This window comes from Ochotona princeps, chromosome 6 (assembly GCF_030435755.1).
Source record: "Ochotona princeps isolate mOchPri1 chromosome 6, mOchPri1.hap1, whole genome shotgun sequence".
Lineage (NCBI taxonomy): Eukaryota > Metazoa > Chordata > Mammalia > Lagomorpha > Ochotonidae > Ochotona > Ochotona princeps.
Window position 1 is genome coordinate 17615721 of NC_080837.1, and position 143129 is coordinate 17758849.

Sequence of the window (143129 nt, forward strand, 5' to 3'; positions counted from 1 at the left end):
GGACTGGTAAATTAGGATGGCAGTGCAAAGTGGGAGCTGCAGTGAGGTCTGCACGCTGGTGCTTGCAGTGGCGCTCCCATCTCTTCTGCCCAAAAAATTCTGACACAGACAGCCCAAGGGGTTTGGAAAGAGTCATTTGTCATCACAGCATTTGGATGATTATCATAAAACTCTCATGCCTTCAAGTGTATGTTTCTATTGTGTTTTCCATCCCTTTTTGTTGCTACCTCAAATTTCTCTGTTGGTTAAGGGATTCTGGGCCACGTCTTCCTTCTATAGCTTTGTACATAGAGCTGGGACTAAGTAGCTGGCAGATTAAAGTGAAGAATGGAACTACTAACCTAGACCTGTTTTGCTGGCTGTACCACCCAGACTGACCTTCCAGCTTTTCGTAGTCTTATTCTAACTACTCTTAACCTCCCCCTGCCCCGCAAAGATTTATTTTATTTATTTGAAAGGCAGAGTTACAGAGGGAGAGATAGATAGATATAGATAGAGCTTCCATCTGCTAGTTCACGTCCCCAAAGGCTACAAGGGTCAGGACTGAGTCAAGCTGAAGCCAGGTGCCAGGAGCTTCATCTAGGTCGCCCACGTGGATACAGTGGCCCAGATACTTGGGCCATCTTGCAAGTAGCAACATTTTCACTGATGCCCTGCTCACATGACCGTCTTTGTTTCCTTGCCTGGAGGGGGCAAGCCAAGTATACAGAGCCGCTTCACATTCTAGCAGATGTGCATTATGCTTATGTGCCAGGATCGTTCCCCATCCCAGCATCTTCCTTTGTCTGGCGAGGGCCTGTGTCCCCAATGTGCTTCTGGTTCCACAGGAAGATCCTAAGCTTGGTTCTGTGAAGCCAGCTGGAGGCCTTTGGCCATGGAGAGGAGGTGCCAGGGCTTTCCCCTTGTGGTTGGCACCTGCTGCCGCCTGAGGAAGCGGAGGAAGGGAAGTCATGTTAGCTTGAAAGTTTCCAATCAAGGTTGTGGCTTTCTTGGGACCGTTTCAGTTTTACAGCAGTAGAAGCACTTGTGTGTGGCTTCAGCAGTGGACTTGGAGTCAAAAACTTGCTTCCAGTCCCACTCTGTTGATTATTCTGTTGTGTGTCCTTGAGCAAGGTGCTTGCCCTTTCTGGGTCCTGGGACATTTTTGGTGGTAGAAGTGGAACCTAAATGAATGTCTCCTCATCCCAGGTCTTTTGCTCTTTCCATTACTCTACAGAAACACTACAGGCATTTGATGTCATTCCAAGTCACCTCTCCATGCCCTTTAGACTCATTCGTTTTAACACTTGAGGTGCTCTGTCTTTTCGGAAGTCTGCAGTCAGAGGACTACCACGAAAAGCGGTTCTTCTACCTTCCCTTTCTTACAGGAAAAAGCCTCAGATTTCCTTGGAACATCAAGAAAATTGATAACTACAAACCCTTCTCAGGAGAAGGGGGCAGAGTGGTGCTGCTTTGGTGAGGCCAGTAATAATGACCAACTTCCCATAGTTAGTACTTAATAAGACATCGGCATTTGAAAAAATGAGTGAATGGACGCCAATGAGAGATGCGCGAGCAGATGATTCCATGGTAGTAGTGTCTTAATCATTAGTACAAGAAGCCAGGCCACTCTGAGGAAAGCTGCTCTGAGGAATGGACCATCTCAGAGGAGCCCTGGCCCTCTGTGTTCTGTCACCCCCCAGGAGTTCTCCAGGTGAATGGTCTCAAAGAAACAGCACGAGAGAGAGAGAGAGAGAAAGAGAGAGAGAGAGAGAGAGAGAGAGAGAGAGAGAATGCACTGGTGACCAAAGGGGTCAAGATGTGCATAGATCCAGTCCTGTCCATCACTAGGGCCTTGGTTTGCCCATCTCTGACATTTCAGTGTCTTCCAGCATGTTCTAATTCTGAAACTTTGTTGGTGGCATGGAACATCCTTGCTGGACCAGAGGCTGCCTGGTCTGTGAGAGCTGTGGCACTGGGGCCCTTGGTGCTGTGGCCTGTGGCCCAGAAAAACCTGTGGGTGCCACTGAGACTGCCGCTACCTCCTGTGGACAAGGTGGCCTGGCACTGTGTCTGGGCCCAGTGCCTGTGTTAGCAACCCAGCCGGTAAATATTGACTCTGTGGCATGAAAGTGGAAAGCAGAGACGACGACATTAACTCACTCGGGGGTAGAAGTTCACCAACCTCTGATAAGACATGATTGTGCAATGTGTTGGTGTCTAACTAACAAGTCAGTTGTTTAGGGGTGGGATGGATGGAATCCAGGAGAAGGAAACTGTCCCTGGGCAGTCACTGGCTGCTTTCCTTTTGCACCAGCTGACTGGCTGATATGCTCTCTTGTCAATGTGTGAACGCATCACGCACACAAAGGCATGTATAAAAACATCTGTACAAACACACAGAGAAACATTTACTGTGGCCTTCTTCCTGTACAGTGAGATAGCCAAAAGGGAGAGAGGAGAATGAGAGAGAATGAGAGAGAGTGAGAGAACAAGAGAGCAAGAGCAAGAGCGAGAGCGAGAAAGAGAGATCCTCCATTCACTGTTAACTCCCAAAATGACAGCAAGGATCTCACTGCTAACTTCCTTTTTTTTTTTATTGATTACATTGCATTATGTGACAGCTTTATAGGCAGTGGTATTCCCCCCCACCCCTCCCCAAACCGCCTGCCATGGTGGATTCCTCCACCTTGTTGCATTACCACAGTTCAAATTCAGTTGAAATTCTTTCATTGCAAGTATCTACCAAGCATAAAGTCCAGCATCCTATTGTCCAGATAAGTTCAACGGTTTCTTGGGGAGACCATCTCTGGTCTGAAGGTAGAGCTGGCAGAGTATCATCCTGATCAATTAAAAAATTAAAAGCCCCGACATTATATCAGTAACAATTTATAACGTTATGGCATTGGTTGACATGGTATTGAGTAACCAATATGTTAAAAGAGAAAAAAAAAATAAAGGATGCAAGTTCTGAACCACATCCTGTGACTTCTACATTGACATTTCAATTATTAGTTTATATACAACCGGGTTCTGCACACCTTAAAATGGCTATAGATTACTATTCAGCTGTCTCATGTCTATTTTAATTTTAGTATTTAGCAGTTCATAGCATTGAAGCATGATTTTGCTGAACCTGGCTGTTTTTCAGGTAGTCTAACTCTGTAACTCTAACAAGACATATGGCAACAGTTTTGCTGAACAGTTTTAGGAGGGGTGTGCAGAGAAATCTTCAATACCCCAGTGAGGAGTGACTAATCTTTTTTTTTTTTTAAAGATTTATTTATTTTATTACAAAGTCAGATATACAGAGAGGAGGAGAGACAGAGAGGAAGATCTTCCGTGCGATGATTCACTCCCCAAGTGAGCCGCAACGGCCGGTGCTGTGCCGATCCGAAGCCGGGAACCAGGAACCTCTTCCAGGTCTCCCACGCAGGTGCAGGGTCCCAATGCATTGGGCCGTCCTCTCCTGCTTTCCCAGGCCACAAGCAGAGAGCTGGATGGGAAGTGGAGCTGCCGGGATTAGAACCGGCGTCCATATGGGATCCCGGGGCGTTCAAGGCGAGGACTTTAGCCGCTAGGCCACGCTGCCGGGCCTGGAGTGACTAATCTTTGTGTCCCACCCAGTGAGTTATAAGTGCATCCCCACTGACCGTTTCCTGTCTGTTTCTAAGCTTTCCTTGTTGTTTTCTGTCTATCTATTCTAGTTGTTTGTTTGTTTGTTTGTTTGTTTTGAGCGATCCTGATGGTCGTTATGAGAGAGGGTGGGGACCCAAAGTCGGAACCAGGCAAGGACCAGAGAAAGCTCCTCTCCCTAGTCCCGAAGGAAATTTACTGTTCTTCTGTTTCTGTGGACCGCTCAGTGCTCCTGGTTGTCGTTCCGATGACCTTGGATCCTGCAAGGCAGGATTTGGGCTTCTTCCATCCCGTGTGGTAGACCCAAATGGCGGGGCACTCCATTTCCCCGTGGTCTCCTTGGCAGTTGGGATGTGGTCCTCGGTGCTCATACTGATAGTCCTTGGTGAGGATCTGGGAGTCTTCAGGGTTGGGATACAAGCCTCCTCCTGTCCGCCTGCTCCACTCTGGGGTCACCCCCCCCCCGGCTCTATGCATATGACCTCCTGTTAAGAGGTTGTTAGGATTGCTCCTGATTTCCCCCATATGCCTTTGTAGTTTTGCTATTGTCTAATGCTGATTCGAGTTTGTTGTCTATGAGTTACCGTTATGATCCTAATAGGTTATACTTCCCGTCTTCCTCACACCTTCTAGGGTGATGTAAGATTTATCTGCTCTCCCTCCCCATTTCCAAGTAGCATAGGGCCTTACAAGTATATTAGGTTTTACAATTCTTTGATGTAGATCATAAGCAATCTGACTCATATCGATTGTTGGTTCATTGGTTACTGCATGATATCTTATTGCATGAGATACAGGCTGTTTGGGGTTGAAATAATATTACTGTTTTTTGGATTGACATCATTTCATAACAGCCACGTCAGTAACAACAACAACAACAACAACAACAACATCAACAGCAAATTATAGCACCCTGAAAAAACAACGCGCCAGTGAGTAACCAAAACATGCGTGACAAAAAGGAAACACAGAAATCTCTTGGGAAAAATGATGCCATCGTATGCTTCATGAGCATGTGATAAATTCCACTAGGGAAAAGAGATTATTTGGAAGCAATCAAATTGAGGTAAAAACATCAAAACACATGGGATACAGCCAAAAAAGCAAACAGACAATCAAAAAAACAGCATAGATTGGACTGTTGGAGTTACACTTTCCATGTTGGCTTCCTTATATGAGAGAGAATATATGGTATTTGTTCTTTTGTGATTGACTCATTTCACTGAGCATAATGGTTTCTAGTTGGGACCACCTGGTTTTAAATAGAATAATTTCATTCTTCTTAATAGCTGAATAATATTCCATGGAGTAGATGTACCACAGTTTCTTTAACCACTCTTCCTTGGACGCACATCTGGTTTGTTTCCATGTCTTTGCTATTGTAGATTGTGCTGCTGTAGATATAGGATTACAGATCCCCTTCTCACATGCAGATTTCACTCCTTTTGGGTATATTCCTAGGAGCGGGATAGCTGGGTCATATGCCAGGTTTATTTGCAATTTTCCAAGCACTCTCCCTACTGATTTCCACAGTGGTTGTACTAGCCTACACTCCCACCAGCAGTGAAGGAGGGTGCCTTTCTCCCCACATCCACGCCAGCAGATGTTGTTATTCAAGTTCTGAATGTAGGCCAGTCTCACTGGGGTTAGGTGGTACCTCAAGGTGGTTTTCATTTGTATCTCTCTGATGGCTAGGGAGCCTGAGCATCTTTTCATATGTCTGTTCACCTTTTGAACCTGTTCTTTTGAGAAATGTCTGTTCATTTCTTTTGCCCATTTTGTTATAGGTTTTTTTTTTTTTTTTGCTGTCCCTGGGTTTCTGAAGCTCTTTGTAGATCCTGGATATTAGTCCCCTATCACTTGTGTAGTATGCAAAATTTTTCTCCCATTCTGTTGGTTGCTTCTTCACTTTGTTAATTGTTTGCTGTACAGAAGCTTTTTAGTTTGATGTAGTCCCATTTGTTCATTTTGGATTTGATTGCCTTTGCTTTAGGCGTCTTTTCTAAGAAGTCTTTCCCTGTTCCTATATCTTGGAGTGTGTTTCCTATGTTTTCCTTTAATAGTTTGATGGTTTCTGGGTGTAGATTTAGGTCCTTGAGCCAGTTAGAGCTGATTTTTGTATATTGTGACAGGTGCTGGTCTTGCTTCTTTATTCTGCAGGCTGCTATCCAGTTATCCCAACAGCATTTGTTGAATAGACCAGGTTTTTTACCTGGATTGTTTTCAGTTTTCTTGTCAAAAATCAGTTGACTATACATGTGTGGATTCCCTTCTGGTGTTTCTATTCAGTTCCACTATCTTCTCTGTTTCTGTACCAGTACCAGACTGTTTTGATAACCACTGCTCCGTAGTATGTCTTGAGGTCTGGAATTGTGATTCCTCCAGTTTGATTTCTATTTTTCCTCACTGCTAACTTCCTAAATAACAACCAGGGTCTCCCACATGGTTGCATGGGCACAAACACCTGAGCCATCCTCTGCTGCTTTTTGCAGGTGCATTAGCAGGGAGCTGGGTCTGAAGTAGAGCAGCCAGGAGATGCATCAGGGCCCATATGGGATATTGCCATTGTGGGTGGCAGCTTAATCCCCTGTGCCACAACACTGGCCCTGGGTTGGGTGTTACGCTTAGTGGTTAAGATACTAGTAAACATGCAGTCCCACACTGGAGTACCTGTGTTCTTTTTCCCAGCACCAGCTCCCATTCCAGCTTCCTGCTGATGTAGACCCTGGGAGACAGCCATGCTGACTCAAGTAACTGGGCTCCTGCCACCCACGTGGGATGTGTGGATTTCACTCCCCACTCCTGAATTTGTGGCCCTGGACCACCCTAGCCCATGTAGGCATTTGATGAGTGAACTAGTAGATGAGAGATTCTCTGTCCCTGCTTCTCAAACTAATTAACTAATTAATTAAGATAAAGAGGCTTGCAGAGCAATGCAATTAAAAGATTTTTTCCAAAAAACATCCTTTGAAATCCTTGCATAGGTTTTTTCAAAAACATTTTCCACGAACTGTTTTTTAAAGATTTATTTATTCTTATTGGGAAGGCAGATTTAAAGAGAGAAAAAGAGTTAGAAAGAAAGGTTTTCCATTCTTTGGTTCACTTCCCAGATGGCCACAATGGCTGGAGCTGAGTTGATCCAAAGCCAAGAGCTAGGAGCCTGGAGCCTCTTCCAGATCTCATATGTTGGTGCAGGAGCCCAAGGACATGAGCCTTCCTCTGCTGCTTTCCCAAGTTATAAGCAGGGAGCTGGATAGAAAGTGGAGCGGCTGGGACTAGAACTGGCACCCATATGGAATGCCAGCATTACAAGGTGGAAGATTAGCCTTTTGAGCCACCATGGAGGCCCTTTCCATGAACTTTCTAAAGATCCCTTATATTTGTTACTAACCTTACACCAGTTTATGCCAAAGGCATAAACGACCTTTTAGGGACAAGGAGACTGGGGTCAGACAAGCATGTGGAGAGTGAAATAGCATAGATCAGGGCTCTTCCTGTCTGTCTCTCTTGAAGCGCCCAAGCCAGGCAGCTGCCTACCGTGGATCTGAATCTGACTGTGAAGCATTTGCTCATTCGGCCATAGGGCCACCTCCCCAGTGGCCCAGGGCTTTGTGTAAAGAAAGCCTGGTGCTAGTGAATAAGTTAGCACTATCTGCATCTAGCACCAAGCCTTTACAGGAACAGGCTGCCCCAAGTGTAATGCACAAACACAGAGGTGCAGCCAGGGTCCTGGCTGTGTCAGCCCTAAGCCCGGGACTGGATATGACTGCCCGTCCTAGCCCTGGATCAACCCCACGGGCCCACTTGGCCTGGGTTGTAGGACCATGAGAACCATGGGACAGGTGGCCTTCTTGGGGGTTCCTGATGGCTTATCTGGGAGGGCTTTCTATCTGCTGACTGCTAGAGACTATTGTTGGGGAGCAAGGGGTTGGAGTGTCAAGGCTTAGGAATGACAGCACTGTTTACATTTTAAAAAATCATCCATTTGGCGCCAGTGCAGTGGCACATCAAACTAATCCTCACACCCAAAGTGTGAATTTCATCAAAATGCTATATTGGAGATGGGGTTGGAGCCCAGGTTCACTGATTGCAATGAACCCAACCACTGCCTCTAGTGACCTGGTTGAGGAAAACAGCTGCTCAGAGCTTCTTAAGGTGGGTGGCTGGATTGGCGGAGTTGATTTCTGCATGTGGGGCAGCGGTTGTCTCTCTGGACTCCCAGACCCTGTCCTTGCAAGCCCCTGGACCTGACCAGGAGTTCCTCTCCCCTCCCATATCCACTGCCAATCTCTCTCTGCTAACCATGCTTTCTTTGGGGAAAGGATGTGTGCTTTGTGGGAGGGGCTGGCTTGTGGCATTTGGTGTTTTGTTTTGTGTTTTTCGCAAGAAACTGGTGTTTTGGCCTGAGCAGCTATGTTGATTGAAGTGCAGCAAGTAGCTGTGATGAACATGGCTTGTCTTAGAATATTCTTGAGTTGTGGCTAGGATGTTTGGGTTTCCTGGCAAAGGCATATGGAATTTTATTTTTATTTTCTCTTTTGGGTTTTTGCTAGTTGATGGAGAAGTTGTAAAAGCTGGAAGGAGCAGTGGAATTTATTGTCTCCTCCTTCTGGCCCCAGAATCTGTGTTGCTGTGAAGTTCACACGTGTGTGTGTGTTGTGTATGTGCACATTTACATGCATGTGTGTGCAGGGACATAATATTGGTCACTGCCTTGAAAAGCTGCATCCATGGAGACCTTGACCAGGCACATCCACAGTCATTTCCATGTCCACCCAACCAGGTCTAATTGACCCCTTTTACGGAAGAGAAAACTGAGGCTCAGAGACAAGGGTAACCTGGTCCCAAGGCTAGGATGAGGCAACCTCAGAGCTGAGCCAAACTTTTTTAACTCCAGACTTGGAAGAGCAGAGAGGTTAGCACCTAGTTGAAAGCCTGGTGGACTTACTTCTGTCCTGGCATGTGATTCTCTGGGCATAAGCAGATATATATCTCATTCTTCTTTAATAAGTTTAAAAAAATATGTGGGGTCAGTGTTGTGGCATAGTGAGTAAAGCCACTATTTGCAAAGTTGGCAAGTGCCAAGTTGTGTCTAGGCTGCTCCATTTCTGATCCCTGGGAAAAAGCAGCCGGACATGGACTAAGTGATGAGTCCCTGCCATTCATGTGGGGGACCACATGGGTTGAAGCTTCTGGCTGTTAGCTTCAGTCTGGTCCAGCCCTGGTCATTGTGTCCAGATGGGAAATAAACCAGCAGATGGATAATATCTCTTTGTAATTCTGACTTGCAAATAAATAAAATAAATCCTAAAAAGCAAAACAGTTTTTTTGAAAGGCAGAAAGACTGACAGACACAGGCCTTGTATCTGTAGGTTCATTTCTCAAATGCCAAGAGCTAGGAGCTCAAGCTAGATCTCCCAAGTGAGAGGCAAGGACCCAAATATTTGTGGATTTAAAAAAAAAGATTTATTTATTTTTATTGCAAAGTCAGATATACACAGAGGAGGAGAGACAGAGAGGAAGATCTTCCGTCCAATGGTTCACTCCCCAAGTGGCTGCAATGGCCTGAGCTGAGCCGATCTGAAGCCAGGAGCCAGGAGTCTCTTCTGGGTCTCCCACACAGGTGCAGGGTCCCAAAGCTTTGGACCGTCCTTGACTGCTTTCCCAGGCCACAAGCAGGGAGTTGGATGGGAAGCAGGGCCACCAGGATTAAAACCAGTGCCCATATGGGATCCTGGCGTGTGCAAGGCAAGGATTTTAGTCGCTAGGCTACCATGCCTGGCCCAACAACCCAAATATTTGAACCAGCATCTTGCTGCCTCCCAGGGTACATGTTATCAGGAAGCTAGATGGAAAGTAAAGCTAGTACTTGAATCCAGGACTCTGATACGGAATGTGGGAGTCCCAAGTGGCATCCTAATGGCTTTGTCAAATGCCCATCCCTATTCCTTACTCTTATGATATCTATTGTTGATGTTAGAGTCCCCGTAAGTAATATAGGATAATCTCATCTCAAGGTCCTAAGTTAATATCTGCGAGGATCCTTTTCCCATCTAGAATGGGGAGCTATCCTTTTGGGAGCCACTGTTTAACGCATTGGAAGTTCCCACCCCTATTCTTGGAGTTCCCTAGAACTTTTAGGGTCAGTGCTGTCATTGCAGGTTGGGCCCATGCCCATAACAGCTGCCTGCCCTGCCCCCAGCAGTGTTCTGAGCCTTACGGTTTAAGTGGGTCAAGACAAGCAATGGGAAGGTTTCCTATGAAGCATACACAGAGCCCTGGGATTAACTGCTTTGGAGCTCCAGAGTGGTAATTCCCTCCTGGAACATTCTGCCCTTGTCCTGTGTGCCACAGGCAGGCGAGTGGGTGTCCTTGGCATGGACAGGGCTCCATGGGTCAGCCAGGCTGTTTGTTCTCTTGCGAGTTTATGGCTGGCACAGGGCCCTGACCACACAGTACTCTTTCCTATTGCCTGATTCTCATTTCCCATCGTGCGAAAGTTCACTGCCTTGTCTTGTGTTTCCATCTCACCATCCCTCCCTCCCCACCACCTCTTAAGAGTCTTCACGACTCCCTGCCCCTTGGGTGGCATGTGCTAGGTGCCTGGTAATTTGCCTCTCCAGACTCAGCTATGTTTTGCCTTACGTAAAATGAAATGGTTTTAGCTTTTCTAACAGGGTCTCGGGTCTTGTGTTTCCCTTGGGAGCTAAGATCCCCATGGTACCTTGCGGCATGTGGTATTTAGTCGAGACCTGTGGATGCCCCCTTGGTTAGTCATCTGGCAGAAAAAAGTATCCCCCTCTCTTCCTAAATTGTCATGTGACTGAACAAATTGCGGACTTCTTGCATTTTCATTTCTTGCTTTGGGCTGTTAGATTCTCTTCAAAGGCCCCTTTTGTGCTGTGTGTTGATTGTTAACCTGGACTCCCCTCCCAACAGCTGTTGGGACTCTGAAGGTGCATGTCCGGTCCTGGCAGGACCTGGATATAATGTGAATGTTCTCCCTGTGGCTGAGGAATGGTTGCAGGTGCGGGTCCCTCACTCACAGCACCTGCAGTGCTGACTCCATAGGCACGAATCTGCAGGAAGGGCTGAATTTTTCTCTGCACAGCTGTCTTGATGATAACTCCACTTCCAAAGGCCAGGTTTCCTGGGGGTGGGCAGAGGCCATCTTGGAACCTGGCTGGAGGAGGACCAGGTGAATGAACACTCATTGAGCCTCATCAAGGACGTGGGCAGCAGAGCCTCCTCCTGGCCCAGAACCCTAGCTGGAAGGTGTTTCTTTCTGGTACAGCAGTGGGCCACACCCAGAAGAGGCCAGGGTGGCTCCCATTTGCTGAGAGAGGTGACTCATGAGTCCTGAGATGGGAGATTTTCATCTGTTCACAATGGCATCGTGATTTATTTATGTGAGCTTGGGCCACTTACAGGGGCTGGCCCCTTGTTGTCTGTGGCTCCCTTAGGGCTGATGCGTACAGCCAAGTGTTTTCCCAGAATCTTCTCCCAGTCGCCCCTCCCAGAAAACCGCTAACTCTGGGCACTTACAGCTTGTGCTCCCCAAGGCTGTGGTCGTGTTAGAAGGAATGCATTCCTCTCTGGGTAGGGGCTGCTTTTCTGTCCAGGGCTGGTCGATCTACGTGGCATTGAAGTCCTGGCCAGCCTTCTAGATTGTTCACTTCAATCCTTACCCTGTCTCCCAGCTCAAGTGATGTTTTATTAAGGTATCTGCTTCCAGAGGCAGACATGCAAGGAAATCAAAGCCATCTCAGCTGAGGGGAGGGCTCTTGCTTGGTGTCACTTTGCTGCTTGGTCATTGTGTCTTAAGGGGCACCTAGTATTGTTTAAGATGTAGTCCCTTGGGCCCGGCGGCGTGGCCTAGCGGCTAAAGTCCTCACCTTGAAAGCCCCGGGATCCCATATGGGCACCGGTTCTAATCCTGGTAGCTCCACTTCCCATCCAGCTTCCTGCTTGTGGCCTGGGAAAGCAGGAGAGGACGGCCCAATGCATTGGGACACTGCACCCGTGTGGGAGACCTGAAGAGGTTCCTGGTTCCCGGCATCGAATCGGCGCGCATTGGCCCGTTGCGGCTCACTTGGGGAGTGAATCATCGGACGGAAGATCTTCCTCTCTGTCTCTCCTCCTCTCTGTATATCTGGCTGTAATAAAAATTGAATAAATCTTTAAAAAAAAAAAAAGGTGTAGTCCCTTAAGACAGCACAGATTCCCTCAGTGTTTTCCTACTTACAGCCTCCTGGCCCCAGTCGCTTCTCAGCCACCAAAAACCATGTGTTGGCTCTGGTTGGGAGGTGCTGGTAGCAATCCCCCAACCCCAGCTTTGTATCCCCTGTCTTACCTTGCAGAGCCCTGGAAAGGTGGATTATCTAGGGGATTGGGATGCCAGGGGTTTTAGGCCTGCCTACAGGGACTAGGCTGGAAGGGGCTGTCTTGGTTTTGTTCCCTGTGTTCCTTTTGGTCTGACGTAACGATCCTTTCTCAGACATGTAACCTGTTTGTCTGATGATGTTGCAGGGCAAACATTTTTGTCTGTCATCCCTTCTATAAATGTTTTTCCACCGTGCAGTGTTCCAAATGAAATTTTTGCCAAGATCCTGCTTAACTTTGGCCGTTGATAAGGAAGATGGATTAAACAGAAATCAAATAGTCTCTTTCAAGTGGGCTTTCACTATCCCCCTGAAAGTCTCTAGGACCAGTTCTCAGAAGTGACCATTAAGGTTTTTTCCAGAAAGTATGTGTGCATATACAAGCTGTATTTGTTTATTTTTACTTTTTATTTATTTAATTGAGAGGCAGACACAGAGATCTCCTGTCTGCTACTTCACTCCCCAAGTGCCCAACCACTGTGGCTGGGCTGGGGCAGGCTGAAGCTGGGAACCAGGAACTCAATCCAGGTCTGCCATGTAGACAGCAGGAACCCAGTTACTTTGAGCCATCACCACTGTCCCCCAGAGTGTGTGTTAGCAGGAAGTTGGAGTCTGGAGCAGAATGCATATTGAACTCAGGTACACTGATAGGGATATAGACTTCTTAACTAGCATTTAAACCACTAAGCCAAGCACCTATACTTGCAACCTGGCTTTTAATCTTGTGAATTTTTCAGGTGTGTGTGTGTATGTGTATATGTGTGTGGGGGGGAAGAGAAGTAGTTTTTATTTTTATTTTATTTTATTTATTTATTTATTTTTTAAAGATTTATTCGTTTTATTACAGCCAGATATACACAGAGGAGGAGAGACAGAGAGGAAGATCTTCCGTCCGATGATTCACTCCCCAAGTGAGCCGCAACGGGCCGGTGCGCGCCGATCCGATGCCGGGAACCAGGAACCTCTTCCAGGTCTCCCACACGGGTGCAGGGTCCCAATGCATTGGGCCGTCCTCTCCTGCTTTCCCAGGCCACAAGCAGGGAGCTGGATGGGAAGTGGAGCTTCCGGGATTAGAACCGGCGCCCATATGGGATCCCGGGGCTTTCAAGGCGAGGACTTTAGCCGCTAGGCCACGGCCGCCGGGCCCGAGAAGTAGTTTTTAACAGCTGCATAGGCCTGTTATTAATGGACCATAATTAATTTAACCAATGCCTTGTTGATAGGTATTTAAGTTGTTACTGAAATTAGCATCTTTTTACCCACCTACTGTCTGCCAGATATGGTTTTAGACACTGTGGGCTCAATGATAAACAAAGACGCTGTGGGCTCAAGACAAACTTTTCTGTCACCCTTGTATAATTGTCAGGTAAGTAAGTAAGTTCTGGAAAGTAGAATTGTTGCCAGATTGACTTGTTGCACTTGCTGAGTGGGTACTGTATGTAAGCCCCTCACTTTCTTGGATGTATGGTAAGTCAGTGGATGCCTGAGACTTTCTTCCCTCCTCTTACCCTTGGCCATAGCCTTGTTACCCAGCCTCCCATGGGGTGAAGGTCTCCATGTTCTGAGGTCTCTAGAAAGCTGCTCCAGCTGGGATAGGTGGCAACCATAATGTGTTTGCTAGTGATCTCAAGGTTCCCTAGGGCTCAGCTTTGTGGTGTGTCCCTGTAACTTTGCAAAGAAGTCAGAGTGGCTGATTTGTCCTTTACAGGAGGCACCCACACTGGAGGGGCCAAGGTCAGTCGAGGCAAGAAGGGACTACCAAATGGGAAAAATATGACGGGGGAATCCCAGCCTATACAAAATTGTGCCACATAATTCAAAAATCATATATATATATACATATATATATACGTATATATATGTATATATATGTGTGTATATATATATATATATATATATATATATATATATATATATATATATATATATGGGACTCCCAGCTCCCCATGAGGGTAGCTGGTGGCTAAGTTGGCTTGATGCCTTACCATGGTGGGGACATGTTTCCTGGAATGGCTTCGCCATTTAGATGAAAGCTTCTGCAGACTGGAAGAGCTGTGAAGTGTTTAGTCTGCCAGGACTTTTCATTTCATGAATTCTCTTAGAGCTGCTATGTGCCCATACGGCTGTCTATGCTTACTGGCAAAGTAATTAAAAAGACATGAAACAGCCAATGAGTTAGATGGTCCTGCTCTCACGTTTCAGGTGCTTGGTCCAGCAGCTCCTGTCATGGAGGCCCCAACCCTAGAACAGTTCCACTGGCTTTGGGCATGGGTAAAGCCATAACATTATTTCTTCTTTATACCTGCATGTTGATGGGAGTGTCATCTTTTTTTAGATCATCTTTTTTATTTTCTTGAAACTTTATTTATTTTTATTGGAAAGACAGATTTACAGACAGAAGAAGAGATAGAGAAAGATCTTCCATCCACTGGTTCACTCCCTGATTGAACACAATGGCCTAAGCTGAGCTGATCTAAAGCCAGGAGCTGGGAGCTTCCTCCTGGTCTCCCATGTGGGTGAAAGGTCTCAAGGCTTTAGGCCATGCTTACCTGCTTTCCCAGGCCACAAGCAGGGAGCTGGACAGGAAGTGAAACAGCTGGGACACGAACCGGTGCCCATATGGGATGCTGGCACTTGCAGTCAGAGGATTACTCAATTAAGCCATTGTGCCACCCCCTTTGAGGTTATCTTTATTTGATACATTTTAGGAAAAAATCCTGCCTGCAGCCATGCAGTTCGGGGTGCAAGACTCCATCAGAGTCAGCACTCTCTTTGTGGTGTGTTTTCTGGGGACCTCTCTACATACCCTTGCTTTGTCCACTTCCTCATCCAGAGGGTTGTGAATGAGAGCCTGCTGTGAACAGAGCTCTCTGCCGAATAGCTCTGGGTCTGTGTTCCTGCTGTGTGCCCAGCAATGAAAGGCCAAAGAGAGGGGATTCTCCACCCTGCTTGCAGGCTGCCCCTTATGGGGTCGGGAGAAACTTCCACAACCGGTATATGAACTCCTAGGAAGCTGGGCCGCCTCTCAGGAGACATGTGGATTGTCTGCACAGATGGGATCACAGTGGAGATGCTGGCAGACAGACCCAAGGCTTTCAAAACTGGGGGTGGGTGAACAATTTAGAGATCAGGACAATTAAAATGCACACTGGGAAAGTCAAGCTGATTGTGAAGGCAGGTAGGGCTTGCCTGGTGAGGTCGTCTGGCATTAAGAGAATGATGCAAAACTGATGAGAGATTATCAGGGACCTCATGGAAAGGGCTTAGAAAATGCCCAAATTTGCTTTCCAGATTCTGTCACAATCTCTCACTCTTGAAAGCTGTTCTTAGGAAAATTGACAAAGAGTACCAGATAGTTGACTAGTGTCTCTGTTAGAGTTAGGATTAGTAGTAAACAGAAGGCATGAGTTAAAAATTATACCCATAGACCATATTTAGAGGTGGAAGAACTCCCTTCTGGTATATCTGGATGTCTCTGTTGTATTTTACATTACTGGTTCTCAAATGTTAGTCTACCCTGGGACTAGCCCCCACCTTTCGAATTCTATAGGGCTGAAGTGGGGAACTTGCATTTCTGACAAGTTCCCGGATGTTCCTGGCATTGCTGGTGAGGAAGCCATACTTCATACCATCAGGTGCCAAAGAGAATTCAGTGTACATGTCAGAGGCACGTATTTCTTACGAATGTATTTATATGAGAGGCAGGTAGACAGAGGAAGAGATGTCCCACTCATTGGTTTATGTCCCCAGTGCTCACAATGAGGAAGGATGGGATAGATCCAATGCTGGGCGCTGGAGACTCAATCCAGGTCTCCCAAGTGGATAACAGGGACCCAAGGACTTTGGTCATCATTGTTGCCTCTTACCTTTCTGTGTATGGGGAACGAGGCAGGAACTGAAGCCAGGACTTGATCCCAGGCATTGTGATGGGCAACATTGGCATCTTTACTGGCATCTTAATGGCCAGGCCAAAGGCCCTAGTTTTAAATTATTACCCCCTACCCCCATGCCTCAATCACACTGTCTGGATCAAGCCTCTAGATCACCTGGGAACCAATTTCGTCCTTACTAATCATGACTGAGATTTTCAGTGCCAACCACCTCTCCGTCTTGAGCTCCTACTGTATGCTTTTCTTATAATGGGTGTGGTGGATCACACAGATGAAGTGAAAGACACTGCCCTGCCCTTAAGCGGATTAAATCTAGCTTGGGGATGGGGAGAGACAAACAGAAGAAAAGCACAGGACTCAAGATCATTAAGTGTGCTCAACTGCAAGAGCTGACACATCAGAGGTGAGGAGTACGGGAGGGGGGAAGGAATTGGTGTGATCTGGGAGGACTTCCAGTAGGAGCTGAAACTTGGGCTAGGCTTTAGGTAAGCAGAAAGGATAGGGAAAAGAAAAAAAAAAGTTCAGGGATGAGAATGATTGCATTGGGCTGTGCCTGCTGGGAAGTCAGAACACAATTGGGCGATGGCCAGGCAGCTCAAGATGCATGGGAAGGCCACACACATCTTGATCAGAGGAGAATGTGATGACCTTGGCTTTTGCGGAGGATGATCTGGGGGATGCGCGGGGTGGACTGGGAGTGTGGGTGGGACTAAGGATAGCAGCACCTGTGGTCAGCAGGTGGTCCCAAGTGCATGGCTCTGTGAAAGGTCTGCTCGAGAGGGTGGAGGTGATAATAGAAGTCATGCCCAATTCAAGTCAGTAAGTGTGCACTGCAGACCTATAGTGTGGCCAGCCTGGTAGGGAGAGGGTGCCTGGAGGAGCAAAGATGAGTCGTTATAGGCTCTGCCTGAAGACTTTAGTGTGTGAGGAAGAGGAATCTGTTGAGAGACTGCATTTTACTGTGTGCCCTGATGGAAGTGCTGGTGGGAGAGGAAGGTAGAGGAGGATCGTGTGTCTAGGAACACAAAGATTTGTAACGGGGCCCAGTGCAGTGGCCTAGCTGCTAAAGTCCTCGCCTTGAACGTGCTGGGATCCCATATGGGCATCGGTTCTAATCCCGGCAGCTCCACTTCTCATCCAGCTCCCTGCTTGTGGCCTGGGAAAGCAGTTGAGCACAGTCCAATGCCTTAGGGTCCAATGCCTTAGCACCCTGCACCCGCACAGGAGACCTGGAAAGAAGTTCCTGCTTCCGGCTTTGGATAGGCGCAGCACCGGCTGTTGTGGTCACTTGGGGAGTGAATCATTGGATAGAAGATCTTTCTTTCTGTCTCTTCTGCTCTCTGTATATCTGACTTTGCAATAAAAATACATAAATCTTAAAAAAAAAAAAGATTTCTAACAGAAAGATCAGTGGTGGCTGAACAACCTCTGGTTGACTTGCCTGGGATCCTGTTGTTAGAGGGGAGGTCATACATTTGCAGCACGAAAGGGGATGCCTCCTATTGCTGCCGTGTTGACTGAGAGGGCGTCAGTGACCCTGCAGCCCACAGGTACGCTGCCTCTGTTTTGAGTTCACGCTTAATTGGATAATGACAGTGTGCTGCTGTGCTGGTTAGGGGTCTGGGTCCAAGTATTCTTTCTCTTCCCTTCCCTCCTGTTCCAACAGTGCAGGAAGTTTTGAAAGGGAAAGTTTCAACCCTTCATCATCCTTGCCCCGTGTTATATCTGTGTTCTTGACTATTTATTTAAAACAAGACCACAATGTAATCAAACCGGTATGTCTCATTTGTGTGTGCTTGTTAATTCTTTTATGAACACGTCTCTCCTGCTATTCAGTTATTGTTGTAATGTTTGCATAATTGACATCTCATTGTAACAGTTCCTTAATGAAACACATTTGCTTCCCTCCGGCATTCTTGAGTGTGTGGAACGGGGTTTTTTTTGTTTTGAAGTCTCCCTTGTTAGGCTAAATTCTCCAAGAATACTGCACTTGAACTCATATAACCTGATGTCTGGTTTCAGATCTGTGGCTCATTAGTTCTGTGACCTTAACTGTGAGCAACAACTTCCTGGTCTACAGGAGGAGGATAATGCTGACTGTGTGAGGTACTGATACGGCTTCAGGCCAATATTTGTAAAAGTACTTTATAAAACAAACCTGAATGTTAAGGTACATTTGAAATCACCTGGAAAATGCATGTGAATATTTTTATAATTTTTTAGAAAATCGGATATAATTCACATGTCATATAATTCAGCTATTTATATTATGTAAGGGCACTTTGAAAAAATCATGAAAAATTATAGGATAAGTGTATTGGAGCAGGTACATTGTGGTATACTGGGCTAAGTCAATGCTTGGGACATCTGCATCCATATTAAGGTGCCTGGGATCAAGTCCTAGCTTGCTTCTGATCCAGTTTCCTGCCAAGGCATGTCTTGGGAGGCAAGAGATGATGGCCCCGGTACTTTGGTCCCTGCTGCCTATGCAGGAGACTTGGGTGAAATTCCTGGCCTGGACCAACTTTGGCTGTTGTGTGCTTTGGGAAATTAATCGACAGATTGAAGATTCTCTTTTTTTCTTTCTCTCTTCTGTCTCTTGAATTACTTTTCTAATAAAAATAACAAAGGATTAGTTTACTTTGGTCACCCCTGCCAAGCTGTTTCATAATACACATATTCCATTTGGTAAACTCTTGCATACTTCAGTGACGTAGTGTATTTAGAGTTGTATGGCAATTATCATAATCGATTTTAGGATCGTTCACCATACCTCCCAAAAAACTCTTAAGCCCATTGGCAAATCACTCTCCACTTCCCCCAACTCTTGACCCTTGGCAGTTGTTAATCTACCTCTGTCTCTATGCATTTGCCTTTGCTATACATTTTATAGTTACAAATAAAATCATGAAATATGTATAATTAGAATGTATTGTAATTATCCAGTACAATCCTTTGTGACTGCTTTCCCTTAGTTTATTTCCTCCAACCCCTGCCCCCTCCCCCCTTTAATTTACTTTCTTTAGAAAGGCAGCATTACAGAGAGAGAGAAGGAGAGACAAAGAGAGACTTCCATCTGCTAGTTCACTCTCCAAATGGCTGCAGTGGCCAGAGCTGGGATGATCTGAAACCAGGAGTCAGGAGCCAGGAGCTTCATTGGGATCTCCCACATGGGTTCAGGGACCTAAGAACTTGGACCAGGCTCTGTTGTCTTTCCCAGGCTATAAGCAAGGAACTGGATAGGAAGTAGAACAACTGATAAATTGCCCATATGGGATGCTAGTGCTGCAGGTGGAGGCTTAAACTGCTATGCTACTGCACCAGTCCAAATATTTTCCTTTTTCGAAAAATTTTATTTCAAAGTCAGAATTGCAGAGAGTAGGAGAGGCAGAGAGATCTTCCATCTGCTAGTTCACTCCCTAGATGGCTGCTGTTGCAGGGTTGGGTCAGGTCAGGCCAAAGCTCAGGAGCCAGGAGTTTTGTCCTAGTCTCCCATGTGGGTGGCAGGGACCCAAATAGTTGAATCATCTGCTGCTGCTTTCCCCAGAAAGGTGGATTGAAAGTGGAGCATCCAGTATGTGAGCCAATACCCATAGGGGATGTTGGAGTCACCAGCAGTAGTTTTACCTGCTATACCACAATGCCGGCCCCTATCATAATATTTCCAAGGCTGACCCATGGTGTAGCATGTATTGACTTCATTCCTTTTACTCTCCATTCCTTTTACTCTTCATTCCTTTTACTCCACTTATGGATAGAACACACAATGCTTGCATGTTCACTGTGATGGACCTTTGAGCTCTTTAGGCCTGGGTATGTTGTACTAAATGGCATCTTTGAAAAACTAGGCCTGGGTATGTTGTACTAAATGGCATCTTTCAAAAACCATTGCATGCCTCACACTGTTTGATGAATCAAAAGTAGAAGGACTTTCTGTGGCTCTGCAATGTTTAATATTAAAACCAAGTCCTTGTGAGAAGTACCATGGAACTACCCAAGGGGAGAATGAAAAATCCCAATGCAGAGTTAATGCGTATCAGCCAGAGGGGGACCTCTGACTTCCTTGCGGTGCTAACCTTCTCTGGAGCTGGGAAACTGGAGGAAGAGCTTTGGGACCAGAGCTTTGGAAGACATGGAGGGCTGCCAGTTAGCCACAGAAAGTAACAATTGCAGGTAGGTTAGGAGAAGGTATCTTAGAGGTAGACCAGTTGCCTTGAATGTGTAGCGGGAGAATTAAAGGGTACCTTCACTTGCTGTTCTTTTAGGGGTCATGTGAGGGTGGCTCTGTGATCATATCATTTGGCTTGCCCCCTGCCCTATAGCTAGTAGAGGGTGCCCTGGGTGAGCTGTGAGTTCCCCTGCCTTTCAGGGGTTTCCCAGAGTCAGGCTGCTGGGGGGCGGGAGGACAGCAGTCTCCACTTCCTCCTTGGCTACCTGCTGGATTGATGTAATCTCTCCTTGGCCCTGTTGCCTTGCAGCCACCTTCCCTGTGTGGCTGCCAGGTTGGAGTTGACTGAAGCTTGAGGCAGGGTGGGGATGGGGCTGCTGGCCAGAAGACATGGCTGGTCCTGGATCTGTCACTGCCTGCCTGGAAGGGTGGGAGCTGGGCACATTCCTGCCTTTTCTGGGCTTTGGTTTCTCTTCCTGCAAGGTGAGGGTGATGGTGAGCTGTTTACTTTATGTCCAGGTACCATGAAGGCTGCAAAGCTAGAACACTTGCTGTGGTTAGTTCTGTCCTGCTCTGGCTAGGGTGGAAAATTTGTTGCTTCTCTTGGGAGTCCTTCAATAGGTAATGAGTTTATCTGTCCTTGGCTGGGGCTTGCCAAGATTTGACGTTGACTGTACAGACTAGGCCATGGGAGGAGGAGAAAAGGTCATGCCCTTTTTTTTTTTAAGATTTATTTATTTTATTACAAAGTCAGATATACAGAGAGGAGGAGAGACAGAGAGGAAGATCATCCGTCCGATGATTCACTCCCCAAGTGAGCCGCAACGGGCCGGTGCTGCGCCAATCCGGAGCCGGGAACCAGGAACCCCTTCTGGGTCTCCCACACGGGTGCAGGGTCCCAAAGCATTGGGCCGTCCTCGACTGCTTTCCCAGGCCACAAGCAGGGAGCTGGATGGGAAGTGGAGCTGCCGGGATTAGAACCGGTGCCCATATGCGATCCCGGGGTGTTCAAGGTGAGGATTTTCACAGCTAGGCCACACCGCCGGGCCCAAGGTCATGCCTTCTTATGCATCCTGCCCTGACGGCTACTGCTGGCTGACCCTTTGGTTCTGGGCTGTTTTGGTAAACTGACAAAAGCTACTCATGGCAGGGCCTACATTGTGGTGTACTCTTTAAGCCTTCATTTGCATTTCATATGGTTGAAGTTCTTGTTGCTCCACTTCTGATACAGCTCCCTACTAATGGCCTGGGAAATCAGTGGAAGATGGTCCAAGTCCTTGGGTCCCTGCACCCATGTGGAGACCCAGAAGAGAGGCTCCTGGTTCTCAGTTTTGGCCTGGTTCAGCCCTGGCCATCGAAGCCATTTGGGAAGTGAACCAACAGATGGAAGATTTTTCTGTCTCTCCCCCTCTCTCTCTGTAACTGCCTATCAAATAAATAATTCTTTTTTTTTTTTTTAAGGCTAGCTGTCTCAGAGATCTGGGATCTATTAGGAGCAGATGGTGCTGTGGTGGTAGAGGGCCCAATCTGGCCTGGGAGAGCTGGAAGGAGCAGTGTGATGGGAAGGACCACTCCATGCAGTTGGTACTGAAGCCCTCAGGATGATGGGGTGCAAGGAGGGTACACCGAGAGAGCTGCACCAGACAGGCTGTTTTTGTCCATGTTGTAGTTTTACATGGACCGAGTCTGGTTCTACTCCTGGGTTTACTGTTTGTATTCACTGCCTGTCCTCACCTTTGACGTCTGTCTTCTAGTGTGTGCACAGATGGTTACAAGCTGTTCCCTGTGGTGGAAGGACTCTTGGCCATCCTTCCACCTTCTGGATGATGCAGGCATCTCTTTGCACTTCTGCTGCTGTACATGCCTGTCTTCCCTGACCTGCCTGGGCTGGCTTTTGGGATTAGGTCAAGGGGGATGAAGCTTCTGCTCTGGTTTCTCGTGTCTTTGGTTCTGTATGTGTTCACCCCTGTTCAAACACAGAGCCTGAAAGTGAAGCGATGCCTGAACATGGCTGCTACTCTCTGGTAAAGTATAGATAGGATGATTTTTTTTCCCCTCTTAGCTAAGTGGACTTAAGTGGCTCCCCTGACACCACTGGAGAGGCCTTGAAGGGCTGGGTATTTGGACTTGCTCAGAAGTCACATCTTTGTCTTGTCAGATTTGAGGCCAGAGTGAGGCATCAGCTGTCCCAGCTCAGCCTTTGGGCACAGTGATTGCCTGGGAAATGTGGGCTGCTCAGATACTCAATGTTGCTTGCTTGCTTATGTGCTGGGTAGATGAAGCAACAGAAAGTTTTTGAAAGCTAACAGAATCCTCACCTGCAAGGAGCTACAGCAGCATGAGAAATTAACATTTCAAAGGAAAGAAAAGGAGAAGTCATCACTGATTTTGGCACTAAAGCTAAGAGTGAGGTCAGAGAACAACCTGTGGCTGCCTCGGGGAGGGTGTGACTCTCAGAGTCCCGGAGTTCTGTGTCTCAGGCAGTCGTGCAAGTGTACAGGGCCAAGCCAAGCCTTTCCCCCTACCAGAGGATGGCCCTAAGGACAGCTAAGGAGGGAGGAGCCACTAGAATAATCACCAGGCTCTATAGCCTAGCAGAGACGCCCACATCCACCTCTTGCAAATGGTGCAATCAAATCTTTAGAAGTCCACATCCCACCAAGGGGCTCAGACCCCTCAGAACAGTCTTTACATCTAAACAGAGTCACACCTTCAAGGCAAAGACCTCTTGGGAGACCAGTCTTGTAAATGACAGTGATGACTCTCCTTCTGAATTAATGGACCTACACCTAGGGCGTCAGAAACCACTAGTGTTATGAAGAGAAAGACAACTGACTTGATGTGCCTGCTGATGGAAACTCACAGCACCAGTGATGGAGGAGTCTGATGAATATTCCACTTAGTCATTCATCTGCCCGTTAATTAAGCTAAGATAGTTATGGACCATCATGTGCAAATTGCTGTGAGAGATACAGGGAAGATGTGGGGACTGATAGAAGAAACTGGAAAATCTTGAAAGCTGTCTATCTTCATACAGTGTTTTATCAAAAGACATTTGCAGGATATGATTTATGAGTAGAGTGTGGAAAGCTGATTTCATGTTTCCAGCAAGAAGACCAAAAGAAAAGAAAAAAGAATTTCTGGGGCTGGTCTTATGGTGTAAAGAGGGTAAAATTGTTGCCAGTAATGCTAGCATCCCATATAGGCACCAGTTTGTGTACCAACTATTCCACTTGCCATCTGGTTCCCTGCTAGTGGCCTAGGAAGGCAGAGGAAGATGGCCCAGGATCTTGGGCCCCTGTCATCCATATGGGAGATGCAGATGAAGTTCTTGGCTCTGACTGGGCCCAGTCAAGGCCATTGCTGCCATCTGGGGAATGAATAGGCAGATGGAAGATTTCTCTCTCTGTGTCTCTCCCTCTCTCTCCCTGTAACTCTCCCTTCCAGATAGGTAAATATATTTTTTTAAAGATTCATCTTTTTTTTTTTTTTTTTTTTTTTTTAGTTTGAAAGGCAGATTTTGAGAGAGAAGGAAATACAGAGAGAAAGCTCCTCCACCACTGGTTCACTCCCTAAGTGGCTGCACGGCTGGAGCTGAGCTGATCGGAAGCCAGGAGCTGCCCTGCCCTACCCCTCAAATGTGGGTGCAGGGTCCCAAGGCCCTAGGCCATCCTCCACCACTTTCCCAGGCCACAAGCAAGGAGCTAGATGGGAATTGAGCAGCAAAGACACCAACTGGCACCCACATGGAATCCTGGCAGTTGCAAGATGAGAATTTAGCCACTAGGCCATCTTGGCTGATCTAGTAAATATTTTGTTTAAAAAGCAAAGAAACGGGCCCGGCGGCGTGGCCTAGCGGCTAAAGTCCTCGCCTTGAAAGCCCCGGGATCCCATATGAGCGCCGGTTCTAATCCCGGCAGCTCCACTTCCCATCCAGCTCCCTGCTTGTGGCCTGGGGAAGCAGTCAAGGACGGCTCAAAGCTTTGGGACACTGCACCTGCGTGGGAGACCCGGAAGAGGTTCCTGGTTCCCGGCTTCGGATTGGCGCGTACCGGCCCGTTGCGGCTCACTTGGGGAGTGAATCATTGGATGGAAGATCTTCCTCTCTGTCTCTCCTCCTCTCTGTATATCCGGCTTTCCAATAATAATAAAATCTTGGAAAAAAAAAGCAAAGAAACACACAAAATAATTTCTGAAGGGTGAGCATTATTTGACCTAACCTGTGTTCAGAGTCCTGCAATAGAACTGGGCTGGGGTCTGTCCCTTGGGAGAAACCACAGAGTGCAAGAGCAACAAGGAGGTCTGTGAAGGCTGCTGCAAGCCCTCACACTGCCCCACGGCATTCCTTCCCACCGTCACCAGGAGGAAGAGACTGTTGTCTTCCGAGGCTGTGTACGTGCATGCTTGCTCTGAAGTTTGGAGGGTGTGCTCTGAGTATATTTTCCTGCCTTGGTGGGGAGGAGGCGGTGGGAGGAAGGAGAGAAGCAGATCACACCATCATATATGGCAATGTGTAGGGGCACTGCCTTTCTCCATGTTGGACAGTGATCTAAAGATAGTAGAACGAGCCTGTTTCTGCCACCAGCATGTCAGCGTGCAGCACCACAGAACCCAGTTCAGACTGGAGTATTTCTGGTGGAGATGATTCCAGAGTGTTAGCTGAGGAGGGAGGAGGAAGCAATCAGAAAGTGTCCCACTCCCTTGCTACTGCATTCATGCTACAGCCTTTGTGTTATCCGTTCCCGGCTAGTTAGGCTCTTGGGTGCCTTCAGGCTGCAGCACCCCAGGACTCCCAGTGCAGAGCCCATCTCATTCTGTGTGCTCCCCAAGTACTACCTTCTCCCCTGACATCAGATCACCCCCAGTTTCCCAAAGCATATCTGAATTCTGCCAGGACAGTGACCTATCCTGAGTGCATTTGCCTTAGGGACCACGTGACTGCGGATCCACTGGGTCTCCCAGAGCCATGCCACACTGGATTCTTCCCTGCTTCTCTGCTCCCAGCCAGGGCCTAAGCCACAGAGAAACCTGAGGTTTAGAGGTGGTCTCTTTTGCTGTAGGTGGTGATGCCTAAGGGACCTGCTGGTGGGGGGAGCTGTGACAAAATCCAGATGTGGCTAGTGCAGGTGTGTCTGATCAGGGAGAAGGGATTTCTGTGTGTTCCCAGGTCCCCAGCAGGAGATGAGGATGTCAGGGGAAGTTTGCAGTGTGATGTGGTTTTCACACTAATCCCACAGTGCAGATGTAGGAGCGTGTGTGTGTAGGTGGGCGGGAGACATGCTGGGCAGACAGGTGTCAAACAAGTGCTCTTTACAAATTTTATTTTTGCTTTGATCTTTTTTGTATATTAAACTTTTGTTTAAAGATTTATTTATTTATTTATGTGAAAGAGAAAGAGGGAGAGACAAAGATGTTTTATTCACTGGTTCGCTCTCCTGAGGGCTGGAACAACTGGGGTGGGCAAGCAGGAACTTCATCCGGGTCTTCCATGAGGGTAGCAGGGGGCCAAGCACTTAGGTCATCTTCCACTGATTTTTGCAGTTTATTAGAAGGGAGCTGGATGGGAAGAAGAGCAGCTAGGACATGAGCTGGTGCCTGTATGGGATTCTGGTGCCAAAAGCAGCGGCTTTACCTGTTGTGCTATCAAACTAGCGTTAAATTTCTATGTAAGGTTTGTAAGGGGGAAAGGACTCCGAATGAAACTGTTAAGTACACCTTGACAACTTAATACTAGATTTTCTTCCACTGCTTATACTTACAATGGCATGATACATGAAAATAGCAGAATGTTGGAATTGGGATTGTACCTGAAGGATTATATTGTTGTAATAATTTGGTGGAATAGGGTAAGGAGTGGGGAGGGAGGAAAGGAAGGGAAAGGGTGGAAGCCCTATACCTACAAAACTGCATCATGGAAAATAATAGTAACAATTTAAAAAAACATACTTAAAATATCTACATTAAAAAAAGACTTATAAGGGGACTTCAAACTATAGGAAAACAGAATTAAAAGAATTTATTTTGGTATATACTTTTTCCTAACACATTTCTTTGATCTCCTCCTCTGCATGGATTTTAATTTCTTTTTGACTCTAAAATAAACTTCTCTTTTAATTACATTTTCTGTGAACTTTTGACATCCTCTGGCATTTGAAAAAAGCTTTTTTAAATACAAGGAGGATTATAAGTGGTTGCCTCTGGTGAGTAGAGCTTGGCAGAAGAAGAATGAGGCTGGAGGATCTGGTTTCCATCAGAAAGCCTTCTGTATTTTGCCTTAGTGGTATTCTTGCATATTACTTTGCTAAACACATAAATTAAAGGGACCAGTGTTGTGGTGTGATAAATTAAGCCACTACTTGCCACACCAGTATTCTGTATCAGAGTGCTGCCTCCAGTCTTGGTTACTCTGCCTCTCGTCTAGCTCCCTGCTTGGGAAGATAGCAAATCATGGTTCAAGTGCTTGGTCTTCCGCACACCCGCATGGCAGACCCAGCTGGAGATTTTGGCTTCTGGCTTCAGTCTGACCCAGCCCTTGCTGCTGTAATCATATATGGGGTTAATTAGTGGATAGAAGACCGATCACTCTCTTCCTTTCTTTTTCACTCTGCTTTTCAAATACATATATATTTTTCCAAATATATATATGACAGAAAACAGACCTCTGATGCTGCAGGCATCTGGACACCTTTGCTGCCACAAAACAAAAGCAGGAACAGGTGTGGAGAGACCCCGGGTCTCAGGTGTTTGGCCGTGAACTTCTCTGCAGCTCTGGGCAGGCTGCTGAATGTTTCTTAGACTGCAGCATGGGTCAAGGATAGGTTTTTCCCCTCCTTTACAGTTTGGCAGGAACAGCTGGGAGGACAGAGCTGTCCTCCCAGTCCCCGCTCTGCCCCGGAAGGGGACAGCTGTAGCTAGCCCTTACCATGTGGGTGGTCCTTACGCACACTCACAGTCTGGCGGGGGACCTCCTGGGCTGGAGATGAGGGAGGATTTTGACTGAATTTGTTTGCTTCTTACTGGCCTTGGACATCTGTGGGAAGAGCTGATGGGTAGGGCACATGTGTCACACCTACACTGAGCATGGTCTGTGTCAAGGTGCCTATTTGAACTTGGCATGAGCTAGGATATCCTAAGGATTAAAAAGAAACTTTGCGAGATTGTTCTACCCCTCAGAGTGGATACCTGGAATACCTGGTTCAGCAAAGACAAAAGGAAGTGAGGGTGGGACAGGATTGCAAGCCTCTTCCCAGATTTGGTGGCCACTGCATCATCCTCATCTTTGTGTACCCAGTGCCTTCCTGCAAGACTGATTTGCTCACCTTGGACTCACTGCATACTTTGAGATACTGACATTTCTAGCACTCGGTGGGATCCAGGTGAGCCAACAGGTGACAACTGTCCAGGTTTGTGGACAACAGCAGGAAGAACATGCAGCCATCCAGCACAGAACCATGGTTATGGCCATGGCGATCTCAGCTGTTCCTGCCAGGACTTCCTACCGATGCCCTGGGGTCTTTTGGGTGATAAGACCCCACTAGGCTGAGAGGGAAAACACTTCTTTCCTTCGTGCCTTGGGAGCCTTGGCTGGCCAGGCCCAGACTGGGCCAGAAGACCTGGACCTGTAGGAAATGGGACGAGAGTAGGCGACCCGAGTGGGATAATCTGTCCCATAGCTCTTCTGGGCCCTGATGTGTTGCGAATGCAACCTGGCTTCCCTCCCGTGCTCTGGAGGGAAGCCAGGGCCTGCCAGCTGTCAAGATAAGACAGGAATGTGCCTGGCTGGCTGGCCTGGGCTGCGTGCAAGTCAGGGACTGCCCAGTGGGCCTCTGGGAGGCAATTTTGTTTGTTCTTGGGATATTGAGGAGCAGTGCCGGCAGGGCAGCCTGTAACCATGGGTGCAAGTGTCCACTCTGAACCATGATGTTTGTTGTCCTGTTGCTTCATCCTTCCATCAGAAACTGTTCTATGACACTCAGGATGTGCCAGGCTCTGGAATAAGCATTCTCATATTTCTCAAATAAATTTTCTCTATCAGCCTGTAAGATAAATGGATTAACTTCATCTTATAGGCAAGGAAAGTGAGGTTGAGAAAGCTAAAAATAAAATCACAGGTGTTGGCATTTGCCTGGTTGCATGCTATCCCCTACAGTTAATCCTCACCCTGCAGTGGCTATGGTCCTTGTCTTGGTGACAGAGCCTGAGTGATCCTGGGGTCCTTCCCACTCCATGCTCTGAAAGTGCTGCTGGATCACTCTGCCCCTCTGAAACTCCAGTGTAGGTCATGGAATGAAGACATGGACCCCTAGAGACAGCTCATGGGGGAGGCTCGATGGCTGGGTTAAGTGTGCAGTGGCCTTCTAGATGCCCATCTGGGCAGATGGAGGAAAAGGAAATCGAGTTGGAGGTGGTGTGTAGTTTTTCTGGGTCCTGACAATTGGACTTGAAGACAAGCTGTGGGGCAGTGTGCCAAAGCCTTAACAACTTAGTGCAGAGTTAGAGGATCGGGCAGGAGCGGCAGCCCTGAAGGCGCCTGGTTGCTGCTAATTGGAGGTGGTGTTGACAGAGGCGATGACACAGCTGAGTTCTGAGCTGGCCCAGCAGGGATTCTGGCTTTTGCTGGGGAGCTGGGGCTGGCTGGGAGGAGACCAGGGAGGGAGAGAAGAGCTTCCAAGAGGGCTTGGACTGGCTTCTTCCACCCCTCCCTGCCCGCCAGGCCCCTGGGCACTCAGAGGCTGAGCTAAATCTCTTTGAGGGTGTGGATGAGGGAATGGGCCACCTGCAAGCCTGGAGGCAGAAGGAGGTGGAGGTGGCTCTGTTCTGTTCTGGTGGGAAATGCTTCCTTGTGGTCACTTTGGCTGTTGAGAGCAATGATGGTTGGAGTGGGCAGTTTCACTCTTCTCCTGAGCTTGTGTTCTGGGTCCATGGGTGCTGCAGTGAGGTAGCCCTGCTTCACCTGTAACTCCTGATGATGAATGACAAGGTAACTTACCATGAGAGGCACAGAGATCCCTGGAATCAGAAAACATAGATGAAAGGAAGATGCAACACCACCACATGCACGCTAAAAAAGTTTTGATTTGGTTAAGCCCACAAAGGACCTGGATAAGTGCATTATTAGCAGGCTTCCCAGGCTGTTCTGACATACCACCAAAGTTTGACAACTACAGGTGCAAAGGAAGGAGGATGGAAGTACAGCCCTGACCCGGGCTGCTGCTGTCATCATTGAGCACCAAGACAGCAAAGAGGAAGTAGGGTGGACTGTGGAAGGTTCATGGTTGGCAATGAGGAAGAGGATGAGCTTCTCAGGGTCAACAAATGTTTTTGTGACAGTCATTTTGGGAAGCAGAGCATCCTGGGAGCCCTGTTGCAAAGGGCACCACATGACCTCATGGGTAATGAAGGATGGGAAGGAGAGAGGCTTTTCATTCTAGAGGAGTTTGCTGTGCTGGTTGCCCTGTTAGATGAGGTGCACCCTGGGGGAATACAAGACCCCATGCAACAGAGCACGTTCACCCGTGGCTGTGTTCTATCCAGCCCTTGAAGTCAGCTAGGAAGGGGGACACTGTCAGGAGCAGGATCACAGTGTCTGAAGAAAGGACAGGGGGCAAGGGGCTAGGGACGCTGGTAGACGTTCCAGTCCTATGCAGCAGGGTCAACGTGTCACCTGGTGGGAGTGTTTGGGTGACCCAGGCTGTTAGGAGTCTCCTAAGGCATAGGATCACTCCCTCTGAGCATCCCTAGGACAGGAAAGGACAGGCAGGAGAGAGAGGTGAAGGCCAAACTGGCTGCCCCCATCAGATGCCGACAAGAGCCCCAAGCGCCTGTCTAGACAACAGACCCATCATGACTCAGCCATGAGATAGCTAGTCCGGGGAGACATGTGGAACACACTCAACAAGGGGTTAAACATGTGAAGAGCTTTATTTATAAATGGAAAAACTAGCAAAGCATCCATGACCCTTAACACAAGATAAGAGGTGTGTTCTTACTAATAATCAACTCCCACTGAATTTCGTTTCGGTTAAACATCATCTTTTGAGTTTCAAAGAAGGCAATGTTGGAAAAAAGACCAAAAAAAGGCACCAAGCCGGTGTTTAGTGAGATGTAGGGGAAGCCTGGCTGGGGGCAGCTGGCGTGGGCTGAGGTTGTTTGTTGCCATTGGCACCGTTGGTCGATCTTTCAGGATGATGATTAGTTAAGCATTAAAAACCTTATAACTAAGCATATCATTAGGGATTTTACTTTTTTGTATGTTTCTTAAGTAATACAGGGATATACATAGTCTATATATTAGACTTATTTATTATGATATAAAAATGGCGATTGGCATTTGTGATTTAATGATATTCAAAGCTGTTTGACCTAATGGTTAACTCAGAGCTGGGACACCTGTGTCCCACCTTGGAGTATCTGGGTTCCACACTTGGCAGCAGCTCCTGCTTCCAGCTCAGTGCTAATGCAGACCCTGGGAGGCAGCAGTGACGGCTCAAGTGGTTGTGTTCCCACCATCTGTAGGAGACTTGGACTGCATTCCAGGTTCCCAGCTTCAGCCTGACCCAGTTACCACTGTTGTGAACATTAGGGGAGTACACCAGTAGATGGGGGCTTACTCACATCTCTCAAAAAAATGTATTTTTAAATTACAAATGCAAGCCCAACATTGAAAATCTGCCTTATAAATCACAGTTTATCTGAAAGACCGCCCCTCATGCAGCTGTTAAAAAACTAGGTATTGAGAGACTTTTTAATTATGTGGGAAATGTTTATGCTTTATTATTAAGTGGAGGATTTAAATAAAAGGCTGTAAAATAGTAAAACCAGTGTACATCCCTCTTATATTAAAAAAAAAAAAGTGAGCAGAGATGGGCCTGTGGGCTCATGGTTCATTCAGTTACAATGCTTGTAGTCCACATTGGAATGCTTGCTTAGACTCCAGCTTCCTGCTATTGTAGACCCTTGGAGGCGGCAGTGAGGGCTCAAGGACTTGAGCTTCTGCCACCCACATGAAGCCCTGGCTTTCTGTCTAGACTCCTGGCTTTGACTCCAACCAGGACCATGGGAGGCAGGGAATGAATCAGAGTTCCGGAGCTTGCTCTTTCTCCTCTTGCCTCTCAACAACAACAAAAACAATTTAAACACAAAACAAAATGACTATGGAATGCACTGAAAATAATCTAAGAGAGCAAACTGGCAAGGATGTGACAGGTATTAGGAAGGTGGGAGCAAACAAAACTTTTTAGCTTCCTCTTTGCGCTGTTCTGTTTTCTTTCTTTTTAAAAACAGTGAGCATGCTTCTTTCATAACGAAAACCAATCGATCAAGAATGTTTTGGTTTTGAAGTGAATCTTCCAAGGCTGTGCTCCTGCTACGCTGGCGGGAGGGGCAGGGGAACTATTGCAGGTGACAAGGCTGTCCCACCCTTCCTTGCCTCTTCAGTGTGGGTCAGCATTTCTATAAACCCTGGCTGAGCACTGGGGCTGAGCTAGGCCCTGCAATGGTGATCAAGGTGACAGTTCTTCCTCTGCTGGTTCCTCTAGGCTGCAGGGTATTTGACACTAAGATGACTCCCCAGGTTATTTGTACTTGAAATACCTCTGTGGTGCTTGCGTGTTTCTAGTTGTGTTGGCTGTGAAGATGGTGTGGGACCTCTTATTGGCTGCCCAAGATCTGCTCTCCTTAACTGAAGTTCTGGCCACTCTCTGTCTCTGGAAATCGAATTGGCAGCACATAACCAATACATCTCAAGAGCCTGTGGTTATTCTAATAGCAAGGGACCAGGTAGTGTGCAGTGGAAATCCAGAAATTGCTCTGTGCATCTCTGGGCTGTGTCTCATGCTGATGCATGCATGTGACATGCTCATCTGTGATGTACAGTCCCAGCAAGGAAAGTCCAGTTAGGTCACAGAGACCCAGAAGGAAGTACACCTCCTCTGTTGTCATGTTCAATATGCTTCTATGGCCAAATGTAGAAGGCTACAGGAAAAAAAAAACCCACAAACCAAAATGCTTCTCCTGGTTCTCTTATGCAACTGTCTACAACATCTCTGACACCCTACCACCACCAACAGATGTGGCAATTTTTTTTCCAACAGCAATGGATCAGTTCTGCAGTAGATGCTGGCTTGTCCTCCGATTGTCACTTCAATGTTGATGTTGTCTGGGGGTAGAGTCATATTTCACAGGTTGAGGGCTCAGTCCCACCTTCAGGACCAATTCCAAGTCACAGGTTGTCACCAATACCTCTGACCTATCAATTCTGGCCATAAATTGGTCTGACTAATTTGCTAGAGTAGCTCACAAGGACTCGTTGTAAAAGATCTTACCAAGGAGACTGATGAAGAAACACATAGGGGATAAGAGCTTCCCACCAGAAAGGTGCGCAGAGCAGCCACCCACCAGGAATCCACACAAGTTCAGCTGTCTGGAAGCTCTCCAAACCTTAACCCTTAGGGGTTTTATGGAGGCTTCGTTATATAGGTGAGGCTGATTAGATCATTGGGAAATGGTGATTGGTTGAACTGAGGTTGAAAGGTTGGAAGGTCCCAATGCTGTAACCAGCCTCAGTCTCTTCTATTCTGTTCCCGTTCTGAAGCTACCCAGAGGCTGCCAGCCACTAGTCAGTTCATTAGCACAGGGAAAGACCCTTATGACCAGAGGGCATCTCAAAGATTTTAGGAGTTGCATGCCAGGAAATGGGGAAGGAGCCAAAGTAGGTATTTCATCATGTTATTACTGTGATTACTCTCTCAAAGGAGAAGGAGTTTGGAAACTAGTGATGGAGCCAGGACTGCTAATCTCTACTCTGGCACAGACTCACCATGTGTGGTCTTCCTGCCCCACATCCCTGAGTGTTTAGTGAGAGGCAGTCCTGGGCACTGCTAAGGAATGATCAGGAAGCCCATATCAGAATAAAAGTTTCACAGAAGTCAAAAAGCACACACGTGTATACACAAAACACATTCCTCTGCAGAGCCAGTGGTTCAGTATGAATTTTAGGAAAGCAGAAATATTGTCTATCTTCATGTGATTTTTTTGCCATCTGTCCAACATGTGCCTAAACCTGCCACTACTATACCTCTTCTTGGTCAAATATACGCTATGCATTGGGAACATGTCATTTTGGAGAGAAGTCAACCTTTGGTGATGCTTTGTCACCATATGTGAATTATGGGAAGGATCACAGGGGAGTGGGACCAGGCAGACAGAGTTCATGGAACTCTGGATGCTAAAGGGGAAGAAGGGTTTCAAGAAGATAAGATGTTTATTTTACTATTTGATAAGGGTGATCCTGTACCCCACAGTAAGAGCAGAACCTCCACCTGGGTTTTCCCATGTCCTCCCTGTGGTCCTTTCCTTGTACCTGTTTGAGGTCTTATCCTTTATAGCTCTTCCCTGAGGCTTTACCCAATCTGGTCCTGGCTGCTGTCTCTAACAGTGAACAAGAACCTCAGGCTGTTGTAGTTCTTTCCCAAATAAAATGAACATCTGATTGTCAGGAACTTGAGTGGTGGGCTGGACCCCACTGGGCACTGTCAGCCACTTGAGTTTGTTTTCCCCTTCCTGTCATTCCCTCAGGGGAGATAGGAAAGGGTAAGTTCAGATTCCTGGTATATTTCTGCAAGAAAAGAACCTCCTTAATAGGCAGGAAGTGGGGCAGAGAAGTGGGGAGGTGGGGCCACCACTGAATAGCTTGGATATGGTTTCCTGCCTCTTCAATTATTGCAGATATTTCTTTCACATTCATCTTGTATTTAATTTTCTTTGTGTTTCTCTGATCTCTGTTATAGACGGGAAATTCTTCCAATTGTGAGATTTCTCTTACCATTTAGGACAGTGATAAGTAAACAAGAGAATGTGGGCAGCTGTTTAGCACAGTTGCCCTTTCGGATCCTACATTGGAGCCCAGTATGTAGTCCTGGTTCTAATCTAGCCTCCTGCTAATGTGCATCCTGCAAGGCAGCAGGTGATGGTTCAAGTGCTTGGGTCCTGTGTCCCTGTGTGGGAGACAAAAACTGAATTCTGGACTCCTGGCTTCAATCTGACCCACCCCAACCCCCCTTTGGCTATTGTATTTGGTAAGTGACAGCAGCTGGAGGATCGCTCTCCATCTTTGTTTTTATGCCTTTCAAGTCAAATGAAAATGAACAAATGAAATTTTTTTAAGTAAGTGAAGGATGGAGGTATAGACTAGGGAAGGGAGAAGTGGACTTGTATGAATGGATGGATGGATGGGTGGACATATGTTGAGCAAACAGACGGGCAGGTTAGTGAAGGTAGCCCTCCAGCCCAACACTGCTACAGTAGCTTACATCAGGTCAGTGTCCAGAATCAAGACTCTATAGACTACTAAGAGAAGTAGCAGAACACCAAGCTGTTGTTACTGGAAGCATCTGGATATTGCGAAGTCCAATTTACACGAAGCCTAATTTATTAAGCTTACATTAATTTGACAGCAGCATTCAGTGTGCCTCTACTTAGAATAGTTGCCAAAGAGGATTCTTCCCCAGCCTGACTTGGCTTTGCACAGCAATTCCTTCCTTTTCTGTGTGTGTTAAGTATTTTTCTGACAACAACAACAGCAAAAAAAAAAAAAAAAAAAAAAAAAAAAAGCCAGAGGAAGGAAGTTAGTCTGCAGGCAAAGGAATTAGATGAGCAAACCTGTGAAAGCAGTGGCCGCAGGCCAGCACAGAGCAGCCACCTGTGATTCTGTGAACAGGGGCCATTTATAGGTCAGGCTTCAGCTCTCTGAGACTTCTGACTCCTGATGCTTATCCCCCATGTGTTCTCTACTGTTGACCCTAAGTTTGACTTAGAGTAACTTCTTCAAAGGCCAGATGATCATTTTCAGAATGTGTATTCTGTTTTTATTTTTAAAATTTAAAATTTTTAATTTATTTGAAAGTCAGAGGGAGAGAGAGAGAATCCTTCATTTGCTGGTTCACTTCCCAGATGGCCTCAATGATACGAGTTGGGCCAAGGCAAAGGAAGCTTCTTCTGGGTCTCTGATGTAGATGGGAAGGTCCAAACATTTGAGCCATCTTCTGCTGCTTTCCCAGGTGCATTAGCAGGGAACTGGGTCAGAAGGAGAGCAGTGGGGCTCAAACCAGTGGCCATATAGGATGCTGGTGTGGCAGGCAATAGTTTCATGTGCAATGCCACAACATTGACTCCTTTTTTCTTAGTTATAATTTCAAATGCCTTTGGAATCATCCAAGGGCCTATTTTCCCTACTAGAGAGCTATGCTTCTCAAATTGTGTTCCCTAGAGTTTTTGGGGAACACTCCCTCAACATGAGTTATGGTAGGTGGGCGCCTTTAGAAGGTCTCTCCTCAGACAGAAATGCTGCTTCACATATGTTTTGTTGTTATAATTGTTTTCTTCTTCTTCTTTTTAACTTAACAGATTTCTGTGCAAGGTTTCTTGGAGAGAAGCTTCCATACCTCAAATTTCAAAGCTATTATCAAGAGATTAGTCAGTGGCAAGGTGGTCAGGGTTATTCAGTGCTGAGCTTGGTTCACTGGCTGGGAGAAGAGTCCTGCTGAATGGCCCTGCACCGTCTTCTGTTTGCAGGTTCTGGCCAATGTCACCGCTGCTCAGGACCCCTACACCTGCTGCAGGTTCTTCTGCCACTTCCTGCCTGCTTCTCACCTCTTCCCTTGCCTGCCTAGTTCCTGACATGCTGCCTCCCTGGCTTTTGGTAAATTTTTGTCCCTTACCGTCATCTTTGTGGCCTGAAATGCTGACTCTTCTTCCTGCTCTTGCTTCTGACCATATTACGTGTTAAATTTTTTTTTTAACTCAACTTTGTCTTCCTGGATGTCTGGTCTCTTCTTTGCTGTGACTGTGGGTGATCATGTCCTGCAGTGCTATTTACCGCCTTAGATCCTGACTCTCCCTGGGGACCCTTCCTTTTCATTGCCATGGTACTCTACCCTCAGCCTCCTACCCCAGAACTGTCTTTAAACTGGGATCGGAGGATAGAGCTGAGTCAAGTTCGAGACTATGTGGTGATGGGAAGCTGGAGGCTAAGGATCAGTGAGGGTGACCCAGTGGATAGAAAGAGAAAAAAATCACATTTGTTGAAACCATGTGGTTTCCATGGGGTTCTCACGCTCTTGCCTTGTTTCCAACCTGGTGTGGTGAGGCTGGGGCAGCCTGGTGTCTGCTTTACACAGGGGCCTGAGGCTGAGCCTCCTTGTTCTTACTGCAGGAATCAGCACTTGACTTTACAATCTGAATTTAGGTGACACCAACACTGTGCACATGCTCACTGGGGGCCCAGAAGCAGGTCAGGTGCTCCAGCCCTGGGAAGAAGATTTTGTTTGTAGGAGTTAGGAATGGACTGGCTGGAACCTGGCTGTGTTAGGAAGGCAGAGGAGCAGAGAGAGAGCTCAGAGACACCATCCCAAGATAGACTGTGGGTTTGGCATCGAAGACTGGGCCTTTTACATCAGGCTAATCTGCTTCTGCCTTTGAGCCCTGGTAGCTGAAGGGTTGCATCTGCAGCTGTGGTCTTGGCTGGAGATGTCTAAGTGTTATCTCTCGCCCTCTGGCCCCAAAAGAGTCAGGGTAATTCCAGAGGAATTGAGGCTAATTGTCCTGCAGGGTGGGGAGAGGAACTGTGCTGACCACATGCGGAAGCAGGAGAAGGAACCCCATCTCTGCATCCCTCTGCCTGGAACACTTCCTGCCTGATTCCCTCTTGATCTACATGACATCGCGTGCCTGGGTGGGGTCCTCGTGTTCTGTGCAGCTCTGCATCAGTTGGCCTGGGCTGGGCTAGCTGGTGACATGCACACCCGTGAGCAGACAGGGACTGGAAATGGGAGGCAACCCCACCCTTCACACAGACTTTTCCAGCCTCCAGCGAGGGTCCTTGGTCATCAACAGGACAGGTCTGATCAGCCAGGGCTGGGGCCAGGTGCGATGAAGGTAGTCTGCCCTGTCCAGGCCATGAGGGTGTCACTTTGTGAGAATTGAAAAGCAGGAGTTAAAAACTGTAAGAAGCAAGTCTGCTTTTTATTAGCACCATGTGCTGAGGATTCCAGTGCTATAGGACTGCTCCATTCTGCCCCGTACTGGTTGACTTAGTAGAGCAAGTTGATTGCCTCTGGATTTGTATCCCAGCCCTGCTGCTTGTCCTAGCTTCCCATGCTCTTAGGAGTTAGCTAATGGCTCAGATCAGGAAGAGCCCCACATCTGGCTGTGCCCTGGAATCATCAGGGTGCCTCCAAACTTTCCCTGCTTCCCTGCCACATGCCGCAGACTGTCAGAATCCATGACTTCTGTCTCTTGGTGCCTCTTGCTGGGCCTTCCCACAAGCCATTCCTTGGTCTTGACTCTCAACCCACGGCACAGCTGCTTCTAACTTTCACTTGTTTTCTAGCAGGGAGTCATTTTTCCATTTTACATATGGGGAGACTAATGGCCAGAGCAGGTCTAGGCTTGCTCCAGCTGATGGCAAAGGTCCTTGAGACCAGGCCTGTTTCTCCTTGGAGCCTACCAATTGTGCTGTCCACAGGCTGAAACTTGGGGGTGAGGGGTGTGAGTGTTCTCCTCTCTTGTAAGCACCTGAGGTCAGGTAGAATCTGGCTAGGGACCTTGGCCTTCATGGGGGCTCCTCCTGTACTGACTGAGTGAAGGCCAGGTGAGTGGTGTTGCCTGGTACTTGGCTCCTTTGGGAAGGAGGAAGAACAGCCGTGCCCACCTCTCTCACAAGGAGAAAGTTCAGGCAGAAAAGCAAACACTTGATGTTATGAGAGCAGGAGGAATTTTTCAAATGCCTGTTTCCCATGTAAGACCATGGACTGGCTGTATCAGCGTGGCCCAATCAACTTAGCAGGACTTTGCAAGAGCCCTCCTGCCCTTTCTTGATCCTTATCCAAGCAGCAGAGGGCAGGGCTGGGATCTAGGCCACTGGGGTGCCAGGCCCATCCCAGCTACCTGTGTGCTGTGGGAATGGAATCTCACCACTTCAAACCTTTCAACTCCACCTTCCCCAGCTGCCAAGTGCACACTCAGGCAGCCGTCAAGACACTCGCCAGGCTCTGCCACCAGCCCTCTGTGCTGTTGGAGGGAGAGGAGAGGGGTGTGGCTCTCCTGACACGGAGACCCATGACCACCTGGGGCTGGAGGCTTTGTCCAGGGTTTGCTGGCACCTGTGAAGGGACATGGTGTCCTCAAGGCCTCAAGTATCTGTAAGTGGCCACTTGTGTCAGAGGTCATTCTGCATGTGTTCACTTTGGCTTGAGAGGCTTCACTTCAGGCAACTTGCATCAACCCCTTGTGTGTGGACAGCTCCAAGTCAGTATTTTTTTAAAGATTCATTTACTATTGGAAAGGCGGATCAGATTTATGGAGAGAAGGAAAGGAGAAATATCCTCCATCCACTAGTTCACTCTAAAATGGCTTCAATGACCAGGACTGAGTTGATCCAAAGCCAGGAGCCAGGAACTTCTCCTGGGTCTCCCATGTAGATGCGGAGTCTCAAGGCTTTGGACCATCCTCTACTGCTTTCCCAGGCTATAAACAGGGAGATAGATAGGGAAAGTGGAGAAACTGGGACATGAACTGATATCCATATGGGATTCCAGTGCTTGCAAGTTGAGGTTTAAGCCAATTGAGCCATAGGGCTGGGCTCTATTTTCAGCCTTAGTAGCTGAGATGTGAGGGCCAGTGCCACCCAGACTTCCCTTGCCTAGTGCAGCCTCCAGGGAACAGCAGTCTCCCCAGAGGTTCATCTGGAGCTGCCATCTGTCCCTCTGGTCGCTGCCCCTTTACTGCCCAGCCCAGAGTAGATGCTCAGATGGGTCTGGGTGCATAGAGGAGGAGAGAGACATGAGTTTAGGTTTGGTGACATCTCAAAAAGAGCTGTCATGAAATCTTGTGTCAGCAGATCTAGGTGTTATCTTCAGCAATTTGTGGAAAAGACATCTTAGGAAAAAACTCTATATGGATTTCAATTATTGCTGCCCCCATAGGAAATTCATCTATGAACTCCATTTCCATGAGCATTTTAAGTGTCCTCATATTCTTTGCTCCATTTGACTTTCTTATTGCTGTCACTCAAGTCCTTTGGGACTGTCTCACTAAAGATTATTCTGATAACAACCTGGTGATGAGGCAGGGCTATTTGCTGAGATTGGGGCAGATGCTCAGAGCACTGACTGGCGAGTCACTTTTACCCCAGGTTGCTCAAAGTGCATCCTTAGCCTGGACTCTGGTGGACCGTTAGGAGGGCTTTACACTGAACCATAGCATTCTGAGTTATCCAAGAAGTGGAAATTTGGGCATAGGAGGTGGAATTAAATGGAAGACAAGGTGTAAATGGTGGAAAGAGCATGGGAGGATTCCCAGGAGAGGTGGCCACTGGCCATCTCCAGGGGGCTTACATCTGTCCTGCCGATTACCTGAACTGTGATGGAGAAGCACTTGGGGGACTGCCAGCCCTGCGGGTGGGAAGACCTTGGAACACCCAAGGGTGCTGGCTCAGGGCTCTATGGATATCTGCACTGAAGGGTTCCCAAGGCCCAGCCCTGGGTGCCAGTGCTCAGTCTTGATTCCTCTTAACTCTCCTGGAGGTTTGTGGACAGTGGACTGGGCTGGCTTTGAGGCCTGGGTTTGCTGTTAACTCTATGATGACCTCAGACACATCATTTGACCTCTCCTTGGTCATCAGTTGTCTGTTTTTACAGCCGCAGGCTCACACTAGTGCTCTTGCTGGGATGATCTGGGATGACCAACTTTGTAAGGCTGCCTCCAGTATAGCCATGCTGACCCAGGCTGCTGCTGGACATGGCACGGTCATCTGGGAGATACTCAACTTCAGGTCTGGCTAAGGCTTTGTCAGCACAAGGCTATGTCATCCTGACCAAGTCCACCTCTTTCTAGGGCGCTAGCAAAGGCTTCAAGGCAAGGAGAGGAGATGCAGCACCTAACCCATCCCAGTTACTGTTCATCAGTCATAGGCAGATGCTGGAAGGTGACATGATTCAAAGGACCTTGCATTGGCCTTTTCCCCAATGGCCGCTGTGATGTTCTCACTGTGTGTGTCTGTGTGTCCACAGTGGTCAATTTGCCATCGTGAAGAAGTGCCGTGAGAAAAGCACAGGCCTAGAGTACGCAGCCAAATTCATCAAGAAGCGGCAGAGCCGGGCCAGCCGGCGGGGCGTGTGCCGGGAGGAGATCGAGCGGGAAGTGAGCATCCTGCGGCAGGTGCTGCATCCCAACATCATCACTCTGCACGATGTCTACGAGAACCGCACTGATGTTGTACTCATCCTTGAGCTGTGAGTGGGGTGCTGAGGGCCCACAGTGGGCAGTGGGGATGGGGAGGGCTGGCAGGATAGGGGAGGGTGGGTCCCGGTGGGCCCCATGCCTGGGGAGGGTAACAGCAAGCGGACCCAAGCAGGAGAGAGAAAGAGAAAGAGAGAGAGAGAGAGAGAGAGAGAGAGAGAGAGAGAGAGAGAGAGAGAGGAAGAGGAAGAGGAAGAGGAAGAGGAAGAGGAAGAGGATAGAGGAGAGGAGAGGAGAGGAGAGGAGAGGAGAGGACAGGAGAGGAGGATGTCAGATGATGGACAGTTTCCCTCTGCCATGGAGGCTCCCATTCGCTTTGTGGACCTGGGCCAAGGGAGAGGGGGCTTGCTGAACCACAGTGGGACACGGGGCAGTGGTCTGAGTAAGGCTTCCACTGCATCCTGGGGGCAAAGAGACACGGAGCCATCTGCCTTTATCATCTCGTTCTGACCATATGAGACCAGGCTGAGGGAGGCATATGGGACACTTGACACTTATGTCCCATATCAGAGCTCCTGGGTTCAAGTCCCCATTCCTCTTCAGTAGTCTCTGCATGAGGCTGAGTCCCTCAGTGTTCTCATCTGTAGAATGGGGCTAAGAAGAGCAGCAGCACCATTAAGAGGATTGACTAACCCAAGAAGAGCTCTTCACAGTGAAGAGCAGAGAAAGACTTAGTCACTTTTCGGTGCTAGCAAGATGCTACCCAGAGATTGGGGGGGCGTGGTAAGAGATAATCTGATGTTTGAGGTCATTCTAAATTGACAGCTGTCCTAGGCTTGGCAGGGTGCAGCCTGGAGTAGCAAACAGAAATCTGTGTACTCCTGTATATGATTCCTCACATCATCCACACCAGGATTCCAGTGTATAAGACTGTCCGCCCTCTCCCCTCCCCCCATCGCAGCCCCTATCATGTCCTCCATGTCCCTCCCATGAACCTCTTGAGCCATTGAGCTAGTTTGCACCCACACCTGTCCAACCCAGCCAGTGAGTCCCCCAGGTGCGGCCAGCCCTAGGTGTGGCCTGCTCTGAGGCTGAGGATTGGCAGTGACAAAGCCCCCACTTTGATGGAAGGGCCACACCCCTTCTTTGAAGTCTAGTATTTTAAAGAAGAAACCAGATGAAAAAAATATATGACTTTATGGAGACTAAAAGAAATTACGTCAATAATGCAAAACCCAAACACAGCAATCTCATTTTTCCATGGGTTCTCCCATCTTTATCTATTTTATACAACCATGGTCCAACTCCTTGCTTTCCTTTTTCTCTCCAGGTAATATAATTCCGTAAACAGTCTTTTTACTTTTGCCTGAGTGGTTTGTCTACCACTGTGTCCCTACTGTTGAACATTTGGTTTGTGTTACCTAGTCTTTAACCATTCCAGAATCTACTAAAGATCAGCTGTCATCCCACCAGTTTCTCCTTCTCTTTGTAATTCTTTTACCTAAATTTCCAGGAGTGACTAAGTGAAGGGATGCTGGTTTGAGGGCTCTTGATACTTTCAAAGGCTGGTGTTGGTTAACCAGTACCACTTGTAGCATAGGTGTGTTTCTGTTTGCCATCATTTGTGCCAGTCTTGGGTCATTGACTTTAAAACATGTCTCATTATTTACCGATCGTTATAGCTATACCCTGATCGTGTGCTGTCATTTTAATTACTGGCGAGACTGCCTGCTTCTCCTGTTTGTGGTTGCTCAGTAGTTGAGTCTGGACTGTTCAGAAGATATGTACACACTTCTCAGGAGTGGAGCTGCACCTTCCTTAACATCTGTCCTCATCCTGGGGCTCCTGGCTTGCGGATTCTGTCTGTTCATGGTTTCTTTTTCTTTTGTTGAAAAAAGCATTTATCTTATTTATCTGAAAGGCTGTGCACCAGAAGATCTTCCATCAACTGGTTCACTCCCCAAATGGTTGCCATAGCCAGATCTGGACCAGACCAAAGGTAGGAGCCAGGAACTCCGTCTGGGTCTGCGACCTGGATGGCAGGGGTCCCAGCTCTTGGCCCATCCTCCACTGCTTTCCTGGGTGCATTACCCTCAGGGGAAGTGGAGCAGCTAGAACTCAAACCTGCATTCCCGTACAGCATGCTGGCATTACAAATGATGGCTTAACGCACTGTGCCATGATGCTGCTCATGTTCAGTTTTTCTGTCTCCTTTTTCCCATCCAAGCCAGCTCACTGTCCTCAGAGTACTAAGGATATATGAGATTAGAAAAGACCCCAGCAAGACTCTGCTTCAACACCTGTGGTCAGGGTCTGAGGGCAGAGGGCTCTTCCAGGACAGGTGTCAATAAATAACCTTTTGTGTTCAGATTTGGTGACTTGTGTTGAGTGACCAGAATTCTTTGGCCTCTTGGTCCTCCCTGTGCCCTAATCTGTTGGTGGGTGGCCCAAACTTGAATCTGGGTGTTTGTGGATACCTACTCAACTATTCAGCTTCAGGTTTTATGGCAGAGTGTACAATGAGGTCCTACCTCCCCAGCCCAGCTGTTGTTCTGCTTTCTGCTGGGCAGTCCCAGGAGCACATGCTGAGCCCTGAGTGAAGTCCCTCTCAGCTGTTTTTGTCTCATCTGTGACATCCTTGAAGCAGCTGCCTTTGGCAGTGGCTGTTAAAGGGATGAGCAGCATTGAGTTGTTCAGATAAGTTGACTCCTATATAGTAGAAAGAATGTGTTCAAAATCCCAATAGAAGCCCAGTGCTGTGGCCTAGTGGCTAAAGTCCTCACTTTGAATGCACCAGGATCCCATATGAGCACCGGTTCTAATCCCAGCAGCTCCACTTCCCATCCAGCTCCCTGCTTGTGGCCCGGGAAAGCAGTCGAGGACGGCCCAAAGCTTTGGTACCCTGCACCCACGTGGGAGACCTGGAAGAGGTTCCTGGTTCCTGGCTTCGGATCGGCTCAGCTCAGGCCATTGCAGCCACTTGGGGAGTGAACCATTGGATGGAAGATCTTCCTCTCTGTTTCTCCTCCTCTCTGTATATCTGACTTTGTAATAAAAATAAATAAATCTTTAACAAAAACAAAAAATAAAAAAAGAACAAAAAAAATCCCAATAGAGGTGTCAGTGCTGTGGTACAGTGAGTTAAGCCGCCACCCGCAGTGCCAGCATCCCTAATGGGTGCCACCTTGACTCCTGACCACTTTATTCCCAATCCAGCTCCCTGCCAGTGTTTCTTGGAAAGCAGTGAAGGATGGTCTAAATGCTTGGGTCCCTGCTGCCCTCCTGAAATACCTGGATGAAGTACCTGGCTCCTGGCTTTGGCCTGTCCCAGCTCTGGCCATTGCAGCCACTTGGGGAGTAAATCAGTGGACAGAAAATCTCTCTCTGCATCTCCTTTTCTCTTTACAACTCTGCCTTTCAAGTGAACAATAACAAAAAAAAAGTTTCTTTAAAATGAGTTTATTGGACCCTCTCAAAAACAAAACAAAAAACCTAAAAAAATCAGAAGCTCAGTAGATCAACTTGTGCTATGTGTGAACATCGCCCTGAATTGTGCGTGTCTGTCCTGCATGTTGCAGGCCCCTGACTGCTTTGGGCCCATGAAAGTAAGACCCTGGCAGGTGGCAGAGCAGGAGGATGTAGGACATCAGCTGCATCCTCCCTGCCATCAACCAGATCGTGGGCACCCTCATCCCCAGGGAGTCCCAGCAGGCAGACCTGACTGGAAGGATAGCAGAAGCCACACTAAAGAGTCGTTCAGAGGTGGTACTCCTGGGACCCTCTGGGAAGAGAGGAAGCTGCTCTCTCAGGTTGGGCTTTTTCACCTATAAGCCGAAGAGATTGGGGAAGTGAGAGGGTAGGAGACAGGATGATCCTAGCCTTGGGTTTTTGCACTGGGAAGGTCTTGGAGGGAAGTATGTTGTGGGAAAAAAACAAACAAAACCCAGCCTCCTCTGCTGAGCTTTGTAAAGAGGTACTCTTCTTTGGTTTGGATGTCCTGGGACTGATGGACAGGGTTCTGAGCTTTCTGGGTCTGTGCAGGAGCATAAGCCATGGCTGCAGTGGCTGGCCCTTTTGTCCAGGTCTCCCGTAGGCCTGTGGCCCCAGGTGATAGAATGCATCTCCAGTGATAACATATATTTTACTTACAGTAGGAATTATAGGCTTGTTCTTTTAGTTATAGGATTTGCCCTGGCTCAGAGAGGAGCAGGGCTGGGATCTGAGTGTTGTAGCAGGAGGCCCTGTGAGTTAGGAAATTCACGAAGGATTCTGTACGGGTCTCTTGCACTGCCAAAGTTTTTCTGTCTGTGATGTAGAGCATTCTTTATCGTATTGATCTTCTGAACCCTTTATCTCTTCCCTGTGTTCTTCTGGTCCACAGCGACTTCTACTAAATTTGTTTTTTGTACTAAATACTATGGGAGTTAAAATTGGGAAGAGAGACAGATGACAAAGTACAGGGCAATGAGGCTATGGTGGCTGCAGCTAAGAAGGACTGCCAGAGTGACTTTGAGTGCTCCTCTTTGTGTGAACAACTCAGGCTTTGCAGCTTGGAAGGAGCAGGGCAGAAGGACATGTCATGGCCTGGCAGGAGATCTGGGTTGCAAGCCTAGCTCTGCTGCTCCCTGGCTGTATGACCTCAGGCAAGCCATTTGCTCTCTTGGCACCTGCTGCTTTATCTGACCAGTGGGAACTTCTTCTTTTGGTGAGTGAGTGTTTTTGGGAAAGCACCTTGCACAGCTGGCAAACTTGAACCCTAAGTCAAACCCTTGTCCACCTCTGCCACCCCAGCAAGGGCAGGTGCCTGGCCTTGTCATCAGGGCCTTTATTGAGGGCCTCAGAGCACTCATCCAGCATTGATATCAAGATCCCTCCCACTCCCAGCTCCACCTGCAAGGTGCCGTGAGAAGGTTTCTCTCTCCAACTTCGCAGGAAGAAAACCTGAACTCCCACACACTCCACCCCAAGGTATAAGTTGAGTCTTTGTTTCTGAAAAATTGAGGCCACTGTCCTGGCCCTTTGACCCCCAACTACAGAGTCTACTCAAGGTCACTCCTTCCACAGTGTCGGGTGCTCCAGGTTCCAAGCCCTGCCTTCAGTGGGGACAGCCGTGGGTCTGGGGCATGGGATTCACTCACCAAGCAGACAGAGAGTAAGCTGTGCAGCAGCCACTTCAGGCCACATCTGGCCGTCGGAAAGGTTCTCAGATATCTCCAAGATATCTCACTCTCTGCACCCTTTCCTCTCCCCCTTCTCGCTTTTATTGCCGTTCTCTTTGATTTGTTGGAGAAACGAATTTAACTTGTTGTGTTGTATATCATACCAGTCTGGATTAACTTATTCCTTCCTCTTGGTGGTATGTTTTTAAGGCTTATTTATTTGAAGGGGGAAGGCGATATGGAGGAAGAGAGGAAGGGAGGCAGGGAGGGAGGAAAAGAGAGGGAAGGAGAGAGGAAGGGAGGGAGAGACAGAGAGAGAGAAAGGAGAAAGGTTCCATCTGCTGCTGGTTTATTCCCCAAATAGCTGCAAAAACAAGGACTGGACCATCCTAAAGCCAAGAATAGGAACTCAATCCTGGTCTCCCACATGAGTGACAGGAACCCAATACTTGGGCCATCTTCTGTTGCCTTCCCAGGCACGTTAGCAGGATACTGGATTGAAAGCAGAGAAGCTGAGATTTGAATCAGTGGGTGTTGTAAGTAGTGGGTTAATATACTGCTCCACAACACCAACCCCTTACAGTATTATTTAACTTGTTCCTCCATCCCCTATATTTCCTGCAAACTAGGAGCTAATTTTAAAGAATTCCTCCTTATTGGTGCTGAACAACAGAAATGTAATTTGTATTGCATACATAAAAAACAATGTGAATTAGTTAAAATAAGTGCAAATTAACTTTAACAATAATTTAATCAAAATAGACAAAGTATTATTTAACATGTCATCAATATAAAAAGTATTCAGATATTTTACTTTCATTTTTGCACACTAAGCCTTCACAGACTGGTATGCGTTTTGCATTGCAGCCCATCTCAGCTTGTATGCAATGCCATGATGAGAGCAAAGTGCAATCTTACCAAACCCATCAAGTAATATTTGTTTAATGAAAAATTATTTTTAGCACTTCAGTCTTTAAACTTACATTAATTAAAGCTAAAATGTGAAAACATTTCCTTTTGGCAGAGAGAAAGCACTCCTGTCTGCTGATTTTCTTTCTCTGAATGGCTGCAACAGCTAAGGATGAGTTGAGCCAAAGCTGGGAGTTGGATATTCCATCTGGGTCTCCCACATGGGCAGTAGGAACTACTGAAGCCATTGCTACTGCCACCTACATTAACAGGATCTACATTAGCAGGAAGCTGGAATCAGGAACTAGACATCAGGATTAGATCTAGATTCACAGATGTGGGACACAGGCATCCTATCTGGTATAATAATTATTAGGCTAAGTGTACATCCATAAACAACGTGTAAAATTCAGTTTCTGGGGTCCAGCATTATGATTCAGCAGGTTAAGTTGCTGCCTGTGATGCTGACATTGCATATCGGAGTGCCAATAGGAGTCCTGTCTGCTCTGCTTCTGATCCAGCTCCTGCTAATGCGCTTGGGAAAGCAGTGAAAGATGGCCCAAATGCTTGGACCTCTGCCACCCATGTGGGAGAAAAGAATGGAGCCTCAGGGGCCTGGCTTTAGCCTGGCCCAGCCCTGAGTTTTGTAGCCGTTGGGGGAGTGAACCAGCAGATGGAAGAGCTGTCTCTGGCATTCTCTCTGTGTCACTCTAATTTTAAAATAACTAAATCTTTTAAAAATAAAATTCAATTCTCAGTGTACTAGCCATTTTTTTTCAGGTACCCAGAAGCCACTTGGGCTCATTGCCACTCTGTGGGCAGCCTGTGTATGGGACATGCCCCTCACTGTGGGAAGTTCTGGTGACAGGCTTAGGCTGATTCAGTACCAGCTTTTTAGGTCACGATACTTGGCTGGTGCTGCTGAGTCCGTCGTGTCTGATTGTTCTTCTCATGATGCTCAGGTTCTGAGTCTGTCTGGGTGTGTTCCTGGACATTTTTGAACAAAGGTGAAAAGCAGGTTGTGATGCTCTATATTTAGGGTGGACTGGGGGTCAGGGAGCAAGTCCCCAAAGTGAAATAGAACCATGTGGCCATGTAAAAGTGTTCAAAGTGTGAGCCAGGGCTTGAGATCACTCTGTCCAAATTTGAATGCTAGCTGTTCTGCTTACTGACTGCGTGATTGTGGGCAAATTGTTTAACCTCTTTGAGATGCTGTTTCCTTAACCATGAAACAGGAAAATAATAGTCCTTAGCCCCTAGATTATTGCATGGTTAAATAATATCATGTGCATAAATCATGTAATAGAGTAAATGTTCAATGAATATGCATGATGATAATAAATATTACTCACATGTCATTATTTATTGTAAATGTTACCCATTTCAAGGCCTCACTGCTGGAGAATCTGATTGGGTAGGGTCTATGGTGGGATCCAGGAATCCTTGTGATAAATAAGCTCACCAGATTATCCTGGGGTCCTGGATGCACTGGCCCAGTCTCTCCCTGGGGTCCTCTCTCCCAGCCTCACGCTGGCTGCCTATCCCAGTGTCTGTGATAGAATCAACAAGCCCAGCTGTATTGGCCGGAGTCAGCAAGCCAAAGTCCATGGTAGAGACTGCTTTTGCCCTGTTTGTCTGTATTCCTGTCACAGCAAACATAGTATGTCAGAATGTAGGATGTAAAAAAAATAGTAGCTGAACATGATATTCTAGAGCCTTCAGAGATTAGTATAATTAATGGAGCCACCTTTTATGAAATCAGAAAAAGGAGACTTGAGAGGCCATCTTGCCCAATCTGCCCATTGTGTAGGTGAGAAAATTTGGACCTAACTAGAGAAGGGGAGTGTGTTGACTTGGTCAGTGACAACACTGGAGTGGAATCTAAGTTTTCAGTTTCAGTTTGCCCCGCTGTGTTGTCTGCCATTTAGACTAGAGCATTCTATCCGTGTGTCCTTCCTGCCTCTAGAACTTATGTCCTTCTCGAATATGAGGAGAATTTATTCCAACTGAGTAGATCCAACATTCTGAACTCACTCCTGCATTAACTCTGAGGCTGAAAGCTCAGTGTCTTGTCTACAGGGTCTCTAAATCACTTATGGGTCAAAGTCAAGATCAGACTCGTACCAAGGCAGGATGTTCTGCAGCTGTGACCCTGTGCCGTCTGATGTGGATGCATCTCTAGGGTGCAGTGGTGGCACAGGCATAGGAGAGAGATGTTCCCATTCTTTTCTTTTTTTTTTTAAGATTTATTTATTTTTATTGCAAAGCCAGATATACAGAGAGGAGGAGAGACAGAGAGGAAGATCTTCCGTCCGTTGATTCACTCCCCATGCAGCTGCAACAGCTGGAGCTGAGCCAATCCGAAGCCAGGATCCAGGAACTTCTTTCCAGGTCTCCTACACACAGGTGCAGGGTCTCAAAGCTTTGGGCTGTCCTCGACTGCTTTGCCAAGCCATAAGCAGGGAGCTGGATGGGAAGTGGAGCTGCTGGGATTAGAACCGGCACCCATATGGGATCTCAGGTGTGCAAGGCAAGGACCTTAACCACTACGCTATGGCACCAGGCCCAGATATTCCCATTCTAAAAGGGACAACTAGAACAGAAGACAGCAGTGACGGGTCCCACGCCAGTCTAACACTCTGCCCCCTCAGCCCACTGGGACAGCTTGTGTTTCTTGCCACTTCGTGTAGCTCAGTTCCTGTGGCTTTGTTGGGTAAGACAGCCCTGCCGTGGCTGTCTGTGAGTTGGAGTTTCTAGTTGGTGTTCTCCTGGATGGAATGCAAGTGCAAAAGCTCTGCTGGTCTGGAGTCTTGAGGGCAGCCTCACCCCACAGCCCCACTGGGTGCTGTCCCAATGGGTGCTCTTCATGTTGGCTTCTTCCCCAAGGCAGTTCTCTGCCCAGGGCTCCCCAGCTCTCAGGGACATCCAGGTGCAGGCAGCCATGCCTCCACAGTTTTACTTGACACAGGGCACGCCACACCAGGGCCTTCTGGGAGTTGCGCCTGCTGTGACTGAGGAATGTGGCAACAGGATCTGAGGAGTCGAGTCCATAGAGCAGGTGCCTGGGTAGGGGAGGCTTTTCCTTTGATGTTGTTCTAGCTCCTGGACCCTAGTAGCATGAACCTGTGGGAGGAGCAGCAGTTACCTTCAGCCCAGGTCCTTCAAGATGACTTCCTGGGTCATCATTCTATTGTCTTGGACAATGGGTCCCAGTTTCTGGTGGTGACTCGTTTTCATAGTCCTGCTAACACGCCCCTCCCTTCCTGAAATCACCTCATTCCCTGGAAATGGTTGATTCATAGTAATCTCCTTATCAAATGATACTTAGCCACACCTTTGCTCTCTAGCTAACCCATGATCTTATTTTTGCCAAGAGGCTTAGAATTGCTTTCTCTCTCAAACGCTAGACTCTGTTCCCCTGAGCTCAGAGGGCGGAGTGCTGAGCCGGCGGTTAAGGTTATTCTCATCCAGACTGGCTTGGGGCTTGTCCCTGCTGTCTCCTTTCCCACCTCTCACTTTTCGAAGGGAATGTTTATCCTACACCTGTTCCACCATTGTCTCCTGGAAGTACTTCACATTTTTCTTCTCTTTGGATGAACATTTTTTGTCCTTAAATAATTTTGCTCTTTTTGAATATTACTCCGATCAACAGGAACCAGAAATCAGGCCATTCCTTCAACATCTTCCCTACAAATTTCCTCTGCCAAATATCCCATTGCATTAGTTACCAGGTCCCACCTCCCACAAGACACAGTCTAAGTTCTCTGCTACTTTCTAACAAAGGTGGCCCTTTCTCCCCCTGTCTACAATGTGTTCCTCATTTCCACCACAATGGCCTCTGTCACCATATTTTTGCCAACGTTCTATTTATAACCACTTAGGTTTCTCACACACACACACAAAATTCAGAATCTGGGTCCAGCATTGTGGCACAGTAAATAAGCCACTATAGCAGCAACAGTCCATTTTAGAGTGCCAGTCTGAGTCTTGGCTGTTCCACTTTCGATCCATTTCCCTACTTATGTGCCTGGGCAGGCAGCAGAAAATGACCACCACATGAGAGATCTGGTTTGAGCTCTTGGCTTTGTCCTGGGCCAGCCCTGACCATTGCAGTCATTTGGGGAGTGAACTATTAGGTTAAGAAAGTGATTGAGGGCCCGGCGGCGTGGTCTAGCGGCTAAAGTCCTCACCTAGAATGCGCCGGGATCCCATATGGGCGCTGGTTCTAATCCCTGCAGCTCCACTTCCCATCCAGCTCCTTGCTTGTGGCCTGGGAAAGCAGTGGAGGACGGCCCAATGCATTGGGACCCTGCACCCGTGTGGGAGATCCGGAAGAGGTTCCTGGTTCCCGGATTCGGATTGGCGCGTATCGGCCTGTTGCAGCTCACTTGGGGAGTGAATCTTTGGACGGAAGATTTTCCTCTCTGTCTCTCCTCCTCTCTGTATATCTGACTTTGTAATAAAAATAAATCTTTACAAAAAAAAAAAAAGTGATTGAGAGAGAGAGACTTTTAGTTCAGGCAGTTTTTTTTGTTGTTGTTTTTCTATTTTTATGTTGATTTTTTTGAATTTTGTAGTATAATTTCATCTAGACTAGAATTCCTCCCCAAACTCCCCCCCCCGACAGATGTTCCCCATATTGCTACAATAGTATAGCCCTTCATAAGGAGTCATAATTCCTTCAGTCTCTTATTTAAGTGTGCAGAGTTTCATTATCAAGGGATAGAGTCTAACGAACTGCTCCCTGACAGGAGATAGCCCAAGACCACTTCCACATGGCCGGATGACCACGTGAGGGAAATGGCCACTCAGGATATACAGCACTGAGCTTTTACACATCTTAAGCACAGGGGTTGAAAGAAGTTAGTTGCAGTTCAGGTTGCACATGTGTGTGACGGTGTAGCAAGTGACCTGTAGCTCAGGGTACTCATCGGTGGGCTGAGACAAGGCCTGAGTGGTTCCTGTAGGGCATTCCAGACATTCCCGAGGAAATAAGGGCCAGGATTATCCATTGTGACCCATTCCTGTGGCAAGGAAAGAGCAGCGCACCCAGAGGCCCATTCAACCCCTGCTGCTGTCTGGATGCATCCCCAAGATGCAGGCCAGGGGGATGTTGCCCTCCCGGATGCCTGGAGGAGGGCAGGTTCAACACCCTCCCCCCACCCCATAGCAGCCTGGCCTCCTGCTGCGCAGAGCTGACTGGGCATGGTCCTCCCCCACCGATGTCTTGCAGAGTGTCTGGAGGAGAGCTCTTTGATTTCCTGGCCCAGAAGGAGTCGCTGAGTGAGGAGGAGGCCACCAGCTTCATTAAGCAGATCCTGGACGGGGTGCACTACCTGCACACAAAGAAAATTGCCCACTTTGATCTCAAGGTCAGTAAGGGGAAGCGGGGGACCAGAACTGGAGCCTAAGGGAGCCAGGAGAAGCCTGGAGCCCACTTGGCCTTCCTTGTCTTACCCTTGCAAACCCTGAGCTCCTGGCAGAGAAGTGATGCCAGGGAGAGTCCTTTGTTGCATCAGGCTTTCTGCACATATAGGCTGCTCCTTGCTTAAGCCAGAGGCACCTGATGTCTGTCCTGGAACAGGTGGGATGTAATTTTTAAACAAATAGACTAGTAGACTGGAGACTTGGGATCTGACACATTTTACACCCTGGAGTATCTCAGGAGTCACAAACAGTCCAGGCTGGGCACCATCAGAAGGGATAGTTGAAGTTGATGGGCTGCCCAGAACTCCCCTAAGGCCCAGCCTCTCTTGACCTGAACCTGCAGCCCAGCAGAGACTCCTGGCTGCCCTCACTGACTCTGACCCACACTGTAGCCAGAAAACTGCTGCCGGGCCAGTGATCATTTGTGGTAACTGATAGTCAGGGTCAAGAAAGTTCATTGTGACCACATGGGATGTCATAAAGCAAGAGTGTGGGCAACAGTAGAAAGAACAGTTCCCTTAGTCACCGAGTTCAACTTCAGCCTGAGGAGCCTTTGCAAGACCCAGGATACACGAAGCCCCCCTGCTTGGGTCTGTGACAAGTTTACATGGAAAAACGCATTCACTTTCCTCTCCAGAAATGCCTGTGGTTTTTCAAGCACTGTGCTTGGTGCCTGAGGGTTGTTGTAGGTACAAAATCAACGGTGGTTCTATCTGGGTTTAGTTCCTCTTTCCAAAAGGGAACTTGGTGCAGAAGATAGAAAAGAAAGATTTGCAGCTCTTAGTTCTGTGATGATGGAAGCATGGGGTGGGGAAGCAGGGAGCAGGGAAGACCCCAAAGAGGGGACATCTAAGTCAGATTGGCTCTCAGGGCTTGCTAGAAGAGGTGTTATAGGAGTTGAATCCTGAAGGACCTGCAGGAGTTAGCAGAGAGGAAGAGAGGACACGCAGTAGTGTGTATGATTACTAAAAGGATGTAGCTTTCAGGGGAAGTGCAAGCAGAGAGAGGGTGTCTGGGACAGGTTGCAGACAGCAGGGGAGGAAGCTGAGCCAGGGAGCTGTGCTGGTCCTGAGAATCACAGGCTACAGGTGCACAGGGAGGTGAGAGAAGCAGGTGTGGGCCTCAGGACACTGCCTCTGGCTGGAAGGATGGACAGAATGGGGCCAGCCTGGAGGCAGGGCACTCAGCTCAAAGGCCAGCCTAGGCAGGATGGAGGGCTGGTGAAGGCTCCGATACAGCAGTCAGTTGGAGTGCCGTTAGTGCCCACATGGGTGTGGAGGTGAAAAGCGGGCAGAACCCATATGGACACCTACCTTCTGGCCTGTAGGTCTGGGTCAGAGTGGGCATGGTGGGCCTCACGGTAGTTGTGCCAGGGTGCAAACTCCATTAATATGATGGCATCCTCCCCACACCTCTCACTCTGGTGGAGCGATCTGCTGTGTGCTTGCTTAGCATGGCCCTTCTCCCATGCACAGGGTCATGACATCCTAGATCTCTTCTAACACAAGATATCTTTTTAAAAATTTTTACTTCTTTTTATTATTACCATTGTATGATGCAGTTCCATAGGTCCTAGTACTTCTCTTATGCCTTACCCAATTCCCTTCCCCCTCACTGAGTCCCTATATCATTACTATAGTTTTTTCATACACAGTCATATGTCCATCATTGCGGGCATGGACAATGGCAGAGTCCAGTATCCTATTGTCAAGATATCTTGCCAAGTTCTGCCCCCGGAGTCCCAGGGTAAAAGTTGGGTTCACCCAGACAGGCCTGCCTAGGTTGCACCCAGTTCTCCCTCCTAGTGACATGATAGGTGCTTGTGTTCTCAGGTCTTCCCTGGCTCTAGGGACCAGCCTTGAACAGACTTCTTGTCTCTGTTGGGGCTGGTAGAGGTAGGGGGAGCTGCTTCATGATACATCTATGGTGGCTTGCTGTGGAGAGGGGAGGGTTGGTCTGCCCTCAGCTAGATTGGGGGTTGCGCCCCCCTCTACCCCATTCCAAGTTATGTGGGGTCCCTGATGTTTCAGTTTTGATGCTGATCTGCCTGGCAGAGCAGTTCTAAGAGCTTTAGAGACATTTGGTACTGGATATGGCATGGGTGCCCTAATCATAGCTATTTCCCTTTGCAGAAGGCAGGAACAGACAGCTCTAGGCATGATGTGCTGGGTGCCCATAGCCTAAGGGAACAAGCCCAGCCAGTGTGGTCCTCAATTGGCAGCCAGATGGGAACGGTCAGTGAGGTTTCGTCTGCACATCTTCCTTGACCTGGAGGCAGTGTGAGCGGCAGACAGGAGTTGTCTTCCACTCATGGTCACATAACTGCAGTTTTCTGACTCTCCCAGCTGTGTGTTCTCTGGCCCACTCCCAACTGGGCAACTTCAGGAAGGAAGAGGGAACTGGAACTTAGAAGAATGACCTCATGGTGGGGGATACACTTCCTGGAGCAGTCTTAAGAAAGACAGGTCATGGCCTGTTCTTGCCCAGTGGCCTGGGCATTGTACATATGATAAACATCGTAGGATAAACATTGTCCTGGCCTGCAGGAGTTTCTTGCCATGCCTTCTCCCTGCCTCAGGCCTCAGCCATCCTCCCTCCTACACAGGGCTGGCCCCGGGGCCACAAGACGCCAGCTCTGTGCTCTGGCCTCTTCCCATCCTGGTTCAGGATGCTGCTGCTGGTCCTCCTCACTTCCGCCCAGGACTTCCTGCTCACCCTCAGAGACCCTGGAGAAAGGCCATTTCCTCCGGATAGCCTCAGCCATCCTTACCACTTCCCAACAGAGTAACTACGATTGGATTTCACCTTTTTGCTTCTGTTACTCTTTGTACAGACTTCTGCTGCTGCGAACATTTATCACCACGAATCCCTGTCTGCTGCACATCGTTAATGGAATGGGTGTGTGAATGAATGAATGAGTGCCTGGGTAGGAGTCCAGTGCATGCGTGATACTCAAGGACTCTTTCCTATTTCACCTGGAGATTGAAAACAAGGTGGCAGGCAGATTTCAAGTCACTGATGTGAGCATTTGTTGAAGGCCTATTGTGTACCAGAGGGTAGCAGATCAAGCAACAAAGGACATGATTGACTGCCTTCAGGGACTTCCAGGGGACTGGCTGGGGAGGCTGCCTGGAATCAGAGCTCGCCAGTTCTCACCAACAAATGCCCACCTCTTTCCCAGTGTGTGCTCCCTGCTGCAGCAGAGTGGGGACTGTCCTGGCGTGTGCTGGGAAGTCACTGCAGGGAGGCCCTGAGATGTGGGTGAGGTGTTGAGCATGGGTGGTGCTGCCCAGTGATTACCTGCATGGAAGCGACGCTGAGCTGAGTGCCCCTCAGGACCAAGTAGCACCCACCTGCAAATCACAAGGAAATGGGGCTCAGTACCTCAGAGGAACTGCACCTGGGTACATAATCCCAGTACAAACCAAACGCCTAGAAGGCGTTCTATGTGGCTTTGGGTTTATTTTGGACTGGGGGGTTTTCACCTTTGGCGTGTGTCTGGCTCTCCTTTCTCCAACATTTACCTTTATCTTTGCTCCAGGCTGATCCAACTTGAGAACTGAGAAATAAAAGGAAGGTCTTGAGTCTGAAGGGATGTTATTGATTTTGTTATATAAAAAATTGTATTCTTTTAAAAATCATTTATTTTGATTTGAAAGATAGATTTACAGAGAGAGGAGAGAAAAAGAGAAATCTTTCATCCGTTGGTTTACTCCCTAGATGACTACAATGGCTAGAGCTGAGTTGAGCCAATCCAAAGCCAGGGGCCAGGAGCCTCCTCTGGGCCTCCCATGTGGGTACAGGCCCAAGGACTTGGGCCATCCTCTGCTGCTTTCCTAGGCCGTAGGCAGGGAGCTGGAACAGAAGTGCAGCAGCCTGGACTCAAACTGGTGCCCATGTGGAGTGCTAACAGCACAGGTAGAGGATTAGCCTACTATGCCACTATGCTTGCCCCCCACATCTGTTTTCTCTTAAGTAGTAGGTAACATGGCTTTATTTTGTGTACAAAGCAGTTGAAAGTCAGAGAGGTTAAGTAACTTGCCCAGATTCACACGGGTGATGGGACTTGAATTTAGCCAGAGATGAAACCCTGTCAACAGAGTTGGGAATCACCAGATTTCCTTTCACAAGATGGTAACGCTCCAGATTCCTTACTTCTTTAGGTCCTACCTTTAGTAAAAGTAACATGTGTAACTGATTTTATTTGAAAGGTTGAAGCCAGGAGCGTGCTACCCTATTGGTTTCTCCCATCCAGGTAGCAGGGCCCCAGGTACTTGCTGCCTCCCAGGGCGTGCATGTTAGCTGGAAGCTGGAATCAGAAGCAGAGCTAAGATTGCAAACCCAGGTACCCAATATTGCCTGCGGGTGTTCGATGCAGGGCCTTTACCACTGCACCAAATGCCCTCTTCCTGTAACACTGCCTGTCATCAGCTCCATCCAGCCAACTGATTCTCAGGGGGCACTTTCTTTGGTTTTTGCCACACCTTGTATCAGTGGCTACCCCAGAGTAACAGTTACCGGATGGAGGTAGTTCTCACTACAATACTGGTAACACTTTTGTTCACATTAACAAGGAGGGCAACAATGATAGCCCATGAATGTCTCTAGTGCTTTCTTTGCTGAATCAGATTGTGGCTACTAGAAGTGTATTTCCTCCATTTTCTCTGTTGTTCACAAGATGTAAGCTACAAACATAACACTTAATCTGTGTTAAGAGATCTCCTCCATCACTCTCTTAAGTGTCAAGAAGACAGTAAATCCAGCCCTGATTGATGCTACTTGCTAATACCCAGGGTATAGCTGGATCTGCTATGGCCCCAACGTGACGCCACATGTTGGAGCTGGGCAGAGGTATGCAGGAGCACCTTCTGTAGTACTGACACCTGATGATGCAGCTCCAAAAGGCGACAGTGACAAAAAGAGCACAGAAAACACGCAGTTGTAGTCTTGCAAAAAAAAAAAAAAGTCATGCGTTTTCAGTATTTATACTTTTTGACATAATGTGTTTCAATTTATATAATGCCATTCTTGCTTATGTGAAAGGCACAGATTCACACACACACACACACACACACACACACACACACACACACACACACACTTGTGGAGACAGAGATCTCAGAGATCTTCCACTGGTTCACTGCCTCCTCCCACCTCTCCCTCCCCCTCCTTCCCCTAGTACCTGCAATAACAGGAGCCAGGACTGGACCAGGGCTGCTCCTTGTTTTGAAGAACAGCTGTTTCACAACTAGTCCCAGAATTCCTGCACGTGGAGTAATTCCTGCAAATCTGCTCCCAGGACCCCTGGCTCTGTGAGGCTCCATGGACAGAAAGCCTCCTGTCCACAGGGCAGTGCTGTCCTCAGGCTGAAATGTGGGGTTATAGCAGCTGTCATGATGGTGGCAGCCAAAGTTCATGAGCAGTTACTGGAAGCTGGCTGTGCTCCACTTTCTCTTTGTATATTTAACAGCTCAGATACATGAGGGGCTGGCACAATGACTCCGCAGGCTAATCCTCCACCTGCAAGTACCAGCATCCCATAGCATGCAGTTTGTGTCCCAGCTGCTCCACTTCCCTGCTTGTGGCCTGGAAAAACACTGGAGGATGGTTCAAATCCTTGGGATCTTGCACCTAAGTGGGAGAGCTGGAAGAGGCTCCTAGCTCCTGACTTCAGATTATCTCAGCTCTGGTCACTGTGAACTTTTCAGGAGTGACCCAGTGGATCATTCCTCTTCTCTGTAAATCTGCTTTTCCAATAAAAATAGTTAAACAACAACAACAACAACTCAGACACATGAGAACCCCACAAAGAGGATTCGGGTTATGCCCATGGTACAGAAAGGGGAGATATCTCTTCTGAACCTCTAATCCTATTCGTGGTTCCAATTTGCAATCAAGGGTCCCAAGACTGGGAGAAGTAGGTCATGTCCCAAGATCTCACAGCTGGCCTGGGGCAGGAATCGACCTCAGACCCTGGGCTGTGGATGCTAGGACACAAGGGTCCCACTTCCTAACAGAATTTGTTTTCCAGGACCTGTGCTGGTGATGGAACTTAGATGCTCTTGGTGTTTCCCTGGGTTCCCAGACATTCCAGTTGGTGAGGAGCACAGCCTGGTTTCAGGGGTTGGGGGAGTGGGAGGGAGGAGAATGCTCAGGAGGTCACTAGCCAGGCCCAGGTTCCTCGCTGGCTAGGAGGGGCTCCAGCCATCCTGTCCTCACCCAGCAGTGTCGTGAGTCCAAGGAAGGAGGTTGCACTTATCATGGGAGCACAGACCAGAGGGCTTGTGCATTGACTGGCCCTGGCATTGAAGACTGTTGGTCTTGTAATGGTCTTGAAAGTGTCGTTGCCCAAAGGTAGTGCAGTGAAGGTCAGGGCCAGGCCATGGCCTTCCCAAAGGGAGGATGCCATGAGTGGGTGACCAGAGGCTGTGGTTGAAGAAAATGCAAGTGCAGCTGAGTTCAGGCTGCTCCCTAATCTGCACTTGTGGGTTTTCTGGGAAGAACCTGGAGCTAGAGCAGCCAATAAATGAGGCTTCCCAGCTGGATTGGAGAGGATCACATGGCCAGCAGAGCCTGGGGTACTCCTAAGGACTCCCTTCCTCCTCTCCCCAGCATTGTCTAGAGCAGGGGTGGGACACCTTTATTCTGCCAAGAATCATTTGGATATTTATAGTATCACTCACTGGACATCCAAAATGACCAACTTCAGAATCAGCCTGCTGTATGGATGGGTTGAATTTTGAGTCACACCTGTGGTTTCCCAGGCTTTAAATAGCCCGTGGACTGGATGTTCCCTATGCTTGGTCTAGAGGAACGGAGGCACCCACTGGGTCTAGAGTGGGGGAGCTGGGGTCAGCCTGTGCTTGACCCTGAGCTGCTCTCCCCTGCTGTCTGAGCGTGGTGGGCCAGCACTCGCCCTCCAGTGTCCTGGGTTTTGTCCTACCATCTGCCTGACTAGGTGCTGGGAGGAACACAGGAGAGCCCACCTTCAGGAGGAATTCCATCCAGAGCACTTAGCCATAGCAGGAGCTTCATGTGGTGATGGCAGCATGGCTGGGGGCCTGCAGGGAGAAAGAGGGCTGGTCTGGCCTGCAAGTTTTCTCTTCCCTTCCCTTCCCTCCTTCTTTCTTTCTTTACTATTTTTTTTTGTTTAAGATTTATTTATTTTCATTGTAGGGCCGACAGATTTATGGAGAGAAGGAGAGACAGAGAAAAAGATCTTCCGTTTGCTGGTTCACTCCCCAAATGACCTCAATGACCAGAGCTGAGCCAATCCAAAGCCAGGAGCTAGGAGCTTCTTCCAAGTCTCCCATGTGGGTACAGGGTCCCAAGGCTTTGGACCATTCTCTGCTGCTTTCCCAGGCCACAAGCAGGGAGCTGGAAGGGAAGTGGAGCATCTGGGACTTGAATTGGTGCCCATATGGGATCCTGACATTTGCAAAGTGAGGACAAGCCCTCTAGTGACACATTATAGAAGGCTTATATATGTGTGTGTGGGTGGGGTGGGAGCAGGGATTCAGGTTAAACATGAGCAGACAGAGGATGAAGGGTCTCATTGTGACAGGCAGGGGCAACCTTAAGCAAGCCAACCCAGGGAGGACAATGGCTTCAGGACATCGGGTGGACCCTTCTGGTGACCCCCTTGAGGAATATTTGTTATTATTCTTAACTCAGAGATGAGAGGCCTGGGGAGAGAGAAGTTTAAGTAACCTGCCTGGAGTCAGATTGCTGGCCAAGATTCAACCCCCTGACCCTTGCTGCTCCCAGAATGTCTGCAGGTGCAAATGGACTGCTCCTTTGCTTGTTTATCTAGCAGGTGATGACTGAATACCCAGCACGATGCCAGCCACCTGAGGGGACTGGGGATAGAAACAGGAGGGTTGGGCCCATGCTTGGCCAGGGCCTGTGCTAAGCCAGGGGCTTTGTAAAGTGGCAAGGGTGGTGGGAGGAGGGATGTGTAAGGGGTGAGTGCAGTGTCGTTGGCCAGACCCCTGGGTGGGAGGAATTACTGTGTGTGCCAGGTAGACGTGCTTGCAGGAGACTTCACTGGGTTGGAGCAGAAGGAGCTTGTGGGCAGGGGCCTTGCAGGAAGAAACTGCAGCTTGGGGCAGGGGAGTGGCTGGGGGAGCATGGGGTGTAGCAGAGGTGAGCAGAGTTGGCAGGAGAGGAGGGCCTTGCGTTTTTGAGACTGGGCAGGAGCCACAGAGGAGGCTTGTGGGTGGGACTGGCTACCTGTAGTCTGGCCTGTACTATGCCAGGAGTGTCTTAGAACCCCAGTGGGGTCTGGCAGCAAGCAGCCTTGTGTCCCACAGCTGCTGTTCACTGTCTGAAGGACTTGGAGCATGTTTGATGGGACTGGCAAAGGCAGGTTCATCCACAGGCACCTTCCTGTCTCCATAGCAGCGGCCTAGGTCATGCCCCTGCTCTACAGAGCTATTCTGCCTTGTCCAGCAGCAGGTGGGCCACACATGGACATTGGCTAGGGAGTCTGCTGGTCAGCTTGGACTCTACTCCCTTGCTCGGCGACCCATGAGGACCCTTGCAGTCCTGACACTGCCAGTCTGGGCTGGAATGGGGGTGGGCGAGCCTCTAGCTGAGAGCAGGTGGCTTATCAGGGACTCGGTCTGCCTCCAGGGATGACTCTTCCAGCTGCCTCCTAGAAAGCTTGAGCAGACACAGCCACTGCTCTTAGGTTTTTACCTGGGCTTTACCCCTGGAGTAGACCGTCTGAATCCTCAGAATAGCCTATGCCTTGGTAGGTGTCATCCCCATTTTATTAATGGGAAAACTCCAATAGACCCTACAACTTTGCCAGGCTTTGTATACTCTAAGTGGCAGAGCTGGAATTTGAACTCAGACCTGCCTGACTCCAGACCCATGTCCTTTTTTAAAATATCCATTTTTTTTATTTGAAAGGCAGATTTACAGAGAAAGGAGAGACACAGAGAGAGGGATCTTCAATCTGCTGGTTTGCTTTCTCAGTGGTTTCAACAGCTGTAGCTGGACCAGTCAGAAGCCAGGGGCTTCTGGGTCTCCCATGTAGGTGCAGGGTTCAGACACTCAGGCCTTCTACTGCTGCTTTCCTAGGTGCATTAGTAGGGAACTGGATTGGAAGTGGAGCAGCTGAGCAGGTGGTGGCTTTACTCACTATGCCGCAGCACTGGCCCTGGCCATTGTCTTTTGTACCTGGGGCTGCTTTATCCTGCTGAGGCTCCTAGATATGTCCTGCTGGGCATGTGGGGCCCATGTCTTCCCCCTCTTACCAGATGACTGGCTGCCTAATGGCACTAGGGTAGGCACCTGCTGTCAGAAACAGAGCACAGAGGGGCTTGCAGGCCTCTCCTATGGGTGCCTGCCAGGCAGGCTGAGCTGTTGGATTTGTTTGGACAGGCAGGGGCTGTTGGCACCCACGGGGGCAGCTCCATAGACACTGGGCTGGGCAACACCTTCTGCAATGCGATCTCTTCCTCCAGCCGTGCTTTCAAAGTGATGTCAGGGGTGTGGGTGAGGTGTTTTGTGCAAGTCAGTCTTGCTGGAGAGAGTGGTAGAAGCGGGGGCAGAGGGACAGGATCATGCTACCCTTGAGGGTGTCTGGCCAAGGCCCAGCACAACAGCTCGTCCTTCCTTTTTCCTTCCTGACCCCAGGCTGGCCTAGCCTTTGCATGTCCTGCCTCAGGGCAGTGGAGAATTGCCCCACTAGTGTGGGAGGTGGTGCCACCTTGGAATTACTGAGCCTCAAGCTTCAAGGAGCCTTGGATGGCATCCAGTGTTTAGCTCAGTGCTGGAGGAGGGGAGAAGCAGGGCCCAGGAGACAGGAAGTGATTTTGCTGAAGTTCATACACCCTTGGGGGTGGAGCAATTTCCCCATCTTCAGGGGGAAGTAGAGGCGCTTAGCCCAAGCCTTGGGGGACCACCACTTTGCCCGCCTCCTGCAGCCTGTCTGACCCTTGCTCCTTGCCAACCTCACTTGTAGGGTGGTGTGCTCTCTGGCGCCCCTAGTGGCAGTGGTGAATTTTCTGTTAATTTCCACAAATTTTCCCGAAGTGCAGCATCCCAGGTACCAAGGAGGAACCTTGAACTTCCCTAGGGGCAAAAGGCCAGCAGCAGCTAGAAAAGTGGCTCACAAGCTCCAGTTTAGAGTGACCAGCATGCTTGTTAGCATTGAGGGGAGGCAAGGAAAAAGTGAGGGAGCTGAAAGGGGGCAGGGTCATGGGAGAACAGGCTATGCAAGGGTGGCGAAGGTTGGAAAGGTTTTCCTAGCTAGAAGAACGGCCTGAGTGAAGGTTGGAGGTGAGGTGGTGCGTTGGGGGATGGCAATGTCCACCCAACCTGGAAGGTGTGAGGCAGGTGCAGGCAAGCAGTGAGTGGTGAGTCTGGAAAGATAGCAGCAGGTAGCCTGGGACAGCAGGTGCAGAGGGACTATAGCAATGCCTCGACTGTCAGGAAGGCTGGGCTTTCCCTGGTGGTCAGTGGGAACAGCCAGGGTATTTAACCAGGCCGAGGTAGTCAGTGAGAAAACAGCTAACAAAGAACCAGTGAACAAGGGAAAGGTACCAGAAGTCATCATCAGGAGGGAATTCAGACCCTCATGAAGGGGCAGGTTCACTCCTGGTGAAAATAGGTAGGTAAGAGCCACAGGGCTGAGAAGGAAAGTCTTCAAGGACAGGTGGGTTAAGCCCACCTGGGATCTCTGTGGGCAGAGACCGAGCAGAAGGTATGCAGGTTGAGCCAAGAGCGTGAGCAGAGGTGCAAGGGGGGGAGTTGTTCAGGCACCAGTCCTTGGTTTCCTTGAACAGGAGTGATTAAGAGCTGCCTGGAGAGACCATTCACATTCCACGTTCCACACAGTTCACCCAGTTATGTAAACACCACCACGACCATCAATAGAACAATCTTGGAATCAACTTGAGCCCATTTCCACCAAGTATCCGCTGCAGTCACTCCCCACATCCCCAGCCTTGGGCCACTCCTAACCCACTTTGAATTTCTATAGGCCAGCCTGTTCTAAATGGAATCATGTAATGTGGTCTTTTTTACTGACTCAACACAATGTTTTCAAGATTCACTAATGTTATCGTATTGTCTGAGTCAGCCTTTTGTTCCTATAATGAAATATCTGAGGCAGCCTACCTTTATAAGGAGAAAAGGGTCAGTGTTAACTCATAGTTCCAGAGATTCAAGTCCAAGATCCAGTGGTCCCTGTTGGGTTGACCCCTAGGTTCTTACTGTTCTTGCTGGTGGATTTGCAAGGTGGTGCAAGAGCAAGACATGGCCAGAGGTTGGAAGCAAGCATGTCTGAATCACTGTGGTCTTGTACAAGGCCACCAGGATTTAGTCACGGGGCCTGTAAGCTCCCTAACTTAGTAACTGTCTACTCTCTTCATACTGTTAACTTAAGATTAAGGTTTAAGGTTCTAACCAAATTTTAGGGGCCAAACCAGTAGCAATCATGTGAATACTTCATGCCTCCTGTCTTTTGTCTGCACTGAACGCTAAGCCCATATAAAGATCATGATGTGCCGTTTCATGGAGCCACTTACTCTACAGTCAACAGCCCCATCGGCTGTGAACGTCTGGGTCCTGTGTATTCAGGACAATGCATTTTGAATGGAGTCCAGATGAAGCCACAGCACTTGCTCACCCACCATGTGGTCTCAGAGGGTGGAAGTAAGAGAGGTGAAGCGTAGCATCTTGGTCTAGCCATTCTCAGGACCCAGCATTTGTGAGAGTTAAGGCAGGGATGCCCTCAACGGCTCTAGTTCTTAGCAGCTGCCTACCAGAAGCAAAGGCTCTGTTTCCGCCCTATTGTTCCTATAGATCAGCTCTGTTCCTGAGTTCCCCTGAGGGCCAGAAGCCATTAAACTGAGCACAGAGAAGCATGAGCTGCCCAGTAAGCCCAGAGAGGAGGGGAAGAAGCTTGCTGATCCAGAGAAAAAAAGGAGGCCCAGGAAAGACCCAGTTGAATGAGCAGGGCTGAGCCAGGATGTCCTTATCCCATCAAGCTATGGCAGAGGTGGGAGCTGTGCTTGCAGCAAATGTTGCTAGGGTCTCATGGGCTCCATTAGACAGATGAGGAAATCAAGGCATGCCATGAAAGGGCCCCACCGTTTAGAGCCAGAGCCGACATGAGCCAAGATGAAAGCTGCAGGCTCTAGCAGTAGGTCTAGCAAGACCCGGGCCTGGCACTTGAACTCGGGCCTGTTTCTGAGTTCGCAGAAGACCACGGACACGAAAGCAAGAGTTTGTGCTGTTTTTGTATCCGAAAAAAGAACACCAACCCCGAAGCGGAAACACAGCAGAGCAGAGCTGTAATTACCATCTTTTCTCTCTTCCTTTGTTTTTGTTTTTGTTCTCCAGCCAGAAAACATTATGTTGTTAGACAAGAATATCCCCATTCCACACATCAAGCTGATCGACTTTGGCCTGGCTCATGAAATAGAAGACGGAGTGGAATTTAAGAACATTTTCGGGACGCCGGAATTTGTTGGTGAGTTTTAGGCCTGTTCGACTCCTAGTGAAGAATTTGGTGTCAACAGGTGGTGAAAAACCAGGCAAAAACCCTGTGGTCAGGGCTGGACCCTCTGCACCTATCAAGGAGGGAAGGAAGTGTCTCTTTTTGGATTAATTTTTCGTTTTATTTTAACATTTCTTACAACAGTGAAGGGGTTGCAGATCCATGTGGGGTTCTGATTAGGGTGGAGTGGGTCGGGATGTTGGTGGGGGGAAGGTGGGTAAGATAAGGTTTCAGCTTCCGTTCTGTATCCGTGGGGGCAGGCTAGGGGAAGGGCTGGAAGTGCGCTCTGTTCCTTGATGTCACACTGCATCAGCACCTAGGGACAGAGATGGTCATTTGATGTTGCCTTTGAGGTCTTGATATGGGGTGTTACTTGAGTGGTCTTGATTATTCTGAATTGTCAGATTTGTTATACCAGAGGGAAGGGACTCTTTCTAAGGCCTGTTGGCTCTCCTTGTCTACCTCAGAATGCCCACAGACCCTTAGGTGCCTGTTGTAGAGCCTGGTCTGGAATGTTTTTTTTTGTTGTTGTTTTGTTTTGTTTTGTTTTTAAAGATTTATTTATTTTATTACACAGAGGAGGAGAGACAGAGAGGAAGATCTTCCATCCGATGATTCACTCCCCAAGTGAGCCGCCATGGCTGGTGCTGCGCCGATCCAAAGCCGGGAACCTGGAACCTCTTCCAGGTCTCCCACGCGGGTGCAGGGTCCCAGGCCACAAGCAGGGAGCTGGATGGGAAGTGGAGCTGCTGGGATTAGAACCGGCACCCTTATGGGATCCTGGGGCGTTCAAGGCGAGGACTTTAGGTGCTAGGCCATTGCACCAGGCCCTGGAATGTTGTTTTTGTCTTTTGAAGAGGTACTTGAAGTCCTCTGTTAACTTAGATGAGCTGGCTGGCTTGTGTTTTGTGTGTGTCTGGGTATGCTCACCATTGTTGCATCAAGGGTCAGCAACTGAGGTGACCCAGGTCTGCAACATGTGCTCTGGGGTTGGACCATGTATCCTTGTGATTTTCCCTGTGCTCAAGGATCAAACACAGCAATATAGTTGGGGAACCCCTTAAGAAACCTCACCTGAGGAGTCCTTAGATTATCCTCTAGTGCATGCCAGTGGATGCAGGATTGGACCAGTGGGTGCAGCTGCCTAGCCAGTCCCCCAGTCCAGGCTCTCACTCAAACCGATGAGTGTTGCAGCCCAGCCCAGATCAGCCTGCCCGTAGGTGGATGGTGTAGCCCAGCCAGGGTACTCTGAAGAACTCCTTCATGGCCCACCACCAGGACTAATTTTCACATATGTGTGAAGGTGGCCTAACCCAACTCAGTCCAACCCAGCCCCAGTTCTTGAGTGCACTGTTGGGTACTGCACCTTAGAGCAACCTCTAGAAACTCCTACTATGCCTGCCCCCTAGCCTTGACACTCATCAGTGGTTACTGTGGTTGCTACCACCTGGCCCGGCCCTGCCTGGCTGTATCCCTAGCTTTCATATGCTCTGATGGGTACTGCAACCCTACCAGAAAGAACCCCCGAAGAATGCCTACCAGACCCACCCCCAAACACAAGCACTGGCAGGTGCTGTGACCTAGTCTGTCCCAGCTCTTATGCAGATGGGTGAGTGCTTTAGTCTTACCCAGAAAGACCCTCAGATTTCCCCTTCTGATTCATCTCGTCTCAGCTGCCTCAATTACCTGCGAGTGCAGTGGCCTGGTCTATGGAAGTTCCCAGAAATGATTTTATGCATATCAAAGAAGCCCTCAGTGGGCCCCTATCTGACCCATTCTCCTATTCCTTGGCCCCTGACAATGCATGCACCCCCACCAGGAATGCATGGCAGTGGGATGGACCTGGCCAGTGTGCCCCAATGGTGATACCATGGACACTCTGCCTACCTCCCTCCAGATCTTGAAAAAAAAATGGAATAGAGAACTATGCTGGCACATTGGTATAGTTAACACAGAGTTGGCATTAACCAGGCCCAGAATGCCAACCAGCTGTTGGCTGCTTTTCTCCCAGCAATGTAATACTTGCCTGGGTACAAGGCAATCTAGGCAGCTGCCTACAGTTAGACAGAAATGGCTCTATAAAAAATATTTTTGTTTGTATGTATGTATACGTATATGCATTTGAAAGGCAGAGTTAGAGGCAGAGACAGAAATGCCTTCTATCTGCTGGTTCACTTCCAAATTACTGCAGTGACTGGGGCTGGGCCAGGCCAAAGCCAAGAGCCTGGAACGTCATCCAGGTCTCCCATGTGGGTTGGCAGGGGCCCAAGCACTTGGACCATCCTCTGCTTCTTTCTTAGCCCACTAGCAGGGAGCTGTATCAGAAGCAGAGCAGCCAGGAGGACTTGAACTGTGGATCTAACATGGGATGTCAGTGCTGTAGGTAATGGCAACTTAACCCACAGAACCATAGTGATGGCCCCGAGGAGCTGTCTGTGCAGGCTCTGAGCCCCGAGCAGGGCAGACGTGGCCAGGTGGAGCCAGCACCTCTTCCCAGAACTGGTTCCAGCATCTGCCCTTAGCAGAGTTTAGTGTGAAGATTTGAACTCACCCTGCCCCTTACAATCACACAAACCCATCCTTCTCTGAAGGAGCTTGATTTCTTGCAAAGAAACAGGAAATCATCTGCTGGTGCCAGACCTGCCCACTTGCCTTTCCTGGGTGCCTAGCTGTTGTTTCCCTGGGTGCTTGGTTCCCACAAGGCCTGGCTGCTCCCTCTGGGTCTCTCACCCTAAATTCAAGCCCCCACCCACCTGTCCTGTACCCCAGAAGCTTTTCACTGATGCTCATGACTGAGGTTGAGATGTTGGGGAAATGGTCCCCCAGAAGGGAGAGGACCGAGAACGCTGATGGATTTGCAGGTTGTGCTAGCTCTATAGTCACTGTGAACTGTGCTACCCCGACTGTACACACCCCAGAGCAGAGAGCTCCAGTCATAGGCCAGGCATCATGCCTTGTGCTCTACAGGCACGATTAAACTCTGATAATACTCAGCGAGGAGCTGGCACCATGGTGCAGTGCATTCAACTACTGCCTGCAATGCTGGTATCCCACATCAGAGCACTGGTTCAAATCCTGTATCCTTCACTCCCAATTCACCTCCCTCAGTAGTTGATGGCATAAGTAGTTAGTCCCTGCCACCCACATGGAAGACCCAGATGGAGTTCCTGTCTCCTGGCTTTGATCTAGCCTAGCCCTGGCTACCATGACCATTTGGGGAATGAATCAACAGATAGGAACTTTCCTTCTCCCTCCCATCTTCCCTCCCAAATAACTTTTTTTTTGAATGTGCATGTTGAAATAAAACTAATGCTTTAAAAAAGAAAAAACATTTGCAGAATGAAAAACTAACTTTATTGTATGGTGCAGAAAATTTTCAAATTTGCACATTGGTTTTTCACAATATGCATTTTCCATAAACTACTTTTAAAATTCATTTTTTGAGAAATGGAGTGTCCATCCACTGTTCCCTCCCCAAAGGCCCACAGTGACAGCTAGGCTGGAGCCAGGAACCAAGAACTCTAGGCTTCCAACATGTGCGGCAGGGACCCAAGGCTTGAGCCGTCCCCTGATGCCTCCCATTAGTAGGAAACTGGAATCAGGGGCAGAGCCCACACCTCCCAGTGTGGGATGTGGGTGTCTAACATTAGGCCAAACACCTGCTGCAGGTGCTGTGGTTTTAGTATTGTCCTAGATAAGTGGTTGTGAGCTTTCTCACTCCCCACTCCCATGAAGGGTTGAATAGGTCTGTTTGTTCCTCCTCTCCAGCTACCACCCTTTCTCTCCCACCTCCAGTTGTTCACCCCTGCTGGAGTCTCCACCTCCTGTTGTCGGGCCCTAGAAATGCTGCAGTGCCTGTATGTTTTAGCATTCACTCCGCAGGGCGTCTCTGGGCAGCAGAGACTGTTCCTTTTCTCTCCCTAGTCATGCCCCTCCCCTGGCCTCCTCTCCTCCCCTGGTCACCACATCATTAACCCAGTTCCTATTTCCATCTGGCCAGTCCCTTACAGCCAGCTGCCTGGACACCTCATTGTCATCATGTTAGTGGTCCGCAGCACCCCTGCGAGGCAGGTGGATGACCCCCTCTGCTTGCTTTTTTTCCCTCTCAGTCTAGCTTCAGAGCAGCATTCATCAGCCCCATTTCTCTTCTTACACCTGCCTCTTGGGTATCCTAGTGGACTTTTCCTCTCTTCTCTGTCAAAGCATGCACATGGAAGGCTTCTTTCTACCAGGACAGCAGGCAGTTCCTGCCCTGGCTCTCCCAGAAGCACTCACCAAATGTCTGAGACTGGTTATTCTGTTCACAATAGAGCATTACTGTTCAAAGTTCTAGAGGCTGGCAAGTCCAAGATCAAGGTGCCAATGGATGGCCTGGTGTCTGGTGAGGGTCTATGCTCTGCTTTATACAGAGATGGTAACTACTTGCTGAGTCTTCGCATGGCTAGGCAAGGTCTGGGCTTTCTTGGAACTCTCTTGTAGGAAATCCCCTTCTGTGTGGGGTCATGTTGTAGAGCTGCTACCTGTCCTCTGGGTGCCTGTTCAGTTCCTGCTTGTTCCACTTCCAGTCCAGCTCCCTGCTAATACACCTGACAAAGCAGAGGAAGATGAAGCAAGTACGTGGGCACCTGCCTCTCATGTGGGAGATCTGATAGAGTTCAGGCTGCTAGCTTCAGCCTGGTTCAGCCCCAGCCATTGGCCATTTGGAGAATGAACCAGCATATGGAAAATATTCTCTCTGTGTGTGTGTGTGTGTGTGTGTGTGTGTGTGTGTGTGTATCTGTCTTTCTCTCCAATCCCACCTACCTGCATCTCTGCCTTTCAAATAAATTAAAAAATCTCTATAACAAAAAAAGCAATTCCCTTCCTGAGGATTCTGTCCTCATGACATAATCATCTCTAGGCTGTTGCCCATAATATAGTTACATTGGGAATTAGGGTTCACCCCAAGAACATGGCAGATGGGGAAGCACCAATGTTCAGGTCCAGGGAAGCCCTTTCTGCAGGATTCTCGGGTCCTCACTGGGGACTCAACATAAAGACATTTGCCACCAAACTTCCCCACATTTCCTATAGCTGTCCACTCTCCCAAACCCTTCTTGAGTCTCTCACATGACTTTTTTTTTTTTTAGCTCCAGAAATTGTGAACTATGAACCTCTTGGCCTGGAAGCTGACATGTGGTGAGTCCAGCTGGCTTGCTGCATGCCTAGGACTCCTGGCAAGGGCAGGGGGCCTTGGATCCTGCCCCAGGTGACAGCCCCCGGCCAATGAATACTCCATTCCCCATACGCACCTTTCAGAGCCTCTGCTTGCTTCAGCTGTACTGGGCCTATATCTGGGTACACCTGTAGGTAGAGAGATCGCCAGAGGGGGCCAGGTCAGCAGTGAGGGGTGGGGCAGGGAGAGGCAGGGCCTGCCCCAGCTAGGAGAAGGAGCAGTTACAACAGCTCAGTCCATCGCCTGGAGAGCCTTGTACATTCTGGACACTGTGTGGCTTGGGGATGCCGCAGTAATTGAGTCTGCTGCTGTGGGAGTCCTTCCATCTGGTCAAGTGCCTTCATTAGCGGTGTTCACATATCCAGCCATGCATGGGTCAATTGGCAAGGTGCTTGTCACTGTCTTCATCTTCCAAGGAGAAAGAGGCTTAAAGCCTGCGGGTGTAGGAATCTGCTCTTGAACTTGGCGCCAAATGCATCTCAAGCTGCCACTGAAGGGTGGGGTTGGAATGGGGTGTGGGCGGGGGTCAGAGGGGCCTATCTGACCGCTGTTTGTTCTGCAGGAGCATCGGCGTCATCACCTACATCCTGTGAGTGTTGCTGACCCTCGCGCCATACCCCTGCTTAGCTCTGTGGGAACCAGGAGGCACAAGGGCGGGCCAAGCAGATGGACACTTGCCCAAAGCTGGATGTATCCAGTCCACAGTGCAAGCCTGAGGATGAGCTCCCTGAGCTCTATCTCACATGTCTGTCCCTGTGGTTGGGGTGGACCAATAGGACCAATAGTCCTGGAGAGCAGCCCCCAGCTTTCACACAGGGACCACACCCTGCCTAGCCTCCCACACTTGGTATGAGCTTTCAGGCAGGAGCTTCAAACAGCCCCAAGGTTGCCACGCCCCACTGGATCCTGCCTTCTCTTCCTCATTCCTTTCTACTCCCCACTGGCTCACATGCCTTTACCTTCCTTTCTTTCCTGTCCCTGAGTGTTTGATTGTTGCAGCAAAGATTGCCTGCCCAGGTCCTTGGTGTCCTGGCAGTGGCTGAGGCTGGAAGTCCTTTACCACCTCTGTGGCCTTGGGCACATTCTTAACTTCTGGACTTCTTTTGCCCCTCAGAAAAATGAGCACAGACCTCCCTCCAGGGCCGTGGTGAGGAGCCCAGAGAAGCCACACAGGCACATTTCCTAGCCCCAGCTCCAGTACCTCCGACCATTAGTAGGAGACCATCCAGTACTTCCCCTCCCAGCACTCGGGGGAAGTGCCATTTTTCTGGCACACTGGGGCAGCGGTTGGCCTGCAGACAGCAGAGCCCAGCGGCCAGTGCTCCCCCCACGACAGCTGAGAGCCTATTCCCACCTCACTGCCACCTCTTACAAACTGGCCCTGATGCTATGCCTGTCCCCGAGGTGTGGCTGAGGCTCTGTGCCCAGAGCTTCTAATGCTCACCAGGCCCCAGGCACTGCCTGTCTCTGAAGTCCTAATTTCCAGGAGGGGGCATGCCTTCCGAGCCTTTTGTTAACACCCCCACCCCGACTCTGACATTGGTGTTTACAAACCTTGATTTCTGGGGACCTCTGGTCTTCAGATTGAACTGCTGAGGAATTCCAGCACATAGAGTACATGGTCTTCGTGTGGCTCCTTTGAACTCAGCCTGCTTGCTGGAGGGCATTATGCCAGGAATTGACACGAGGAGAACTTTCCCTGCAGACTAGAGGCTTCCTGCCTCAGAGAGATGCCACATGGCTCACCCTCCCCACTGGCATGCATTCAGAGCGTGGCATTGGCTGGTGCATGGCGCTGGGCCACTGCCTTCTCGCCACAGCATCACTCAGCCAAGAGCCTTGCACCGTGAGCCATAGCAGGTGTGTTAGCTCACAACTCTTCATCTTGTAAAGCTGCCAGGGCCCTCTGGTGGCTCATGACTTCACCTGTGCGCCTCCTTTCCCAAAGACCCCTACCATTAGAGCACAAATTTAAAGGTTCAGTTTCCAACATGTAAACCATCCAACCATCACAGGCTCTGAAGAGCTGTGGGTTTGCTAGGTGCTGCCAAAGGTTGAGGAAGAAGAGCTGTGGGTTTGCTAGGTGCTGCCAAAGGTCGAGGAAGAGAAGGCAGGAGAGACAGAGAACTGGGTTGTTGGGAATGAAAGTTTTACCACAGTTAGGGGGTAAGGTAGATGATGTGTGGGCTGAGAAAATGCGAGAAAAGGCACAGAGAACAGGTGTAGCGTGGCTGCAATATCCTGAGCATGGGCTGGGGACCAACTTCCGAGGCCTGGCCTAAGACTAAACATGATCTGATAGAACATACAGGGTCATAGAAAGTTCTTTTGATTCTAAACATGACGATGATCACAGCCATTGATTCCATAGCCTTTAATATGAGCTAGAATCACATGAGGCACTTGATATTCCTTTGTTCTTCACAACTGTTGTATGAAGTGGGGGAAGGGGCGTATTTTTCTACTTTACAGATGGGGAAACCACAGCCCAGAGAGGTTGAGTAACTTGCCCAGGGTCACACAGCTAAGAGTGGCAGAACTGGGGTTCAGGTCCGGGATTAAAATCTCACAATCTAAACATCAAAATAGTGACCATTAGGACTCAGAACTAGGGATGACACATTATAGAGATTTAGTCAATGAAGCCAGTGGGCGTTTTGGCCAAGTTAGATGTGGCCAGGTGGTAGGAGGAGGAAGCCAAGGTGCCAAGCAGGTTTCTAGCTGGAGTACGTTTGTGAAATCAAGTCATGGATCCAGCCAGGAAGTGCGGAGAAGGGACACGGGCACAGAGAGACCTGGGAGAGCCAGCCCAGGGTTAGCTGGAGTGCAAGCCAGGGTGGCTTCATGGAACACATCCTTGATTGTGGTGGGTGCAGGGAGCCCATTTGCATGTATGCCCCCCGGGCTGTTGCTGGAAGTTCCTCCCTACTCCTCCTCTCTTTGCTGGCAGCTGCCTCCTTCCTCAAAACACCAGAAACGCAAATGCCAGCTGTCCTGGCCCCTTCCCTGGGATCCCCCTGCCGCTCCGGCCTTTATCTGGCTTCCTATCTGTTCTCCCAGATGCTATGAAAATCTGTTTCTTGGTGTCCCTTGAAGACAGAGTTTTTTCCTTTTTAAAGTCTTATTCATTTGAAAGGCAGTGTGAAAGAGAAGGACACACACATACACATAGAATGAGAGAGTTTCCATTCACTGATTCACTTCCCAAATGCCTTGCAGCAGCCAGGTCTGGACCAGGCCAGAGCCAGGAGTCAGAAGCCAGGGGCTCCATCTGGGTCTCCCACAAGGGTGGCAGGGACCCAAGCACTCAGGCCATCCTTTGCTGCTTTCCCAAGTACATTAGCAAGGAGCTGGCTTGGAAGTGGAGCAGCTGGGACTCAAACTGGTACTCTAGTATGGGACACTGGTGTTGCAATCATCAGCTTAATGCACTGTGCCACAACACTGGCCTCAAAGACAGTTTTTCCTCTATCAAATCCTTAACAGGAGCTCTGTAGAAATGTTCTGAATGGGCATGATTAGATAGGTTGCTGGTTGGGTATCTGGTGAGGCCCAGCCCCTTCCCCTGCCAACAGGACCAATCAGGATGCCCCAAGCCCATCATTTGCATCCCACATGTTCCCATCATCATACCGTTCCCTCTGTGTGCACAGCCTGAGTGGAGCCTCCCCCTTCCTGGGTGACACAAAGCAGGAGACGCTGTCAAACATCACGGCCGTGAGCTACGACTTTGACGAGGAATTCTTTAGCCAGACCAGCGAGCTGGCCAAGGACTTCATTCGGAAGCTTCTGGTGAAAGAGACCCGGTAGGGAGACAGAGAGGCGTTGGGTTCTCCGGGCATGTCCCTCTTCTGTCATCTCTCTCAAGACTGTCAGTCTACCCTTGCTTTGCTGCACCTGTTACCTAAGTGGGGCAGGTGCACAGACAGGTGGGGGTTGGCTGAAACCGGTTGCTCAGCTGTCTGCTGGAGTCTTCCTGTAAGTGTGTGTGTGCACGTGCATGTACACATGCGCAAGGACTTGGAAGTCAGCCTGGGTTTCTTATGAGCTCATGGCTTTGTGGAGCTGGTCCCACAGCACCTGGAACTCAGATTTGGAGAGACAAAGTGGCAGGACTTCTAAGTCACTTGAGGCAGGCATAACGCAGAGAGTGTAGAGCCGACCTGCAAACCCTACCCCTCCTGCAAGCACCTGGGGAAGCCCCACAGCCATGGAATCAAGGAGAGTCACATGACTGGGTGCTGGGTATCCAGTAGGGCCCAGCTGGTGTGCAGAAAGGGCCGCAAACCTGGCAGCCGTGTCCTCCTGGTCCCACAGCCTGCAGAGAGTAAACCAGGGTGGGGTCTGCAGCTGAGCAGGGACTCTGCCCTCCCCAGGGTGCTCCTGCCAGGTTACAGAGCAGCCATGGACAGAGGAGGGATGGGAAGGCTAACAGAAAAACAGATCTGGGGCTCCACAGTGGAGAGCTGGCTTTTGGAACATTCTGGAAACAACAGGATATCTGTAGCTCTCATATAGATTTTAAAAGATTTATTTTCTTTCTTTGAAAGGCAGAGTAAGAGATTCCACGTGCTGGTTCATTCCATAAATAGCCCACAATGACTAGGGCTGGGTCAGGCTGAAGCCAGGAGCCAGGAGCTTCTTACAGGTCTCCCACATGGCTGCAAGGACCCAAGCACTTGGGCCATCTTTGCTGCCTTTCCAGGCACATTAGCAGGCCCTGGATGGGAAATGGAGCAGCCAGGACTACAACTGGCACCCATATGAGATACTAGCATCACAGGTGACAACTTAACTTGCTCCACCACAACACAGGCCCCAGCGTTAGGCCTTTCAGCTTTGGGATCAAAGTGGGGGAAGTGGGAAGGTTTAGGTAGTAAGATACCGTATTGCAGAGTCTGCCCAGACTCTTTGCCTAGAGAGCAGGCAGAGCAGCCAGTCCTCATCCAGCCTGATCTGCAAGCAGAAGTCAAAGAATGCCAGAGGTGGGTCTAGAAGGAGGGGGCCACGGAGACTGTTGCTGTCCACTCTGGCCTTGAGGGTCACCACTGTTTTCTTGCCCTTACTGCAGGCAGCGGCTCACAATCCAAGAGGCACTCTCGCATCCCTGGATCACGGTAAGGATGGCGCAGTGAGTTCAAGCGAGCCACAGGGCTCTGATCTGCTTCTAGGGCTGGCCGGAGCAGCTGAATGCAGAAACACTGACCTTGGGACACAGGCAATAGTTAGTCGGGGGGTCCCCAGGGGCAGAGCCTATCCAGCTGGGTTTGCACAGCTCTCAGATAACTTGGGCAATGAAATCCTCAGAAAATGTGGTTGGAGTTCCTTTTCTTGGGGGACCTCTTATCAGAATCTGTCATTGTCACTTCTCAAGGTGGAAGTCAGAACTCCACAGTGGTAGAGAAGCCAGTGACGGTTTGAACACAACACTTTGTCCAGGACTCCTTCTTTCTGACTTTTGGGGTTCTGAGTGACAGCTGCCATTTAGGGCAGCAGTAGGCTTTGGGACTTGGACTCTGAGACAGAAGTCCAGTAGGACAGAGGCAGCCAGGCTGGGCTTATAGGAGGCACCTCTGTCCCCTCTCCAGGAGGGAGGAGCTGACAGGTGCACCATGTGTCATTCGCCTTATGATTGCTGTTACTTCAGAGAGTCTTGTGCTTGGGGAGGGTAGACTCGGCCACTAGGTTCCTGGCCTGTGCTCCTGCTGGCTGCCTTGCTCTACACAGACACACACGCCCCAGGGCAGGCATCCTACTTGGTGTCACTGTGAAGATGATGATCTGAGTGTGCAGATCAGAAGGGGTTAGAGGCTTGTGCATAGTGCGGTCGAGGAAAGTGTTGTGTTCCAGGAGGAGGTCAGGTTCATCGGTTGATTGAAGGACAGGCCTGCAGGTGCAGCTGGGCTCAGAGCGCAGAGTTTGGCGTGCTTGTGCTGCCTCTTGCTCAGTGCTTTGAGTGTGGCTGGGGTGTGAGGAGTCCCCACCCCGTCTCCTCCCTTGGTCAGCTACGACCTTGTGTACTCCAGCCCTCTGGGGAGGGTTCCCATAGAATTCTGGTTGTAGCTGCCTGTCTGCATGAGCACCCCTTTAATGCTCAGAATGTGGACACCCCCTCTAACAGCCATGGAACCCTCTTTCCGGCAGTGAGTATGCACAAAGCAACCCCCACCTGACTTCCTTGAGATCTATGGGGGTGCTCCACTCACTGATTCTCCCCATGGCCTGGCATGTGCAGTGAATGGCAAAGAGCCTGCGTGTGTGCCTTCCGCCTGCGCTGTGGGGGTGTGTGCCACATTAACTGTCTGCTTCTCTATCTGAACACTCGTTAGTTGGGAGGAGAAGCCAGTACCCCTGAACAGCGCAAGACACAGCCCCCCCAGCTGAAGACCAAGCACCTGCGAGAGTACACCCTCAAATGCCATTCAAGCATGCCCCCCAACAACACCTACGTCAACTTTGAGCGTTTTGCCCATGTGGTGGAGGATGTGGCACGGGCAGATCAGGAATGCCATGCCCTGGCAGGGACCCATGCTACCCTCCAGGATGACGTGGAGGCATTGATCTCCATCTACAATGAGAAGGAGGCTTGGTACCGGGAAGAGAACGAGAGAGCCCGGCATGACCTCTCCCAGCTCAGGTACGAGTTGCGCAAGGTGCAGTCCTTGAAGAAGCTCCTGCGAGAAGACCTCCGAGCCACAAGCTGCAGCCTTGGTGGGGTGGCCAGGAAGCTGGACCACGTGCAGGGGCAGTTTGAGGCCCTGAGGCGGGAGCTGTCTGCAGACCTGCAGTGGATGCAGGAAGTGGTGAGCAGCTTCCAGCCCGAGAGTGGATGCACAGACAAACTTGGCTCCATGCTACATGGGGGAGCAGCTGGAACCTTTTCGCAGCTGCTCAGCAAAGCCTGTGGGGACCAGGTACTGGGCGGCGTGCAGCTCTGAGCCCCGGGATCCATTGAGCAATGTTCCCCCCGGCTGATATGCAGAAGTGTGGTGTTCCCTGCCTGCTGACCTCCCTCCCACTGTACCGACCCCAGGATCATGGATGTGCTGGTTCATGGTTTTCTCTGCACAACCCTACAACCACTCTTAGTTTCTCTGGAGTACAGCCACACTGTGAACCCTCTCAGAGACTTGGACATCCTGCAGAGTTGCCTTCTACAGACGGATGATAATTAGTGGTTGATGAGGAGGTTGTTCACTTCTTGCTTCCTGCTTACACAACTCCCAGAGGGCAGATCTTGGTCTGTATCTGAGTTAGCCGGGGAAAGCTAAGCCAGCATGGCAATTTCAAGTGCTTAGCAAAAAAAAACATAATATTCTCTTTTAGTTGCACTGATTTTTAACTTTTCTTTTTCTTTTTTTTTTTAAGATGTATTTATTTTTATTGCAAAGTGACCACAACGGCTGCTGCTGAGCCGATCCGAAGCCAGGAGCCAGGAACTTCCTCCAGGTCTCCCATGCAGGTGCAGGGTCCCAAGGCTTTGGGCCTTGCTAAGCTGCTTACCCAGGCCACAAGCAGGAAGCTGGATGGGAAGTGGAGCCGCCGGGATAAGAACTGGCGCCCATATGGGATCCCGGGGCTTTCAAGGCGAGGACTTTAACCACTATGCCATGCTGCCGGGCCCAAGAAGTAAATATTTTTTAAAAATGAAGGTTATATTTGCATCAAAGTCTCATTTTTTCTTCCCACATACCTCAACTTAGGGGTAGGTATCCTGGGTTACTGTTTCATCGATTCTATTTGTTGTGAAGGATTCTAAGTCATTAGAATCTGAGTCAAGTTCTTTGTCAGTTACATAGAAATAATAATAATAATAATAATACCACTACCCATTCTCTTGCCTCCCAGAATTCTTCAAAGCATCAGGTGAGGTCATAACCCTAAGAACTTAAAAAGTTAAAAGTTGGGCCGGCGTGGTGGCCTAGTGGCTGAAGTCCTCGCCTTGAACATGCAGGGATACCATATGGGCGCCGGTTCTAATCCTGGCAGCTCCACTTCCCATCCAGCTCCCTGCTTGTGGCCTGGGAAAGCAGTCGAGGATGGCCCAAAGCCTTGGGACAATGCACCCCGCGTGGGAGACCTGGAAGAGGTTCCTGGTTCCCGGCTTTGGATTGGCACGCACTGGCCCATTGCGGCTCACTTGGGGAGTGAACCATCGGACGGAAGATCTTCCTCTCTGTCTCTCCTCCTCTCTGTATATCTGACTTTGTAATAAATATAAATCTTTTAAAAAAAAAAGTTACTTCTTGGGGATGACACAATGGCATAGCAGGCTACTCCTCTATCTATGGCACCAGCATGCCACATGGGTGTTGCCTAATGTCCTAGATGCTCCATTTCTGACCCAGGTCCCTCTTAATGGCGTGGGAAAGCAAGAGAGATGGCCCCTGGACTTAGACCCCTGCGCCCACATGGCAGACCCACATGGTTATTGTAGCCATTCAGGGAGTGAACCAGCAAGGTCACTGGTGTCTGTAACTTTGACTTTCAAGTAAAATAGTTAAATATTTTAAAATATACTTAATTATTTGAAAGCAAATCAAACACTACAGAGGTAGAGGGAAAGAGAGGGAGAGACATCTCCCATTTGTTGGGTCACTCCACAGATAGCTGAAATGGCCAGGGTGGAGCTAGCCTGAAGCCAGGAGCCAGGAGCTTCAGCTAGTCTTCTTCTACTACTTTTCCCAGGCATATTAGCATGAAGCTGGATTGGAAGTGGAACAGCAAGGAAACAACCTAATGTCCATTTGGGATACTGACATCACAGGTGGTAGCTTTACTCACTATGCCACAACGCCAGCCCGAGTTAATATGAGTATTCAGAGCCTAGAGGTCCATAAGGAACCTCATGTGTTTGTAGCTCTGTGTGTTCTTCTGCCAGGTGTGGGTGGAGTGCATACACCTGCAGGTGACTGTCTCAGAAGTTAGTTACTGTTCCCATCAAGAGCTCTGCTTATCTGAGTATGAGAGGGAAGAGGCATCTTCCTCTCCTATGCTCTCTCCACTCTTCTCTGCTGAGAGTAAAGATCAAAATATATTTAACAAAGAGGTCTTTTTCCTTTCTTAAAAAAAAAAAGATTTATTTATTATTATTGGAAAGGCAGATTTACAGAGAGAAGGAAACAGAAAGATCTTCCATGTGGTGGTCCACTCCCTAAGTGGCCGTAATGGCCAGAGCTGAGCCAATCCAAAACTAGGAGCCAGGAGCTTCTACCAAGTCTCCCATGTGGGTGCAGAGTCCCAAGGCCTTGGGCCGTCCTCAACTGCTTTCCCAGGCCACAATCAGGGAGCTGGACGGGAAATGGAGTAGCCAGAACATGAACCGGCGCCCATATGGGATCCTGGTGCTTGCAAGATGAAGATTTAGCCATTGAGCCATTGTGCCAGCCCCCAGTGAACTTGACTGCTGGAGACTGAGTGTGGAGGAAGGCCCAGAGAGCTATGCTGGAAGCCCAGGCATGGAAGGACAGATTGTGCGATTGCAAAGTCTCTCCACAACCTCATACCATACCCCTGTCAGATAGGCAGGATAAATGTCATTCCCAATATAGAAAGACGAAAGCAGAGAGAGGCTGGGGTTTGTCCATGATCACATCAGTGGGGGCAGAGGTGGCAATTTGTGGTGACAGCTTTATGCCTCCATTTCCCCTGATGCCCCACGTTTGCCAACCACTCTGGAGACAGGTGGTATACAGGTGCATCTATCCCCTGGCAAGTTCTTCTTGGGCACCCACCCAAGTCTACACTCTCAGCATGAGTCTGGAGAACAGGGTTGAGTAAAACCACTACTGCGTCCTGCCTTTGTGGATTTCTGGATCCAGTGAAGAACTGGAATACACAGTAAGACACATGCAAATGGAGAACTTGCAACTGGGATGTGTGTGAACCAGAAACAGCCTTGGCGGGGGTTTCATCCAGGCTGGGGAGGCATTGCTGGAGTGAGTGGCTCTGTAGCTGAGATCAACCAAGCAGTCCAAGGGCGAGAAACATGTTCACAGTGGAAGTCGCCGGCAAGAGAGGGACATGGAAGGCTGGAAACACAAGGATGGAGAAAGCTGGAGGGGGAGAAGACAACAGTGTGCCATGGAGGTCTGCAGAGAAGGTGTACCTGCAGGCCTTGGGCCATGTGCAAGAGCTCTGCCTTTCTCCCTGGAGTCATGGGCAGCCATTGCTGGATTCTGGGCAAGTCAGCAGTCTGGGTGTACAATGCAACATGCCCAGGGAGCAACAGCAGGGACAGGCAGTGACTTAAGACAGGAGACTTCCATCTCAGGAAACCAGTCTCCTTTTCTATTAGCATGCTGGGTTGTGTCAGGTATCTTGTGAAATACTCCTTGTAACAGAAATACTTTCATCCACTGGACATGCTCCATTAAGAATGAAAACAGTCCGAGATGGAGAATCTGATAAAGGATCTGATAAAGGATCTGATAAAGGATCCCACAGCCACTGCCATCTTAAGCTGTTTCACCCTCAGAGAGGGCAAATGAGAAATCAGGCAGCTGTGCAGAAAGCAAAGAGCTGTGCTCTTAGCCTTGGCATCAGCTGGGGACAAAAAGCCTTGCTGAGTACCGGAGGCTGGCTGCCAGCGCTCCTACAGATGTGCTCCCTGCATCAGTGTGAGCTGTTGTAGAGCCGGGCAGCCTGACAGCCCGGGGCTGGGTGGTCCCAGAGAGCCAGCCCTGGCTACACAGACCCTTCCTGGAGTACCTGCCTTCACTCCAGGCTAGCTGTGAAGAGGCAATACCATTAATAGGAATGCTACCTGATTTTGAACATTTGGAAATAGGCATCATAGAATCAGTGAAAGATGGCAAAGCAGCCCCTTTCCCAAGCTCCACCTGAGAGAACTGGAGCCACCGACCTGTCTGCAGTCCCTCCAAGAACTTACCTGCACCATCTTGGGATGCCATGTGTGTCTGATGTCAGATGCTGCCAATATTAAAAGTCCCTTTGATTCAACACTGCCAGGTTTCCTAAGGAGAGGAAGTCAGTGACAGAGCCATGCAGGCCAAGCTTTTCCACAAAGGGCAAAATAAAGATGCTATGAAAGAGTGCCATGTTGGTGGTGACTTGCATTAGGGAAACTAGAAAGCGGGAGAGGGGAGAAGTTGTGTTGATAGAGTGGGCTGACAGCTACACACCCATCCATGCTGGGTATGCCCCCAAATAACTGTTGGGACAGGGCTTGATGCTCGGACCCTGGGCTGGCTCCGAGGCAGGTCTGCCAAGACTGATTGTCTTCCCAGAGATGACATGATCTCCTCTGCATGTTCCTGGCCAGTTGCTGGCCAATGCCGTCTCCTCTGGGTGTGGGTAAGCAGCCTTACTTCTGGACTGAGGATTTTGAGAGGTAAATTAATGCGAACTGAGAAATTTCCCAAGCTCTTTGGGAGCCTCAGAGCCATCTTGTGAGCCCTCTGCTGCTTCAGCTCCAGGTGCTGAGGCTGTAGCGTGCCTGGGGCAGGGCCTGTGGGTCACAAGGGGAGGATTCCCTTGCTCTGCGCTCCTCCCACCCACCACTGGCTTTCAACAGTGGCATCAAGGCCACGGTGCCTGGGGCGAGGGCGGTGGACCAGAATGCTGATACTGGCAGGGTGGATAGCATGTCTCGGAGCCCCTGTGCCACCATTTGGGATTTTTTTAGTAGCCAGCCAGACTGTGAGTTTCAGGTGGACTTCCAGGCTCTGGTTAGACACACACACAGAAGGCTTGGGGGAGGATCTTGGGGAGGAGTGAGGATGGATCAGTGGGCCCTGGGGGAGGCCTGTGCCCTTTAGGGTGAGATTTCCCAGCTGGGTCAGCCAGGGCTTACAGATGAATGATTCTGCAGATGCAGGAGTCTGGAAGGACAAGGGAGGGGAGGGATGGAGCAGAACAGTAGCGCCGCCTGGTCCACACACACCCTCCCTTGCAGGTCATCCTGCAGGTGATGTCTTCCCGCCTCCATCACAGCCCAAATGCAAGGTGGCTGTGTGCCCAGCCAGCACCCCAGCTGTGCTTCTGCAGATGTCTGGGGGAACTGCAGGCTGCTTCTCCTCTGAGGAATTCTTGACTCCTGGAGAAGATTCTTGGCCCTGGCTGGGTAGGAGATTTCCACAGTGGGCATATTCAAGTCAGAAAGGGGGCTGGTTCTGGGAAACAAACATGCGTGGTGCTGTGGTTCTGGGGCAGGTGACAAAGGAAGATAAGATAGCCACTGAATAAAAGACCCAGTGTTGGGGGATGGGTGTTGGGGACCCCTAGAGAAGAGGAGAAGGCTGTGGTTGAGTGATATAACATCAACTAAATTTTCTAGAAAGCAGGAGAAGGTGACTTCTGACTGACACATGGCCGGAAGGGCATCCAAGAGCAGGGCTGTCTCAGGGAGGTTTCCCCAACACTGGCACAGGCTCTGTCCCCCACCTGTGTCTTTATTAGGGAGCTGCTGAGTGGCACTTGGAAGCCCAGATTGGGGTCAGGAACTTGGAGCTGTTTGTTGACTGGAGGTAGCCTGGAGAAAGGTTACAGGGTTTTAAAGGGGGAAGGTTTTCTGTTTTAATTTTTTTTTAAGATTTATTTTATTATTTAAAAGATAGAGCTAGAGAAAGAAAGGAGGAATGAGAGAAGCAGATAGATATTTCAACTGCTAATTCAGTCTCCAAATGGCCATAATAGCCGGGACTGGACCAAGCTAAAACCAGGAGGTGGGAACTCCATTTGCGTCTTCCATATGGGCATCCCAGGGACTTGGCCCATCTTCTGCTGATTTACCCAGCACATTATCAGGGAGCTGAATTGAATTTGAGGTAGAGCAGCCTAGGCTTAACCCAGCACCACATGGAATGTTGGTGTTGCAGGTGGCAGCTTAATCGACTATATCGCAACGCCAGCCCCTTATGCACAAAGATGTGGAGGAAATTGTGTATACCTATTACCCCCATAGCAACAGGTATCAAGTCATGACCTCTTCCTTTCCTTTGTCTCGCCACCCCTACCCAGGCACTTTTTTTCTGGGGTGCTTAGGATTATGAAAGACAGAGGTCTCATTGCTGGCTCTTTCCCCAAAGCCCACAATAGCCAGGCAGATGTCTGGAGCTAGGAACTCAATCTAGGTCTCCCACATGGGTGGCAGGGACCCAAGGACTTGAGTCATTGTCTGCTGCCTCACAGGGTGAGCATAGATCAGAAACAGAGCTAAGACTTGAACTCTGAAGTGGGCTGTGGCAGCTCAAGCAGCCCTTTAACCTACTGAGCCAAACCAATTACTCCCAGTGTGGGTAATGTCAAGCAAACCCCTGGCTTCTCTAATTCATAAATATTTCAGCATAAATCTCTGAGGACACTTTCTTTTTATTAGATCCATGGAGCCATTAATACACCTAACAAAATCAGCATCAGGGCCTGGCAAAATGGCTCAGTGGCTAAAAAAAAAAAACCTCACCTTATATGCACCGGCATCCCATATGGGCGCCGGTTCTAATCCCAGCGGCTCCACTTCCCATCCAGCTCCCTGCTTGTGGCCTGGGAAAGCAGTTGAGGATGGTGCAAAGCCTGTGTGGGAGACCTAGAAGAAACTCCTGGCACCTGACTTTGGATCAGCTCAGCTCTGGCCATTGCAGCCATGGGAAATGAATCAGTAGACAGGGGGTCTTTCTCTCTGTCTGTCCTTCTCTCTGTAAATCTGCCTTTCCAAGAAAAAAAAAAATCATCATTTATTCCTCCTACTCATCTGCATGCCAGTTACAGAGACACCTCCCCTCCCTCCTGCCAAGCTCTTCTCAGAAGGCTCTCAGATAGTTGCTTTGGGCCAACCAGGATCCAAACACCATCCACACGTGGCCCTGACGTGCCATATCCAGCTCTCAAGCCTTTTGGATTTTTTGTCACAGGACTTGGGGAGGGAAGGAGCTTTGGGGAGATCTGGATCTGAAAATCTGCTCAGTATACCGATGAGTTCAAGAAGAGAGTTAAGAGAGAGAGCATCCATGCTCACACCTAACTCAGAAAAGTAAGAGCAGGTCAGGGAGGGGACGGACATGGGACAGTCCTACCTCCTTCACTGGGTGCACCCTGGGTAGGGTAACATGTAGGTACTCAACCCTTCTGCAGCCCTCCCACCTGCTGAGGGAAAAGCAGAAACTCAGGCTCCTGCAAGTCTCAGGGGCTCTTTGCCTGGAGAAGCAGGTGGCTGAGGCAGCAGGGCCCTGGGCCCAGCAGCCTGGTGCAGGAAGGAGGTGCAGGTCCTCCTGCTTTTCATAGACTCGCAAGCAGGAGGGACAGACAGCACAGAGCAAAGCTGCAGGCTGTTGGCAAGTTCCCAAGGGGGGCTGGCATTCAGAGAAAACCATCTCTTGCAAAGCCAGAATTCTGTTCTGCCTTCCTGGTGCTGCTATTTGCTGTCGCTGCTCAGATCATTTGCATCTGCAGCACCAAACGTGGTGTCAGCCACAGCTTTTGATCTTCTTGCTTCCTTTTCTGACATGTGTCCAAGAGCCCCAAGGCATCCTAAGGACCTGGTCAGAATTGTCCAGACTCCCTACATCCCAGAGGGACCACTGGGAAGGTAGGCACTGTGTGGGTCTGTGGAGCAGAGAGGGCAAGAGAAGGCGGGCACAGGCGCAGCTCCCTCTGCACCTCATGTCCCTGATTTTCCTGCAAGAGTTTGTGCTGCCTCCTCCTCCTCCTCCTCCTTATTATTATTATTATTATTATTATTATTATTATTATTTCCATTGGAAAGGCAGATATACAGAGAGGAGGAAAGACAGAGAGGAAGATTTTCCATCTGATGGTTCTCTCCCCAAGCGGCCGCAATGGCTGGAGCTGAGCCAATCCTGAGCCAGGAGCCAGGAACTTCTTTCTGCGTCTCCCACATGGGTGCAGGGTCCCAAGGCCTTCAGCCATCCTCGACTGCTTTCCCAGGCCACAAGCAGGGAGCTGGATGGGAAGTGGGGCCGCCGGGATTAGAACCGGCGCCCATATGGGATCCCGGGGCTTTCAAGGTGAGGGCTTTAACCACTACACTATTGTGCTGGGCCCCTACTGTCTTTCTGATAAAGAGATTGCACTGTTCCAACTTTCCAGGCTGAGACACAGCACCAGTTTAGGGAGCTCTTAGCAACTGGGGGGTTGTCGCTGAGGCAGCCTCCTCCATGGGAGCCCTGCTGTTGTGTGTCATCTGTAGATATGCCCTAGACATGCGCAATTGTGTATCTCCTACCCATGACCTTGGAATTAGCCCCCCACCTGACATCAACAGGGTCGTTTGCTCAACAGTGGCCCTGCTGGGCCTGGAGCCTTGCTAACAGTATTCCTCTTGCCTATGTGTTGGCTTTCAAGCTGTGGGCTTGAGCCTTTTCTTTTCTTTTTAATATTTACTTTTACTTGAAAGGCAAATTCACATTGAAAAGAGACAGAAAGATCTTTCATCTACTGGTTTACTTCTCAAATGGCTGCAACAGCCAGAGCTGAGCTGATTCAAAGCCAGGAACCTCCTCCAGGTCTTCCACATGGGTATAGGGTCCTAAGAACTCGAGCCATCCTCCACTGCTTTCCCACATGCACTCACAGAGGGCTGGATAGGAAGTGGAGTAGCCAGGACTCAAACTGGTACCCACATGGGATGCTGGTGCCACAGGAAGGATGATTAGCCTATTGTGCTATGGTAATAGCCCCTTGAGCCTTTTCTATCCTGAGTAGTTTTGCCAAGCCATGAGTGGACAAGTCTGCTAATCCTGCCCCATCGAGCTAGTTCTGTGAGGGGCAGGTGCCCCTGCAGGGGTTGGGCTCCAAGGTCATTCACATGCCAGTGAATTGCAGTCATTGCAGTGGAGTCAGAGGTAGAATTGTTTTAAGGGCTAGGGCGGCAGGGTGCTAAGCATCCTGGGGAAGAGATACCAGCAGTTGAGAGGTATGAGGAGGTAGAGGGAATTACCAAAACTCAAAACTGGGCATTTGGCCTAACAGTTACGACGCTGGCTAGGATGCCTGTGTGCTGTGTTAGGGTCCCTGGGATTCACTCCTGACTACAGCTTCCTGCCAGCGCAGACCCCAGGCGGCAGTGGTGATGGCCCACGTGGCTGGGCTCCTGTCACCCTCATGGAAGAGGAGAGCTCGGTTCGCAGCTCCCGGCTACTGTCCAGCTCAGTCCTGACCATTGCAGCCATTTGGAGAGTAAAGCAGTAGACGGGAGATCTCTCTGTCTCTCAGTTTATTAATACATTTCTAAATGTTTGTTTATTTTCATCTACTCAGAAAGGCAGAATGACAGAGAAACAGAGACAGAAACAGAGACAAAAAGATTCTTCACCTGCTGGTTCAATGGCCCAAGTGGCTGCTGCAACCATGGCTGGACCAGGCCAAAGCCAAGAGCCTGGAACTTCATCTGAGTCTCCTACATGAGTAGCAGGGGCTCAGTTATGAGTCAGCCTCTAATGCCTTCCAGGGTTTGTTAGCAGGGAGTTGGACTGCACTCTGATGCAGGTGGCTTAACTCACTAAGCTACAGCATCTATCCCTAAATAAATGCATTTTTAAAATTATAGAAGTTAAATATAAAATAAGCCATTAGGTAAACTTGTGCAATGTGGAAGCTGGGCCTGAGCATAGCGAGATGTGGGGACAGTGGCAGTGCTGTCTTATACGGAGGGGTCAAGGAAGGCACTCTAGGAGGTGATAGCCAAGTAAAGGACAGAACCAGGTGACATGAGGAGTGTAAGTGGGGAGCAGGCGAAGACCTGAGAGATTGAATTACAAAGTGCGAACAGACCAGTGTAGTGGGAATTAAGTGGAGAGTAAGGAATTGGGGAGGGGAGGAAATCGGCCTTGGGGGTGGGGAGACTATAAGGGTCTCCTTGAGCTTGCTAGGTTGGGTGCAGAGTGCAAGCAAGCCATGGAAGGCTGGAGAGGGAGTCGTTGCCCTCTTCTGCCTGCTTTCATGGACCCTTCCAGGTGGTACCTAGACCCACAGCTGGGTTTGCGGGTGCGGTGGGATGGGAGCTGAGAGGGAGAGCTGGGCATGGCCTAATGGTTCTCATCATGCCATCAGTCTGTTTTCTTTTTCTCTGTCTCTTCTGTCTTCCTCCTCTTTCCTCCTGTGTTCAGTTTTTTTTTTAAAGATTTATTAATTTGAAAGGCAGAGCAATAAAGAGAGAGAGAGAGAGCACACTTCCATAAGTTGCTTCTCCTCTACATTGCTTCTTAGAAGTTGTCTTGCAGGAAGTCGCACCTGAGGTTGGGCTATGAAATTCTGGAAGGCCTTGCAGGGCATGACCTACAGGAGCCATAGACAAGACCTCCCTCAGGAGGATGCCAAGTTCAAAGCAGTGTGGCCAGCTGTGTGCACTGGTCGCCTTCTGGTGTCCGGTGCCGTGGTGAAAACGGACAACAATGGCAGGGTGCTCTGGCTGTAGTTAGGAGACCAGGCTGGCACTGGGTAATCAGTGCATTGCCTCACACAGCATTCCCTGTGGGGCTGGAGGAGGTGCCGCCACAAGGAGGCTCAGAGCAGAGGAAAACCTTGCCTGCCCAGAACCACATGTGTCATGCAGGTAGTTCATTTTCTAGAGATAACAGTGTCCTTGGAGAATGGACAGATGCTATGGACTCACCTTTGGAGAAACAAGGCGTCTATGCATACATACACTGCAGTGATTCTTACTGAGGTATAACTTGTCATTTTGAAGTATATGATTCGGTTGCTTTTAGCCATGTCACAATGTTCCGTGCTCGTCATGCCTAACTCCAAAACGCATTCATCACCCCAGATGTGGTCTGTGCCTCTGTGTGCCTGCTTATTCTGGGCATCTTATAGAAATGGATTCATACACCAGGTGGCGTTTTGTGTGTGGTTTCATTCATTTAGCATGATGCTTTAGTGGCTCAAGGCTCACCTGGGTTGCAGCAGGCCCCAGAACTCCATGGGAATCTAAAAGAATGTCCCGGAACGCTGTGCCGTTGCCTGGAGCGACCCCAGTTTGTTCATCTGCTAGAGTACATTTGCGCTGCTTCCTCCTTGGGAGTATTAGGAAGAACACTGCTCTGAAACTTCATATGCAACTGCGCATACTGAATTTGGAAGCCATTTTGGGAACCCCTGATACCCACATCTTGATCTTGGAAAGGCTTGTTCTACATCAAGGGGGAACTTAAGAGGGAGTAGAAAAGGCTGGAAGATAAACAATGATTTGTTACTGTTTATTAAGGGGTACTGGGTTTGTCAATTTGTACACACACACTGATTTACAACTTAACTGTTCTGTCACATGTTGTTATTATCCTCACAACACAGATGGGAAAGCGGAGGCTCAGAGGGGCCTGCCAAGCTCTGTGGGGGCATCAGGATTTAAGCTGAGCCTTGATGTCCAGACTGCAAAAGCAACTGCTCATCCTGTCTCTGATTAACTCTCCTCAAAGCCCTATTCCCTTCCATTAAAAAAAAATGTACTTTGGACCCAATGTGGATGGTTTAATGGCTAAATCCATATTTTTGTGTCCTGGCTGCTCCCCTTTCCATCCAGTTCCCTGTTTGTGGCCTGGAAAAGCAACAGAGGATGGCCCAGGTCCTTGGGACCCCGCACCCACATGGGAGGCCCAGAAGAAAGAGATTGATGGCTCCTGGCTTTGGATCAGCTTAGCTCAGGCCATTGTGGCCACTGGGAAGTGAACCAGTGGATAGAAGATCTTTCTCTTTGTCTCTTCTTCTCTGCATTAATCTGATATGCCTTTCCAAAAATAAATAAATAAATAAATCTTTTTAAAAAATGTACTACTTTGAGAGTACAGAGAGGACAGAGACAGACAGGCTGCGCTAGCAATCGAGCAATTCACTCCCCCAAACACCTGCAGAAGTCAGTGCAGGTTGCCTGTGCGGGTGGCAGGAAACCAGTTACTTGAGCCATCACCTGCTGCCTCTGACAGTCTGCACTGAGTCAGAACCAGACCTAAGAATCAAACCAGAGACACAGATGTCTAAGCCTCTAGGCTAATGTACTTGATAATAGAGCACTGGTACCCTGTCTGCCTGCAAGGTGAGCCCATTGCTAGGCTGCGCAGTGCACGCCCCAGGAGCCAGGAAATGAGGCTCTTGTGAGAGCATGGTTAGCCTCCCCCAGCTCGGTGTGGAGGCTGCAGTTCATGGTCACTGCCATGTAGTTGATGATTAATAGAGGAAAGGAACTTGAATCCTGCCAACAGCGACTATGAAACCCTAAAATATTTTTAAATGTTTAAGAAGGAGGAAATGCTAAATAGCCTGACTTCCTCATCACACACTGTATCTGTGTCAAAGTATCACACTGTATCACAGAAATAAGTACAATGAAAACAATTATAAGGGATTTATGTTATTGCAAGTGAGTTACAGAGAAGCAGACACATACACACCCATAGGGAGAACACCAGAAAATCCTTCATCTGCTGGTAAACTCCCCAGATGGCCACAATAGCCATACTCAGAGTTGGGCCAGGCCAAAGCCAGGAAGCAGGAAGTTCATCTGGGTCTTCCATATGCGTGTCAGGAGCCTAAACACTTGGGCCATCTTCTGTTGTTTTCCCAGGTTGATGAATAGGGAGCTGCGTCCAGGCAGGACTCAAACCAACACACATATGGGATATATGGGATACTGGCATTATAGGTGGCAATTTAACTCAGTGTGCAACAACATGGGCCCCTAAAATATTTTTCAAAACAATATATACCTTGAAAATTTTTTTAACATTGAAGATAAGAATACCTATGGCAACCACCAAATTGGTTGCATGGCCCACAATAAATACATTAAATTGCCCCCCTCCCAAAGTGACCTGTGCTTGGAGCCTCTACCTGCTGCTTTTCCCCTTGGGAGAGGCAGCTGAACCCGCATGTATGTTTGGCTCAGGCTGAGGGGCGCCTCTGAACAGATGCCACCCCTAAGAGCTCTGGCCCTGCCGTTGGCTGGTTCTGCTGCAGCTGCTTGCCCTGCCAGGCCAGAAGGTGCCAGATTTTGTCGGGAGGGGGACAGTTGCTGCCAGAGGAAACCAGTGTCAGCCACCCCTCCCTGCTTGTCTCTCAGCCCGTGGACAACCAGCAGGCCATGGTGCGCAGGGAGTCGGTGGTCAACCTGGAGAACTTCAAGAAGCAGTATGTGCGCAGGCGCTGGAAGGTATGTCGGGGCTTAGGGGTGGGGAGGGATTGTAGCCGGCGGGGTGGGGGGTGTCTCTCCTTGTCACTCACCCACCTGTTCCTCCTCTCTGGCTGCCTCAGCTTTCCTTCAGCATTGTCTCCTTGTGCAACCACCTGACCCGCTCCCTGCTGAAGAAGGTGCACCTGAGGCCAGACGAGGACCTGGTAGGTCCATGAAGGGGGTCCCCATTCCTTGGGCAGAATCCAGTTTGGAGGGGAGCATGGGGCAGATGGGAGTTAACTGTTTCCAGCTTGCTCTTCTGGCCCTGGCTGATTGCCCTGAAACCAGGAGCGGGATCTGCTGAGGCAGGTGTTTGGGGAACCTCGGGTGGTGTCACGAGGGAGTGCCCCACTGGGCAGCAAGGCCTGGGGTCACTTGAGTCTTTTCCACCATCCCCTGCCAGGACCTCTCCCTGGGGCAAGGGGACACGGGAGCATGAGTGCTGGGCAATCCCAAGTGACATTCCAAATATCTGCTTTGGTGTCACAGAAGCTTTATACTGCGTTTTCAGTTTTTCCACTTCTGCTTTGCTGTACTTTGCCATAACCCAATAATACTGATATGGAGACAACTTCAAAACTATTCCTGTCTGATGATTTTGTTTTTTCACTTCAGTGCACCATTCAGTAAATTATACAAGATATGCAACCCTTGATGATCAATAGGCTTTGGGTTGGGTGATTCTGCCCGCTCGTAGGAAAAATGAAAATGTCCTGAGCATGTTTAAGGTCGGCAGGGCTAAGTCTTGCAGATGAATGCATTAAATGTGTTTTTTACTTAACACTAGTCTCAGCTTACAATGGCTTAGTGGGCCCTAAGCCATCAGGAGCCAAGGAACATCTGTGATGAGAGGCTTATCATAGAACATTGCATGAAGATTATGATCTCAGGATTCAGATCTGCCATTTGCTAGCTGTGTGACCTTCTGGAGGTTATTTAACCTCTCTGTGCCAAGCTGTCATCATTTGTGAAGTGAGGTTCTTAATGGTTCCTGAGCATTGTAAGAAAACCTGGTGTGCAGGTGCTCGGTGTTAGCCATTGTCTGTAGTCGACAGTCCTCTGGGCCAGAGTGCCCGTGTGTTAGCATTTCAGCTGGTGGGGGTCCCCTGGACCATCTCTCCGCACTGTTCACTGAGCCTCTGCATAGAGTCAGTCACAACAGGAGTGACTTCTCAGGAAGGGGCAGCGAGGCAGCGTCCTGAGACGGGTGGGCCAGTGCCCTGGGCAGCGTGCAGATGCTTGACCCACATACCTTGGGGTCCTCTGTCCGCAGCCTGAGCTCTTGTTCCTTTTTTTCTCTTGCCCAGACTTGAGGCGTTACAGCTGCCAAGGTCTGAAACCACTGTGTAGCTTTGGCTGAGCTGTGGCCCTTCTCCAGCTGCTTTTGTCATCTGTTAGGAAAAGGATGGGACCTCTCCGTCTGCAAATCTCTCCTAGCGACAAGCGCTCTTGCCCCACTGATTCTTATGATTTGGCTCTGCCTCGTGCTCAGAAGTCACTGGGCAACAGAGCTACAGCCTGACCTGGTCCAGGATGTACTGGACTAAAGTTGGTCTTGACCTTGGATTTCCAGCTGGCTCAGGCTAGGGGCATGGAGGGAGCACTTGGGCAGGTGTCAGGAACAGCAGGCTGAGCCTCTGCTGGGCCTGCCCCATGGACTGTAGTCCTTGGGGAAGGAAGACCAGAGAGAGATGGAAAAGAATGTGCATGTTTTTCCTAACTTATGTCTTTGTGCAAACATTGAAAAATATGACTTTTTCATTCAAGCATTTAACTTCCTCAGCTCAGTGGTTCACAGGAACAGGTGATACACAGTTTTGCTAAGAGGACTTTCCTTTAAAAACAAAAAGAGGAAAAAGAATAATGATAGATCCTGCTATTTAGCAGGCGTTGACATTGGACCTCTAACAGATTGTTTCTGGTTTGGGTAGTTTGTTATTTTCATTATTTTGTTTGATAATAGCTTTTTAGTGACTCCCTTAAGACTTCTTGCATTTGTACTTTTAAAAATAATTTTCATAATTAGGTTGGATAGCTGTGCCCTGAATGAACAGACAGCATGCCCCTCCAAGTGACTGCCTGGGCTCTGATGTTGCCATGGACAAGCTGGCAGGTTCTACTTGATGCTTCTCTCCTTTCATACAAATAGAGCTCAGAAGTGATTTCATTGCAAAAACGGCACATAGGGCTCACTCGAAGGACAGCCTAAGCCTGTCAGAGAAGAAGGGAGAGGTGGCTGTCAGGGTGTGGCACACGTAGGTACTTGCATGCATACATGCACACGGGCATACACGTGTTCTCTCCAAGGGGAGCTCAGGAGACCTGGTAGCCCAAGGACCACCTAGCCAAGCAGTGTGGGTGATGCGGTAGCTGAAGAAGGGCACCAGATGGAATTGCCATATTATAACTTAGGTTGTCCTGGTGCTTGGCATCCCTTCCATGTCCTGCATGCCTCCCTCCCCCGCCCACCCCCTTTCCCCGCAGGAAGGTTCAATCCACTCAACCAATCAATCAATGGGTCTGACCTTCTTTCTCATCCTTCCCCCACCTCCGCCCCAGCCCAGAGCTGTGGAAACTGACAGGTGTCCCACCAGCACCTACCACCTCCTGGGTGTGCAGGCACCTGGCCCCAGGAGAGGCAGGGGGTTGCTCCCTCCCCCGCCTCAGTCCCATTCCTGGCATCTCATGACCCTTCCCTCTCCTTCCACCTCCTCCAGAGGAACTGCGAGAGTGACACTGAGGAGGACGTGGCACGGAGGAAGGCCCTCCACCCCCGGCGGAGAAGCAGCACTTCCTGACTGGCCCCTGCCTGCCAGGCAGGGCCCGCCCAGCGTGGACTCGGGGACCCCTCGCGGTTCCCAGACAGTCTGCATCCCCGAGCTCTCCACAAGAGACGTGGACCTGCAGCACTCGGAGGCATTGGTAGGGGGTGCTGGGAGAGCCAGGAGCAGTGGCTGACTCCTGTGCAGGGGCATCCCCATGGCCACGCCTTGCCGGTAACGCGAGCTTGCCACTGTCTGCCAAGCTGGGGACATCGATATCATCATGGTGGGGTGCAGGTCAGACTCGGGTGGTTTTCCCCATGGGTGAGGGGTTCAGGACCAGTGGGGTCAAAACCAGGAAGACAGACACCCCCTACCCCGCACGGGAGCAGGGTGGGTAGGTGAACCTTGTTGTGTGCAGGGACCAGTGCAGTAGCCCCCAGGAAGCCACATGGACTCAGATGGTCAGAGTGACCAACACATGGGACTTTCTGAAGTGGCTTGTTGCTTGCTTACTGTGCTGTCATGGCTTTCATTTTTATTAAACTGTTGGTTTACCTGGTGTTTAGCTCCTTGTAGGCTTAGCTTGCCTGGTTTCCATTAGTCCAAGTGCCAATGGCTATGAGGGCATGCCCAGGATTGGGGTGCTGAGTGGTCACCTGGAACTACCCCCTGTGAACTGAAGGGACCGTGCCTTCTGTAGCCTGGGAGTATCCAGCCTGACCCCAGCATGAAGCAGGACTGTGGTCCCTCCCTGACTCTTGCCACCGTACCTGTTTTAGGGCCTGGGCTGTGGTACCCAGAATTCAAGCTGGAATCTAACCTCTGTACCACAGAGTATCATTGTTTGGAAATAAAACTTTTTTTTAAAGAAAAAAAAAGATTTATCTGAAAAGCACAGAGAGAGAGGGAGAGAGAGAGAGAGGTCTTCCATCTGTTGATTCACTCCCCAAATGGCCATAATGGCCCTGGCTGAGCCAGGCCAAGGCCAGGAGCCAGGGTCTCTCATGTGGGTACAGGGACCCAAGCATGTGGGCTCTCTACTGCTGCTTTTCCAGGCTGTTAACAGGAGCTGGATCAGAAGTAGAGCAGCTGGGAGTTTCCCATAGGGGAAATTGGCATTGTAAGCAGCAGCCCAACCTGCCACATAACATTGCTTGCCCCTAGAGCTAATCTTTATGGAGAGAATTAAACTGAGGTCACTGGTAGAACCCAGTTTGATTGGTGTCAGTGTTAGGAAGGACACAGGGAGATGATGGCCACATACAAGCTGAGAAGAGGAACCTTGGAAGATACCTTGGTCTTGGATGTTTGGAGCTTGTGAACAAATGAAGGTCTCCAAGCCACCCTGTCTATGGATACCTCACTCAGGCAGTCCTAGCAGGCAAATGCATCTGTCAACTGAGACCACAAGAGAGGCCTGGTGAATGATGTGATAGGCCCCTCTTCCACAGCAGCCAGAAGAGTAACAAAGGGGCCACTGGGCCCCTTAACTGAGTGTGGGTTGGAGCCTCAACAGCCCAGGAGTGTGGGACCTGCTTTTTAGGACAGAAGGACAGAGCTGCTAATCCAAATTGCAGACCCATGGATGTGAAAGAAGGCAGGATAATGAAGCCCTGGAGAGCAGAAACTATGTAGGAAGAAGAGAGAAAGGGACAGGACTTTTGGGAAGAGAGTTGGGGAAGTAAGCCAGGTAGGAGAGAGAAGAAAAGAATAAGATGAGTGGCAAGGTGAAAAGAAAGATGGCTGGTCTGTTGGTCAGCAGTGCATTTCAAGTGATGGTGGACCATGCTGCCTTCCTCGAGGGGCAAGAGCACCACAGTCCCAAGAACAGACAGGCCAGGGTGGATATTGTAGCGCAGTGGGTTAAGCTTTGGCTTGGGACAATTGCATCCCACATCAAAGTGCAGGTTCAAGTCCCAGCTGTTCTGTTTCCCAGACAGCTCCTTGTTAACATACCTGGGAGGTAGCAGCTGATGGCTCAGGGGCTTGGGCACTTGCTCCCCATATGGGAAACCCAGATGGGGTTCTTGGCTCCTAGCCTCAGCCTGCACCAGCTCTAGCCATTTTGGGAGACATCTGGAGCAATAGAGTAGCTTATGAAAGATTGTATTCTTTCTCTGCTGCAATTTCTTTCTAACCCTCTTTCTCCTTGCTTACTGTCACCTCTCTGTGTCACAATGCCTTTCAAGTAGATGAAAATAAACTTAAACATTTCTAGCAAGCAGAAAATGAACAGATGAGCTGTCTGGTTTGGGAAAAGTTTCCAATCAGCAGGGAATGTCCTGAAACATTCTAGAGGACCCACCCCAACACACACACACACACACACATACACACACACACACACACACACACACACACACACACACACACACACACCAGGGAGGTGAGCAGTGAAGGGCTGTGACCAAGCCGGGGTTGTATTTCCAATCACAGTGGATTCGAGGGGAGTAGAGGCTTTGTGACCTTGCCCAGCCTGGCCACTGCACGGAAGGCTGCAGGGAGGAAGCGGCTGCTTCTGCTTCTCACAGCACATTTGTGTTGTGTTCAAAGAGGGTCCAGACAGCCTGATTCCAGGGCAGGGCTCGTTTCTGAACTGTAGTGGTTCTTTCTGGGCAAGGGCGGACCCTTGGTTTTGCCTGCTTTTCAACATGCTCTCGCTGTCCGTCACTGCAGCACAGTGGCCAAATCACCATGTGGGGGTTCCATTCTAGAGTGCTTGATTCAAGCCCCAATTCTCCTGATTCCAGCTTCCTGCTAATGAGCATCCTTGGAAGGATCAAACACTGGCTCAAGTACTTGGGTCCCTGTTGCCTATGTGGGAACTTGGCTTTGCCTCTGTCCAGCCTTAGCTGCTGTAGGCATTTGGGGAGTTAGCCAGCAGACAGGAAATCTTTCTGTTTCTGTGTCTCTGCCTTTCAAACAAAATAGAAATGGATAATTTAAAAAGAAAGAAAGTGAAGAAACTCTGTTTGGCATTGTTCTAGATATGTCCAGTTCAGCTCCCTGCTAATGCACCTGGGAGGCAGCAAATGAGGGCCTAAGTGCTGGGTCCCTGCAGCCACATGGGAGACCTGGACAGAGTCCCTGGCTCCTGGCTATGGCCTGGACCCTGTGCTAAGGGAGTGCTGAGAAGGGAGTGCTAGGAAGGCTCTGTCATGTCCACAGACTGTACTTCCTGGCTGGCTGTTTGCAAAATGAGACCACTTAGCTCACCAGTGTCTAGCAGCATCTGATGTGTTTCCCAGAATCCCTTGGTAAACCCAGGACCAGGTGGAAGGCAGAAGGAGGCCTCTGAGGATATGTATCTTTTGAGGCCCAGTAGCCAGAAGGCAGGTGCCTGTGCCACCCCCAATACCTGTGGCCCCTCTGCTGGCAGGTGCAAGGATGAATAGGAAACTGACCCCCAAGGGCTGCTGTGTTGACCACAGGGTGCTCGGAAGCAAATGTAACATCTTGGCTAATGAAAGCCGTGCTCAACTCAAATGCAATTCTTCCCAGAGATCCAGGAGTGCCTTACTGTGGAGCATCTGCCTGTGTGTGTATACGCTCAGAATGCTGCATTAATATTTCACAAGTCCATGGATAAATATATTGGCCTGCTGCTGCTGTTTAAGGTCGTTCTTCCTGGCTTTCCTGACCGCAGAGCTAAACCTGCATTTGCCTTTTCCACTGGTACACGTGTTTGCTTAAAACCTCACAGGGGAAGCAAATGCAGGCTGCCCCAGCAGGGGTGAAGCACACCGTCTCTGTGAGAGGAGAGTCAGGCTTCTGCTCCCCTCTCCAAGCCAGTGCACGTGCAGAGAGCCATGGGGCGCCCTGGGGTGTGGATGGGAGTTTTATCAGACGCCAGCTGGTGGAAATTTTCTCCCAGGAGATCCACGGCTGGATATCACCCTGATGTTGTTCTGAGCACTTTTTGCTACACCCTAAAGTAATAAGACCTCCATTGCAGTGTGGGTGAGGATCCTACTCTTGGTGAACCTTAATAGGCTTAGGGATTAGAATCCTTAAAGAGCTGTGAACAATGGTGATTGACATTTCAAAAGGCAGGAACACAGCTGGGGAGTTCTCTGACCGCTGTTTCCCACTTCCATCAGCTTTTTCTTTCCTCCTGTGTCCAGGAACATACGGCTCAATGTACAGCTCAAACGTGAGTTTTATACATGTGTGTGTGTGTGTGTGTGTGTGTATAAATATTTTAGGAGAGAGAGAACACATGCACTCCCATCTGCTGGTTTATTCCTCACTTGTCCACAACAGCTGGGACTAGGTCATTCTGATGCTGGGACCCAGAAGAAACTCCAGCCAGGTCTCCCACTGGGTTGGCAGACCCCAGCTCTTTGAGTCTTCACCCTGCTGCTGCCTCCCAGGATCTCCTTTAGCAAGAAGGTGGAATCAAGAGCTTGAGCTGGACTGGAACCCTAGCACTCTGATATATAACGTGAGCGTCTTAACCACTAGGTCATCCTGCCCTAAAACTTGGATTTCAAAAGCAATGAAATGAGGGCCAGTATTGCAGGTTAAGTGGTGGCCTGCAGTGCCAGTATTCTGTATCAGCACTGGTCTGAGTCGCAGCTGTTCCACTGCTGGTCCAATTTCCTGCTAACGTGCCAGCGAAGGTATCGGAAAAGGACCTGAGTCCTTGGGTTTCTGCACATGTGTAGGAGACCTGTACGGAGTTCCTGGCTCCAGGCTTTGGCTTGGCCCAGCTTTTGCCATGGTGGCTATTTGAGGAGTTAAGCAGTAGATAGAAGAATTCTCTCGGTTTTTCTCTTACTCTTTGCTTCTCTCGCCCTGCCCCCACTCTATAACTTTACCTTTCAATTAAATAAATGAATCTTGGGGGGGGGAGCGCGAAAAGCAAGGAAATTATTCCTCTCAAAACTCAAAGTGAAGCTTCTATCGGGACAGCTGGGGTGGGAGGAGGGGCCGAGGTTAGGGGTGGTTGTTGGCAACGTTTGTTGTTTTGTCTTCTAGGTTACATGCTAGTTTTTTGTGCTTTTGTGGGTATCAGATATCACATTTTAAAACTCAGGTAGAGAGTGAGGGGAGGCAGTGGCCATCCGTTGCCCGGTGGCCTCTACTGAGGACAGGGACACGGTGGCTGCATGGTAGAATCCCTGAATGTGCTTCCCCCTTGAGACATGATCAGTGGTGGGCTTTTGTTCATGTTCTTTCACAAGCACCTTGACCAAGGTTACCATACCCTGCTTGGAGAATAGCTGGACTGGGATTATTATCCCCATTTAAAGAAAAAGAGTGGAATCTCCCACCTCCCATTCTTGGCCCTCTCAGACATCATTCCTGGGGTCTGAGGACAACTTCCAAGATGAAGTTGGCTGAGTCTTTCAGCTTGTCTCTGTGCATTTAAACCCCGTTGAAAAATCATCTGGGCCATAGCCCTACTCCCTGGGTTTGCTCTTGGGTTTCTTTGTCTTATTTATTTTTAGAGTATTGTACTTATTTTCATTTTATTTAAAAGAGAAATAGAGAGCTTCCATCTGTTGGTTCACTCCTCAAATGTCTGCAGGAGCCAGGGCTGGAGCAGACTGAAGCTAGGAGCTCAGAACTCCATCTGGGCCTTACAACTGGATGGCAGGGAGGTGAGGGTCCACCTGCTGCCTCCCAGGGTGTGCATCAGCAGGAAGCTGGTTCACAAGTGGAGGAGATGGGACTCCAACCAAACACCAAGATTTGGCAGGCAGGCATCCCAAGCAGTGAATTAACTTTTGGGACAGACACCCACCCCTCTTTGTCCTGTTTTAATACTAATGAGCCAAGGAGATCGTGTATCCTCCCCCAATTTCCTTTACTAGATTTGTTTTGTTTTATTTTGTTGAGAGACAGAGCATGCAAGCAAGTGTACTCCTTCACTCCCCAATGTCAGTAGCCCTTGGGGCTAGTTTGGGACTGAAGCCCAGCTGGAAACTCAATCCGAAGTTTCTTGTCGCCCATGTGGGTAATAGTAACCCGAATACTGCATCATTGCACTGTATCATCGCCACTGCCTCCCAGGCTGTCCATTAGCAGGGAGCTAGACTTCGGAGTTGGAGCTAGGGGATTGAGCCCAGGTGCTCTTAGAAAAGATGCAGGTGCTGTAGCTGGCATTTTCACTACTAGACTAAATGCCCACTGACCTCTTCTAGTTCTTGACAGTCCTTATGATTGTTTCACCACTCAGAGCCATTAAGTCTGGTGTAAGCCCTGCCCCTGCAGCTGTGGGGCCTTGATGTCTGTCAGCCCTCCTGGCTGAGGATTTCTCGTGTGTTGAAATAAGGCTAACAGCATCAGTGGGACTTGTCCCCAGTGCCTTGTTTGCTTCAATTTTGTCAAGGAGCTTTGCCAATATGGAAGGACCCAGATGTGTGATTTCCCTAATTACATTCATTTGCATTCTGAGACCATCAGCAGGAAGAGAGAGCCTGAGAAGGGTGGCCACGGTGGAAATCTGAAGGCAGAGCTTCCCTTCCGCTGTTCCTGGGTGCAGTGATAGAGCCTTGGGAGGAAGAAGCAGAAGAATGTAACAGGGAATGGACTCCCACATTCCAGAGCATCACAGGGAGGAGCATGAATGCCCTCAACCCAAGGTCATGTGAAGGTTTGCACCCGCTGTCCCTGGACAGAGGCAGCCTGGGGATGGGAACTGACTGCGAACACAGGAGTGAGCAGCCCTTAGGTGAGCAGCAGACTGCCCAGCTGGACCACACCGATCTTCTCCAGGATACCCAGTTCTTGGTAATTGGACACTACCCAGAGATGCTACTTTCAATGAGAGGAGGAAACCAGCAGAAGATAGCCCGAGTACCTGCTACATTCAATGAGACCTGGCTGAATCTCTGGCTCCTGCCTTCTGCCTGACCCAGCCCGGACCATTCCAGCCATTCTGGGAGTGAACCAGCAAATGGAAGAGCACTCTCTTCCTCTGTCTCCATCATTCTGCCTCTCAAAAAAATAAAGATAACTCCTTAAAAAAAATACATGGTGGTTTGTGTCTTTAGCTAAAAAGCCCATCTGTTGGTTCTTTACTTTCTTCTGTCTCTCTCTTGAATCCACCATCATAAGCAGGCTCTGAGGCATCCACCTGACCTGGCCATTCCTGCCTGCCCTTCCAGTACCTGGGCCTTTGCCCTGTTGTGTCCCCCTAGCCTGGAGCTCCCAGTGGTCCTATAAGGAGCTGCCTCCTTCCAGCTGACCACTGGGGGTGCTGGGCACATACCCACCTTTGGCACGGCCTCTTCCACCCCAAACCACACCCACTACTCCCTTTCCAGAGTTCAGGCTTTCTAATACTTTACACCACCACATCAATGACATGTTCCCCACCCCACCTCTTTCATATCATCTTTATCATGCTGCTTCGTTTTCATCAAATACTCTACTGGTTTGCCAAGACTGGCTTAACAAAGTGCCCCAGACAGGAGGCTTTGACCAGGATGTCAGGCCTCCTCTTTGACCAGGAGTCAAGAAGTCAGAAGGGAAGGCTTATGGCCGCCACCCTCCCCCATGTCTCCATATGGTATTCCCTCTTATGTCTCCGTTGTCTCCCCTTCTTCCCTGGACAGAGTTATATTGAGTTAGGGTCCATCATATGACCCCATTTCACCCCCATGACCCTTGCAAGGGTCCTATCTTCAAATGCAGCCAGATTTCAACTTGTCGCTGGTCAGGGCTTCAACATGCAAGTTCAGCCAGAGGCAGACACCAGCTCCACTCCTAACAGAGACTCAGAGAGCTTGAACTTCGATGCCTTCCATCTCTACTGTTGTGATGTTCAGCTGTTTCTCTCTGCTGTTTTCTCCATGATGCCCACAGGCGCTTCACATGTGCTGTGGAGTCCCTGGGTTGATCTAAAGTAGCAAGGACAACAGGGCCTCCAACAAGAAGCCAAAGCAGAGCCTTGGACACTGACCTAGGCCACCAGTCTTTCCTGGCATATCTATCCCATGTGGCAGTCTTTCCATTAGCCCTCGGTGGTGTTGAAGGCTGACCCTGTGTTAGATTTTGCATGGAGTCCATGGTGGACAGGGCACTTACTAATGGGGGTGAGGAGACAAGCAAAGAGAATTAGCTAGAAAGAAGTAAGAGCTAAAGAGAGACTGAGCAGCAGGTTTGAAGGAGGCATAGAAAAGCTGCTTCCTCCAGCTGGGGAAGTTCAGGGGACAGCATGCACAAGCCAGCCTTTTACCTGGCCTTGAAGCTCCTGCTGGAAGAAGGACAGAGTGGTTACGAGGTGGCATTCTGAATGCCTGGCCTGCACATTCCTGTGGCTGGCCTGTGGAAAAGCACCAAATATAGGAAGGAGAATACTGCCCTGCAGGGTGAACCAGCAGATCACAATCTTCCGTCTGGCCCCCATGACCTGGTTCTAGGAGGACCCAGAGAGTGGGTGGCCATCTGTTGGGGTTGGAAGAAGCACTGAAGGTCAGGCACATTGGACAGACTTGGTGCCCTTTGAGGAGCGTGTGTGTGTCTAGCTGTATTTGGGTGTTTGTGTGTGTTTCTGGGTATGCATAAGGATCTGTTGTATGCAGAATCTAGACTTCTGTGCGTATAGTTAAAATTTTTTGCATATATTTAGATGTGTCAGTGTTTCTGCTTGTGTGCCTCTGGGTATCTGGCTCTGTGTGTGTGTATATGTATGTGTGGGTGTTGTGTATGTGAATAAAGGTAATTCTGGATATAGGTACATCTGGCTGTGTGTCTGGCTGTCCATATCTGTGTATGTTTCTGGCACATGTGTGTGCATCTAAGTATGTGTGTGCGTGTGTGTGTATGCATGCCTTCCTGGCATCTGAGTGTGTGTGTGTCTGATGTATGTGGTACAAGTATGTGTTGGTCTGAGTGTGATTCTGGTTATGTGTCCATCTATGTGTGTGTTTCTGGTGTCTGGGTGTCCATGTGTGTGTGATTCAGGCATCTGAGTGTGTATCTGGATGTCTGGGCATCATCCAGAAGAGAAAGATCCAGCAGGCACAGGCTTTGCAGGAGCTCTGTGTCTTCAGGCCCCCAGGGCTGGCCCCCACCCTCCCAGGACACAGTGCAGAGCAGCTGATGTGCTGAGTCATAGGATGTGGGTTTTAGTGTTCACAGGTGGCCAGATTGCCTTTCACACCCGAGGTGGGGAAATTTCCAGTGGCCTGGCAGACCCTGCACTCTTTCCCCAGGGCCAGACCTCAGCCACCCTTGGGGGAAGGAGAGGGAACTGACAAGCTGCTGAGGCCCAGCAGTGGGCAGGAGAGAACTGACCTGTGGGAGCTCCCAGCCGCAGTGTCCCTGGCACCTAGCTTTCTCAGAGAGTGAAGGTGCAGGCTTTGAAACTGACAGGCCACTTTCTGGTGGGGGAAGAGACCAGGGCCGATGTAATTTGGGGTTCAAAATGGCCTCACCAGACTCCTACATCGGGGCTGAGCCTGGAAGACCCCACTCTGGATTCTGGAAAATCTCCCTGCCCTCTCCAAGCCCACACGCCAATAAATAAGCACAAAGCAACCCGGCTTTCAGACTCGGTGGATATAAACAGCCAAATGTCCCCCCAAGGAGGGCAGGGGTAACAGCAGACTGTGCGTGGAGTGGGAAGGTGTTGGCCTGCTGCCGTGCACTTGTAGGATGTGATAGGGTTGGAGCAGGGTATGTGCAAATACACACCTGCTGAGCGCTCACTTGCACCTAGCACGTTGCTGATGGTTTACAGGACACAGCTGTGAATGCTCAGCAGTAGCAGTGCCGCTTCCCCAGCTTCAGGGCTGTTCCTTCTGCAGGGCCAGAGAGAGATGGGCAGGAAACTGGCCTGGAGCACAGGGGGGATGGTCTCCTTGGGCCACTTCTTGCAGTCCAACAGTGGAGGCCACTGGCAAAATGTCACCTGCGGTAAGGGTTACCCAGGCTGTTGGGGAGCTGGAAAGTGGGGGGTGAACCTGGGTGGGACGGACCAGTCTTTGGCCTTGCAGCAGCTTGGGAGACTACACAGCTACTGGCCCCACCCACTGAAGATGTCCTGGGGTCCAGGGAGCTCTCAGTCTCCAGGCAGAACCCACATAGTGGCCGTCACCCACTATTCATGTGGCGGCGCATACTTTGACAGGCAGAGCTCAAGTATGTCCTGCGGCCCAAAGATCCATCCATCATCCTGGCTTCATCCAGTTCATAAAAAGGTAGACAGAGACAGAAGGAGCCATCCATGTCCTCGAGGCATCCCTCATGGGAACCAAATCTGGAGCAGAAAGAAGAGATCCTTTGTTCACTAAAAATGTTCATTCATTTCCACTGTATTTGAGAGCAGTAAGATACAGAGATCTTTCCCCAAGGTGTCCTCACCAAAGCCAGGAGCCAGTAATTCCATCCAGGTTTTCTCCCACATGGGTGGCTGAGACACGAGTACTTGAGCCATCCACTGTTGCCTCTCAGGATAAGCATTGGCAAAAAGCTGGATGGGAAGTTGAGGAGCTGGGGTTTGAACCGGGGGCTCTGGATGTGAGATGGTGGACATGCTGAGCAGCTGCCACCCCACCCAATGCCTGCCCCAGGAGTTCTTCATTTTGCCTGATGGGAGACAAAGATGGGCGAGGGCCTCGCAGCTCCTGGCCACATGCAGTAGCCTGATGGAGTGAAGCCGATGGGGCACAAGGGGCTTAAACCCAGACTTGGGGTCTTATTCAGGGAGCTCGAGGGAGGTCTCTGGCAGGGCTGTGGTTCTCACAGGGAGATCCTGGCACCTGTGGGAATGTGCTACCCAGGCCACCTAAATCAGGAATGCAGGGTTGGTGTAGCCTTGCCCAGCCCTACAGGTGACTCTCATGTTCTGCTTTTGCAAATCATCCTTGACAGCTGAGACGGATGGATGGGGGGTGGGGGCAGACGAAGAAGGGAGGGAAGTTAGGGTTTATTGGAGTTACCTGAGTGAGGCCAGAGGCAGGGTGGGCGCAGCCAGCCCAGGTTTGCCTTTCAGGTTCATGGACGCGGATGGACAAGGGTCAGAGGCTCGGCTCCCTCAGACACTGCACCTCCCGAAGACAGGTGGTGAGTGATGTCATGAGCACTGTCCCCTTCTGCAGCGACCCACACCCCGGCTCACAGTGAGCGACTCTGGGTGCAGAAGCACAGTAGCAGTGGGGGAGGGACGGCTAACATGACGCATCCCTCTTGTCACCCATTTCTTGTGCCCCTGGACCCAGTGAGAGCCCCATTCCACCCTGTCTCCTGGTGTGGGGAAGAACAGCAGAGAGGGAGAGCGGGCTCTGAGCTGGTGGCAAGAGTGCAAGCGAGGTCGGCTCCTCACGGCCCGTTGCTGGCCTGGCGCCTTGGTGGCATGAAATATAATGCGGCTGATGGCTTGCATATCCTGCTGATGCTGCTGGAGGCTGAAAATACATAGAGCTTGGCTCCGGGCACCCAAGCAGATCATCTGGCCCGAGTCAGGGTGGGGGAGCAGCTGGGCTGGGTTTGGCCGCTTTAGCCGATGGTGGGGTGCTCCAGCCTCCTATATTTCCTATGGGTTGAGCTTTTTGAAACAAGAACCTGACTTTTCTTTCTTACTGCACTGCCCACTGGTCTCCCTCCTCCTGGCCATCTATCCAGCTCAGGGTGGAACAACTACCATGCATCCCTGAGTTGTGAACACCAGACATGGAAGTTGCCCCCCCCCAAAATAGAAGACTAGGGTGCTCCTGCAAAGGCCGCCTCGTAGCTTGTTGATCCCTACACACACCCCTGGGCCCAGGAGAGAAGTCAGGGGAGGGAGCAGGATATTTGGGTGGCCTTGAACCCAGAGCCTTAGAGGATGGGGCAGAACCAGTTTCCTCCAAAACTGGCAAAAGAATGGAAGCCATTGTCAAGAGCAGAGGAGTGGCCCTTGGGAGGCAGGCCCAGCACTGCCCAGGCTCTCCCCAGTGGCCACAGGGTTTGGATCCCAGCTCCAGCACCTTCTCTGTTGGGTAACCTTTTATTTTTTAATTTTTATTTGGAAGAAGAGAGAAAGACAGACATAGATTCACTCCCCAAATACCTCTAAGAGCCAGCTGGGCCAAAGTTGGGGCACTGGGAGCTTAATCTTGACCTCCTACATGGCCGACTCCACCCTGGAGCTTGCATGCTGCCTCCTGGGAAGCTGGACTTGGGAGCAGAGCTGGGAGTTGAACCAAGGCACTCTGATGGTAACAGAGGGCATCGTAAGGTACATCTTAACCTCTGCATCAGACATCTGTCCTCAGGGTGACCATTGCCCAGGAGCTGGGCCCCAGTTTCCTCTGGTGCAAACAAGGGGCCACTGGAGCATTCTGGGAGAGTTGATGGGTGCGGTGTTCCCAGTTCATTGAATGTAGAACACAGTGAGGCTTCTCCACCCTGCTTCTTAGCGATGGCTTCCAGAAGGGGTCCAAACAGCCATGTTGGCGAGGAAGTCGGGCAAAAGGGGAGGGAGGCGCCCTGCAGCTCTCATCTGTCAGCCACTCTGGTGACCGCCAAGAGAGAAGAAAGGGTGGCGACCACCGCACAGCCCTTCCTCGCCTTGGGCTGGCTGTGTGGCCCTCACAGCCTGCACGCTACCGAGCTGGGGTTCACAAGAAGCCTTACTGCTGACCACAAAGTGCATTCTACCTTCCACGTACCCTTTAAAACAGCACCACACCCCACCATGACCATCCGAGAACAGAGCAGGCAGCTGCAGCCACTGCCCTCTTCCTGCCTACCTGTGGCTTGACTGTGTGGGTGGCATGGGAGCAGCCCTCATCACAGCAGCTCCTCTCCCATGTGTCTGCCGTGAGCAAGGGACTTGTGCCCATCATCTTCAGTCCTGATACCAATCCAGGGAAAGAGCTCTTGTCCCCATTTTACAGAGCAGGAAAACTAAGGCTCAGCCTGGGCAGATGACCTTTCTATTACTGTATAGCTAGTGAACTGATGGGAGTGTTTGGGTTCAAATCTAATTCTCATTGGTTCTGAAGTCTCTAGAATTCAGAACAGGGTCATCCATTAACATGTAACTCAGGACAGTGCCTCCCCTGGCTGGCCCCTTCTCTTCTCCTGGGCATCAGGTGACTCTTTGGTGTGGGTTCAAAGAACAGACTGGTGCCACACGTGAGCTCCCTGCTCCCCAGCTCCTCCAGTGAGGCTCTTCCTGTCCAGGTGACCCTCTGCACCACAGCCTTGGATCACCAGTCCCTGCTACCCTCAGGAAGGCTATTTCTTGTCCTCCCAGCACCCTTTCACACAGCCTGCAACAAAATATTCTCCTCCAACATCTTAGCCCCTAGGTGCTAGCACCTCCAAGGAGATCTTGAAAAGGTTAATTCAAAGGGAGGGAGGAGACGTAGATCAAGCTCCTAGCTGCATTTTTTCGGGAGCTTCTGGGAGCAGTGTCATCCCCTGCAAGAGCATGAGGTCAAGTCCGAGTTCCCCCCACCCAGCTCCCTGCACATCTGTCTGACTCCTGCCCACCCCGTTCACACTGCCAGGTCTGCAATTCATTCCTTCGTAGGTAAAGATGGAGCAAGAGAGAGGGTGGACGGAGAGAAGGAGAGGGTTTCGAAATACCAGTACAGCATACAGATGTCTTCCTTCTGTGTCTTTCTGCAGCTTGAGCCCTCCCAGGCCACAGGGGCCTCCCTGGAGCCAGACAACTCTGGGCTGTGATGTGAAGGTAAGATAACAAAAGAAAAGAGAGTTTGTGTTGCTTAAATTGCAGTCACGCGACATTGTTCTAGGTTTGTGTACAGATTTGGTTGGCTTATTTCTGTCCCCATTTTGAAAATGGGGAAACTGAGGACTTGAGATGCTCAGTTGCAGGAAATAACAAGACCCATAGCAAGAAGCAGGATTTGAGCTCAGGTCTAACTAGAATTTCTGAGTTATGTGTTCCAGTAGGCTACCTCTTGGGGGAGGGTTTGGGGTGGGGGGCTCCAGGGGCTACACCCCATCTTGCCAGCACTCACCAAAGTATCGTTGAAGATTAACCATGTGCCCGCTGTGGCCAACCCCACATTGCCGGTGGACACATGATCTGTTCATCCTCTGTCCTCTGCGTTTGCTGGATGTCCCAGCATTCTGTGCACAGGGATACTTGGAGTCCTAGCTCACTACGACCACCAGATGGCGCTGCAAGGGCTGGGACCTTAACTGGAACCGGTTCCCAGAAGGATTCTGCTCAGAAGCTCAGAAGTTCCTGAGGGAACTGTTTAGTCGTAGTCGTAGTCGTCGTCGTAGTCGTCGTCGTAGTCGTTGTCGTAATAATAATAATAATAATAATAATAATAATAATAATAATAATAATAATAATAATAATAATAATACCGTTCCAACCCTGAAAGTCTGGCTTGATATTCTGGATTGGGTTCTGGGGATCCGTCATTATTTCAAAATTGTGGCAATTTTGGAAATAGCATTCACAAGTTTCCAAAATCTTAAAAAACGATATAGGGACTGGCGCTGTGGAACAATGAGGTAAGCTGCCACCTGCCATGCCGGCATCCCATGTGGGTGCTGGTTCACTTCTGTCTCAGATCCCTGATAGTGCACCTGAAAAAGCAGAGGAGGACAGTCCAAGTGCTTAGGCCCCTGCCACCCAAGTGGGAGACTAGGGTGGAGTTCCAAGCTTCTAGCTTCCAACTGGCTCAGTCTAGCCACTGCAAACATCTGGGGGAGTGAACCAACAAGTAGAATATCTCTTTCTTCCTCTGTCTCTCAGTAAGCCTCTGAAAATAAACCTCTTTTTAAAAAGTTGGATTGTTCCTTTAAAAAAGGAAAATTCCCCTGTAATTCACCTGTAAATTTCTTCCAGTTGCCTCAGAAATTGAGCACCATTAGTAGCTACTTCTGAATCCTTTAGAGGTTACACATATGCACATGATATGAAATTATCCACATGTGGTTACGTATCCGTGTATAATCTACATAATCCATAGTATCTGAAGATCTGTATTCCTTCCTCCCCTTTAAACAACTGCCTGCATTTTCTTTAAACTGATTTTACGTTGTTCTATTCAATTTCAGAGTAAGATGTTTAACCCTACAGCTTATATGCAGCAAAAATTGTGTTGCTGACTTTAGTAACATATGACTAGTTACCCTTGGAAGCCATGAAGTGACTGATGTTTCTGATCATTTACAAACAAGATATGAAATCTGTACATTCACTAAAAGATCCAAGATGAGTAGGATTTTGCTGAAGTGACAAAATACAAATACAAATGCAAATATTGTCTATCAAAATGCAGGTAAAACAAAAACATTAGTAAGCAGTAGTGCTTGATTTCATGGGAACCAGAACAGCTCAATGTCGATCCTTCCCTTAAACACTCGCTTGGCTTTCGACTGGGGTGTGTTTTAAAGTCAGTCCCTGGCATTGTGAGCGTTTGGGGAGTAAACTAGTAAATGAGAGGTCACTCTTTTTGTGTTTGCTTTTCAAATAAACAAAAATAATTTAAAAGATTTTCTTTTACAATTCTTCCTCAGTTTTTGTTTCAATTATGTGTTAGTCCACAGCATGGATGTAACATAGTTTACCAGTTGTATATGATGAAGATATACAAACAATGCAATAATGAATAACCCTATACATAGGTCTTTTCCGACATGAATAATATCTGAGCACATGTGCTAAGCGATGGGACTGTTAGATCAGCTGGTATGCTTGCTTTTGCATTTCTGTAATTATGGTAAACACACACTCAAAAGAAGGTTGTATCAGTTTCTGTATCTAGCAGAAAAGGAGGACAGTTCCCCTTGCTCATCAGTTTTACCAAAACAGCACATCAACCTGGAGCATCTTTGCTAATGTACTAATGTGAAAGGTGGTATCTCAGTGTTGATCTTAAAACAACTGGTAGGATTCTGCATTTTATCTTTTCTTTTTTTTAAAAGCTCATTTTATTTATTTGAAAGGCAGAATGACAGATCTGTTTGCTGATTCACTCCCCAGATGGCCAGGAATGGGCTAGGTCAAAACAGGAGCCAGCGTGCCATCTAAGTCTCCCATGAGGATGAGGAGGTCTAAGCACCTGAACCATCTCCCACTGTTTTCCCAAATATGTTAACAGAGAGCTGCACTGGAAGTGGAGCAACTGGGGGCCCGACTGGGCTGCTGGCACTGCAGGCAGTGGCGTAACACACAGCATTACAATGCCAGCCTTGGATTCCATGTATTTTAGAGCATTTATACATCTTCTTATATTTGGAAAATTTATTTAAAAGAAATTTTTGAAAATGTCTACTTGCTTTCGTCTCCTTGAAAGAATGACAGAACTTCCATCTGCTGCTTCACTCTCCAAATGTCTGCAGTGGCCAAGACTGGGCCAGATCCCAGAATTCCATTCAGGTCTCCCACATGAGAGGCAGGAACCCAGTTACTGGTCCATTATTCCCTGCCTCCCAGGATTCATTATCAAGGAATGGGATCAGAAGCAGAGGATCTAGGATTCAGACACTGTTCTGTAGGATGCTGGTATTACAACTGGTGGCTTAACCCACTGCACCACAATGTCTGTCCCTATTATTTTTTTTTTAAATGTTCCCCATCACCTTAGGCAAGGCACAAAAATGCAAAAAACCTTACAGGAACAAGATGGATATATCTAATTACATTCAAATAGCAGATTTCTATATAATAAATGAGGCCATAAAAAGGTTAAATATGTAAGAGTAAAAAAAAATAGGTGTTAGTTTTTAGACTTAATTAAGTTCTTACACGCAGTGAATTCTTTATGTATAGCTAATTTCCAAAGCCAAGTCCTCTTTTGTTGCAAGCCAAAAATGCCAGATACAGCAAGTTGCTTAAGAGGACTTTTATTCCGTCAGGGTAGGGACAGGAGCAGGGAGGAGGGTGGGGAGGATGGAAGGGGAGAGAATAAGAAGGGGCACGTCTCCTGCCATGGTGGCAGGATGGGGAGCTGCCAGGGCAGAAGGGGGCAAAATGGAGGAGACCAGGGGAGAGTCAGGTAAAAAAAGGGGAAGAGGCACACTTGGAGACTCGTTTTATACAAACCAGGTGAGCCTGGAAGGTGTGGGGGGCACGGGGAATTGGTTGGGAGGGGCTGCGGCTGGGCCCCAAGGGATTGGTGAACTGAAATTCTCTGAGCCACAGATGATTGGTAGGTGGGCGGGGAGGGGGGAAGGGCCTGGAGAGATTGATGGGTGGCGTTCTCAGGAAAGACGTGAGGTTATGTCTTGGTGGGCCACCAGAATGGCGTGAATTTTGTGAACTGTGGAAAAAGGGAAGCAGATACAAAATGGCTGAGGCCTTCAGCTCTGATGTTCCCTTCACCCCCCACAATAGGTGCTTGCAGCACAAATGCCCATAGAACTTGAAGATGAGCATTCAAAGGAAGGGAAGGGGGAAAGCAGAATTCTGACTGGTCCCCATTCCTCACCCCTATTTAGGTACTTTATATCAAGCTGCTAACCCCACTCCTGCAAGGCAGGTCCCCAAGATAGCATGCATGTATGTATGTGGGTGCCCCCTCAGGCCCTCTGGCTATGCCTGCCTTCACATGCTCCAGGGCGGATTATCCTGATTCTTCCCTAGGGTCTTGCTCCCTGCTTTGAAGGAAAGACAGCACAGTGAGTGCTTCCCTGTTGACAGGCTGCCTCTGAAGGGGTCATTGCCGGACCTGCAGGAAGTGGCCACTGCAGCTGTGGGGAGGCCTGCAGTGTGCTGGGAGGAGGAGGGGCCTGCCATAAATGCAGTTCCCTTCTTGCTGGGTCACCCCTGGGGACCAACTGGAAAAATGTCCTTGGTGGAGACTGGGGAGAGGGGGCAGTGACCTGTAGAGAGACCCCTGACTTCCTGCTACTCTGAGCCCATAGAGCAAGCGTCCCCAGGGGTGGCCTGAGGAAGAGGCCAGCTCCGGTCCCCTCCAGCACAGAGCTCTCCAAAGGGGCCTCTTGTTTGCTTAGCCTGCACACATGATCTGACTGATGGCCGCCCAGTGTTTTCTTTGAGACAGAAAGAAGTACTGGATAAACAAGCTTTGGAAGCGAAAAATGAAAACCAAGAATAAGAAAATTAAATGATATTCCATCAGTGCGAAACTCCAGAATTCTCAACAGGCATTGAAGGGCTCTGTTGTTGGCACTGATCTTGGATTTTGTGTGAAGGGGGATTGGAGAGGAAGGTGGCTCCCTGGAGGGGCTGCCACTTGGGGCATCATGTGGCCAGGGGCGGTGGGTTCAGGGGAAGCCCTTCAGGGACCTGCCCTAGGCCACATGGTGTTCAGGATGCTCTGCAGCATCTGCTCTGAGGCCCCGCTCTTTCCTCCCCCCCTCCCCACTGCACCTGCTCCAACCCTAGAGCAGGCCTGGCCCCAGCCGTGTGGAGGGAGAGCCTGCTGTAGCTTTCCCAGGCCTCTTGCCCTTAGGCCTGACCCTAGGAGGAGGTGCTGACCCTCCAGGCCTGAAAGGAAGGAAGTCCTCCAAAGAAAGGAAGTGGAGAGCAGGGATCAAAAAGATGGGAAAACAGCTTTTTATCCCTGGGGAAACCACAGCGGCTTCTTCAACCTCATGGGGGTGGGGACAGGCTGAGAACAAAGACCTAATCTCTTGCATACACAGGTTCATTCCTTCCACATGGATGAACCTTGCAAATGTGGTGCTAAGCAGAAAAAGACCTGATGGACTGTGTGTGATGTGATTCCTTTTTTTTTTTTTCTGTCCTGAAATGTCCACAATAGACATACAGACAGAAGGGATTACAGGAATTGAGGAATGAGGAGTGATAGCAAAGGGGGTTTCTCTCTGTGGTCTTGAAAATGGTCTAACGTTGACTGTGATGATGGTTACACACATCACTGAGCATGCTTAAAACCCATTGAACTTTACCCTTTAGATGAGTGAATTATATGGTGTTGCCCCGGATTTTGAGATGCCCAGAAAATCATCGAGTCTGAAGTTGGTGTTAACACATAAAGGGCAGTTTATTCAGGTTGACCTAGGTCTCCCAGCTACCTCCAGCCCAGTAGGGCTGGGCAGGGGAGGAGCAGCTGCAGCTGCAACTGAGGCTGCAGCAGGAACAGCAGGGCGGAAAAAGAGCGAGGTTGAACAGCACAGGGTTCTTACACATTTCAGGACAATTCCATATAATTACACAGTCATGATTGGCCCGTTTAACTGTTAACTTTCAAAAAGAACAAGTTGGCAGGCTTCTATTGGTGGGTTTGAAGCAAGCAACTTTCAGAAAGTACAAACTGATGAGCTCTTAGGGTAGTGGGGTCTTATCAAACACCAGGTACTTCCTTCCTGGGGAGTGGTCTGCCTACGTGACCTGCCAAGTGTCCTGTCGAGTGTCATGTACACTGTCAGGCCTGGAGTTTACACAGTCCCCAGCCAAGCAAGTAAGGCAGAAATCACAAAAGCAGGAAACTCCTACGTTCTTCCATGGCATATATATTATATCTCAATAATGTTACCAGAAATGTCTGGTGGGTTCTTTCCTCAGTTTAGTATAGAAATAAAAAGCCAGAAATCTGTTGCAGACAGAAAAGTTTTTTTTGTGTGAAGGGACCAAGTGAGCAGGAAAGGGAGAGGGAAGGGGAAAGCACCTCCGGAGAGAAAACCAGGAGTGGGGTGTCTATCGAAAAGGGGGAGGGAGAAACACCAAAGGTTTGAGGAAGGGTTTTGGGGTTTTAAGCATTCCATGACCCCTCCTTTTTGGGCGGGAACTTACAGGTAAGATGTTCCCCTTTGGTGGTCTCTTAATCAGTTAGGAAATGGGTGGGCAATGCTGGTGCCGCCCACCTTAAGGTGTGGCCAAGACCTCAGTAGGCCTGGATGGTCTCAAAGAAAGCTGTTAGAAAGAGTGATTTGTAAATGCTGACTTACAGAAATATCCCTTGTATGTGTCCCTGAATGTGAATTGTCTATGCTTAATCCCTGCCACATCTTCTTGACGTATTGAAGTCTAATTGTTGTAGGGTTTTCGACCCAGAATATGGCAGCAACCTCAATTCTTGTCTCGCAGGAAATGAGAATTTCCATGCAGACACAGTTTAGTTTAAAAGCAAGATTTATTAGAAAAGCTGAGTAAAGAGGGAGGGGCTTCAAGAGAGAAAGAACCCTAGAAAGAACCCTAGACCTCCTGCCACTCTGGCAGGAGGAAAGAAGAAGGAACCCAAGTTAATGGTGGGGATAGTGTCTTTTAAAAGTTCACCTCAAAGGAGTTTCTCCATCAACAAGGGAAAGTTCCTGGTTTCCATGGTACCAGGCCTTGGGACAAAAGGCCCAAAAAGGTGTTACTGGTGAACTTCCTCAGTCTTTGTAATGATAGAGATCAGTCTGACACTGCCCCCTTGGCAAATGGCAAGAGAAGGAATTGGGCTGGCGCTTTAGGTGGGGAACTGATTTGTTAATGTCATCCTTGTCTCTTGGGGAAGTGTGTTCTTGATATGTTAAGTATGCACTTGTCTCTTGGAAGAAACATGCTCTGGTGACTCCAAGACATGGTGGAGAAAATACCATTTCATATTTGAGGAAGAATGACTCAGGGACCCAGAATACCCTAACTGCCTACTACTCAGTCTTACTCCTTTTAAAGAATTCAATTTTATTTCACTGTAAAAGATAACTTTAGAATATCTTTAGCTTCTGTCTGCTCAGACAACTCATCCGTTCATGTATAGAAAATGTTAGATAAAACCCGCACCAAAACATCAGAACTACTGAGACCAGAATGATGATAAAACCAGGCCTTATTAGGGTCTGCTCCCGGGCAAGGTTCACCGGTCCACAAGGGAGAGGGTCAGGGAAGCCGTGCTCACTCTGAGGCGCTCCTTACTTAAGCAGAGAAATTAGGAATATATTACTGATAAATGGCTTCCCAAAGAAAAATGTCAATTCCAGGGTGGGGCTTGTGGTGCAATGGATAATCCACAACTTGGGATGCCCACATCCCACACAGGAGCGTGAGTTCAAGTCCCAGCTCTTCCGCTGATTCTGCATTGTTATCATGCATCCTGGAAAGCAGCACATGATGGCTCAATCCCTGCCATGTGCTTGGGAGACCGGGACAAGGTTTGAGGCTCCTACCTTTGGCCTGGTCCAGCCCTGAGTGTTGCAGGCATTCATGAGTGAACTGAACCAGCAGGTGGAAACTCTTCCTGGAAGTGTCTCTCTTTCTTTCGGTTGAAATGTAAATAGAGAAGATCATTTAGAGTAGCTGGAACAGGCCCTGCTGGAGGAGTGGAGGAGTAGAGAGTCTAGTGGAGTGTGGCAGAGGTGGAAAAAGGAATGTTTTCCCAAAAGGAAATGGAGCTTCCTGTTCTCCATACTCCTGCTCAAGCCGTGAGCATCATGACAGAAGAGCTGTAAGTCCAGATGGTAGAGGAAAACCCTTCTCATGGACTGCTGGGGGTCACACCGGCCTCTGGTGAGAGTGGAGAGGCAGCCCTTCCTGTGGCCACAGGGAGGCGCCTGAGTGATGGACAGCTGGCCTCAGAGCAGATCCTCATCCAATGTTCCTTCAGCACCCACCATCCTCCAGCTGACAGACTGCAAGTACAGGAGGCTCGGCATGGCTGGAAGGTCTGGCATGGCTCTGAACAGCTCCAGAATCCAGTTTTGGAGGAAGGAAAGGGCAGGAAAGGCTGCGAATTAAATGATAGTATTTTGTATCCTAAGAATAGGCTGTTTTGCAGGCACAAGTTACATTGGGTACATGATCTTGGCTGTATCTGAATCTCTGTAGCATGGGAGAATGAAACCTACTTGGCCAACATCAAGTCATCTAGCATAAATAAGTTTTGTGAATTGGAAAGTTCTATGAACACATTGGTTTTATTATTTTTTTAAAGATTTATTTACTTTTCTTGGAAAGTCAGATTTACAGAGAGAAGGAGAGACAGCGAGAAAGCTCTTCCATCCACTGGTTCACTCCCCAAGTGGCCAAAATGGCCAGAGCTAAGCTGATCCGAAGCCAGGAACCAGGAGCTTCTTCCGGGTCTCCCATGCAGGTGCAGGGTCCCAAGGCTTTGGTCTGTCTCGACTACTCTCCCAAGTTAAAAACAGGGAGCTAGATGGGAAGTGGGGGCACCCTGACACGAACTGACACCCATATGGGATCCTGGCAAATGCACAGCAAGGACTTCAGCCACTAGACTATCACACCAGGCCTGAACACTCGGGTTTTAAAATCGCTGAACTATACAGCATTAGTTCCCAAGAGCCACAAGTGGAAAGAATCCAAAAGTCCATCAATACGTAAGCGGTTGAAAGTGATGTAATCAGAGTGGTTGCAGTGGTTAAAAGCCTGCTTGGGATACCTGCAACCTATTATGTAGTACTTTCTAGGTTCAATCCAGGCTCAGTTTCCCCTTCCAACTTCTTGCTAATGTTCATCCTGGGAGGTAGCTGTTGATGACTGAAGTAGTTGGGGCCCTGACACTTATGTGGGAGACCTGAATTAAGTTCCCAGCTCCAGGCTTCAGCCTGGTTCACACACAGCCTTTGAGAGTATTTGGAAAGTGAACTAGCACCCGGGAAAATCTCTATCTTTCTGACTCACTGTCTTTTAAAAAGGTAAACAAATAAAAATGTTGAGTCTTTTTATTTAAAAGTTTATTATGAGTGCCTCGATGGAATATTTTTCAGCAAAAAAAGGAGTGACATTTTGGCACATGCAATGACAGATGAATCTTTAAAAGATTGCTAAGTGAAAGGAGCCAGCCACAGAAAGACATTTGGATGCACACGTGTGTGCACATGTGCCCATAATCCAGAATCAGCGTCAACAATGGAGCCCTTCTATGCCTGCTGGAAATTCTGGATTATAACATTCAGGGAGAAGGATGATCTTACTCCTGGGTTGGCTGAATCAGAAGGAGAGAAAGTGTTGATTGAATCCATACTGCTCCTAAGCATTCTGTTACATTATATCACTCAACCCTCCAACAACAACAGGAAGTAAGTTTTACTGTCCCCGCTTTCTGAATGAATGATTAACCTGAGGTGGAGCAAGTTTGAATGCCTGTTCAGGATGGGTTTGTTCTCCATGTAAACTAATTTTAATAACATTTCTTAGGGTGTACTTTCATCTACTTGATATACAAAATGATAAAGATTGGTCTTCCATCTGCTGGTTCATTCCCCAAATGCCATGATAGCCAGGGCTGGGGCCAGGTAGAGGTTGAGAACTCATTCCAGGTCTCCCACGTTGGTGATGGGGATCCTAGTGCTATTGTAGGGAAACTGTTGCAGGGATTCAACACAAACATGGCAGCAACCTCATTTCTTGTCTCATATGAAAGAAAAATGTTCATGTGGACAAACTCATTTGCAAAATATGAATTATTTAGGAAAGAAAGAGAGCTCCTGTCTTAATGACAGGAGGGGGCTTCAAGATAGGAAAGACCCAAGGAAATGGTAGAAATGGGGTCTTTTATGCACCATCTCAGGGAGGGGGTTCACATAAATCACCCCAAGGGCAAAAAGAAAAAAATTATTCATGATGGGCAGTAATGTCTGCCGCCTACCCCTGAAACAAAGTGATACCTGTAGCTTCCTTCCTCCGTCCTGAAGATAAACTGACATCATGAGACTAAACTAAGGTGCCACTCCTCTGACAGTGTCCAAAGTGAGCCAGTCTCCATGCTCTAAGATTGATAGTTGATTCAGTCCCTTTGTTCCCTCCCCGAGGGAGAACCTGCTTCAGGGAGGATATAGGATTGGAGGAAGCCCCATTCTTTTACATTTTAAAAGATAGTTTTACCAGAGGAGCACAATTAACATTTTAAGGTTTATTTCACCAGGGATCCTAACTGCCTACTGTCCTCCCCTAGTACAGTATGGGAGCCATCCCCATTACCTCACATGGCACATGTTAGCAGGAAGCTGGAATCAGAAGCAGAGCTGGGGTTCAAAGTGTTGTGGGGAACAGGGTGCTTAGCCATGTTCGCTCCGGGCTCTTATCTCAGCCCGAGAGAAAAAGTTAAAGCATGGACACACAGAGGTTGCGGGAAGAAGAAGAATCTACCCACTGGAGTTTTCAATGGCTGGAACTGGGCCAATCTGAAGTTAGAAACCAGGAGCTTCTTCCAGGTCCGCCACATAGGAACAGGTGCCCAAGCACTTGAACCATCTTTCATTGCTTTCTTAGGACATCAGCAGGGAGCAAGTGGAACATCTGGGACTCAAACTGGTGCCCATAAGGGTGCTGGCACCACAGGTGGAGGCTTGGCATATAATAACATGATGCTGGCCCTGTTTATGTATTTCTGTTTTTAAGATAACTTTAAAAAATGTATTTATTTTTATTGGAAAGGCAGAGTTACAGAAAGAAGGAAGGGCAGAGAAAGATCTTCCATGCATTGATCCACTCCCCAAATGGCTGTAATAGCCAGAGCTATGCCGATCCAAAGCCAGGAGGTAGGAGCTTCTTCTGGGTCTCCCATGTGGGCGCAGGGTCAAGGCTTTGGGTTGTCCTTGACTGCTTTCTCAGGGCACAAGCAGGGAGCTGGATGGGAAGTAGAGGAGCCAGGACACAAAATGACATCCATATGGGTTCCCAACTCATGCAAGGTGAGGATTTAGCCACTGGCACCAGACCCTGTTTGTTATAGAACGTTCTGAACAATCATAGGAAAATGAGGAACAGAATCAACACATATATATATTCATCACCTACCTTATTAATCATATCAGTGATAATCGCTTTGGGTTTTTTTTTCTTCCATTAAAAAAATACAGATATGGTGGAGCCAGTGCCATGGTTCAATAGAGTAATCCTCCATCTTCAAGTGTCAGAATCCCATATGGGTGCTAGTTTGTTCCTGGCTGTTCCACTTCTGATCCAGCTCCCTGCTTATGGCCTAGGAAAGCAGAGGAGAATGACCCAAAGCCTTGGGACCCTGCAGCTGCATGGGAGACTTGGAAGAAGTTTCTGGCTGCTGGCTTCAGATTGGCTCAACTCTGGCTATTATGGCCATTTGAGGAGTGAACCAGCAGACAGAAAATCTTTCTGTCTCACCTCTCTGTAAATCTCCTTTCCAATAATAATAACAATAAATTAAAGATACATTTAAGGCCTTCTGTAGATTGTATCACAAAATTCTTCATCTCATCATCTTTATAGAATGAATTTAATGTCTAGCATTCCCATGCGTACATTTATACTTTTGCTGATATTATTTGCCTAGACATAAAGACTGGATAGTACTGTTTTACAGGTGTCTAACTTTTTTTTTTAACATTCTATCATCCTGCATACTTCCTTCTGTGATTTGTCTTTTTATTCAATGGTCAACTAATGTTCATAGTGTATTTCTAATCAATGAATTTTAGTGCTATATGGCATTGCATTCTCAGAACTTAGCCACAGCACAACCTTTGCCATCTTGATGGGAATTCTTATGTGACAGACACTGCCACACTGTTCATTCTGGTTCAGATCTCCCTGGACCTGTGTGTGTAACTCTGTCTAGGTTGGATGCTCAGAAGTGGAATCTATGAGCCTAAGAGTGGAAACGTACTCATCTTGTTAGCTATTTCTAGGCTGCTATCCCAACCAGTCACATCTATTTAAGCTCACACCAAGCAGCATTGATTCCTAGTGGGAATCAGTACAACCACGATCCCATTGGCCCCTGAAATACTTTGCGATCATAGCATTTCATGGCCCTAACCAGTATCCTGCCAGACCTTTATTTGCATTTTCTTTTTCAACTCAACCAACCTAAGTTAGGCACCTGAGCCTGGACTTCCTGCCAAGGTCAAGACACAGCAGGGGATACTGGCTTCCAGCATTCATTGCCTGAGTTCAAGTTCTGGTTCTGCTTCTGTCTAGCTTCCTGCTAGTGCTCACCCTGGGAGGCAGTGGGTGATACCTTAAATATTTCGGTTCTGTGACCTGTATGGGAGACATGAATTGGATTTCAGGCTTGTGGCTTCAGCTTGACTTATTCCTGGTTCTTGCAGGCGTTTAGGAAGTGAACTGGTGGAGAGAAGATCTTTCTCTGCTTTTGTCTTTCTGTCTCTGCCTTTTGGGAAGAAAAATCAATATCTGTATATCAATATATATGCTTTAAAGAAGAAAGGTAAGAATCTAAAAAATGGGGGGTTGGCAGTGTTGTGGCATAGTGGGTTAAGTCGTCTAAAATGCCAGCAATCCCTATGGGTGCTGGTTCAACTCCTGGCTACTCCATTTCCAATCTAGCTTCCTAACACACCTGGGAAAGCAGTAGAGGTTGGCCCCAATGTTTGATCCCCTGAATTTATGTAGGAGACTTAGAAGAAGCTCCTGACTTCTGGCGTTAGCTCTGTTTAATAATACATATACACACTTTCCCATGTCAACAGATACTCTTTCCTAACACAGTTGTTTGTTTTTTAATTTATTTGAGAGGCTTGAGATAATGTAAGACAGGTAAAGATACAGAAATATATAGAGAAAACAAAAGCTCCTACCTGCTGGTTACAACAGAAGGGACCTGGCTGGAACAAAGCTGACAGCTGGGAACTTAACCTGGGAACTCCACCCTAGGGGTGGCGGGCCTCCAGCCACTTGAACCATCATCACTGCCTCCCAGGGTGTGTGGAAGTCAAGAATCAGAGTCGGGAATCAAGCCTAGGCCCTCCAATATGTTATGTGAACATCTTAACCAGCATCTGGTATTGCCACTAGGTTATTCACCCTCTCCTGACACAATTTTTTTTTTCTGGCTCAGAAAGGATGTTTTTATTTTTATTTTATTTTTTTATTCATTGATTAAATTGTATTATGTGATACAGTTTCATAGGTACTGGGATTCTCCCCACCCCTCCCCACCCTTCCCCCCATGGTGGATTATTCCACCTTGTTGCATAACCGCAGTTCAAGTTCAGTTGAGATTCCCTCTTTGCAAGCATAAACTAAACATAGAGTCCGGCATCTTATAGTCCAGTCAAGTTCCTCGTCTTCTTGGGGAGACCTTGTCTGGTCCGAGGGTAGAACCAGCAGAGTATCATCCCAATCAATTAAAAGCTCCAACATACCATCAGCAACAATTAACTTCGTTGTGGAATTAATTGATACAGTATTGAGTAACCAATATGTTGAAGACAAATGCGATTTCTTAACCACATTCTGTGGTCACCTAATTGACATTTCAATTTCAGTTTATACACAACATATAACATAACATACATAAAATAACATGTTTTACATAACATCATTTCATCTTAAATTAAGGCAAACATGTGGTATCTAACCTTTTGGGATTGGCTCATTTCCCTTAGCATTATGGCTTCCAGTTGGGCCCATTTGGCCACAAAAAACTCATTTTGTTTTTTTAATAGCTGAGTAGTATTCCATGGAGTAGATGAACCATAGCTTTCTTATCCATTCCTCTGCTGATGGGCATTTTGGTTGCTTCCATGTTTTTGCAATTCTGACACAATTTCTAATGATGCAAAGCAAGTTATGATTCGTAATAACCATAATGATAGGGCTGGCACCTGCAATGCCAGCACCCCATACAGGTACCAGTTCAAGTCCTAGCTATTCCACTTCCTACCCAGCTCCCTGCTAACATGCCTGGAAAAGTAGCAGAGGATGGCCTGAGTACTTGGGCCCCTGTACCCATATAGCAGACTGAGATGCAGTTTCTGGCTCCTGGTCTTTGCCTAGCCCAAATCTGGCCATTGCAACCATCTGGGGAGTGAACCAGTGGATGGAAGGTCTCTCTGTACCTGATTTTCAAGTAAATAAATAAATCTTCACGTGAAAAAAACGCCATAATGGTATTTCTCATACTCGGTTCAACATGGAGATGATTCCAATTTTTCACCATTACAACTGCCAACACCACGAGTATCCTATTTATCTTAAATTTCTTTTTGGAGTTCTTCCTAGGATACATTCCTCAGTAAACTCTTGGGTAAAAGCAAAGAATTTTGCAAGTATTTTGCTGTGAATTGCTCTCATAAAGTATGTTCCAATTCACACCTCATCTGGGAGTGTCCATGTATCTGTTCTTCTCATTCATGCCACCCTGGACTTTCACAAATTTCTTCATCTTTAAAATGAGATTTTTAAAAAGAATGTTTTGATAATGAATGCATTTGAGTTTGTGCATTGGTAATTTGTAACTTTGTGAATTACTTTTGCTCTTGTTGCCCACTGTCTATTTGAATATTCACCTTCTAAGTGGCTTGGAGAACTTTCTATTAATAAGGATATTGTCTCCTTACATGATATTCATTTCAAATGTCCTTCCAGTTATCACTTGCCTTTCAGGCTTGTTTCTGATGCATTTTCCCCATTGGTATAAGTAATGGTAAGGGGAAGGGGCAGTCCTGCTCACTTGGCCTTGGTGCCTGACAAATTTGCATTTATATGATCTGGACAACTCACCTGTTACCCCAACGCTGCCACTTGTGATCTCTCTGCCTTCCCTAGGCAGGGAACATTCTTTGAGCTATAGGGCAGGGCTCTTAGCCATCCAGGGCCCTGGAGGGGCCAGTCTATCCATCGCTAGAGCATAGCTAAGTAAAGAGCTCTCTCTCCAATTGTGTTGGGTCCCCAACCCCAAGTTCAAGTCCCCCTCAGCAAAGATGACTTTGTGGCTGATGTTAGTGGTGAGGTCGGCCCCAGTTGCTCAGAGCAAGTCCATTCACAGGATCACTCTGGTTCCGAGTCCTGCTCCAGGCTCCAGTCTTGGCTCAGAGCTCTGCCTGAAGCTGCTTCTCAGGCCTGGCTTCTGGGGTCGCTGTACCCAAGGCATGCTCTCTCTGTCTGCTGCCTGCTGCCCTGTGAGGAAGGAAATCAGGGCGGAAATAAGGTCGGTAACAGAGCAGGCATTAAGCACAGTGACTGGTTATACCCACTGACGCTGGAAAAGAAAAGGTACTTTGCCTTTCACGCTTATACACACCAGTCTGAAAGAACAGTAAATGAGCACTTATTACATGTCACATATTTTTACTCATCTATGATCTCAACAACTTGTCCCTTACTTCAGGATGTAGGTTACCAGAACTAACAAGTCATGTAATGAGTAGAAGCTAGGTATGAAGCTACCACCTGTGTTAGTCTCGTAGGTTAGTCACCACTCATAAGATTTTAGGGTTCTTCAGTTTCTGGGAAAATACTTGGGAGAACTCATTTATACTAGAGTCCAAATGGCTGATAGAGGTTAACAATGTCATCTTCCCCCCAGGATGGGGAATCTAAGCAAGGAGCTGATATCTAACCACCAGTTTTACACACAGCCATTTATGGCCTGGGCTAGCCCCAGCTTATCGAAAGTAGTTTAATTGAGCTATTTCTTTTTTGGGCAATTTCCCCTAAAGCTAAGGCATTTAACTCTCCCTGGAAAGTTCCCAAGAAGTTTCTGTAATTCCCTGCCTTGTTGGCTGCAGGCCAGAGTAGAGGTTCAGGCAAGGATATGGCCACCCTAGGGTTTCTGAGTCTGCCCCTCCCGTGCCCAGCTGTTCTGGGGTTTGTATAGGTTCTTTGCTCCTGTGGGGAGGGGAGAGGACAGGGGAAGACTCTTGACCAGACTGCTAGCAGTGGGTGTGACCTAAGGGTGCCCAATTTCCCAACGCCAGACCATGGAGCTAACTGTAAGGTGAGGGAATGAATGGAAGCCAAGAGGCTCTTCCATAAGCTCTGTGGGCTCCCAGGGACTGCGTGGTGGCAATTAGCCTTCTGCAGGTGTTCAGGCCTGATAAGAGAGGGGGGAATTTGGATTCCGAGAGCCTGAGTTTGAATACCATCTCTGTGAATCCTGGAAGTCAAAAGTCAATCTCTGAACCTTGGCATCCTCAGCTTCAGATGGAAACACTGCCTTAATCATGAGCTGTTAATGTAATTTAAAAAATTTCTCTGCACACCCCTCCTAGTGTCATAAAATGAAATGTAATTTAAAACAATCATGCGCTGTTGTGAGGCCTGAGTGAAGCAGTCTAGTAACTCAGGCTGCAACTTGAATGACTTCCGGTGCCGGTCCAGGAAAGTGTGCTGAGAAGGTCAGGTGCAAATAGTGCTGGGATCAATCATCTCTCTTCATGGGGGAGAGAGGAAGCAGATATACGGACACACAGATGTGACCAGCTGGCCATCTCTGGCCTGATACACAGTAGGCATGGCACCATGGTTAGGACACCTCTCAGATATCCACCTCCTGTATCGGAGTGCCTGGATTGGAGTCCTGACTCGGCTCCTCCCAACTCCAGCTTCCTGGCAATGTGCACCCTGGGATGCAGCAGTGACAGCTCATGTACCTGCATGAGAGACCTGGACTGAGGTCTCAGCTCATGGCTTCGACTGACCCAGCCCCAGCTGGTGTGGGGCTTTGGCAGGTGAATCAGTGGATAGAATGGGAAGTATCTCTCTGTCCCTCTGTTCCTGTCTGTTTGTCTTTCAAATAATGAAAATAAATTTTGCAAAAAAAACAGAAGAACAGCTGAGGATTCCCTTTCCCCATGCCTGAGGGTTGTCTTCACCACTTGCCACTTCCTTTCCTCCCAGCCCCAAACCCGTCCAGCTACCAAGAGTCAGAGGGTGGCACTGACAAGGTGGTTGGGTTCCTAATTGCAAAAATCTCCCTCCTTTTCTTGCTTGAGGAGATGTGCCTCTGAGAGCCTGCAGATGCTGTGAGTGGGGTGTACATCTAAGTGCACATTTGAAAAAAAATCTATAGCTAGCAAACGACTGTGAGTCTATAGCCTGAGAACTCAACAACGAAGCTGCATGTATGTTGTGGCTCAACAAAAATACATCAGTGCAAGTGGACAGGTTGAACATCATTTATCTGAAGTGCTTAGCTGCAGAACTGCTTTTGATTTCAATCCTTCCAGCCTTTGAAATATCTGTATCTACATAAGGAGATAGCTTGGCATGGGCCCCAAATCTAAACATAAAAGAGTGGCTGAAAGTCATTGTATACAGTATTTTTGGTGCACCTATATTTGGATTGCAAATCATCACATGAGGTCAAGTATGGAATTTTCCATGTGTGGATCATGCCAGTTTTTAAAATTCATGTTTATATACATATATTTATACAGAAATTTATGACATTTTTATACTTTAGTGCATTTTTCAAAGAACATACATTATATTTACAATCAGACTGTTGTAGGGTTTTTGACCCCGAATACGGCAACAACCTCAATTCTTGTCTGGCAGGAAAGAAGAATTTTTGTGTGGACACAGTTTAGTTTTAAAGCAAGATTTATCAGAAAAGCTGAGAAAGGAGGCACCTGTCCTAGTGACAGGAGGGGGCTCTGAGATAGAGCCCTTACCCACTGCCATAGGGGCAGGAGGATAAGTAAAAAGACCCTTATTAATGGTGGGGAAAGCACCTTTTAAAGGTTTACATAAACAGAGGAGAATTCCTGGTCACCCTGGTTTCTGACTTTGGGGCAAAAGGCCAGACAGGTGTCAGACATACTACTTCCTTGGTCCCCTTTTCAAGGATGAGGAGACCAGCCAGAGGCTCTCCCACATAATGGCCGGAGATAATGGCTGATACATCAGGTGGGGAATTGATATGCTAATGTCACCCTTGTCCCTTGGAAGAAATGTGCTCTGGTGAATCTAAGATATTTTGATCTTTGAGATCTTTGAGAAGAAAATGGCTCAGGGACCCAGAATGCCCTAACTGCCTACTACCCAGTCTCTAACTCCTTACACAAGACTGCAAGTATTGAACAACACATTTTCCTCAGTTTAGAAAGTGCATCAATCTTGCTTTTTTTTTATCCTGAAATCTATATTGTGATGGACAAGGTATAGATTAAACAGCTCGAGTGTCTTGTCCCCTAGTTGTTCATTTTGATGCTGTGATCTCTTGAACATCATTGAGAATCCCCGAAGAACCCTTCTGAGCGGGCAGGTTTTGGTCTGATGGCTAAGATGCTAAATAGGAGGCCCACATCCCACTTTGGGGCACCTGGCATTGATGATGTGTCTTGGGCTCCTGATCCCAGGTTCCTGCCAGCACAGGCCCTGGCAAGCAGCAAGTGATGGCCCAAGTGATTGGGTTCCTGACATTGCAGGCATTTGAGGAGTTAGACCGGTAGGTTGGGCTCTCTTTCTCTCTCTCCCTAATTTATAGATACCATGCTTCTTTGCTCTATGCCAGGAGTTGGGAATTATACTGAAGAAATAATGGCAGCCCTCAAGTGGTGGGGCAGGTGCAGTAAGTAAAGACATGTCACTCAATGGGTGGCATGGGGCAAGGAAGGAACTACACACAGAAGGAAGACTGTAGAGTGGGGCTTTGCCCCAGGCACTGGTGCCTCCCAGGCTTGGGCCCCCACTCCTGTTATTGTCGTCTGAAGTTTTGCTGGGCCTGGAGGTCCCCAAGTCTGCTGTTTCAGGTGTGGGGGATAGTTCTCAGAACCCAGAGGGCAGCTCTCTAAAGAGGAGCCCATTGCTTGCTGGCTGCCTGAGGGCAGAGCTGTGGAGGTCTGGGTCCCCTGGCAAGTGTTCTGGGGAGAAACCTCCAGGGAGTCATCTCCATCCTTCAGGGCTGCCCTGGGGATGGTGGGAGTGCTGGCCTATGGGAGCCCAGGCCCACTCACTAAGAGCTACTCCAGATTGCCCTAGGGAAGAGAAAACCTGCTGTGCTCAGGCCTCCAGGACAGGTAACCTTGGCCAACCTTGGCAACCACAATCCTGAGGGAGGGAGGCTATGCCTCAGCCCGGAGCAGTTGGAGCAGTCTCACCATTGCCAGGGTGCAGGCAAGAAAGCAAGGAGAGGATCAGGTGCAACAGAGAAGACAGTGATGGAGTTTGGGAAGGCAGGGAAGTTAAAATCTTTTCTGATACCTGTTGGGAGAGGATCCTGAGGAGTACAAAAAAACCACATTGCCCCTGATAAGGTGAATTGGAATGTGTAGACAGCCCCTGGGTGACAGTCCCTGGTTCCATCAGTTTGCTATTTCCCAGTACAGGCACCTTTAACAGTTGGAGCCGGGTAGTGAAATTCTCAGGTTCAAGATGAACTTTTGTGCCTCTAATTTTGCCAGGTTTTGGAATTAGCTATTTGTATCCCAGTGACCTAGCAAGTCATAATAGCAGGTCTCAGACACTGTGTGCAACATCTTTCACACTTTTGAAGAAAATGTTTTCTAGCTGAGGCCTGGAGAGGCTCCAGAACTTGTCCAAAGTCACATGACTGACTGTATGCATTCTGGTCTTCTCAGGTTCCTGAGCTGTTCTCCTTCTGCTTCCTGGAAAGGGGTTGGACGTGAGGGCAGGAGGAAAGGAAGCCACGGCCCTCACCCCAGGCAGCCTGCTGACAAGGCCAAGGCAGCCCTGGGCCTAGCCTATCACATTTTGGTTTGCTGAAGTGCCTCAAGGCTAGAATCTTCCCTGGAGGGTGAGGACCAGCTCTGTCTGCCCTGCCCCACCAGGATCCTTAGGTAGGGAGTGAGGGGTGGGAAAGTGGGGGGAATATGAACTCTCCTGACAGTTTAATAGCCCTTTCATGTCCGTCACATCACCATCCTCACCACCATCAGTGTTGTTGTTGTGGCAGAAGGGAGGGCCCAATGGGCCCATAATTCCATGAGCAGTTGACAGACAAGAAAATAGAGGCTGTGCTACTACCCAGAGAAAAGTCTTCCACACTGGCTCCCCCTCCCCCACCCACCCCTGACTTTGAGTCCTTTGTTTAGGTTGAATAACCATGGCCACCAATCTGGTCATGCCATGCTGCTTTCTCCAGCCCTATGAAGTCTCCTATGACAATGTCTGGAGCTGGGAATGCAGTTTTTAGCTCCAGGAGTTCCCAGGTTCCTGCCAGAAGCTCCCAGGCTGGCTTTTCTGTGGGAATTGTAGCTGCCCTCTGTTCCACTCCTGCCAACCTAAATGTCCAGATGAAATGGAACACATGTGGGCATCGAAGAGTAGTTTCTAGAGATGTGTTCCAGCCTCACTCCATCTCAACGCCCAAATCCCCCAGGATCTGCTGGGGTGAGGTTGCTGGCAGGGCCTTGGGAACAGGGAGCCCAGAGGAGCCAAACACTTGCCATGTCCCCCAAGCTAAGATAAATGTGTCTTAGCTCTTGTTGAGGAAGGAACTGATCTAGCTGGGTGCCAGAAATGCTAATGAGGCCTTGGAGGAGCACCTGCCTGGTAGGGAAGAGCCTTCAACTTGGAGTTACCCTGGGCCTTGTGAACGTCAGAGGTGTGACCTTGGAGGTTGCCTCTTGAAGCCTGCTGGTAGGGTTGTTGGGAGGGGCTGTGAGGCAAAGCTGCAACTGATTTGGCCTTCCAAAAATGTTCATGTTGTACCGGCATGAACAGCAGGTTACAAGAAGGTACATGCTGGAGGCCCCCATTACTGTGAAATAAGGTGAATTAACCAAGAGTTAGCTTTTTTCCACAAACCCAAGACATCAGACACAGCAAGTGAACCACACTGAAGCCTTTATTTCAGCAAGGGAGGTGGCATGGGGTAGGGAGAAGGTGAGCGCAGAGCAGAAAGGCATAGCAAATAGATGGGGAGCACAAGAAGAGAGAGGGAGAGAGACAAAAAATGGAGCGGAGCAGGAGGAATAGAGCAGAGGCAGCACAAGGAGAGAGAAGAGGAGGAAGAGGCATCTTTACAGCCTTGGGATGGGGAGTGCCAGGTCAGGGACTGGCAGATGCAGCTGTAAGTGGATGCCAGGAATACATGCCTCAGGGGATTGGTGGAGTGCACAGTTTAAACCTGAAGGTCACTACACTTACTTAGGCAAGTGGGCCTTAAGGAGGTTGAGATACAGGAGGTTTATGGTAGTGCTGGGTTACCAGGTATTCAAGGAGTCTGAAATCTAAGGGATTTAAAGCAGTACTGGTTAAACAGACATTCAAGGTGGCACTGAGTCCAGAATGATGGGATCAGTCTTGGGGTCCCTGCTTGAGTTATTCCTTACAGTGTGCTTATTATAGGATTATAGATGGTTCCATTTTGTCCTTATTTCTTATCTATGTTTGCCATTTTTTTTCTATAGTGAGCATATCAGCTATAGCTACCATGATGCTGTATAATAGTCTATCTCAAACAACCAATTACAGCACAAGGATTTATTCTCAAGTTCACAGTTCTGCAGGGGTAGCTGCAGCTCAGGCAATCCAGCTGGGCACAGTGGGCTAAGGTGCTTCACAGTCTTCCTTCTGGGGCCCTGGATGTAGGGGGCAGACAACAGCAGCCAGAGCTTGCTCCTCCTTGCAGATCACCAGAACCCAGGGGGCAAGCCAAGTTGTACAGCTATTTAGGCTTGCATCACTTTAATAATATCATTGGCTAAGCAAGTCACATGAACCAGGCCAACATCAATAGGGTAGGGAAATAAAAGGAGGGGGGAGGGGTTTCAAAAAGTTTGTGGAGGAGCAGGTGTTTGACCTAGCTGATAAGGACCCCTAAATTAGGGGGCTGTTAGGTTCCATAACACCATACTGATAAGGTCCTAGGAGGATTTACGCATCCGCAAAGCCCCCACCCACAACTTTCCAGGAGAGGGAGGAGGGGCAAAGGCACAGGAGACCCAAACTCACTTCCATGAAAGCCTCTCTCCTCATGGTCAGGTTCAGGGCAGACTTGGTGTTCAGTTCTTTCCTGAAACACCCACCTGTTCTATCAGGTGTCTTTTTCCTCGTTAAACTTGGCTGCCTCGCTTACCACTGTCTCCCATCTGAATCCTTCCTTGTGCAACAAGAATCTGAACAGCCATCTCTGCTAATAGCATCACCCCTTGGTCATCTGAGGCATCTGGGGAGTGAATCTGGATGGAAACTCTCCTCTTTTCTCTCTACTCCTCTCCTCTCCTTTCCTCCCCTCCCCTCCCCTCTCGTTCCTCTCTCTCTCGCTCGCTTCTCTCTCTCTCTCTCTCGCTCCTCTCTCTCTCTCTTTCTCTCTCTCACACACACACACGCAGAGAGATACACACACACACACAGTCTCACAAAGCAAGGCAGCAAACACAAGCACAGTATCATGGGCAGTGATTGCCAAAGGCCAGACTAGCATGTTCCCATCCAGACCTGTCTGAACTCACTGACTGCCTTTGTCTTGGCTTAGGTCAGTTCATCCGGTCCTTTGTTCTAAACACTCTTATGAGACACCTACGAAGGGCTGGCCCTTTTCTAGCCACAGGCTGAAGTTGGTAAACAAAGTTCATGTCAGTAAACAGGGAAGTCTTGTCCCAAAGGGCTTCCATTCTGGAGGGTAGAGAAGTGGGTGTTGAGTATGGGGTGGGGAATAAATGCTAATGGGTCAGATGATACCAATCCTTGTGGGTTCTAAAAAGTCAAAGTAGGGAGCAGCAGGAGAACGGGTGGCTACTTGGGATGGTTGAATGAGAGAAAGTTTGCCCGAAGAGATGCTGCTGGAAGTTCTTGGACGGTACCACTTAGAAACTGGTGTTTCCACTTCAGTCTCATCGCTTGTCATGTATAGGTTGTCTATCTCTTACTGATTTAATCTTTATAGCACATATGAGTCAAGGAGTTTATCCATTTCTTCAAAGTTTTCCAGTTTTATTAGCGTATATTTTTTCATAGTCATTTCTTACAATCCTGTATATTTCAGTGGTATCAGTGGTTAATGTATTCTTTTCCACCTCTACTTTTATTTATTTGAGCTTTTTATGTTAGTTTGGCTAGATTTTTGTCTATTTTGTTTATCTTCTCAGAAAAAGAAAAAATTTGGTCCCAATTGCTTCACATTCAGTCCAACTCCAGCTGTTCCACTTCTCATCCAGCTCTCTGCTAATGCCCTGGAAAAATAGCTAAGGATGTTCCAGAAGCTTGGGACCCTACACCCTTATGGGAGACCCAGAGGAAGTTCCAGGCTCTAGGCTTTGGATTGACCCAGTCCCAGCCAATTGTGCCTATTTGGGAACTGAACCAGTATAGGAAGACTTCTGTCTCTCCTTTCTTCTCTGTAACTTTGCCTTTCCAATAAATATAAATAAATCTTTTTTTTTTTTAAGCAGCTTTTTTGTTTTGTTGGTCTTTTGTATTTTTTTGTTTAGTTTATTTCTTCCCTCCTGCTGATTTGAGGTTTGGTTTGTATTTTTTTTTTAATTTAGTTTTTTTATTGGAAAGTCAGATATACAGAGAGAAAGATCTTCCATCCAATGATTCACTCCCCAAATGACAGCAGTGGCCGGTACTGAGCCCATCCGAAGCTAGGAGCCAAGATCTTCTTCTGGGTCTCTCATGCGGGTGCAGGGTCCCAAGGCTTTGAGCCGTCCTCTACTGCTTTCCCAGACTACAAGCAGAGAGCTGGATGGAAAGTGGGACTACAGGGACACGAACCGGTGCCCATATGGGATCCCAGTGCATGCATGGTGAGGACTATTACCTACTAGGACACCATGCTGGGCCCTTGTTTGTATTTTTCTAAATCTTCAAGATGAATCATTAGATCTCAGACATTTCTCTTTCTCTCTCTTTTCTCATGTAAGCACTTAATGTTATAAACTTCCCTCAACACTGTTTTTGCTACATCCCACAGTTTTTTTTTTTCCAAAAGACTATTTTATTTTTATTGGAAAACCAGATTTGCAGATTGAAGGAGAGACAGATCCTCTGTCTCCTGGTTCACTTCTCAAGTGGTTGCAATGGCTGGAGCTGAGCAGATCCTAAGCAGGAATCCTCTTCCGGGTCTCCCACACAGGTGCAGGGTCCCAAGGCTTTCGGCTGTCCTCGACTGCTTTCCCAGGCCACAAGCAGGGAGCTGAAAGAGAAGTGGAACAGCTGGAACACGAAGTGGTGCCCATATGGGATGCTGGCATTTCCAAATGGAAGATTAGCCAATTCAGCCATCATTCTAGGCCCTCCCACGGGGTTTTATATGTTGTGTATTCATTTTCATGTATTTTCAAGAAGGTTTTTCTTTTTCTTTTTTTTTTTTTAAAGATTTTATTATTATTGGAAAGTCAGATATACAGAGAGGAGGAGAGACAGAGAGGAAGATCTTCCATCCGATGTTTCACTCCCCAAGTGAGCCACAATGGGCCGGTGTGCGCCCATCCGAAGCTGGGAACCTGGAACCTCTTCCGGGTCTCCCAGTACTCTGCTTCCCTTCCCTGCTTGTGGCCTGGGAAAGCAGTCGAGGACGGCCCAAAGCTTTGGGACCCTGCACCCGCGGGTCCCAAAGCTTTGGGCCGTCCTCGACTGCTTTCCCAGGCCACAAGCAGGGAGCTGGATGGGAAGTGGAGCTGCCGGGATTAGAACTGGCACCCATAAGGGGTCCTGGATTATGAAGAAGTATATAACAGACCATAAATAAAATTAAGATAATGTTACTATGCTTTGGAGATACATTTTGGGCTCTGATCTACCATATTACCTGGATCAGAAAGACTGAATGGGGAAACTATCGTATGCGAGATGGGATCTATTCTTGCTTTTTTGTGTGTGCTAAGTCAAGCTGTAATCATGAAATGTTTCTAGATAGCATCAATATAATATATAACTCTAAGGTAATGAGTATAGATGATTCCACATCAAAGACTCTCTTCTATTGGTTCAGAAGATGTTTTATTAGAACAAAGCAGAATTCAGGATGCATAAGAGCAATTTGTTAAAATTAGTTTGGTGGTGATTTAGGATTTAGTCATGGAATGAGTTGGATACTCAAGATGTGTGGTACCCTAAAACTTCTTCCAAAAAACCATTCCGCTCTCTTTGCCCTTCTTGCTCACTTCCTCCCTGTATGCCCTTAGCACTTACAGTATCCTCATATGGCATTCTTTTCTTCCCTATCTCCTTCTATTAGAACAGATACTTCTTGAGTGCAGAGCCTGTTCAGTGGTGTTTTCAGTATCTTGCCCTATGCCTGGCTTATTATAGTGGGCACTCAAAAAGATCGGTCAAGTGAATAAATTAATGATACTTCACATTTCTTTTTTTTTAATTACATTGTATTATGTGACACAGTTTCATAGGTACTGGGATTCTCCCCACCCCTCCCCAAACCCTCCCACCATGGTGGATTCCTCCACCTTGTTGCATAACCACAGCTCAAGTTCAGTTGAGATTCCCCCATTGCAAGCGTATACCAAACATAGAGTCCAGCATCTTATTGTCCAGTCAAGTTCAACGGCTTCTTAGGTATACCCTCTCTGGTCTGAAGACAGAGCCAGCAGAGTATCATCCCAGTCAATTGAAAGCTCCAACATACCATCAGCAAAAATTTTTTTTAAAGGTTTATTCGTTTTATTACAGCCAGATATACAGAGAGGAGGAGAGACAGAGAGGAAGATCTTCCGTCCGATGATTCACTCCCCAAGTGAGCCGCAATGGGCCGGTGCGCACCGATCCGAAGCCGGGAACCTGGAACCTCTTCCGGGTCTCCCACGCGGATGCAGTGTCCCAATGCATTGGGCCGTCCTCAACTGCTTTCCCAGACCACAAGCAGAGAGCTGGATGGGAAGTGGAGCTGCCGGGATTAGAACCAGTGCCCATATGGGATCCCGGGGCTTTCAAGGCGAGGATTTTAGCCACTAGGCCACGCCGCCGGGTTCCAGGTTTTTCATTTACATTTTTTTCAAGGGCCCATTGATCATTCAATAGCATGTTGTTTAATTTCCAAGCATTCATGAGTTTTCTATTGTTCTTGTTGATTTCTAATTGTATTCATTTTTGTTCTGAGAGGATACATGGTATGATTTTAATTCTTCAGTTCTTCTAAATTTGCTGAGACTTGATTTGTGACCCAGTATGTGGTTTATCTTAGAAAATGTTCCATGTCTTGAGAGCAAAGAAGGAAAAAAGAAGCTACCTATAAGAAGAAACAAGCTTATTAGAGCAAGTCACACATGGGATCCTGGCAGTCTGGGCTCAGTCACAGAAAGACAGGAAGGCTTATTCCACACCAAACAGTAGAAGAGGCAAGGTGTATGCAATTTACCAGTTGTAAGAGAGCTGGGGTTGGAACTCGAATCACAACGTTCCTGTATTATTCTTTAGGAAAGGCACGATAGGCACAGGTTGGGCTGTTTTACTTTATCAGAAAGGCTCATGGTAGCAGGACTTAAGGTGGTGTCCACTGTAGTTTGCTGGTACACACAAATCACCAGTCACATATGGTGTGCTTACACTGTCTTCAACCCACAAAGTGTCTACTGACTGTGTTCCTGAACTGGGGAGAGCATGGAGGGGCTAGCTGTTGCTGTCTAGCATCTTTCTTGTCATCTAGTGTAGAGACAACATTATGTGAGTGAAGACCATTGGCTATCAAAGACAGGACTTCATATCCTAAGTTCTATGTGGGGTAACTATGGGAGACTGCATGGAGGAGGTGAAACTTGAGCAGGGCTTCCAGGGCTGCCTGGAAAGGAGTTAGGACAGGAAGATAAGAGCTGAGGTAGCATGGGGTGTTTGTGTTTTAGAACCAAAACTCTATCTCTAATCAGTCATTATTTGGGCCTGAGGGTCCCTCCTTTCTGCTTTGTCAGAATTCTGGGGGAAGTCAGCTACCATTTCTCCTAGGCTGTGGCTAGATTCCTTGGCAACCCATAATCTGCTGCATGGTCAAGGGCTCACCTGGCTGGTGTCAAATTGGGCAGTTCTGCTGAGCAGGTGTTTGTGAGACTGGATAGACAAGGATCTCAGGACATCTGCATGCAATGCCACTCCAGTCCAGGTACCCTCCATCCATTAACTCAGCAATTTTTTTAAAATAATCACATTTGTTTCCTCTGTCCGGAGCCTCAGTTTGGCAGTCAAGGCCACTTTGGAGTTCATTTGCTTCAAAGTATGGGCCCAGTGGCCTGTATATGTTTCTGAAACGAGAAAGGATCCAATAACATTCCGTAGTGACTTCATGGCTAACAGCATATTCTGGTTTTCCAAAAGTAGCCATTAGAAAACCTGAACTTGTGGAACAACTCCATTAAAGACAACCACCCCCGCTCTGCCCCCCCATCATGCTGAATGTGTTTATCCAGGACCCACTCTGTGTAATTGGAGTCTGGGGGTGGGGAGGCGGAGGCATCAGTCATAGATTTGGGATTCTTTTAGACAAGCAGTCGTTCAAGTCCTTGAATAGAAAACCCTGTGCAATTGGTGGGAGGAGTCTGTCTGTAAAGCCTTGCAGGGAAATTGGCTCCCATTCCTATCTGGGGGTGTCTACACCATCTGCTGGGTTACTTCCTATTTCTTTTATGTGTAGGGTGCAAGGACTGTGCAGAGCTCAGGAGATTGTACATTGTCACTGCAGAGGAAACTGTTCAGCCCCAAGGCAAAATGAAAACCGCAACTGAAGGGCTGGTGGGAAACAGACTTAAAGATTCGCTTGGAAGGGAATATATCACACAGACTTTCTTCCACACTAGAGTCCTCAGAAAATGCGAGAAGCAGCCATTGGGCATGCAGAATTCTGGGCATGCAGAATTCTCTGTGATTCCAGAGGCAGCCAGCCAGTCCTTCCTTCTGGAAGGAAGCGAGTGAGCCGTAGGAGGAAGAAGGGTACAGAGCTCTGTCACAGGCATGTTGGAAGAGAACCAAGCAGCCAGCTCCATGTTAAGTCCTGGATGCGTCTAACCAGGTCATGGCAGGTGGCGCATGATGCAGAGGAGTGAGGGGGAGGCTTTGGAACCGTGCCCAGCCGGCTATCGTTGGCTGTGTGGCTGTGCTAGCCCAGATCATCTGAGACAGATACCAAGATGGGATGAGTCCATGGAGAAAGGATTATTAATCAGATACCTGTGTGCAGAAAAAGGGGAGAGGAAAGCTAAGGAAGCTGGGAGACCATCAAATCTTTCCACACGTCAGCAGCATGTGAAGGGAAGGGGAGAAGGAGGAGAGGAGGTTAAATTGAAGCATCTTGCACTATGGTGCAGTTCCAACAAAGGTAGCAAGGCCAGTACAGAGTGTGTGTGTGTGTAGGGGAGTATCCTTGAGCTAAAGCCTCCCCTCAGAAAGGTCCCCTAATTTCCAGACCTGTATTAGTAGCTTCACAGAGAGCAGCATATGGGAAGCGGACTTAAGCCTAAGCGGCCTGCACGGATGCCTGCTCGCTCTCCCCTCCCCCTGCCCTCTCTCCATGGCGAGAATCAGCCGTTATTCCTGCTGGCCCCTCTCCCCACCATGTCCTGCTCTTTTCTCCCAGGAAATGCTGTCCTCCCAGTTCCAGCTTGGTTATGTTGTCTCTGTGCAGACTCCCTGGACCCATTGTTCTTGCCACTGGTCCAGTTCCCTGTGACATGAAGATGATACCATCACAGCTAATCTGAGTATAATAATAAGAATTAAAATGAGATAGCAAGAAAAGCACCTGGTAGAGGGCTGTGTACATGAGCCCATGTCATAGAAAATGATAGGCATGTGTCCAGCAGACACTGGTGAGTATGTAATGCTGTTTGGTGACATGGGGGAAGAACTGCTCTCAGAGTCGCTATGCCAACCCAAATTCTCTCTGAACATCAGTTTTCTCCTCTGTATAAGCAGGCATGGTCTCCAAGGCCCGCCTAGCTGTGCCACTCTGGCTCAGAGAAACTAGCTGTGACTGCTGGGCTCTGCAGGCATGGGCTGGATTCTGCTCCCTTCTTCAGGGCCGGCATCCCAGGCTGGACAGCTCCTGGGGTGTTTCTCAGCACCTGGACAGCACCTCCGTCCCAGACAGCAGAGGCCCCCAGTAGCACCCCAGCTAGGGCTACTGAGTGGGACATGGACAAGGAGGCAGGCCGCACAGCTGAGGAGGCCAATGCCGCAGCCAGGTGGCAAGAGGGGATGGAGTAGGCTCTGGGCTGTTGGAGAAGAAGTTCAGATGGTGTGACTTTCAGGGTGTAGAGTCAACATCACTAAAATCATTTAAATCCTGATATCTTCATTGGCCCTAACGGAGGTCTAGGATATAGAATTCCTGTGCAAAAGAAAAAATTTCCACTATGATTGTTTAGAACCTCATTAGCAATCAAGTGTTGTACCCCCCATGGAGCAGTTTTATCACATCCCAGGCTTCAGGGATTATTTTAAAAGTCCTTCAGTGCGTCTTTGATGCTGGAGCTAGTCATTAGTTCTTGGGTTTTAAAGGCTTGGCATTTCCACTGTGAGTCATAATTGTTCATTGACATGCCTCACTTTATTACCTAATGCCATTTTATAGCCCCACAAGGTAACACACAAGGCAGGATTTTTCCAAAGCTGTACTTCTTTAAACAGTTCCTCTGTTGCACATTTTTTGCCCAGGACATTTCTGCATTTGTTTCTTGCGTGTCCTCTGCACACTGGGCCCTGAGCTTTCACTTTCAGACCTGTCTTTTCTTTCATTTAACCCTCATAACCATCTCAGGGAATCCAATCCAATCCTGTTATTTTGTTTTCCCAAATGAGGAAAATGTGGCCCAGAGAGGCTGATGACTTGCTCAGCACCACACACTGCAGGATTTCTGTTGATGTCCTTTAATTTCTTGTCTTATCACACTAACTTCCTCTTTTCAGCTCCTCTTCCCCATGGTTTCTGTACCTGCCCCACTAGTTTGAAGCAAAGGACCTTGGGGACAGTTTGGATTTGGTAGGTGAAGCCATGAAAGAACACTGTTCAGGTTCAGTTACTTTTCATTTGTTCAGATCAAAAGAGGGACCTAAAAGAATGTTGTGGTCACACGTTACCTGGCAGGGCTGCTGCAGGCGCAATACCAGTGCACTCCCACCCTAAAGGTGGAGGGATAAGAAGGGGCACAAATGAGATGGATGTGGTGTTGCAGTTAAGCTGTCGCTCAGGATGGTAGCATCCCATAGCAGAGTATCTGGTTCAGCTTCTGAGTTACTCTCTTCCTATCCAGCTTCTTGCTAATATGCACCCTGGGAGGCAGCAGGTGATGGGTCTCTGCCACCTATGTGGGAATCTGGGATTCAGTTCTGGGATCCTGACTTTGCTGGCTATTGAAGGCATTTGGAGACTGAACCAGTGAGAGGCATCTTTCTGCCTCTCTGTCCTTTTCTCTCTCCTCTTCTCTCTGCCACTCTACTTTTCAAATAAATGAATCTTTTTTTAAAAGGACAAATAACTAGTACCCAAATAGAGGGCAACTGGACTTATAGGAATTCTCTACTTAGAAATAAAATCTGAATATAAAGCAGGAAAAGGGAAAAAAATCATCAATTCAAAAACCCTATTCCCCCATTAACTTAATAAATGTTTGATCTAAATGTTTTACATAATGCCAAGCAAGGGTATAACAGCCTTGGGAAGGATTGTGACGTGGAGAAATAGAGGTACCAGTATTGGCACCTGACAAACCCTGGGCAATTTCTCAGGCAAGGAGCTTGATCTCTTGTGGCCTTTTCATCTTTATCTGGAGAAATAGGGAGATGTTCTGTAACACTTGGCATGGTATGAGCAGATTAAATGAGATAAGGTATGCAAAGCCCTCAGTTCCTGGCATGGGACGGCGACTTGAAAATGATTTCAAGTCCATGAGTAATATTTGGATCAGACAGTGCAGAATAGAAGAGGCCCAACATTTGGGTCAAAGTAGGATTGGAAGCTTCATGTGAGATAGACACAATTTTTTGCAAAGGCACATCCTTCTCTGCAATGTGCTGATGAGACTCCCACGAGCCATCCTAGACTTAGTCTAGATTGAAAGTGAGATGAGCTCTCACTTGAGGCTGTAATAGGCTGCCCATGTGCCAATGACAAATGATGATTGCAAGTGAGGGTTATGTTTATGCAAGTTGCATAAATGAAGAGTTCTTTGCATGCCCTAGAGAAAAAAGAGCAGCTATTTTCGACCTCTTGATAGGTGCTGTAGGCTGAAAAAGACCCATACAGTAAGGGAGACAACAGGTGGAGAGAAAGAAGCTCCACATAGAGGCAGACGACTCCTAGGTTCAGTCCCTTTGTCTACCTTCTAGCAAGTTTGGAGACACTGAGAAAGCTACCACAGGTCCTGTTTTGTTAATGGGAACACTTGTCATAGAATCTTCCTTGTCTATGTCATAGAATCATTGTTAGAAGCCAGAAGCCATAGATTCCTTAAAAAGAATGTCATATAGTTACCCAGTGATCTGGAATTCTACTTCTGAAGTTGCTCCCAGAGAATTGAAAGCAGGGCCTGACAAATATATCTGTATCCATTATTTAAAATAACTCCAAGGGGGAAACAATCCAACTATCTATCCTGGATAAATACGTAAGCAAAATGGGGGAGGTAAATACTAATACAGTGGGATACCCTTCAGCTCTTTCTGATAACACTGCCACAATGTGGGTGAACCTGACATTATTATATTATTATATTTAACTGCATAAAAAGACAAATATTGTATGTCCCACTTTCAGGTGGTATTCCACTTATAGGCAGTATGTACCTAGAATAGTCAAATAGACAGGAAGTGGAGTAGAGATAGCCTCTCAGGCAGGAATGAGTGGTTATTTATGGATACATACTCTTTGGGCTGATGAGGAATATCTCGAAATGGGTAGTGGTGATTGTGGCATATGATGTGAACAGACCCTAAGGTCCCTACTGCATACTCACAAACTGCTAAAATGGTAAACTTTCATATTTTATGTACTTTACTCCAATTAAAACAAGCGTTTTAAAAAAGATTTATTTTCTTTTTATTGGAGATGCAGATATACAGATAGGAGAGTCAGAGAGAAAGATTTTTCATCTGCTGGTTCACTCTGCAAATGGCTGCAATGGCTGGAGTAGAGCTGATCCGAAGCCAGGAGCTTCTTCTGTGTCACCCACATGGGTGCAGGGTCCTAAGGCTTTGGGCTATTCTCCATGCTTTTCCAGACCATAAGCAGCGAGCTGGATGGAAAGCAGAGCAGCAGGGACACAAATCAGCACCCATACATGCAAGGCGAGGATTCAGCTATTGGGTCATCACACCTAGCCCAAAAGATGCAAGTTTTTGAAAAAAAAAAAAAAAAGATGAGATATAACGTAGTATAGAATGCTGGACAACGTGTAGAGCAACACGAAACTGTTAGCAGGAGTTGAGTGGTTACGGTATAATAGTTACATTTCTGTTACAGCAATCATGAAAACTGGGACCTTCACCCAGAACTTTTATAAATTGCTTTTAATCTGAAAAAAATATCAGCAAGAGATGTACGCAAAAAATATTTTTTAAATTATTTACGAAACAGGCACACAGATATCCCAAATGTTTGCAATAGCCATGGCTAGGTCAAACCAAAACCAGAAACCTGGAACATAATCAAGATGTCCCGTATCGTTTACAGCGACCCAAATACTTGTACTCTCTCCTGCTGCCCACTAGGGTCTGCATCAGCAAGAAGGTGAAATCCAGAACCAGAGCTGGGATGCAAACCCAGATCCTCTGGTATCCAAGCATCCTAACTGGGGTATAAATCATCAGGCCAAACACACACCCAAAAAATCGGAAAAGACATCCACTAGAAGAATTAAAAGTGATTCCTCTGACAAGGTAAGACTTAGCTCAGAGGTTAATGCTTTTGCTTGCAGAAATTTGGACAGTGAAGTAGCAAAAAAAGAAAAGTCTCTGCTCTCCACCTTTCAAATAAAAAGAAATAGCAATTGGAAAACATTTTAAGGATAAAAAGGAAAGTGGTTCCCTTTGGACATGGATAAGAGGAGAGGTGAGACTGATGTTTTCCTTAGTGGGAGTTTGCAGAATTATTGAACTATTTGCAATACTTCCCAAAGTCCTCAATTCATTCTTTTTGTAATGCTCGGCAATTACCATCAAGTCTGAGGTTTTGACTTTTGTTTCATGATAGAACTGGATGAGGTTAGTGAAAGGCACATTTGACGTCATCATCATCAAGGGGGGCACCCTCCCTAGGACTGCTGCAGGGGCCCCATGGCAGAAGAGCACAGTCAGCCTTCCTGTTTATCAGTCCTATAAGAGTCTGCCCCCAAGGGTCCACTGAGCTGTGACTCAGCTGGTTAAGCCACGATCTATGGTGATGTCAGCATTCCTTCCTTCCTTCCTTCCTTTTCTTCTTTTTTTCCTCTCTCTCCTCCTCCTTCTCTCTCTCCCTCCCCCCTCTCTCCCTCCTTCCCTTCCTTTTCTAAAGATTTATTTGCTTTTATTGGAAAGGCATCTTTACAGAAAGAAGAGACAGAAAGATTTTTTCGTCTGATGGTTCATTCCCTCAAATGGCTGCAATGGTTAGAGCTGAGTTAATCTGAAACCATGAGTCAGGAGCCTCCTCTGGATCTCCCATGCTGGTGCAGGGTCCCAAGGCTTTGGGCCATCCTCCATTGCCTTCCCAGACCACAAGCAAGGAGCTGGATGGGAAATGAAGCAACCAGGATGTGAACTGGTGCCCATATGGGATCCTAGCACTTGCAGTAAGATTAGCCTATTGAGCTACCATGCTGGGCCCAATGTCATTATTTCCTACAGGGGTGTTATTTAGATTGCTAGTTGCTCTACTTCTCATCCAGTTCCCTACTAATGTGCCTGGTAGAGTAGCAGAAGATGGCCCTAACTATTTGGGTCTCCTGCCATTCATGCGGCCAACTGGGATGAAGTTCTAAGCTCCTGGCTTCAGGCCTGTTTCTGACCCCATCCTTGTAGCCATTTGGGGAGTAAGCAGAGGATGGCTAAGATTTGCAGGTGGATTTGACAACCAGATGAGGACCCAGGATCCCAGAGACTTACAGCCTTGCTGCTTGGAATCTTGTCCCCTTTCATTACAGCATAAACTGTGTTTGAAATGCTAATAAATAGCAAAAGATTAACCCTGGCAAAAGGAAGGCACAATTTCTAATAACACACACACACAAAGCCAAAAGAAAAAACACTTTGCAACCAATAGTTATTTTTAGGCAATTCAATATTTGGCAATTATTTTTTGACAGCTTTACTGAGTTTTTTTTTGCATACCATACCATGCACTCATGTAGATTGTATAATTCAGCGTCTTTGGAATATTATATTATTAATCTTTTAAATTGCGATAAAATTTATCACATGCTTCTTATAATTTTAGCTATTTTTTAAAAAATATCTGTTTGTTTTTCTTTGAAAGACAGGGCTATAGAGAAAGAGACAATAAGCGAATATGAAATCTTCTGTCCTCTAGTTCATTCTCTTAGTGGCCCCAATGACCAGAGCTGGGCTTATCCAAAGCTGGAACCTGGAGCTTCCTCTGGGACTCCCCCATAAGTACAGGGGCCTAAACATCCTTCACTATTTTCCCAGGTACATTATCAGGGAGCTGGATTTGAAGTGGAGCAGCCAGGTCTTTAACTAGTACCCATTTGGTATCTTGGCACCACAACCTGCTGTGATGATACCGACCCTAAGTGTGTAATGGAAGGGCATTCATTAAAGTCACAGTATTATTTTGTTTTCTGTGAAGTTGTCTTATTTGTAAATATGGAAACTAAGGCTCAGTGAGGCAAATGAGCTTACATATTTTTATTCAACCAGGATATGGCCAAGTAGGTTTTTTTTTTTTTTTAAAAGATATATTTATTTTTATTGCAAAGTCAGATATACAGAGAGGAGAGACAGAGAGGAAGATCTTCCATCCGATGATTCACTCCCCAAGTGACTGCAATGGCCAGTGCTGCGCCCATCTGAAGCCGGGAACCTGGAACCTCCTAGAGGTCTCCCATGCGGGTGCAGGGTCCCAAAGCTTTGGGCCGTCCTCGACTGCTTTCCCAGGCCACAAGCAGGGAGCTGGATGGGAAGTGGAGCTGCTGGGATTAGAACTGGCGCCCATATGGGATCCTGGCGCATTTAAGGCGAGGACTTTAGCCGCTAGGCCACGCTGCCGGGCCCCAAGTGGGTTTTTTAAAAAAGGAATTATGTATTTGTTTAAAAGGCAGAAAGATACAGAGGAAGACACAGAAATCTGCCATCAGCTGGTTCACTTCCCAAATGCCCACAATAGGTAGGGCTAGTCCAGGCTGAAACCAGGAGCCAGGAACTCAAGTCCTTGAGCCATCATCATCTGCTGCCTCCCAGACACATTAGCAGGAAACTGAATCAGAGTAACAGAGTAGCTGGGACTTGAACCAGATATTCCAGTGTGAAATGTGGGCATCCTAAACACATGCTTAGCTTGCAATGCCACAATGGCCACCTCCAAGTGAGTTTTAAACCTAAACCTTTCAGCCTTAAAAATTGAGCCTTTCCCAGGGCATACTGTTAACATAAGAACTTTCAAACCTGGTCAGAGCCATTTATTCTAGAACTTCCAAGCCTGAGTCTGCCTGGCTGATGCACAGCAAATGCATCAGAGTGGTGGAAGAAAGTTCTTTATTGTGCAGTGTGCTGAGCAAGGAGCCAGACAACCATTGCTCAAGTCCCAGACTCCCCAAGGGATCCAGGGTAGTAAGTTAAATTTGGGATTGAGCTAGGCATCATCAATTCCCATGCAGGTCTCTGGTTGGTCCACAGGTCCTGTGGACTTTCCTCAGATTAATCAGTGATAGGAGGTCATGTTATCTTCTATAGGTGTTGTGCCAGCCAATGAGCTCCAGCCCATCTGGAGTCTATAAGCAGATTGGTTATTAGTTTGGTCAGGGCTTGAAATTCCAGTGAAACATCTCAAACTAAAGCCTGGAGTTAGCATGTCCATGATGGAGATGATAAAGGTGATTGTTGAATTCTGAGTCTTGCCATCCAGAGTAAAGGGTGTGCTTGACCCTTGTACCAACTCCCTGGATAGAGTGAGTTAATCTTTAGCAAGGAGTTGGCTTGAGATCACGAACATGAACACTGAGGTGCTGTTGGCGAAAGGCAGGAGATGGGGGCCTGATAAAGACCACATCAGAGGCCTTAAGATCAGGGTCATGGTTTTGGGGGGGCCTTCTCTGACACAGAAAGGTTCCTTGCAGGTAAGCAGGCATGTAAGGTGGGCTTGTTGTTGCCCAAATAAGCCAGGGAAAACTAATCTTTGGTCTCTTGTGGCCCCTCACTCATGCTCCCTACTCAACTTAAATCATGGTTACTGTCCACTGGGCCTTGTCTCCTTGTTTTCTTTGAGAGTACAAATGGGCCCCTCTCCTGCCCTGAGCCAAACTGTTGGCAAGAAGTCCCACGACTCTCCCTCTGCTTCCTTGTTTCTTGTTCTTCCTCTGTCCACCAAGATCTGGCTCCATCACTCCTCTGCTACTGTCCCTGCTCCCTAGTCCCCATCCTATCAATGACAGTAAGTGGCTGCAGGGAACAAATCCCAAAATGGATCCCTCTCTTGGCAGCTATGCTGGCCAGGCTGTTTGATCTGTAATTCTGATCAACCAGCTACAGTAGGAACGCCAACAAACCTCTCTGAAGATTTGGTTAATTTGCTGGCAACACGGGGGGAACATGGTACTGCTTTACTCTAAAGGGTATCACAAAGGAATTCAGTAGAAAGATGCGTAAGGCAAGTTACATGAGAGAAATCAGGGGATTCCCCTGCCCGTTCCAGTGCTCCCCACTCTCTGTAATGTCTGAACCCTGCCCTTGAGACTTCATGACAGGCATGGCTCATTGAAGCACTGGCCATGAGTGACTGACTTAACTATTAGCCCTCTCTTCTTCCCAGAGGTTAGGGAGCTTAAGAAAGAGCTGAAAGTCCCAACCCTCTAATCCTGCCTTCCTTGGTCTAGTGAATCAGTCCTCATCCCAAAGCCATGCTGGGGCTGCCACCCCTCAGTCGGCTTGCTAGCACAGGAAAAACAAAACATAACAAAACATGACTTTCATGATTCCAGGGATTTTAGGAGTTGCACACCAGGATACAGAGATCAAATATGTTTCACAATAATACACTACTTTGTTTTTATTTTATTATTATTTTTTTTATTTTTTATTACAAAGTCAGATATACACAGAGGAGGAGAGACAGAGAGGAAGATCT

The 143129-nt window shown here is 48.5% G+C and overlaps 1 protein-coding gene across 1 annotated transcript; it reads left to right on the forward strand.

Moving 5' to 3' along the window:
• The first annotated feature begins 8153 nt into the window (after nt 1-8153).
• On the forward strand, nt 8154-92624 carry DAPK2 (death associated protein kinase 2). Its single transcript, XM_058665700.1, has 10 exons — nt 8154-8270; nt 40121-40342; nt 64142-64271; nt 69428-69476; nt 70076-70102; nt 73167-73319; nt 74585-74630; nt 89546-89635; nt 89737-89820; nt 92374-92624. Exons 3-10 carry the CDS (start codon nt 64154-64156, stop codon nt 92452-92454), a joined length of 648 nt encoding a protein of 215 aa, XP_058521683.1. The 5' UTR covers nt 8154-8270; nt 40121-40342; nt 64142-64153; the 3' UTR covers nt 92455-92624.
• The last annotated feature ends 50505 nt before the right edge of the window (nt 92625-143129 follow it).

Bases quoted from the DNA above. Each gene is read 5' to 3' on its own strand.
- DAPK2 (XM_058665700.1), top strand. From the start codon at position 64,154: ATGTTGTTAGACAAGAATATCCCCATTCCACACATCAAGCTGATCGAC. The intron at 70,103-73,166 runs GTGAGTGTTGCT...CTGTGTGCACAG, and splicing joins GGCGTCATCACCTACATCCT to CCTGAGTGGAGCCTCCCCCT. The intron at 89,821-92,373 runs GTAGGTCCATGA...CACCTCCTCCAG, and splicing joins TGAGGCCAGACGAGGACCTG to AGGAACTGCGAGAGTGACAC.